The 142,640-nt window shown below is 38.4% G+C and overlaps 1 protein-coding gene and 1 long non-coding RNA gene across 3 annotated transcripts; both read right to left on the reverse strand.

The window, feature by feature from the left end:
- Positions 1 to 7,943: 7,943 nt before the first annotated feature.
- LOC127660819 (protein MTSS 2-like) lies at positions 7,944 to 93,745 on the reverse strand. 2 transcript variants are annotated; one of them, XM_052151284.1, is made up of 14 exons: positions 93,268 to 93,745; positions 78,402 to 78,463; positions 78,212 to 78,285; positions 27,456 to 27,540; positions 26,401 to 26,492; positions 26,227 to 26,301; positions 22,254 to 22,411; positions 19,656 to 19,763; positions 19,458 to 19,555; positions 17,827 to 17,959; positions 12,450 to 12,524; positions 11,417 to 11,593; positions 10,020 to 10,185; positions 7,944 to 9,567 (listed from the first exon to the last, which is right to left on the reverse strand). In XM_052151284.1, exons 1-14 carry the CDS (start codon positions 93,349 to 93,351, stop codon positions 8,783 to 8,785), a joined length of 2,172 nt encoding a protein of 723 aa, XP_052007244.1. In that variant the 5' UTR covers positions 93,352 to 93,745; the 3' UTR covers positions 7,944 to 8,782. The 2 variants fall into 2 exon arrangements, with proteins under 2 accessions (XP_052007244.1, XP_052007323.1); XM_052151363.1 differs by having other exon boundaries at positions 17,827 to 18,046.
- Positions 93,746 to 127,716: 33,971 nt separating this feature from the next.
- LOC127662531 (uncharacterized) lies at positions 127,717 to 131,187 on the reverse strand. Its single transcript, XR_007972898.1, has 3 exons — positions 130,969 to 131,187; positions 129,183 to 129,213; positions 127,717 to 127,853 (listed from the first exon to the last, which is right to left on the reverse strand). It is a non-coding gene; the product is annotated as an uncharacterized LOC127662531 (long non-coding RNA).
- Between the last annotated feature and the right edge of the window lie 11,453 nt (positions 131,188 to 142,640).

Raw genomic sequence — 142,640 nt, forward strand, 5'->3', positions numbered from 1 at the left:
AAATCCTGGTTTATGGTCTGTGGTAAACATTGATACTTGAAAGTTTTTTCCGCAACATTAATTACACACACATTCACTCACATGCTTGTGGTATTTATAGTCCTTAGCTAGTAACTATTTTTTTTTTTAAACACAGCTGCTTCAAAACCGAGGTGCAAATAGACACTCCGTTATTGGCACCCATAGGAACCCATGGCCTATTAGCCTTCCGGGTTCACCTAAATTGATGTCCCGGCTGGACATTTATGCATTTGGCAGACGCTTTTATCCAAAGCGACTTACAGTGCAATTATTACAGGGACAATCACCCTGGAATATATATATATATATATATATATATATAAAATTTAATAGAGCATCACATCGTTTACCCAAATACAGCTTTATTGCCATTGGAGACTGTAAATCTATCCCTCACAGCCTCATTTTCATTACAGTCAAAAATTGTATATGATGCCACCGGTATATGTATAATCTTTTGTGAAAAGGAGTGGTGTCTCATAGATCAACAACCTATGATAGTGTGTTTGATGGTCAGTTATATTAGTCCATTTCCATTAGTCTACTGCCATCCCAACCATTGTTGTTAAATGCCAGTTTATGGGAAGTTGCATTTCTTTCCCTTTTACTCATAAAAAAAAAAAACTTTGTATAACACAAATTAATGTAGTTCACCTCACACAGTTTAAGTACAACTTTTATTAATACTGGAATCATCACAGTGTGTTTTGTTACATTAGCTGTGACTAAACTTAACAAAAATTAGAAGGATACATATTACCAAAATGAAAATGATGTTATCAGCAACAGTGGCAATTTAGCCTTAAGAAAACAGCACAATAAATTAAAGCAGAAGAGTAAGAGAGAAAGCTGAAAGAAGGACAGAGATAACAGCACCTGTAACATTACTCAACTCAGTCAGAGCAGGAAGGATGGGAGGAAAACAAATGCACACATCATATCTTTTATACACACACACAAAATGAAATTAAGTAGCATAATCAAGCACACTGGCTAAGTGTTGAGCTCTAGAGACTGTTGTTTGGGGTATGTTGTAAGGTTGGTGGAAATGAGGGAGACTCGCTTTGGAAGAAAAGCTTTTAGGCTGATAGTGTAAGACACAGCTCAGTTTCCATGACACCCGGTTGCAAAGCACTCCCTCCATGAGCACATGACTGAGATTACAGTGAAGGGAACTCGCAGTGTCGTGGCTGAACTAAATGTGGGAGACAGGTGTCTTTCAGGGCATCTTCGAGGAACAGAATGTGTGTGTGGGTGAGGAAGAATGCGGCTGTTTGTTTTCTGGCCAGAATTAGCATTTCATTCCTGTTACCCACACCAAATGGTCATGCATTGTCTGGAGTCATCTTAAGAGATGTGAAACACAATGACATAGACTGGCAGAGTAAAGGCTATGATGGAGGCATAATTCCTATAGAAATGGATTGGGGTTAGATGAATGTCAAACAGGCATAAAGTTTCAAAAGGCCGACATTATTCTTAGTGATTGTGCACTTACTCTCTATATGATTTGGAAAATTGACTCTTAATGGAATGTTCATAATTCAATACAAGTTGAGCTCAATCAACATCATTAATGGTATAATGTTGATTCCCACAAAAATAGTTTTGCCAGAAAATCCTTTTTTTATTGTTTTTTTTACAACAAAATCATGTTGACATGTACAATGTCTACATATTGCAGCTATACTTTTGAAACAGTATATACGGTTTTTTAATGTTTATAGACTGGCCCCATTCACTTTTAATGCAAGTAACTTACTGTAACTGTTACATTTTGTATTTCTTTGCATGCATGTGTGTGTGGTAATCAACATTTTGCCAAAATGCATGTTAAATGTTTGTGTTTAACTTGTCTTGAACCTGGAACATTCTTTAAATATTAATAACTAAGATTATCCATTTCACTTCTTTTTTTAATATTTGTTTGCATTGCCAACAAATTATGAAGGCAGAACTAAAGCCACTTATTTAATTAGAAAAATCAAGTCAAGATAAGTACATTAGAGCAAAGAAAGCAGTTGGTAATAAATGTCTAATTCAAATCATTACCCTTATAATTTTTTTAAAACCACTTTTTCCACCTTGACATTATCTAAAATTGACAAGTCTATGTGTAAAAGAGGGATGCTCTAGACTAGAGACAATCTGTGAATCCTAAGCATTATAAACTTCAGGTGTAAGACAACAGGCCAATGAGGAAAAACACCAAATATCTAATTTTCACAGCTGAATTCTGAGGTCTCGCATATGAGTGCTGATTTACAGTGAGCGTATCATTGATATTCAGCAGGAAACAGATGTGCATGACATGAGTAATGTTAAATACGACTGCAAAACAAAGAGGAAATGTGTGTATAATCACCTGTAAATATTGCTGTGAGTGTGGGTATTGAGACACTTAAGGCTGAGCTCTAAATTGACAGTGATTTTCTTTTCCCAAGCCTCCAGAGCAAGCCCGTTTCATGACCTTGGGAGCAGAAACCCGCTGAGACTGACGTTACAATAAAGGGACAACAGTAAGTTAACTACATGCAATCTGGCCTTTCTTTCTTTTTTCCCCTCCTCACCTCTTCTCTGCCTTGTGTCCTACCCATTTCTTTCACCAATTATTCTCAACTGGTCTTGTCTTTCTCATTCTCACTCTTACTCGTCTCATTATTCTCACTCTTTCACTTCCAATTCACCCTCCATCTCCCTCCTCTCTATGTACTTGCTTAACTCTCAGCATTGAGCTGTGTCATTTGATTTCATATTAGGGTTCTACAAAAATGAAAATTCTGTAATCATTTAATCACCATCATGTTGTTCCAAACCCATATCACTTTCTTTCTTGCACTAAAGGAGATGTTAGGCAGTGTCTGTCACCATCCATGTGGGGTAAGTAACTCAAAAGATGTAAGTCACTACAAATTATTCATTACTAGTCTAAAATGATAAACACATTTCTTTACTGATTACTTCAAAAAAGTACCACAGTACTAATTACTTTTATGTTACTTTTTAAAATACTTTTTAAAACGTTTTTACTTTTTCACTGAATGAATTCACCATTTTCTATATTTCTTCCTTGTTCATTCTTGCACACCCTTTAGCTGCCACAGAAAAGCAAACAGATGTAAGAATTCATATTTTTAATGTATCACACACTCTTTTTAAATTTACAATTTACGCATTTCTATTTCATAACACAATTCCATTAAATTATGTTTTTTATATATATATATATATATATATATGCTGAAATTATATAATATATCCTACTGAAATTTAGTTAACATGAGTTTTGCCTTTTTAAAGAATTTATTAGTGAATAAATTAGAGTGAAAAATAGTTGTGGCCCATTATTTGTCAATACCGCGAAAAAAAAAAAAAAAAAAGGTCTCTCTGCACTGAAGCAAAACCTTATGCCGCTCTTCTCCTCTAACAATACATGGCATGGCCTCTAGTGGAGGGCGACTGTATATACAGCCTTATTAAAGTCTGCAGCCATTGTTACTGAACATGTTTGTCCTGAAATGAAATATTCCGATCTCTAAGCTTTATCGATTAAATGATTAACGACGATTAATACACGATCAATTCATTATTAACATCCACAGTCTCTAGAGTTCACTCAAAATGGTGCCAAAAACAAACAAACAAAAAACATCCAGACTGGTTCAAGCTGACAGAAGAGGCGGATGGGCTACAACAGCAGAAGATCACGTTGGGCACTTAATTAAGACCATAATGTTACTAATAAAATGCTCAGTGAGTGTAAATATATGTATTTTTTACTTGTGAATACTGATACAGGCACGAGACATGCAAATGTGCCCAAGAGTACAGCTGAGTGCCTCTGTAAATATAGAAGGAGGATCAGGGATGGCCTCATAAGATATCAACTTACTAAAAGAGAATTTTACACAAAATTTTAAATTAAAGCAAGAGGGAAAGTGCAAGTCAAAAACAGCATAGGGCATGGAAAAAGCACAGAAAGAGCTTGAGACCTTCTGCAAGGAAACAACTCCATCTTGTATGTCAACTGAATTTGAAAGAGAATTTCACCAGACCACAACATACCTGAAACATGAATATACTTGCTAAAAGTGTCATTAAGTGACTTGACGTGTAAAGTGTGTTCCATGAAAATAAGGTCAATGTTATTTATGAAAGTGAATGGTCACTGAGGCTGTCAATCTGCTTAACATAGTTTGTGTTCCATGGAAGAAAGGAAGAAAGTCATATGGGTTTGAAACAACATGAGGTTGGTGGTGCCAACCATAAAATATTGACAGAATCTTCATTCATTAGGTTAATTTTGTGCGAACTATCCCTTCAAGCAGGCCATAAAATGAAAACCAGTTGTACATGAAAATTCTGTAGACAAGTATGCAATATGTGGATATGGAACTATAAGATTAGATGTTTCTTTTCTTGTAGTCTAGCTTGAAACCTCATATTGCTGCCAATTTTCATTTGATTCCTCTCCCACACTTACACCATCACAACTGCTAGACAATATATGTGGGGCATTTTTGTAGTGAAGCTACGTGTGCAATTACTCTTTACCTTCTTATACAGTATATGCATGTTTTGAATATATATATATTCAAAACATGCATATACTAAGTTATGACCTACTCTTTTATTGGCTGGCAGTGTGGGCATTGAATTGAAACCTTAAACTTATTCTTTCATTCCAGTCTGCTCTCAATGTGATCTCAGCATTCAAGAACAGCACTATTTCCAGAACATTCTGGCACACTCATACATACTATTGCAAATAAGCAACCCAGTCTCATGGAAATTCATACATATTTTACGAGTTGGCTATTTCGTATGATTTCCCATGAGTTTGTTCATAGGAATTTGTTTGATTTCATCACGTGCAAATGCCAGAATATTTAATGCAGAAGTAAGTGCGAGTTTTGCACACAAGGCTTTAAGGACATGCTTATTAATATTATTACCCAAACCCCTTATCTAAACCTAACCGATCAGTAGAGTGTGTAAAAATGATAGGAAGCTGTTGTGTGTGACAGAGGCAAGTAATAAGATGGAAACGATGTCTAGCGACATCACTGGCTGTAGTGAAAGTCGTACAAATTCATACAGTGCAGTCATACGAATTAGCCAATTTTAGAAATGTCCTATGAATCCTGATGACTTCGCCATGGGAGTGTGTAGCAAATTAGACATACTTCTGCTTTTTTTTTTTTACACACTGCAGGCATTCCTAAAACAGAGTGCTCTCTTAATGCAAAATAAATAATTAAAAAACAAACTAAAAGTCAGAATAAGCAGTAAGTGTCTTGCGTTTCTTTTGCTTGCTTGTTTTCAAGCAACAGCACAAGTTACTGTATGACCGCAGGGGCTATCAGGAATCTTGGGAGAACAGAAAGTCACTCACAAACAGGCACTACATGACTAAAACTATGTTTTGACCTCCTATGACACTTCCACATCCAGTATCATCACAGAGCATTGTTGTTTACAGTAGTGTGGTAAATCTAATGATGCTTGTAATGGGGGAACTGGCAACATTTTGTTTCAGAGTTATGTATTCCTATGTCATCTAGAACAGGCAGTGGAATGCTTTTATCATAAACAACTGGATGACTTCTCCATTCTCTCTACCTCCTTTTTCATCACTACATCCCTTTGCAGCCCCCCCTCTCTTGTTTTCCTACATTGCTGTATGCATCTGCGTCCCTATGTACTAGGGCATGCAATCATGGCTTCTCACAGGATCCACCACACATAGTGTGTCCACAGTGACCACTTGTGGTCAAAAACTTAAACTACACATGAAAAGTGCTCTGCATCTTTTCTCTTCCTCATTTTTTTAAAGGTGCACTCAGTAATTTTTTGCAAAACTTCAAAACAGAAAGAAAAAGTATACTAGTTATTTTATTATTCTTTAAAATGATGTACACTGACATAAGATGAAGTTTTGAGACAAAGCTGCTTTATGCCTGCCGAACATTCATAAGTGCTACAGTGTTGAAATCAGGGACTTAAAACGGTTCTAGGAATGAAAATGAATTTTTTTTTTGCAGAACATAACTGAAAACCTGAAAAAAGTGATGTTTTAATTGTTCTGGAGAAAAAAACTTTATTTTTAAATGCTGGAAACCAGTTATAACTGGTTATTGCCAAAATACATAAATGGAAACCAGTTATAACAGGTTATTATAACGATAATTTTTTCATGAAACTAAAGGCCAAAGGGTTTATCACAGTATATTTTTGGAACTACACCTCTTCATGTTACCCGAAAAAATAAAACTTGGGCTTCGATCCTGAAGGAAACTGCTGCATCACACATTTCTTCGCCTAATTGTCGATTTTGGATGTCGAATTTTATGAATCAAACCTTTTTAACAGCTATGTATAATTACTACATATACATGCATGGCTAATTCAGATACAAGGAAAACATTATTAGATGTAAAAAGTACTTTTCTCAGTTGTTTCCAAGTCTGAATTATTGTAAGATATGATGCATTAATACAGATCTGATGCTGCCTGGTTTTGACTCAGAAGCAGATCTTTAATTAACATTTTACTTAACTGTTAATTAAAGCTGCACTACGTAAATTTGTGCTCTCTAGAGACATCCGTGGTTGAAATTTAAAGGGATAGTTTACCCAAAAATGAACATTCTCCCATGATTTATTGACCCTCCTGTCATCCCAGATGTGTGTGAATTTCTTTCTTCTGCAGAACACAAATGAAGATTTTTAGAAGAATATTTCAGCTCTGTAGGTCCATACAATACAAGTGAATGGGTGCCAAATATTTGAAGCACCAAAATCCACAAAAAGGGAGCATAACAGTAATCCATTTGGTTAAAATCCATGTGTTCAGACATAATATAATAGGTGTGGGTGAGAAACAGATCAATATTTAAGTAATTTGTTATCATAATTTCTCCTCCCTGCCCAGTAGGTGGCGATATGTATGAATAATGTGAATCACCAAAAACAGAAGGAGAAAGTGAAAGTGAAGGAAAAAGTACTTAAATATTGATCTGTTTCACACACACACTTATCATATCACTTCAGAAGTTATGAATTTAACCACCAGAGTCATCTAGAGTACTTTATATTGCCCTTGCATGAATTTTGGAGCTTCAAAATGTTGCTACCCATTCACTTTGCATTGCATGGACCTACATAGCTGGTATATTTTCTAAAAATCATAACTTGTGTTCAGCAGATTAAAGAAAGTCAGAAACATCTTTGATGGCATAAGGGTGAGTAAATGATGAGAGACTTTTAAAGTTTGGGTGACATAAACCTTTAATGATTTGCTTTAGCTCATAATCCCTGGTAACAGGACATTTTCACTGAATAAATAAATCACGGCAGACTGCGAATAGTGAATTTCTTTGCAATGATATCAATAACTGAGAATTTCTGTTTTTGTGTGTTTCTACCGCTCCTGTAGGTGTCAGCGCAACAAGAAAGGAATATTCTGGGTTCAATACAAGTAAAGCTCAATCATCAGCATTTGTGGCATAATGTTTATTATTTTAATTTGTCAATCAAATCAAGGTATTTACATAGAAGTAAATGCGGCCAATTTGTAAATGTTAGAATACTGTTTCAAAAGCATAGCCCACAAGATGTAAAAGAATGTGTTAACATGATTTTAGTATGATAAAATCACATACAAACCTTTTATGAAAAAAAAAAAAAAAAAAAAATAATATATATATATATATATATATATATATATATATATATATATATATATAATATATTTAAACAACTTTACAGCTCACATAATAGCCAAGTTTAACAAAAGGATTTTTGTAAGTGCTTGTTTAAAATGACAGCTTTACTTGTATTGTACTCGGAATATTCCTTGAACACAAATTTTACTGAGTGCACCTTTAAATAAGCCATAATTAGACTTGACAAGAAGTCCTACAGTCTACAAAAGCATATGCTTCTCTGAAGACACCTGAACACTGAAAACATCCAGCTTTATTAAAAGCTGATATTCAAAACCATTCCCCATTAAAAGAAAAAAGCATTATTGCTCCACATTATCATGGCGGCTTTTCACCTTAATTCTACAAAAATTCATATACCTGACATGAAGTTTGTCTTCTCCTAGGAGCTAGGAGAGAGATTAACTGTTTGTAAATAAAACAAACAAGACAACAGAAGTGTAGAAAGAAAGGATAAATCCCATCCCTTTACACAACCACAAGCTGACCTGCAGCACAGCCCTGCTCACCTCCAGCCTAACTAACAGCTGTGCAGAACGATCCAAAGACCAATGCGCAATGCCAATGGGGTTAAAGAAAGTGTTGTGGAGGGCAAATATTTGTGAGGAGCTCCTGCATACCCCTGAATTTGAGTGAGCTTCTCCAGCACTGATTCTTGGGGCCCATAGTTTGGGGAGGGCTGTTATTTCATGGGGACCATTGAATGGACATGAGGGAGACCACAAATATCCCCCAACATCCTGGTCCCTTGTTCTTTCAGTAGTTAATTGTCTTACTACAGTTCAACTAGTCCCGTGGTGATGGGCGTGTTAATAAGACAAACATGCGTTCAGACACGCTACGAGTTATAGTGGCCTGAGCCTGTTGTTACATATCATTTACTTTTTTCATTATTGTTATTCATTGTATTTTCTCTAATGACTTTAAACACTGATTTTTTTAATCTTCTTTTCATAGCTCATTTTCTAAAGAGTCAATATGAAGTATTTTTCTGGTTTACTTCTGGGTCTAATTCTTCCATTTCTCCAGAAGCCATCACAAAATCCGGGGTGCGGAACGATCGTTGGAGAGGGTTTTTCGCAGTCGCACCCCTCGGCGAATGGACACAAGCATGTCCTCACCCTCCTGGGGCACTTGTTGGTCAGACTCTGACTCAGGGCCTGGTGGGGGCTGATTCGGAAGGGTGGGAAAAGGAAACTGGCCCTCACCTAAGGCATGAGCACTGGCCACCAGCTCACCGATCTTCTCCACCAGGCTGTGGCGATTGGCGGCCAGTAGATAGTCTTCTTCCCCTGGTTGGCCATAAATGCTCATCTCTAAACCGCCCATGCCCCCTGCGCCCCAAGCTGTGTTTGGCAGGCTCAAGCGCTTTGGAGAAGCCTTCACATATTCCAGGGCGCCTTGGGAGGTGTCATCCGGCACATAAAATACACATTCTTCGCTGCCCACACGGGCAGGAGGGCCTGTGTGTCCACCGGGCGAGTCAGGCACAGTGGGGGTCTTAACTGGCACAATGGGTGGGCGTATAGGAATAGGGCCTGCATTGGAGAGGGTGCGTCTCACCCCAGGCTTGGTGGATGGTGTTCGGCGGATGGTGGCAGTGCCAGACATACCACCCCCACCGCCTCCACCAGGTGGTCCACCCATAGCGCCGACTCCGCTGGGCAGGCCCGCTGTGCTGGCAGGGCGTTTAGTTTGTATCATGCGCCGGTAGTTCTGGGCGATATTGCTGTGACGGGGAATGGTGGAGGATTTATCGAATTCAGCCTGGCCATCAGCCTCAGTGTCTCCATTCACTGAGTAGCCATCATAATCGGAGCCTAATAAAAAAAATCCCACAGCCATAAATAAAATAATTAGAGAATGTTTCTCCACTTTACTTCTGGATAATTCACCCACAATGTTAAATTCTGTCATCATTTTCTTACCCAATGCAGTTCCAAACTCGCTTCATTCTTCTGTGGTACACAGGATATGTTAGGTTGAATGTTAGAGACTGACAGCCACAGTTACCATCCAATTTCATTGAATGAAAAAAAGATGCAATGAAAGTGATTGGTGACTGAGGCTTTCAGTCTTTCTAACATGTCCTTTTTTGTTGCACTCAAGAAAGAAAGTCATTCTGGATGACAAGTGTGTGAATAAAAATTATGACAGAATTATAATTTATGGCTGAAATATCCCTTTCAATTTTAATTTATGTAAATTGATGCAAACATTTTAAGCAATAGTGGGTGTATACTGTACATCAGTGTTTCTGATTGTATGTTACCCTGTGAGGGGATAGTGTCTTCTGAGCAGGATGGTGTGGTCGTCTGAGTGCTGTATCCACTGGAGTACTGAAGGGAGTCTCGGCTGCTCTTCTGCTGCTCCATGCTGAGGCCTCGAGTCAGCACCATAGCCAGGTCACTTGCAGCTGGGGAGACCTCCTCACCATGCTACCCAACAATACAATATATATATTTACACAATTATATCAAGCACAAACTACACACACCTAGATGTGTTGATTAATGTTCAGAAGGGGTGTCCACATCTTGTTTACCTTGTAGTGTAGGGGAGGCTGGGGCTCGTCACACTTTTTTTTTCGGTGAACATTTCTCAGGATAGGTTTATTTTTTAAAGTAAATTTGTGCATAGCTGCTTACATTTTAAGTCTTCGCTACAAACAAACCTATTGCACATTGTCACTTTTAATACCCAGGAAAAAAGAAACGTTCATTGAACACATGTTGGTCTTTTGTGATCTTGCCCCAGTAGCAAGGAATGATGTCACACTATATGGGGTAAGTTGTCACAATGGAACCTGTCAAACCTGTTTGTAAACTTTATGTGAACATTTGGAGAGACACATCCTCCCATCACTCACAACCACCAAAACAAAATCTACGCATCTCTTTAAATCTAAGCCTATATTAAACAGCCTCTTATGGGCTTTTCAGCTAAATTTAAAAAGTAAAAAATGTATGAGGCACAAGAAAAAAAATACTGAAACAACAAAAAATGTCAAATGTCTCATACAAAAATATAAAAAACATTGTTTTGGTCAAAAAAAATAGTTTAATAGATAAATTGTATACAAAATAAATGTTATGTATTTTAATGAGAAATTGCAAAAATCTCTGACATTTAAAACATGTGAGACAACCTGCCCCAATAGCGTGAAAGCATGCCCTGATCAAAATGGCATTTGTCCATTTAGCCTTTGGGTAAAAATCTGGATTCATAATATAGTTGACCTTCCTTTAGTGTATGCCAGTTCGGTTTGATTATGTTCACTTATTTACCCAATAAAACAACCCATTGAGCTCTAAAAAAAAATTATATTGAGGGCAGAATTCACAAAAAATATATTCTACTGTAAGAGGGTTTTGAACTATTGTTTGAAGTCAACATACATAACCTCTGCTAGAGTAAACACAGATTTGTGCAACTGGAGTTTTGACTCCAAATCTTATCGTTATTGAGCTATATAGACTTTGTGGTACCTTCCATGTGACAACTAGCCCCAGTCCCCCAAAACACAGTTTATTATTTTATATTACACAGCATATTACATATATATATATTATTACACTGTAACAAAACTACATTTTCTCTTTGCCCAATCAAAAATGGAGGGTATATTCGAAACATTCAAAAAATCTACAATACCTATTTAATACTAACCTTAGCAGCTATGGTGGCAGGGGTCATCCTTTGCCGCTGGGGATCTTCCGAATGCATACCAGAATAGCCCTGGGACTGAGGAGAGCTTTCTGCCTCTCTCAGCCTATCCAAAGGCTCTTTCCTCCTCTGAAGTGTGCTGGCCAATGGTTGTTCATTGGAACCTACCTTGGACCAATCCTGAGGAAGTAGACATGGTTAGTGCAGAACACTGTAAAGCAATATTACAACGGCATCAGGGGGGTAAGAGAAGACCGGTCCACAATCCAGCAGTTTGAATGTCCTCTTATGTGGTTTAGAAAAAGCCCAATCACTGTGTTTGTTTGGCTGAACTCAACTCACAGTTACCTTCCGTGGTCTGCTCGGTTTCGAAAATCTCCCAGCCAGAGATGTGAAACCAGGATCAAAGAGCCAACAGAAAAGTTGTTTGATAAATAGCTAAATGAAGCAATGAATGAGGTTAAGCAGAATGAAACAAAAAACATTGTCAATAAGTGTTATTTGGGAGGTGCATATTTGACATACAGTACAGGCACACATACACAAAAGAAAAGGAAATAAACAAAACTGCAATGAAAGTGCCAATGAAGACAAACCTTCCAGTATGGAACCTTTGATGTGGGAGAGGGAGTGTTGGATCCAGGGGAGCGGTTATGGGGTGGGGACGCAGGAAGTATGACAGAGAAAGGCCTGATGGAGCCAGTGTGAGAGAGAGCAGGGCGGAAGGTAGCGAAGGACAAGCCAAACTGCAGAATGGAGAGATAAGATCGAGACCGTCAGAACAGCGAAAGAACACTTACCCCCCTACATATGCGTAGAGGAGGTTTTGTGTGCGGTCACCGCTTTGCTAATACATGCTGAGTGTGTCAAGTGAAGATCAGATTTGATCAGAGCACAAAGTTGAAACCACCAAGAGGGAGAAGACACCAGAATGACTGTCTCTCAGGTCCCATATACAGACAGTAAATATATCACTACAACAGCACACATCACAGTTACAGCACATTCATGTCTGGATAGAGTAATATATACTTACTGTAGTGGGAGAGCTACACTCACTAACTGACTGACACGTCTCAGATGCTTCTGAAGACGCTGAACTTGATGACTTCTGTAAGAGAGACAATAGATATATAGAGGGTCTCTGTCAAAGTGTGAATTTTTTGGATGTTCAATGGTACTACATCAATTTTCAACACACTTTATATCCAATTGGCTTTAAGGATTTTCAAGACCAAATAACTTTTAGTGAAAGTCCCTTGGAGTGCCATATGTACGTAGTGTCGCAAGAGAAAGCCCATTGATGAAGGCAAGAGCCACACAAAAACAGTTAAAATCATTTTGTTGTTACATTCAGAAATGTTTTTTTAATAATCTTGCATGAAACACATCTGTGAAGTTCTTTTGAATTCCCAAAAGGTGCTGCTTTCTTTTCATAGCTGTATTAGAGACAGTAGAGGGACTTTTTTTCTTTTAATGTTTATTTTGCCATCTACTGGATATTTTAATACCTACTTTTCAGTGCAAAATCTAAACTCTGTTCCTGCATTTGCAGTTTGGAGATTCAACCAGCAGGTGGTAATACATTTCATGTCCAAACTCTTTTATTTAGTCCCTGATAATCAAGTTTTATGAAAAAAAAATTAATGTAATTTGTTTTAAACTGTCTAGAGGTCATGGTTTATTTTTCAATTATTAAAATTATGTATATATTTACAAATTACAATCTAATTTGTGAAATTATTTATATATACCTGTTGTCGTAGAGTGATTTTTAAGTCACTGCAAAAGAGACTGGTGGAAGAAGTTATAGAGGGTAAATATCTTTGGATTTGGGGATGTGATTACATTTATTTTTTGACCACTTCATTATTTTAATTAAATTTTAATTTAGTTTGAAATATAATTTGAATTTAGAAATATTTTTGGTTTAATTTGTGTTTTAATACATTCATTTAAATTTTAAAGCAAAATCAACTGGTAGAAGTGAAGTGCACGAAAAAAAAAAAGAAAATCACTCTATTCAACAAGAATGTAAGCACACAAGAATTTAAGTCCATATTTCTATTATTCTAATTAATTGCAAACAGAATTAATTTACACAACCAACGTTTTATGCATGTGCTGTCTTTGTTTATATCACAGTGATTGAAAGGGAATGGACTATATAATAGGTAGCAGATGGTGGAAAAACTGGAGAAGAGCCTCAGAATTAAAAAACACTTGACCCAGCTCAATAGCGCCTTGCATGCACAATTTCTCCAGACCCACTTGCGCCTAGACCTAGTGCATGCTTGACCGAAAAGCCATATATTTTCTATTAAACAATTCAACATTTTTAATTAATTAAACTATTAATTTTTAAGTAATATTGTACATTGTGAAATTTAAATGCTAAATGTTTTTAGTTTCATGCTATCTATGCTATTTATACATTTTTTATTTTTTTGCTTCTGCATCAAGGTTTGTTTTTTGGAATATGTCAATGCTACAGTAGCTAGCAACAAATAACCTCATAGTCACAATTAACCCAGCAGCTCACACTAGCTTGTGAAGTGTTTACAAGAGTTTGGCAACGCTGCTAACATTGAAACATTAAACATTACTGGATAATGCTCATGTTCCAGATGGCCACCGACACCCATCATCAAGAAGGGTTCAAAGGGCTCTGTCCTGTCCCTCAGCTACCATTGGTCATTTATCAGGCATGGGCTGGGTGTTTTTCAGTGGAGGGAGTGTAGTATGTTGGCTCTGAGACAAGTGCATTACTCTTGCATTACTCCATGGAAAATGCTTAGTAAAGCAGTCTCCTCTGCGTATGTTCCACATAAAATGTTTCACAAGCACATTTTAATCACACTCTTGTTCTGCACTGTTTTCTATCTAAATTTTCCAGAGAATGTAATAATTCCATCTTAGCCACATTCTGACCACAGGTCAAGAATGGTTTGATTTAATTTTAAGTCCTGTCCACAAGAGGACTCTCTTTTAGAAGCAAGCAGGGAATCTCAAAGCCTGTCTGGAGCTGGGACACAGATGTTCAGAAACACTATAGCCTCGTCAAATGATTCTGTGCAGTGTCAACTTTACTATTTATCACTCCCTCATTTCTGCGTAGTCATTGCTATACCAGTAAAATAGGATTTGGCTCCAGTACTAAGAGAGGAAATCCACAACTTCCTTAGAAATGATTTTAATTAGTAGGCTCACACAAGTTGCTATTTGCTTAGTAGATTCTAGATTTGAGGTGTTTTAGGTTTATTTTACAGTTCACTATATATTACAATTAGTGCTGTCAATTTAACATGTTAATTTAGAGCGATTCATTTTATAAAAAATAACGCGTAAAAAAAAATTACGCAATTAATAGCAATTCCCCCGGACCATAATAAGTAAGATTCCTGAGAAATGCAAGCTTGTAGTACCATCTGTTTACTCCAGAGGGCAGTAAGTGAAACTTCAGCTGTGTGGCAATGCACAGTTTATACAGTGAAGAAAACAACCTTCAGCAGCAACAACACAAACATGTTATGTTCTTGCGATATCAAAACACTTGATGGATTGCAAATCCGAACTAAGGGATCTCAAGATGTGTTCTAAGTATTAAGCTATATTTAACTTGACACAGTGACCTAAAACTTTTATGTTTATGATGCGACGCACCCGAGGCGCTACACAAGCATGTCTGACGCAGGTGTAAATTGACGGTCCTTAAACAAGCCCTCATAATAAATTTCCACCTGATTGAAAGATTCACTTGTGAAATGGATTGCTGTGAACTGAATGCCAATGCTTGACTTATGATCAATAATAGGGTTGTAAACAAAACATTGTATTCTAAAGCCGCTTTTTGTATTGTATTATTAATGAACTCTTCTGCCACAAGAAGGTAATGCATATTAGTTATCTGAATATTATAAGTAATATCACACAAGTAAGAGTGCGATGTGGCCCTACATCAGCACTGGTGTGATTCTGCCGCAGGGACGAGGCTGCAGGCCGAGTGCCGTAAGTAATTAGTAACTATAAAAAATTATAGTTAGTAATTATTAGTGCTGATGTAGGGCCATATAACACGATTGCGAGTGTAAAATGTATTATATACAACAGTTCAATGAACAAGTACATTTTAAAAAATTAGGAAAAACCGAGTAAGGTCATAAAAACTACTTTCTTACGCGACGGATCAGAATCTGCCGTTGCTGCTTCTAAATAAATGATGCGTCCAAGCCTTCATTAGTAATTCAAAAAGTTCACTTCAGAAATAGTATCATGGCTTGTGCTGTTTTTAGCAAGTTATTGGATAAACAAGGATTGATTGATGGGTGTGTGGATGTCTATGTGTATTTGTGTGTGTGTGTGTTAGAGAGAGAGGAAGGGAGGGACGGAGCGTGTGTGTCACCTGTTGCCACTCCCAAGCAGATATGCTGTCAGCATTCTGTAGGTAAGCTTTCTCAGTGGAAAAATAGCGTCCAAGTGATGGTATTTCTCCCGATTTCATGGTAGCCGCGCAAGAGTCGATCACTATAGAAATAGCGATATCCTCCGCCATTTTAAAACAGTGTGTATTCAATGTGGAAACTCGGTAAGCACCTCGAGTTCTGTAATCAAACAGTCCTTTGTGTCTCTCAGCTGCAATGAGCCTTAATCCTCAAATTGTTCATATAAAGCTGTTTAAAACATCCTAGCTTATGTAATGTAGTGGTAATACGAGCGATCATGGAGCGCTGTTCTATGTAAACAATGACTAACGGATTCACTTTACGTCACTAACTGATTCATATTACACACAAAAATGATCTTTTGCCACCACCTGCTGGCTAACATATGTAATTTCACTCTTAACAGATATATACTGCTCTTACACCTTAGTTTAGAATGCCACGAATACAAGCGGGTTGATACACACAGTGAAGCGTCCAAGTGCTGATCCTGTCAGAACATCAGTGCTCATGGAATGTCTCTCGTCCAATCAGATTTGAGGACCAGAACTAACTGTGTGTGTGTGTATATATATATATATATATATATATATATATATATATATATATATATATATATATATATATATATATATATATATATATATATATATATAATTTAATAATTGTTAAATATTTAAAGATAACCATGTATAATTATTTCATCATTATATATTGAATTATTGTTATATGAGGGGCTTTCTCAGAAAATATTTGTATATGCGATTAACTGATCAGGACACCATGTAATTATCTCAATTAAAAAATGTTATCATTTGACAGCCCTAATTACAATATGACTTCTGTGTTGTTTTGTACAGGTCAGTTTGACAGATTTCCATATAACTACATACACATGGCACAGGAAGTATAGGGATTTCAAAGGTATTATAAACCCCAGCAAGAACCCCATGATGACTAGTGTCGGGAACCAAGAATATCTCTATTTTATTTTTTTTAAGGACTGGAATCATACGATTTTCATGACTTTCAGTTCAGTTAATGATTCATCAAAGTGGATTATTCTGCAGAAGTGGACAGACCTGGGCTACCAGATTGGTCAGAGAAACTATAACCCAACAATACCCCTGAACCTAACCCAAACAAATCAGGTAGCGCTTTACACATGAATGTGAATGAGTCTTCAGTGTTTCCTGCTGCGCTATTCAGAGGCAGTTCTGCAGCTCTACTGAATCTTTAGCGTGAAACTCAGCGTGACCAGTGCAGTCCGATTCCAAAACTAATGACTCTTATGAACTGGTTCTTTTGAATCTACAGTGCAAAACAAACACTATTCCTAACCGAATAACTCTTATAAGTTATTAAAAAGTTATAAAGTATAGTTACAATAGGACAAATTATATGACATTAAAAATTCTGTGTAAACATGCCTTTTGCAATTGTATTGAATTCATAGCATATAATATATATGTTATACACTCTGTTGAAAATTTTAAGTGATCTCTTCATTTTGCAACAGACTACGAAGGCCAGTGAATGCAATAAAAATGTGAATTCTTATTTCCAAATAATTCTTCCTCAAAAGTAAGAGTTGTTAATGGAACCATTACAGAACTGGAATCATTAAATTTCTTATGAATCCCATTCCAAGTAATTGCTCTAATCGACATGTGTGTATGTATTTATGGGCTATGGGTTTTTTATAACAAAAATGCACCAAAATCAGTATAACTTTTTACATGGTACCCTAATAATTCTATGGCCTTTTTAACATTCTTTGAAATATCATGTAAATACCTATGCACTATTATGTATTATGTACATGTATTATGTATTATGTCCCATTTTGCATTCCACTCCTTGAATGTTTGCTCCTTGCATTATACCTTAATGTTACTCAAATCTTCCATTTTTCTTAGACTAAGTTACTGAAAGACACATACGAAACAAAACAATCTAAAAAATAAATACCTGGCTGGTTATATCGGAGGGCATGGGTGATGGAGGTTTGGAGTAAACATTGGCATCCTGGGAGATGAAGCCTGAGTCGTGGGAGGAGACACTGCTGAGGCGGTGTGCGGCAGTCGTTAGCGGGTGGGCCAGGCTGCGGTAGCGACAGGACGAACTAGGTGAGTGAGTCTGAGAGCCACCAGAGGATCGAGAGGCACTACTATGAGTGCTGTTTACACTGCTGCAGGGGCAGGGAGAGGTGTGAAAAGGCAGAAGACCAGACAAGAGTGGGGTACAGAGGGTGCAGGGGCATATTTTTTTGGGTTGGGGAAGATGGGAGGGCAAGTGCCAAAGTATGTGAATCAGAAGGTCAGAACAAATAGGGGTAGTATTACAGGAATAAGGGGTAAATGATTGACAGATATAATAGAATAAATTTGTGATTGATGTCAGAGAAAGAATGATAATGATTAGCAAATCCACAAATGGTGGAAATCACAGTGAGCGTGAAATAAGAGATCGGTAAATTTTGTTATTTATTTAATGAATTATCATGGATGAATGGGAAAGGATGGAGGTCAGTTTGCGGGGGAGGGTAGAGGGTGAACACATGTAAGACAAAGTTTGAGTGACAAGGTGTGACACAGGAGGCCTGGTATGAAGGGTGAAGTTTGTGTTCAGGTGTGTCAGCTCTGTGAAGCCAACACACATGAACCAGACCCTCTGACTCCATACATGGCAGCACACACAAACACACACTGGTACTGCATGGCATTATTATACTGTTTTAAATGGCCCAAGAGCCAAGTGGGTTTTGTAAAAGTGACCATGTTTTCAATTCCAATTGAAGTATAATTGTTGCATTATTAAAAAGGAACATTCCCAGATAAATTATGCTGGTGATAGAGTTTAAGTTGTATAATGCACAGCACATCACTGCAGTTACAGCGAGTTACTATATAATCAGATGTCTCATTCAGCCACTTAATTACACCCTAATTGCTACAGGATTTAAACACAATTATATAAAACCTTATTAAACAAACAAGCTTAATTTTATTGTACTAATTCGCTAATTACTATCTCTATATTTTTGACACAAGGAATCAATGGCCGTATAACATTAATCAATAACCATTAAGAATTGTTTGCTTAAATCAAGACTTTTACTGGAATACAAAGCAACTAATAGATATTAAGATGTTTTATTAAAATACAATTTTAATGACCACAGTACATGTTCTGTTCCTGTGGCTGTATATGCTGTATGTGCGGGTCATATTATGGGTTCTGTTGTAGTCAGGGAAATACAGATGTGAATGTTAACACATAGTGAGATGTGTTAGTATCAGCAGCATCCCCTTCTGAATGCACATTCAAAATATTCTGGCACAAAATATTGGTTATAGGCTGCCATTATGCAATTTATATTTTGTTGTAAAATTATCCACTTTAAAATGTATGATTTGCAACAAAGAGCAGTTTTTAAAGAATATTAATTCATAACAAAACAACATTTCACAACACAAGCAACACATATATCCAGCAGAAATAAAACAAATAAACAGAAATAAAAATTCAGTTTGCTAAGATAATATAGCATAACATCTAATTTCTCTTTTTCTCTCTATCATTCTGTCTCTCTCTCTCACCTGCACATGCTGCTTTTCCTAGAGCCGGAGCTGCTGGGGGAAGAGGGGGGAGTCTGATAGGACCAAGAGTAATCTGATCCCTTAAGATCTTTAATTACCTGAGAGAAAGACAGTCTTAGTTTTAGTCTAAGTTTGGTGTGTTTCTACAAGGCACAGCAGCTACTGCATGGCAATTGAAGTTTATAAGTATGTGTGGACCTGCTCGCTGGCTGGGGGCAGTTTATGGGGATCAGACGTCAGCACAGTGAGGTCATCAATAATGGCCTGGAGATGAGTGATCTCTCCCAACATGGCAATCTCTCCATTCTTACAAAAAAAAAAAAGGCAAAGACCAAAACATACTTAACATCACATAACGTCTATCAAATAAATTAACAAAGGGTACGTGGTGTCACACATAATCTTTTTTCTTAAGACACTTTAGAATTAACCATTATGATAAATAAAAAAATTTCATTTCAACAAGATATTTTCTCACCATCTTTCAAAATGTTTTTGAAAGAGACAATGTCCAGAGTATACAGAGCTGAATTTAGGCAAATGGTGGCTACTTTGAAGAAAGTAAAATATAAGATAGTTTGGATTTGTTTTATATTGCTTGGTCATTACATAATGCTACATCTAGTTGTGTTATTACACAGTTTGTATGACTTATTCTAAAATGAGTAAAATGCTAAAGAATGAGGACGAGTATCCAAACATTTGCTTGGTACTGTACTGTATATCTTAGGTTAGGGTTAACAAATGCCTTAACCCTGTTAAGGCATTTCTCACTCTTATTACCTCAATCATGATACTGTCTGTCCGTCTGTCTGCCTCAGGAAATATTATTACCTACGTTCTGGGTTGGGAAGGTTACATTTTAAATGTGTTCAACTAGAAATTACAGAATACATGCTGTAAAATGTCATTTAAAACATATTACGTTAGATTACTCAAGGTCAGTGACGCATTCTAAATACTTTGGATTATTTCTTCGGCACTGGTAGATTTTTTTCAATTGTTTTGACTACAAAAACTCTGCCAGTACAGTAAAACCTGAAACAGTGAAAAACCTTGAGCAGGATGTTTCACAGTGGTAAGTTTTAATTTTGTAGCTTTCTTACAAGTACTCTGTTGATTATTGTGAACCTAACAAAGCTTCAAGTAAAAGACACATAGTGCATCTTAGTCATCTTTTGCGGGAATGTCATCTTTTCGCCCGAGATATGAACGGAGAACTGAGGCTTATTCCCGGTTGGACATATAAGACTCTTGAGATCCACCATTTTGTTACACAATTTTAGAAAAAAGCCGGCCCATAGCTTAATAGTAAACCCTTACCAAAACAATAACATTACATAGCAGGTTAGCCAAAAATACAGCAGATTGCAGACTTAACATTAACGTTTTTAAAAATAAATCCATCTCCACTAGCTGATTAGTAAAACTATTTCAACACAAAAACATTCATTAGCAGGTTAGCAGAGGCCTACTGGGTGTACACCGTAGCTACAATACAAAACTCTGCATTTGAACTCTCAGTAGCAGATCAATCCACAAGTAATCCAGCATATTTACAGATTGTGATCCTGAAGCACCAGATTGTCCCAACAACGTGGGAAATGCACCATCTTTCAGGGGCAGCCATCTTGAAAATCTGGCATTGGTTGTGGATGTCATGCTAAATAAGTCAAATATATTTTAACCGGGGGGCCTGGAGAGCTCAGTGGTAAAGCCGCTGGCTACCACCCCTGGCGTTCGCTAATTCGAATCCCAGGATGTGCTGAGTGACTCCAGCCAGGTCTCCTAAGCAACCAAATTGGCCCGGTTGCTAGGGAGGTTAGAGTCACATGAGGTAACCTCCTCGTGATTGCTATAATGTGGTTCGCTCTCGGCGGGCTGCGTGGTGAGTTGTGCGTGGATGCGGCATAGAATAGCGTGAAGCCTCCACACCTGCTTTATCTCTGCAGTAATGCGCCCAACAAACCACGTGATAAGATACATGCGTTGACGATCTCAGACACGGAGGCAGCTGAGATTCGTCCTCCGCCACCAGATTGAGGCGAGTCACTACACCATCATGAGGACTTGGAGCACATTGGGAATTGGCCATTCCAAACTGGGAGAAAAATGGGGAAAAATCCACCGAATTAAAAATAATAACAAATAAATACATTTGATTGAAACTTGATTGAAAATTTGATTCTTCAAAGTGTTTGCCTTTGGAAGTCCAAACAAAGAGGTTTTGTTTTTTCGCAGTGAAGAAAACAGCATCTCCTTGACATGGTGACAACACTAACCCAACTCATCCTGGTGTCGGCTATAACTACCTTTGTTTGAGGGCGGGCCAAAGTAGCCCTCAGACGGGCATTATTCAAATGTATTACATAATGATGTAGATACTTTACAGAAGAAATGGCTGGACTACAAGCCAGCCATTGCCTGTAGGGGAGAATAACTCCCTTTTGCATGGACTTTGTGCTTTGTAACTTTGCAGATCTTTTACATGCACAAAGAGCTATGCTACACACTAAAGGAAAGGTACAATCTCAAAAAGTATAATAGAGCCTCTTTAAACCTCAAAACAAATTATTAAATAAAAAAAAAAATCTGTTTTGTTTTAATAGTTAAGTAAACACATATGGTGTTTGTTCTCAAAAATGTTTGCTTTAAATTCATTATGCAAAATTAGGGTTCAAAATGTAAGTGTTCTCAAATGTAAGATCTTATTCATCAAATTATCTGTATGCAGGTACGGCAACTGTTCAGGTTATGTCAGTAACATTCACTCTCTTTAAATGTGGTGGGTCATACCACTACAGGCTGCAGGAAGCCGATGAAGGTACAGAAGCGTCCTCTCTCCTCCACAAGAGCGCGCCGCACAGCCTGCTTCTCCGTCTCCTCCATCAGCAAGTACATGTCATTCACATCCTGCATTGCACTGTCCAGCTGAGGCTGAAGGTCTCCCCGGCCTGAGGGGGGTGAAAGAGTGCATAACAGGAGAGGGGGAAGAAGACAGGGGCCAGGATGAAAAAAGGTGGAGAATGGACCAAATAAAATAACAGACAACATGGAGAATTTAATTAGATGAAAATGGAGAGAGAGAGAGAGAGAGAGAGAGAGAGAGAGAGAGAGTGAGTGAGTATTGTGGCATGATGACAAACAAATTTGGTGGAAGAAGATTGTAAAGGACAGTCCGAAGAAAACAAGTTCGAGAATTGAGGGAGGCAGAACATAAGAGGGAATAAAACATTAGAAAATTAGAAATATTCTCTCTTCTAGCCTCCAACAATACAGAAACAATGTGAACATGGAACAAAATGAACTACTCCGACTAGCACCTACACATCTTATGGAAACAGATGCCTATGAACTCTGCATTAAGATGTCTGCTACTATAGGAATAGTTCACCCAATAATTAAGTTTGTCATCATTTACTCCCCCTTATTTCATTCAAAACATGTATGACTTTCTTTCTTCTGTGAAACACAAAAGAAGGAATTTCAAACAATGTCACGTTGGCTGATTTCAATACAATGGCTCACTTTAAAAGTGGCAGAAAAAGAAACATTCACAATGGCTCACACTTAAGCAGCAGAAGTTCTCAAGTGAAAAATGCAAGTTCCCACATGAACATATGAATTTGTGAACAAGCTTCTCTCATGCATTCATAAAAGATCAAAGGACAGCCATGACAGAAGTCACTATTTTTACTGTCTCTATTTTCTCACCAAACCTATCGTATGCCTTCAAAAGACTCTGAATATAATGCACGAGCCGCTTGGATTTCTTTAAGCTTTAAAGTGAGTAAATATAACTGCTATTGTACTGAAATCAGCAAACAGGACATCTTTTGAAATTCCACAGAAGAAAGTCATAATGTTTGAAATTATTACAGATTTAAAACTATTAGTGAACTATAGTGAGCTAGTAGTGAATAGTGAACTATTCCTTTAATGTAAAGTATGGAATCTCCCAGAGGAAGTTCAAAAGTTTATCTCATGCAGGCTAGTTTGTTTAGAGATGGTCATAACCCTTAATGAGAATGCAACCTCAGTTATTCGGAGCAGAAATGCTTCCAGGAACACAAGCAGCATGCATGCTGGGACAAAATCAGCAAAATCATGCAAAAGGAAACCCTTAGGTGTTATAATGGAGGAGAAGAGACAGGCTGTAATCTTAAATCACTGGTAGGAAGCTGTCAAGCTGAAATGTCATGTGGAGGTTACATGTTATGGCCACAGAACTGTCTGCAGATGTGTTTGAGTCAGGGCCAGGTTAAAGGGGCCATGCATAGAGACAGAGTGGGAACCTAGGGTTGAGCCACAGATTTGCCTTGGAAAATCATACTTACCCTGTAACTCTATAGAGGGAGAGTGGAAGAAAGAGCGAGATAGAGAGAAAGAAACAACACAGGGGAATGGGAAAGAGGGAGTAGAGGGTAAAGAACATGAGAGAGAAGGAGAGAGGAGGGAGAGCATTGTGTTAGGGTTAGTTTTCAGAAGCAATTAAGCTCATTTTACGGCCAAATTGTTTCAGGAAAGTGAAAGCCATATTTCAATGCACAATAGACCCAAAAGAAACACGAAAAGGCTGTATTCTTGAAAAATGTAATGGTCTTTCTGAGAATGAGATGCCCGACTTGTATCAAAATGAAAAGAGAGCTTTTCCTATAATGCTGGAGTCTTCCTAGTAACACAAAGGGATGTCATCATATCTTCAAGAATAGAAAATATTGGCTGCTGTGATGTGAACAGGAACTGCTTTGCAAATGAGGTGAAGGATGCCCTTCTGCTTCACAGCCACCAGAGGGGGCTGCTTACTTTTTTTTTTATCTGAATTTATCAGTAATCTGAACAACAGCACATTGAGAACTCACTTAATCAATGCAGTCTATGCAGCTAAAACATCAACACTTCAGGGATGTGACTGGCTATCGCTGACCACAGATGCCACTAGAAACTGCATATTGAACACTGATGTCAACCAATCAGCAGGTTGTTCTGTATAGGCCAATTACAAAAGCCAGAGGTGACCTTGAGGAAATGACCTTTTTTTTTTTTTTCTCAGTAATAGGGTGGCATTATATAATATCGAATTATCAGCTTGTGGTCATGAAAAAGACACTTAATCAAATGTCCAATGTCATCAAAGGTGCACTCAGTATTTTTTTTCCTAATCAAAAACCTTAAAGAATTAAATAATTGAGTAGTACTTCTAAAAAATTCACAGAAAAGTTTTTATTTCCCCGCTAAGTGAAATCAAAATAATGTCTATATTTTCTCGTCTCTTTTCTCTTTCTCATTGTCGCACGCAAGTCACTCATTCAGCACCACACATTTCACCCTTACAATGACATGTTAGTGACTAACATGTCATTGTAGCAAACATATACATATGAAAATAATTCATTTTTCAAACGTATTCTACATAGATAATGCAATTATAGACATAAGTGTAACCCATATAATGTAACTTATTTGAAAGTCAGTAATTGCAATCTGATTACACGTGTTTATAATGTATTACACTACTTATTTACTTAAAAAAATTATTACAGTAATTATTAATTTGTATTCAAATTACACCCAACACTGATTATGTGCAAACTGCAACCTAGTCTCTTAGAATGATAGTATTGCAGTGATTAATATGTTTCAGCAGGCAAAAATTATTTTAACCCTAAGTGATGCAGTTTGTAGATTCTTATTTCTTCAACAACCATGTCGGAAGACGTATCCTATGATCATCGAAAAAATGCTACTGTGTTTCAGAAGGGGCAAATTATTGACCTGCATCAAGCACTGGAGTGGTGGTGTAGTGGTCTAAACCACATTACTGGTAAACTGGTAATCAGAAGGTCGCTGGTTCAACCCCCATAGCCACCACCATTGTGTCCTTGAGCAAGGCACTTAACTCCAGCTTGCTCCGGGGGATTGTCCCTGTAATAAGGGCTCTGTAAGTCGCTTTGGATAAAAGCATCTGTCAAATGCATAAATGCAAATGTAAATAAATGTAAATCAAGCATAGAAAACAACTAAGGAGATGGCTGAAATCACTGGAATTTGGTAAAGAACTGTCCAACGCATTATTAAATCCTGTGTATGCCTGGAAGGCATATGGCTATGTTTAATAGTGAAAGTAAGAGCATTTCCACATGTACAATGTGACGAGAATGTACAGGATTGGGACTAAACAGCTGTGTGACTACAAGAAAACCACTTGTTAGTGAAGCTAATCAGAAAAAATAAAAATAATCAATTTGCTAGGTAGTATAAAGACTGGACTGTGGAGCAATCGAAAAAGGTAAAGTGGTCAGATGAGTACTGATTTACCCTGTTCCAAATTGATGGGCGCATCAGGGAAAGAAGGGAAGCGCACTAAGCGATGCATCCATCATGCATAGTTCCCACTGTACAAGCCTCTGGAGGCAGTGCTATGATATGGGGTTGCTTCAATTGTCTAGGCTCAGTAATGTTATGCGGCAGTAAATTTAAGTTAAAAGTGGTTTAGGGAGTATGAGGAATCATGTTCACGAGAGTCAACTCGAAACATTGGAATTTAATTAGAATTTTGGAATTGACTCCAAAGCTGGAGAAGATTCCTTTCAGGGAAACCGGATTATATATTTTTATTATATTAACCTTTAGCACCCCCTACTGGACATTTCACAGGGAAACTGTAGTGGAAACTTGCCACGGTCATGTAATGTTCATGAGATCAGGCTACCAAATTTGAACTGTCATGTTAAACATGTTTAAGTGACAGTAAAATGGAAGAGTTTACCTTTCCTGGCTTTCTTCTGCAATTTTATTGTATCTGAAGATTTCTTCTTAATTTCATGACGAGATCGTTTGTATTCTATGAAAACAGAAATAAGTACATTGTTATTTGTGGGTTGTCTGCTTTGTAATTATTTATATATTTTGCACATACTAAAGAAACAAAGTGCATAGTCACCTTTGGCATGATCCTTGTCCAGTTGATAGGCTGTCTTCTTCCAGTCTTCAATGCGGTCCTGTAGAGGAGTGATCAGGCTCTCCATCAAAGCACTGACAGCAGAAAAAGGAAGAAAGAAAGAAAGAAAGAAAGAGTGTATCATGTTCTCAACAATTCACAGCTTAGATGGGGGTTCCAGATCTCATTAAAAAGTTACAGAGGAATATGAAATGTTAAAAAGGAAATAGCATTATCATCAATTCAAGCTCTTGTGTGTGAGGGAATTCAGACCATGAAAAATAAAGGCTTTGGCTTAGAGTCTGGGGTGTCCATTCATTAGCCTGTCAGAGGGAATTGTCTGCAGATGTCCTCTGACGAAGTGTGAAAATGTGTGTGCATTTGTGTTCTCTTTTCATGTCAAATGCCTTCAGACTTTGAGAGTGAATGTTCAATTATTGTGTGTTGGGATGTCCACATTTGTGCACAAAGGCATACACTAACACACATGCTTACGTAGCTACAGTATTTAAATGAGGACATTTATCATAGACTTCTGTTGTTTTTATACAAAGCTCATTATAAATACTACAAACCATTACCAAAATCTTAACCCTACCCCTAAAAGAAAGGGTAAGAAAAAACATTTATATCTGAATATTTTTCCAAAGGAGAACACCACGATAGCAAGTTTTTTTTTTTTTTACTTCTGAGGACATATTTGTCCCAAAACTATAGCTAAGTACTGTACTACAAACACATGCACATTTGTTTTCCTATCATAGTGGGGACTTTCCATTGACTTCCACATCTGGGTTTACAGTTAAGCAGTGTGTAAAGAAAAATTATTCTGATTGAATTTTTGAAAAGCTTTGGGTACAAAATAATAAGGAAATTCCCACACTACTCTTGTAGTTTATGTATGTTTTTTCTGTATATAATTCCTAGTTATGACCATTGCCCCTTGTTTGTCGTCCTCCAGTATATTTTTATGTTGTGTATAATCTTATAAGTACATTATGCACAAGTCTTCTAAACTGACAAACAAGAAGTGGATGGCAGAAGGGTTGTGGTCATACTTAGTAAAATGGCGTAGTTTAGCCTCAATGCTGCGGTGCCTCATACACATCCGGGTCAGCGCTGATCCAATGTCCCTGGTGGCACCTACAGAGACACAACCAAAAGAAAGGTTGTTAGAACAGCACCAAAATGGCAGAGCAGAAATTATTATAGTACAACAACAAAAACCCCAAACCAGCGAGACATAGATAATAGTCGCAGCATTTAAAAGATGATCCAGCAATAATAAGCCATTCAGATATTTATCACTACATTTACATTTATTCATTTAGCAGATGCTTTTATCCAAAGCGACTTACATTTACATTTATGCATTTGGCAGACGCTTTTATCCAAAGCGACTTACAGAGCCCTTATTACAGGGACAATCCCCCCGGAGCAAGCTGGAGTTACATGCCTTGCTCAATGACACAATGGTGGTAGCCATGGGGATCGAACCAGGAACCTTCTGATTACCAGTTATGTGCTTTAGCCCACTACGCCACCACCACTCCATACAAATGAGAAAAATATAAGCAATTCAGCCAACAAAAGGGGCAACAAAAAAATAAGTGCTACAATCCAAGTCTCACAAAGCTTAGAGAAGTAAACATAGCAAGGAAACATGAAGGTATAGTGTGCAGTCTTGGGAAGGTTACTTTGGAAAGGTACAAGTTATCCTATATAAATACAAGTTATCCTATTTAAAATGTAGTGTAACTATTTCAAGTACTTTATTAAAGTAATGTAACTGATTACATTTGATTACGTTTTTAATACTTTTTTAAAATTTCTAACGAATGTTTTCAACTGTTAATCATTTTCAAACATTTAAACCAGGTAGGGTTAATCTTACAGTAGAACTCAACACTGATTACTGTAAGACCATCAAAATCCTTCATCACTTGAATTAAGATTATTATTATTCAACATATCCTAGCTTTATACAGAAAATATTCAGATGTAATCCCCTTTGTAATCATTAACATTTTCATAAGTAACTATAATTTAATTTTAAAAAAATCTCAGTAACTGTAACAGATTACAGTTACATTTATTTTGTAATAAATTTACATAATGTTACATGTAATTAGTTACTCCCCAACACTGGTAGTACATTAGTATGAATGGGTTAGGTGTTCACGAAAAAGATGTGTATTTAGCTGTTTTTTGAAAGAGGCTAAAGACACAGCCACTTGGGTGGAATTAGGCAGGTCATTCTACCAGCAGGGAACAGTCAAGATAATGGTCAGGGACAGTGATTTTGTGCCTCTATGAGATGGCGCCACGAGGCGCCGTTCTCATAACACAGACTAGTAATTTCTCATTAACACACACTAGTAATTTATACTTAATGTACACAGCTCAAGCTGCAGTCCAAAAAAAACCTGTTATATTTAAAGGACTCCCCAAAGTGTGCATGTGTGTAACCTGTTGCCACGGCAGAAGTTAGGCTATTTTTAGTCGAGGGTGAACATTTGGAAAAACCTGACCTCAGTATTTATATGAGGCAGCATGCTCTCTTTCAAAGAAGGTGGCCTGGAAGGCTATTATTTTCCTGAAAGGTTTACATGTCAAACTAAATTGTTGAACTGAGCAGGCAATACAGTATATAAAGCCCTACCTGTAAGTGTTACCTGGATGCTCACCAGCCCTTTGAATTTAAGCTGCACCACGAATTGCAATCTATGATAAAATGTCCACAAAGAATATATGTACAATTTAAAAATTACTGTGTATATCATATTACTGTCCAAACACAAAAAAAGTCAGCAGACATTTCTGCATACAAAGCCCTATGTTTAAATTGGGCACTGTATCAATAAACATTACAGGCCTGTTTCCAGATCACCAGGGGGTGGCAGAGTGGAATGATCTCATATATTCTCCACATTAGCACTTTCAGCTTTTTCTCAGGGTGAAACCTAAATTCCAGCATGAATTCCCAGTCTGAGCTGACCTCAGATCTCCGAGAACCAGAACCAGACTAAGGAATACAACTCAGACAGATTATAGCAGTTCGGAATAAATCACGCAGCTACGGGTCAGGAGCTTCAGTTAATGTTCACATCAACCATCAGAATATGGAAAAATGTGATCTCAGTGATTTGGACCGTGGCATGATTGTTGGTGCCAGATGGGCTGGTTCTGTAACTGCTGATCTCCTGAGATTTTAATGCACAACAGTCCCTAGAATTGACTCTGAATGGTGCCAAAAGCAAAAAACATCCAGTGAGCAGCAGTTCTATCAACGGAAATGCCTTGTTGATGAAAGAGGTCAACAGAGAATGGCCAGACTGGTTCAAATTGACAAAGTCTATGGTAACTCAGATAACCACACTGTACCATGGTGGTGGGAATAATATAATCTCAGAATGCTATTCTGAGATGCGGGTTGGCGCAGTTCTGGCAGCACGAGGGGGACCTACACAATATTAGGCAGGTGTTTTTAATGCTGTGGCTGATCGGTGTATATATATACACTGTATATATATATTAGCCTTGTAGTATATTCGGTGCAGAAGAACGAACAATTGCTATGCAAAATGACTTGAACCCATGAAAACCCAACCTTTTAACCCTGTAATTCCTCAAAACCATGAAACTACAAGACTGCCAAAATGGCACCCTAAAGTATGGCATTTCCCAGCTAAATAAGATGAACCACATCTGGCCAATAAAGCGAACAAAGGAGACTCCCTCAGGGAGTCCCCTCTTGGGATACTGAAGCTCCCTTTATGTTGTCGATTTGAGATAAAAATGATTATTCTGCTATAACAGCACAAAAGGCATGATTTAAAACAAAAGGGCCATTGGTCAGAGAGGCCCCTGCAACCCACGGGACAGTGACATGGGCCAGACTCAGTATGACCTTCTGAACTTTTGACTCTCTATGCATGTTGGAAGCTATACCTAAAATATTTGTGAAATTATTTTCAATAAGCTATGAGAATAATACTGCCGTGCAAAGGCATAATTTTGGTCGAAAATGAGTTATTTATAGTTTTGAGACCTCCTTTATCATGTGGATAATATCTTGAATCAATGCCGTTGTTTTTTCGAGAAATTAATGGGTTGTCTTAACAGTAACTTTCAAAAGCCCAGGAGAAACCAAGGCAGAACTCCGTAACTCCAATTACCAATTTGAAGTTTGCCATGTTAAAATGACGGTGTAGCCTGTGTACTGTCATACATCTATAATTGAAGCAATCTGAAACACATGACACCTGAATAAAAGTGTAGTAAACAAATATTGTTGAGTGTTTTTACTAACACGTTTAACCCTCTGGGGTCGATGGACGGGCCGGTGCATCCTGCAGGATTTTTTCCTCATAACAGCGGAAACAACTTAGAATACTATATAATATTATATATATAATATAATATTTTTGGGCATACAGATAAGTGTAAGACATCATTAGAAACGTATAAAGGGTCTACTTTTATTTGTGTAAATTCACAATAACATCAAAACCTTGTGCTCTTGTAAAATAAAGAAAATAAAAAGGGTGCGCCGTCTCTGTCTTCGCGAGAATATTTCTGAAACACATCACAAAAATGAACTGAGACTCCACAAATACTTCTCACACAAACATGAAACATATGTCTAAAGAAAGCTTCAAATGTCTACTTTTAAATAAAACAATTAAAATAAAAAATATTTTTTCCTCCAATGTAATCTGTATGAAAAAATGCAATGTAAATTTTCACCCGGCTCAGCTAATTATCCGTAATGTGATCACACCCACGTGCAGAGGGTGGTATTCATATGGTAATGTGCTGTGACAATCAATGCAAATGTGATCCAGCACCCAAATGAAAAACATGGACAGTTCTTGATAGTTGACTGAATATTAGTTTCCCGGTGTTTGATTCTGATGAGCTGTTCTGCAGCACACCATCCTTGTTGCTCTTATGGAGTTTCCCCTCACTCCAGTCACAGCACCACTGCCAGCACCAGAGCCCACCCAAGCATATGTCCGTTTATGCCCCCAAACAGCAGGGCTTTCTGGTGTTCATTGCCTGTGAGCAATGTTGTGGAGGATGACGAGTAAGAACGCCATGAAACAACAAGAAATGAACAGGATTCCAAGTTCACTTACTTGTACATGATTTATTATCTCTTATTCCAATCCCATGAATTTAACATTTGTACATGATTTGTTATATCTTTGCATGCCATTATTAATTAAATTATTATTTTTACTCATTAGAAAAATGCTTATCTTGTATTTATTCATATAATTCAGTGTCACCAATCTGCAGTCAACCTGTTAAGTTTTTCTGCACAGAAATTAAAGATATTCTTTACCGCTATGGAGGTATGTGACATGTATTAAAAATGCCATCAGAATACCACCAAAGCACAGGATAGCAATAAGTACATGGCTATAAGTAATTGTAAGTAATCCAAAATAAATGCAACGATCATTAGATTTTATACAGGTGTTATTATAATGATTTTGTAAATGTGATCAGCAACCAAATATTGATAATATGGAAGTTACTGCATTTTGCCTTGGCGTGACTTCTCACTTTTTGCAGACAATACAAAGGCAGAGTACACTAACTTCAAAATAGGGGTCAAAAGTCAAGTTTGAGCTCAAGATTTTATTATGTAGATACATTTCATTACTAAAACATCTAATTGCCAGATTTTCAGTGTCCTACCAATACTACATTTGGCTGGAAAACGAAAAAGATTTAAAGTAATTTGTTTCAGTTCCACATTCTAGCGAGTTAAGGTCTTTTGACTTTGTAGGGCAGAATATTACTCTAATTAATGAATTAATCATAATTAGGGCTGACACGTTTAGTCAACGTTATCGTCAACGTCGGCGATAAAAATTTGTCGAATAGTCCTTTGCTGTCATTTAACGTAACGTGATCATATGAATCTCTTAATGATTATGCGAGAGAGGAGCACAACAGCTCACACCTGACTGAGTAGAGGAAGAGAACACATATCCAGATGCACTCTAAACTTTCCAAACAGCTTCAGGTGATGTAGATCACAAAATATAACGGAATTATAATGGAAAAATTCAAAATAAGGAAATACAGAAGCACTGTCATCGTGAAATAAATCAGAGCCGGATCTGGCATTCCACTTATGAAAAACCTGCATGTCAGAGCATCTAAAACGCAAACAACCAGGCATTATATCTTTAATGCATCCTTTACTTCAGTTCAAATAATAAGGAAGTGCATCACAAACAAACTAAAAAAACGGCATTTATCTGTGCCATCAGCACCACATCTATGAGTCGCGTGAAGGGGGAGAGATTGAAACTGCACCCGACTGAGGCACCCTCTGGCGCGGGGACGCCCTTCCATCGTGCGCATTTGCTGTAGATACATAACGTGATGGATTGCGACATATTGAATCGTAATATACTGTAGCCTATGTGTCACGTGTGTATCTTATTGTGAAGTAAATCGGAGATACGCAGCTCTAATAAGAAGATAGAGTTTGTTTCTGTGAGTTAAAGATGGGTCAAAGTGAAAACAAATGTGAGAGAGTGTAGTCTTAGCCCATTATACACTGCAAGTTTTTGATCAGTCTTTTTCTATTTAATAATATTTAAAACTCCTTTAAAACAACGTACATTTACATTAGTAGCTATACTGCAGAAGAATTTTTTTTTATTGGAGATTGTTGAATACAATATTTAATATTTAAACATTTTAAATCATCTAAATCAGCCTACTTAAAACAAGATACATTTACCTGAGAAGCAACATATAAGATATTTAGACTTGCTATTAGAGAATATGTGGACAAAAACTCTTGATTACAATAGGTTTTTTGCAGTTAATTTTTACTGTATTAAACTTGGAATTCAGTGAATCCTTGAAATTTAGTGAATGTCATTTAGAGACATTTTTAAAAGATGATTTTGTCGCTTTAATTGTCAGTAAGCATGTTTAACACAACCTTTTAAGTCTAGGCACAAGCTGAATAGTCGATTAATAGCTAATAATTAATCGTTGCAATAATCAACCGAATATTCGAATAATCATTCTAATAATCGTTAGATTAGTCGATTATCAAAATAATCGTTAGTTGCAGCCCTAATCATAATTCTCTTATTAAAGCTAATTCCTTACAATAGAAATTGTGAGCGGATACAAAAAAACGTATTATGATTTTAATGGTAAAGAATTTTATTTAGACAAATAATGTAATTCTATGTCATTTATCTTTCTCATAATGGTTGTCAAACGCGACTAATTCCATTATAAATTTCCCTACATAATGGCGTAGACATGCGGACAGTTTAATTAAATTCCTAACAAATCATACTGTTCCGACAGCTCACTGTTATGTATCCTGTATAGTCTTTTCACCCCATGCTCATGATAATCTGCATATACATTTAAAAAATAAAACATATGAACCACCCAAAGTGAACCACAAAGGGGTTGTAGAGACCATTGGAGCCAATGCTTACGATACTAATGCGAAATGCAGCCCAAAACTAAATGGGGTTCTCAGTTGTTTCTTTTAAGTATCAAATTTGTCTATAAAATGAATGTGGAAAAATGTGGATCTGCTAATTTTATGTAATTGGGTTTTGGAAAATTTGAGAAATTAGAAATGTTGGGATTCATATTGAAATGATTCAGATTTCAAATGTTCGATTATGCGATTACATTACTCTCGGGGAGCAAATGAGCTAATTACATTATACCATTAAGCTGATGAACATACACACAAAAAACAGTACATTATCAAATATATGCACTCATGAGACATACAAATAGACACCATTGGCATGACATTACCATTAACTTATGTGGTTATTTCCCATGGTCATATTTCAACAGCGGTAATGTATTGATCACTTGACTAACACACATTTTCTGCATGGCTGAGTGAAGCGCAATGGGTTAAACATGCGTGCATGCAGACTCACACACACATGTACACACAGAAGAGCATGCATGCATACAAGCACAGTGCTTCTCCAATGAGAGCCTCTTGTAAGTCATGAGAGAAGCTCCATTCATAATTAACACATTCTTGCCTCATGCCTCCTGTTCTACCCAGCAACCATTCATTAATTCATCCCACAAACACACATACAGCAGAGAGAGCTGATACAGTGTCTAATGTCAACATGCCATAGTGCCTTATGATTGTGAGTGAAATTACGGAAGATAAAATCTGCAAAAACTGAACAAGAAAGCGTGTGAATGAGAAAAGTGGAAAGAGTGAGATGTGCTTTGCACATTTTAATTGCTTCTGAATTGAGATGTCTCTCATCTGGCGTGTATGCATGTGTTTCAGGTTTTGCCAAGATTGTGTGGACCAGACACAATCCCAACAAGGCAAATTGCTTAATAATATACTAAATAACATCTTATGAAAATGCAATACAGCAGAAAGTTTATTTGGATTAGGGAATAGTATAAATTGTATTAGCTCAGTATAAATACAACATAAGTCAATGGTAGGTCCCCACCATGATAGAAAAATATGGTGTATACACTGGCAGCCAAAGGTTTGGAATAATGTACAGATTTTGCTGTTTCAGAAGGACATTGGTACTTTAATTCACCAAAGTGGCATACAACTGATTATAAAGTATAGTCAGGACATTACTGCTGTAAAAAACGGCACCATCACTATTTGAAAAAAGTCATTTTTGATCAAATCTAAACAGGCCCCATTTCCAGCAGCTATCACTCAACACCTTATCCTTGAGTAATCATGATAAATTGTTAATTTGGTACTAGAAAATCACTTGCCATTACATCAAACACAATTGAAAGCTGTTTGGTTTCTTAAATTAAGCTTAACGTTGTCTTTTTTTGAGTTGCCACAGTATGCAATAGACTGGCATGTCTTAAGGTCAATATTAGGTCAAAAATGGCAAAAAATGGCTTTCTCTAGAAACTCATCAGTAAATCATTGTTTTGAGAAATGAAGGCTATATAATGCTTGAAATGGCCAAATGGCCTTTTCATACAAAGATGTACACTACAGTCTTCAAAGACAAAGGACAACTGGCTCTAACAAGGACAGAAATAGATGTGGAAGGCCAGATGTACAACTAAACAAGAGGACAAGTACATCAGAGGCTCTAGTTTGAGAAATAGACGCCTCACATGTCCTTAGCTGGCAGCTTCATTGAATTCTACCCACTCAACACCAGTCTCATGTACAACTGCAAAGAGAAGACTCAGGGGTGCAGGCTTTATTGGAAGAATTGCATAGAAAATGTTACTTTAAAAAAAAAGAAAAAAGAAAAGGCAAAGAAACACAGACATTGGACAACAGATAATTGGAAAAGAGTTTTATGGATCTTAACCCCATTGAGCTTTTGTGGGATCTGCCACATCTATGGCAAGTGCTAGAAATGTCACCTAAGTATCTGGACAAACTGGCATCTAGAATGCCAAGGATCTGCAAAGCTGTCATTGCTGCACTTGGATGATTTTTTATGAGAACTCTTTTAAGTTAAATTGTAATAGAAATTGTTCAAGTTATTAATGTCCTGACTATACATTGTGATCAGTCGAATGCCACTTTGGTGAATAAAAGTACCTATTTCTTCCCATTAGAGCAAAATCTGTACATTATTCGAAACTTTAGGCCGCCAGTGTACAATATGTGCATGTGAGCACTTGTTAGTGTCAGTCAGCAGCAGTGGCATTATATGTTTTCTATTTGTACTGATTACCTTCCTCTACATTTAAACAAAATCCATAAAGCAAAAAGTAAACTGCTAACATCTGGGTAACATTATATTTTCTCCATATGCATGCACTTGTGTGCACAACTGCACATGCTCAGTTCCTCCACTGAATGTCTCAAACTTTTCCAAAGAAAATCTAAATCTCAACACTTCAGACTGTCTAGCTCAGCATGCACTCTGAAGCAGTGTACTGTTATTACCACAGTAATCTGTACAGAGTGGCAGCATTCACACTGTGCTGTCACATCCATCTGTTACCAGCAGCCTATTTTTATGGTTTGCCTCACCGATAAGACCCTCACTGCCATACTAACCCCCACATATTAATTTATCACATCAGCAAGAAGGTCATTATCTTTCAACAAATAACCCATCTTGCCCATCAAAAGCATAGGCTGAAAAACTCTCCTGCTGTGTGATGCACACACACCAGCAGATATTTCTGTGTGTGTGTGTGTGTGTGTGTGTGTGTGTGTGTGTGTGTGTGTGTGTGTGTGTGTGTGTGTGTGTGTGCGTGCGTGCGTGTTTGGGTCTCACTATATTGTGAGTGCCAAATTTGTGAAAATATCCTCATTAATAAAGTGAGACTTGTTGAAAACCCACTAGTGAGAACATTTTAGGTGGTCCTCACTAGTAAATAAAAGGCTCATAAATCGACAAATCGAGTTTAGCTTTAAATCTACTGATGTGCGCAGGTTTCTGTGAGGGCTAGGTGGTAGGGGCTAGGGGTAGGGTTAGGGAACAGAAAATATCATTAGACTTTTATGAAATCAATGGATGTCTATTAGATGTCCTCACTTATAGTGAAACAAACCTGGGTGTGGGTGGGTACAAACTGGTAATTACAAGGGTATTATGCTACAAATAATAACATAATTCAAATCACTTAAAAAACATACTAAACAATGTTTTTTTTTTTGTTGGGGATAATGTTAAAATGCATTGGTTGGTTGGTTTTTCTGTTGGTAATTCCTTATTTGGCTTTTGAACGTAACTGAATAAAGTGAGTGGATAAACTTGGCCATTTACTTGGCTGTCGAGCAGTAGAAATACAGAGAGAGAGAGAGAAAGAGAGAGAAAGCGAGAGCGAGAGAGAGAGAGAGAGAGCTATCTCTGAAACTACTAGCTACACAGATGCCATACTAATAGCACTGTGTTGCTGTCTCACTGTAACCAAAGTGAATCTGAATATGATGACAGTGAAAAGTTAGACAATATATTTTTTTTTTTCAAGAATATTACCAAAGATTCATAGAGTAAATAACCAAAAGCAAAAGAACTGAACATAAATAAATGAAACAGCATAACTAAAACAGGTTTGCTCCTCTGCTAATGTTAATTTAAAGAAGGTACCAATGATGGAAATCTAACAAGGGTTTCTACTTCCTAGTTAGTCAAGTCAAGTGGTCAAGTCAAGTGGTTTTTATTGTTGTTTCAACCATATACAGTTAGTACAGTACACAGCAAAACGAGACAACGTTCCTCCAGGCCCATGGTGCTACATAAAAACAACAAAGGACCAACACAGGACCACATGAGACTACACAACAAAATAAAATACCTATATAAACTACCTATATATACCTATATAAAGTGCACGTGCAAACATGTGCAAAAATTACAGGACAGTACAACAAATTACTGACAATGAACAGGACAATAGACAGTGCAGCGCCGACCAGTACTCAGTAGTGCAAAAAGATGACAGTTTCTAAAAATGTAAACATAACATACTATGAGATAATGTTCTATGCACATAGCAGTTATTGAGGTAGCAGACAGTTATAAAGTGACAGTAATTAAAGTGCAACTCAGGACACGTGTGTGTGTGTGTGTGTCAAACCAGTCTCTGAGTATTGAGGAGTCTGATGGCTTGGGGGAAGAAGCTGTTACACAGTCTGGCCGTGAGGGCCCAAATGCTTCGGTACCTCTTGCCATACGGGAGGAGGGTAAAGAGTTTGTGTGAGGGGTGTGTGGGGTCGTCCACAATGCTGGTTGCTTTGCGAATACAGTGTTTTTTGTAAATGTCTTTGATGGAAGGAAGAGAGACCCCAATGATATTCTCAGCTGTCCTCACTATCCTCTGCAGGGCTTTGCGGTCCGAAACGGTGCAAGTCCCAAACCAGGCAGTGATGCAGCTGCTCAGGATGCTCTCAATAGTCCCTCTATAGAATGTAGTGAGGATGGGGGTTGGGAGATGTGCTTTCCTCAGCCTTCGAAGAAAGTAGAGACGCTGCTGGGCTTTCTTGGTGATAGAGCTGGTGTTGAGGGACCAGGTGAGGTTCTCCGCCAAGTGAACACCAAGGAATTTGGTGCTTTTGACGATCTCCACAGAGGAGCCGTCGATGTTCAGCGGAGTGTGTTCACCTTGTGCTCTCCTAAAGTCAACAACCATCTCTTTTGTTTTGTCGACATTCAGGGACAGGTTGTTGACTCTACACCAGTTCGTCAGCCGCTGCACCTCCTCTCTGTATGCTGACTCGTCGTTCTTGCTGATGAGACCCACCACGGTCGTGTCATCGGCGAACTTGATGATGTGATTCCAGCTGTGCATTGCTGCACAGTCGTGAGTCAGCAGAGTGAACAGCAGTGGACTGAGCACACAGCCCTGGGGGCCCCAGTGCTCAGTGTGGTGGTGGTGGAGATGCTGTTCCCGATCCGGACTGACTGAGGTCTCCCAGTCAGGAAGTCCAGGATCCAGTTGCAGAGGGAGGTGTCCAGGCCCAGCAGGTTCAGCTTTCCAATCAGGTGCTGGGGAATGATTGTGTTGAATGCTGAGCTGAAATCTATGAACAGCATTCGAACGTATGAGTCCTTATTGTCTAGGTGGGTGAGGGCCAGATGGAGGGTTGTGGGGATGGCATCGTCCGTTGAACGGTTTGAACGATACGCAAACTGCAGTGGGTCTAGTGAGGGGGCAGCTGGGTCTTAATCTGCCTCATGACGAGCCTCTCGAAGCACTTCATGATGATGGGTGTAAGTGCGACGGAACGGTAGTCGTTGAGGCAGGACACTGAAGACTTCTTTGGCATGGGGATGATGGTGGTGGCCTTGAAGCACGTTGGAACAACGGCGCTGCTCAGAGAGATGTTGAAGATGTCGGTAAGAACATCTGCTAGCTGGTCTGCACATCCTCTGAGCACTCTGCCAGGAATGTTGTCTGGTCCAGCAGCCTTCCGTGGGTTGACTCTACGTAGAGTTTTCCTCACATCTGCCGTGGTAAGACAGAGCACCTGGTCGTTGGGAGGAGGGGTGGACTTCCTCGCCATCACGTCGTTCTGCACTTCAAACCGAGCGTAGAAGTCGTTCAGCACATCTGGAAGGGAGGCATCTTTGTCACAGGCAACTGATGTTGTCCTGTAGTTGGTGATGGCCTGGATGCCCTGCCACATGCGCCGCGTGTCACCGCTGTCCTGGAAGTGACTGTGGATTCTTTGGGCGTAGCGCGCTTTGCCTCTCTGATTGCCCGTGACAGTTTGGCCCTAGCTGTTCTTAGGGCTGCCTTATCGCCTGCTCTGAAGGCGGAGTCTCGGACCTCAGCAGCGTGCGCACCTCCGCAGTCATCCACGGCTTCTGGTTGGAGCGTGTGGTGATGGTCTTGGAGAAAGTGACATCATCAATGCACTTGCTGATGTAGCTGGTCACTGATGCTGTGTATTCCTCCAAGTTGGTACAATCGCCATATGTTGCAGCCTCCCTGAACATGTGCCAGTCAGTACACTCAAAACAGTCCTGAAGAGCAGAGATGGCTCCTGCTGGCCAGGTTTTCACCTGCTTCTGAAGCGGTTTTGTGCGTCTGACGAGCGGTCTGTATGCTGGAATTAACATAACAGAGATGTGGTCTGAGTAGCCGAGGTGGGGGCGGGACTCCGCCGGTACGCGCCTGGGATGTTTGTGTAAACAAGATCAAGCGCGTTCAGCCCTCTCGTTGCAAAGTCCACATACTGATGGAATTTAGGGAGCACTGTCTTGAGATTTGCATGGTTGAAATCTCCGGCGACAATAAACAGTCCGTTGGGGTGAGCGTTCTGCAGTTCGCTCATAGCCCCATACAGTTCACAGAGCGCTTCCTTAGCGTTAGCGCTGGGGAATGTAAACCCGGTTATGCAAACAGTGGTGAATTCCCGTGGTAGATAAAAAGGTCTGCATCTAACAGTCACAAGCTCCAACAGCGATGAACAGTAACTAGAGACTAGCATAGAGTTCTTGCACCATTCCGTGTTGATGTAAACACACAAGCCACCACCGCGAGTCTTACCGCAGAGAGCTGTATTCCTGTCGGCACGAAACGAGGCGAGCCCGTCTAGCTGAATGGCGGCATCCGGAACTCTGTCGCTGAGCCACGTCTCCGTGAAAACAAAGACGCAGCAGTCTCTAAACTCACGCTGCGTAGCCTGCTGGAGTCGGATATAGTCCAGTTTATTGTCCAGGGAGCAAACATTTGAAAGCAGGATAGACGGGATAGTAGGATAGTAGGATAGTAACTGTCCAGTCTTTGTACTGTTTCCAGGGCAACAGATGGTAGGTCAGACATGTAGAGCTGTGAGGGTAAGGGTAGTGAGAGGTGCAAAAATCAATCAGTCTATGCAGAATGACAGAATGGTTGACACCATGAAGGTGCATCATGTTGGTCTCCAGTAATTAATCTATTACTAGGTAATGACAGCACAAGAGGCCTTATTTCAAATGATGCCTTGGATATGATTCTATAGGACTGTGATTTTTCCATTTTCATATGTTCAATAGGATAGATGGTTAGGTATTTTCTTAATTAGTGAGGAAAAAATTTATTTGAACCAAATCAAATTAGAAGAATCAAAATAGATCTCACACAGTGGAATGTAAAACTAAAATAATCTCACTAACAAAAAAGCACCAAAACAGTATGTGTTAATCAATTCTTCCATTTATCCCTCCATTCCTCTTTTTTCTCTTTTCTAAGCTGTCTGTCTTCCACAATTTCTTCTCCTCTGAATATCCACAATCCTCAATTTCACAGCAGTATAACTTTTTCCTCCTTTACGAGAGCTGATGATGTTTGGTGCATGTTCAATCTGTCATTGAGGCTTCAGCCTGCAGGGCCCTCAAAATGTAGTTTGGTTCGTCTAATCAACATGACAGACAAACACAAAAACCTTTGTGGGTGATTCCCACAAAACACGTCAAGAAAATGTCCAGGTCATATTTAACCCAATATAACAAATATATAAAACATACAATTATGAAATTATATTCTGCTTAAAGGAAATTAAGCCTATATTAAAGACCATTAAGATTGTTTGCATTGTGACATTACTTTCAGGACACTTTATAGCACATTTTACCCCCCAATTATCATTACTGTAACGCATCCAGACGTTTAACTTTATTCCCATTGTTTGCACAGACTGATCTCACAATGAAATTGGAAACTTTAGGTTGATTTTTCTTTAGCTAAAATTTGTCTGTGCTTAACAAAATGTGAAAAACTGCAGTAAGTGTTGTTGGGTGAATGGGCACGTGTGAGCACCATTTTCCAGGTAAAATGTCCACGGAGGGGCATCAAAAATGAGTTGTAAAGCGAGCTGTTTTCAGCTGTACATCTGTAATACAATAAGGAGGAATGCATATTTTATAAACTGTACCCCCAACCGCAAACCTAAGCCTAACCATCTTTTGTTCCAGTATTTACCCTGTTAATCTGTACTTTGTTCATTTTATTAAATACTTAAAGCTGCATTTAGATCATGCTCTTGTGACCTCCTTCATTGTAACACATAGTGAACGACACTCTACAGCCTATACATCTGTGATTAAAACATAAATAATAAAAAAAAACACATTCACCTCGAACCATGATTTATATTTCAGTGATTATTATCATCATTATAATTATTTTTACATTTATAATTGTTTTTATGTCTTCATTTGTGTAAGTAATTTTCCACCATAATGTTAAGACGGATTCTTGCCTGACGGTAAATGGAAAGGTGTGTGTGTATATATAAATATATATATATATATTAGTATTATTATTTTATTACTTCATTATTTAATTGCTTTTTCATTTCATTTGGAGTGCAGTTTGAATTTAGAAATGTATTTGATTTAAGTTAAAAAAAAATTAAATAAATTAATAAAATTTTTAAAGCAAGAATATTCACCGATCCCTCAGCCTGGGTGTTGCCGATGTAATTGAAATATATATATATATATATATATATATATATATATATATATATATATATATATATATATATATATATATATATATGCAATGCCCCCGGATCATAATAAGGAAGATTCCTGAGAAATGCAAGCTTGTAGTACCACCTGTACCAGTAAGTACCAGTAAGTTAGGGTAGGAAAACATAAGCCTCGGCTTCAGCCTACTCCTTCTTTTTTTTTTTTTTTTGGTTATTTCATTGTAAATTTACCAGAAAAGAAAAAAATAAATAAAAAAATTGAAATTGAAAATTGAAAATTGAAATTGAAGTGAAACTTCAGCTGTATGGTAACGCGCAGTTTATACAGTGAAGAAAACAACCATCCAGCAGCAGAATAACACGAACACGCGTTACGGTCTTGCGTTCAAAACACTTGATGGAGCTCAAATCCAAACTAAGAGATCTCAAAATGTGTTCTAACTATTAAACTATATTTAACTTGACACAGTGACCTAAAACATTTATGTTTATGATGCAACGCACCCGAGACGCTACACAAGCATGTCTGATGCAGGTGTACATTGATGGGTCCTTAAACAAGCCCTCATAATAAATCTCGAACTGATTGAAAAATTCACTTGTGAAATGGATTGCTGTGAACTGAATGCCAATGATTGTCTTATGATCAATAATATGGTTGTAAACAATACATTGTATTCTAAAGCCGCTTTTGTATGGTCTTATCAATGATGAACTCTTCTGCCACAAGAATGTAATTCATTTTAATTATCTGAATATTCTTTATTATATATATACAGTATATATAATATTTTTAAAATAGTTAAAGATAACTATGTATAATTCTTTCATCATTATATATTGAATTATTGTTATATGAGGGGCTTTCTCAGTATTTGTATATGCGATTAATCGCGATTAATTCATCGGGACACCCTGTAGTTAATTTGATTAAAAAAATAATCGTTTGACAGCCCTAATATATATATCATGAAGCAGGGAAAAAACGAATTTATTCACACACATGATATATTTTCCCAGATAACGAAATACCTGACAGGTAGAGAATGCACAGATGAAGCAGGTTCTTTGCCAGAGAGATGTTGACAACTGTTGTAAAACCATATTTCAAAAAGTTGAACAACACACATTTTAATAAAACAATTTTTTATCCAGTTTAATTTTAATTTTAATTAAAATTAATATAAAATAAAGTTCTAAGTTTGAAATCAAGGTGCCTTGCTTTAATGTGTAGGCTTAACCCTGACCCTGCTTAATGAAAATTACCCCATAGTACCACCTAGAGTCAACCAGCGCTAATATCGTTTTTATGTGGAGTTTTTTCAGCGACCAACCGACCAATCAAAACTTGGTCGACCAAGACTCTTCTCATCGACTAATCTTTGGTAGACTATCAGGGGGCAGCCCTATACTCTGTACCTTAATGACCACAAACAATGGCTAAGTCATGCTTCATATTGACGGTTTACTAGTATAAAGTTTTAGCTTTATGGAAATATGATCTCCTCTGACAGACACATACTTTATAGAAGTAGTCTACATAATAATCCACCTCTATGGCTGTTTGGTTTGTAGTTCTCTGAGCTGAAGAAGACATACAAAGGAGTAGAAAGGTATCAAAGTCATGATGGCGACATCTCATGTCTTTAGTTCTGTCCTAATGCACAAAGACCATATCAGATCAATCCCAACCCCAATTAGCCAACATTTACTGTACACTAACACTGCCAGAGCTCTCTCGAGAGAGGTTCCTGGTGAGAGTTACTGTATGAGAACATCCATACACACTCATGCACATACAGAGTTTAGCTGACAGGATGGGACAAAAATTACTCAGTGAGTCTTCCCCACACAAAAAAGTGACCTATAAATAATTACCTCTAACAGTGAATTTCGATTCAGGTTAGAAATGAAAAAATATTTGAAAGGCCATTTATATAAAAATAAGTTTTACATATCAGTGATTCAAACCTCATCACCCACAAACAAATTCACAATTAATTAAAATTCACATTTACAACAGTCACATCAAGCAAATCTTTCATGAAATATCAATTAACCTCAGACAGTTTCATCAGGATAATGGTGCCATCATCATTTCCACTCTCACGCTCTCTCTCTCTCTTTCTCTGAGACTTACAAGAGTACCTCTTTTCCCTTGCTCCTATGGCCCCTCTTTCTCGTGCTTTGCCATAGCAACAGGAGATATGAAATCCACTAAAAGATTTGTGCCCACCCCTTTTCTTCTCACTGCATCATTCATATAATGAATCCATGCACATGCACAAACACACATTACAGTGCATACACATGCTCTGTAGGCTATATCACACAATATTCTGTATGCAATTATCCAGATGTACCCTCCATGCCATTTTTTATGCAAATCTCAAAGAAAAGTGTGTTTAAGCGGTAAAAGAGTGGTACTGTTTTGTGGTACTGTTCCACCAGGGAGATACAGTATTATAGCAAACACACAGACATTGCAAGTTCATATAGCAACACAAACAATCAAAACTCACACATCTATGCATTTATCCTAGTTATAAAAGGAAAAATATAATTTAATGGGGTTTTTGTCAGCCCTTCACACTGAGCCAATGATCAGAAGAGTTATAATGATAGATCTATAACAGAATCTACCTGTGTGTGTGCTTGCATGTGGTCCTACAGTCATTTTGATTTATCGTAGTCTATGGAAGGATACTAGCATTGACTCAGATATACTGATATACTGTAGGCCAAAACTCAATGAAGTGTTAGTAAACACAGGGTCAAACTAGATATAGTGGTTGGTTGCTTGTTTGTTTGTTTGTGTGAGCATGCAATCCCCATAAGGTCCAGTTCCCAGAACGCACTGTATCCCTTTACATAAGGCATTCCTGACCATAAAGTGTCCTGCTTGTACTATACTACAAGACAGATACACCCAAAAACTTGCAGAAGAGGCATGTGTCATGGTGTCTAAAGGCCAAAGTATACTTCAGTAGTCGATTTTCAGATATTTTCATAATCTCTCGTCATGGAAATGAACGATTAATTAATTGATTAATCGTTAACGTTAATATTGCAGAAAGCACGTGGAGGACTCAAAATAATATGTGCACGTAGTATACTGTTTAAATATAATTTAAACTATTACACTTAAGGAATGCAAGTATAGGCATTTACCTCTTAAAATATTCTTAGTTCAGTGTATTTTAATATATTTAGGCTATGTTTAGAACTATTTTGTGAGTTTAATGTACTGTTTGGTTACTGCTTGAGCTCATTAAAACTTCATTATTACTGTCTCCAAGTTGGCGATGGTGATATATGGCGATATATTAGCTGTGGCTTTGTGCTTTCCCAACTATTGCTGCTTGTTATCATGTTGTACTTTATCACACTATCACGGTATGTGCAGAAAAAATTAAAGTTAATTTACAGAGAAATGCAACAACTGTTTACATTGATCCCACTTGGATAAAAACTGACAAGCAGCATGCAAACAACTTCTAGCAGTCAGATGGCTGTATAGACAGCCTTATAAACATGTGATTGCATGATTACTGAACGCATTTGTCCTGTAATTAATTAACTGACAAGCGATAAGCTTAATCAATCAAATTATTATCGACAAATAATCGATTGTCGATTAATCTTTAGCATCCCTATTTGTCCACGTTACTGATCTCTCCAAGCACAGTTATGTATGACGCATATTTTGTCATCAGCACAGTCTGTGTGGACTGTCCGTGTGCGCCCCAGATTTTCTCAACACGTGGACAGTCATTATCTATGTGTATGGTCTGTACTAAAAGAGTATCTCAAAGTAGTCGTAGTGCACATGCGTTGCAGCGTACGTATTTGCTCGCGGTCAAACGAGGATACTTTGAAAGGCAATGCAGTTGGCCAGGCACAATCCGATATGGAATGTTGAAAAAAAGTAAAGTATACCCAGGCCTTAAGGGTGCATACTGAAGAACAGCAGAGCTAACAGGAAGAAGGAGAAAGAGTCAGACAACAAATACTGACTGAAGCAGCACATGAAATAGAATAATTCATGCAAGCCTTGACTCCCCTCTCAGCATGTTCATATCTCAGAGTGTCTACCCCCAAAAAACTAGACTGCTTCTGATTAGACTGAGACGCTCAGAAAACACATCATAGAGAATCAATGACAATTACAGACAATGGAGTTTGAGTCAGGCCTGACACTGCCTGAATAAAATCAAATAAATAAAACATCATTGAGAATCACTGACAATTACTGTGGCCTGACACTGAATATAATGAAATAAATTAAAAGAAGAGTTTATGCTTTAAAATATAAACTGAATGTAAATTATAATTAGGGCTGTCAATTGATTACAAATCATAGTAAGATTAAATTAGGTAAATTCAGAAGGAGCTTGTTCATCTAGGTCTGCCAATTATATTCCAAGGATATATAAGCAGGACCTTCCATCACACCGGTGACTAATAATGCCCGTACCAATTATTTCAAAATTGTCTTTCTGTTTCTTGCTTTAGTCAGATATTCCAGGTTGGGGGTAGTATCTTAGAGCTCAAGCCCAGTCCATGCTTGAGCCCCTTTGGTATGGACAGCACACCAAATACATTTACCCAGGGCTCCAGGCGGTGACTAAAATGGTTGCAAATGCATCCAAAATAAATTGAATGTTACAATCATTTTAAATCTAGTTGCCACTGGCGACAGCCGGGTTGTATGCATTCATATGCGGTTTTGTCAGATATCATGTCAGAGTTAATGAATTCATCTTTAGAGAGCGCACCACCACCAGTATGTCTCTCACTGCTTTTCACCCGTTCTGTTTTTGACAAGCACGCTGCACCATATGCAAAAACAAACCCAGAGTCGTGAACAAATGACACTTTTGAACCAGATCTTTTTCTTGAATCACCCGAAAAGAAATTAGGGTTTGATCTCAGGACCTCAGGTTAGCAGATTGAATAAGATTAATTTTCTTTTCGAATCAGCAGTCAGTGAGCTCACAACTGGGAGTGCAGAGATTTCAAAATAAGAATTCCATGTGTATTTCAGGCTTCATTATAATTGAAAGTCCTATATTGTGTACCACTTTTTTCTTCTGGTAATTATTGATTATGATTGAAGTAGCACAATAAAATGCATCTGGGATTTCATTCAATTTGCACTCTTGTTGGGTTTTTTTTTCTCCCCAATGTGGAATGCCCAATTCCAAATGCATGCAAAGCCCTCGTGGTGGCATAGTGACTTGCCTCAATCCGGGTGGCGGTGGATGAATCTCAGTTGCCTCCACGTCTGAGACCATCAACCGGCACATCTTATCACGTGGCTTGTTACCGCGGAGACATAGCGTGTGTGGAGGCTTCACGCTATCCTCCGCCAGGTGTCCCACCGACAGCGAACAACATTACAGCAGCCACAAGGAGGTTAGCCCATGTGACTGTACCCTCCCTAGCAACCGGACCACTTTGGTTGCTTAGAAAACCTGGCTGGAGTCACTCAGTTTGCCCTGTATTCGAACTTGCAACGCCAGGGGTGGTAGTCAGTGCGTTTACTCGCTTAACTACCCAGGCCCCCCTCAATTTGCACTCATGTAGTCTCTGTGTTTGGGTCATCCGGTAACAATAAAGAAAGACTAAGGCAATATTTTAAAACAACAAAATTATATATATATATATGTACACAACTATTACACAAGGTGCAAACATTCATTGATGACAACACACTACTATATGCATACTGTAATTTATGTAAATATCTGTAATGTAGATTCTAAAAAGCAGTACTAAATAAAAAAAAAGAGGTTTGATCATTTAAAGGGGATGCAAAATTATCTTCTCAACTTTATATTTACTGTTTATTAAACGTTCGATGAATGGGTTATCAGCTGTCTTCCTTTTCTGAACAGCAATCTAAATTGAGCAATTCTGTGATTTGGCTTCTAAAAACAGCCATTTCAGTGCAGGAGCCAATGGCTCCTAAGTCTTTTTTTAGTCTGGAGCCTTGTCACCTTAATGCACTCCAGGACAATATGAACCAGTGAACTCCTGAATTACATGATACGCTGATTAATAAATTTAAATTGAACAGAAAAATGTATGTATCAATACAATTTTGGTGAGAAAAGCTCTTAAGTTAAGGTAAGCCATTTCATTATTATGGAAGACGAATAAAGCACTGAATAGACATTACAAAAATTGCTTTAGAAGTCAGTATTGTTTACTTTATTTCCAAATCATTGAACATAAGCCTATCACTGTTCTTTAAAGCAAGACAATCCATTTAGCAATTGAGTTTTTACACACAGAATCTGGTCTTGCAGGTGATGCTCCAGTTTAAATTGCTCCTATATATATATACTCAGTGATATACTATATATTTAGCCTTAACATACATACACATACACATATACTTATGAGGCAGTGCATTGGCTACTGCTGAGCAAAGTTCACGTAGAGGGACTCATAAGGTCAGGTGAGGGGTTGCGCTGAGTCAGTGTATGTGTTGCTTTGCATTACAGTAACAGGGCTGAATACATGGTGAACCCTAACTCATGTCATGGCCAACACCACGTCAGGCTCACTAAGATCTCACAAAATTACATAAGGGTGAGTAAATAATGACAGATTTATTTTTTATTTTTTTTAACCATCCCTTTAACACACGCAGAGAGCTGACATGCAGGGACTTGTTGTCTCTCTGGATGATGCTGTCCTCACGTCTCTTATTAATTGTGAGGCAGAAGATCTGATACATCTGGAAAAGCTCATGTGAATTCATGCATAAACAGGCTTAAGAGGACAACTGAGTCCAAAGAGCAAGATCAGTGCATTTATGCCAGGAGCAACGTGTCTGCAATATTCTTTCAAGCCATACTTGCGAGAAATGAGGTCTGCAGGACTCAGTGTCCCTCTGATTGAGGCCAACAAACCCTCAGAGACACAAAAGCACCAATGGTGTGCCATTCTAATCAAGATGAGACATGAAACTTTTCAACATAAAAGTTAGAAGAGTAGATCCATAACGAGCAGACCCTCTGGTCATTACCACACAACAGTAGGTCAGTGTTCTGCCCTCACAACCTTTTCTGATCTCCCTGACCAGGCCTCTTTTTACACATGAAGAAGCCTCATTGTCAGACAATGTCTATCACGGAATCCCTTTTCATCACTGCAGCCCAACCCAACCAACAAATCAACACAACCAATCTCCAACATAGGCCAAATAAATCCTTAATTGACCACATTAAAAATACAAAGCAAAGACTTTCTGAAAGACCATCCTGGTTGTTCAGTGACCTGAAAAATTTAAAAAGCCAAACAAGATTCCTCAATTGCTCAGTTGAGTGAGTGGAGATCTAAGCAGTAACATTTACACTGGCGGCCAAAAGTTTGGAATACTGTACAGATTTTGCTCTTATGGAAAGAAATTGGTACTTTATTCACCAAAGTGTCATTCAACTGATCACAAGGTATAGTCAGGACATTAATAACTTGAAAATATACTATTAAAATGGCATTTCACCCCATGCTTCCTGTAGCACTTGCCATAGATGTGGCTGTCTTGTCGGGCACTTCACATGCACCTTACAGTCTAGCTGATCCCACAAAAGCTCAATGGGGTTAAGCCAATGTTAAGCTTCATTTAACAAACCAAATAGCTTTCAAATGTGTTTGATATAATGGCAAGTGATTTTCTAGTACTAAATTAGCAATTTATCATGATTACTCAAGGTGTTGGAGTGATGGCTGCTGGAAATTGGGCCTGTCTAGATTTGATCAAAAATTACTTTCTTCATCAGTAATGTCCTGACTATACTTAGTGATCAGTTGAATGCCCCTTTGGTGGATTAAAGTACAGCAAAATCTGTACATTATTCCAAACTTTTGGTCGCCAGTGTATATGCACATTATCCTTCACTTTTATACACACAGGCAAAACTCAAATTAAAGTTAAAGTTCCAAAAAGGAAAATTCTATCATTGTTTACTCATGCTCTTGTTGTTACAAACTCATATGACTTTTTCTGTGGAACACTAAGGAGAAATGTTAGTCTCAGTCACCATTCACTTTCATTGCATCTTTTTTACATACTGTCAGGGCTGGACTGGTAATCTGGCATACTGGGCATTTTCCTGGTGGGCCGACGTACTTTGGGGCCGATCAGGGGCGGACTGGCCATCGGGAGAACGGAGCGGGCCGGTGGGTTGGCCGCGAAACAAGCCGAATGGGCCGCTATTAGTTAAAATGAGCCATCGCGATATGCACAACAACTTTTGGGCCAGTTGCTATGTAAAATCGATCGTTTTATCTTCCCGGGCTAGTCCTGCATACTGTACAGTACAATGAAAGTGAATGGTAACTCAGGCTATTTTCATTTTTTAGTGAACTACCTCTTTAACACATTAACCTATCTATAAAGCCTTATCAACACTCTTCAAAGTCTGACAAAAAGGATTTCCAGCTCTATACTATATTAAGGATATAGGTATGATGCTTTCCAGATGGTACATTTTAAAAACCCAATTCAAAGATCAAGGTATCCTTGACCAAAGTCAGTGAGTGTTTAAAGTCGTATTATTGCATTGATTTTAAGGTAAATGCCAGGAGAACCTTCTAATTATCTTGGCAAGCGGCACTCTCAGGTAGGCTATAACGCAGATAATCTGGCATGCTGGCTTAGTTTATGTCCAGTACTATAAAGCTTCTGATCATCTGCTTTAATGTGAACCGAAACAGATGATTGGCCCCAAGGTGCAAGACAAAAGCCAGTGGTCCAGTCAGTTCAGCCGTTAACTATGGTAATGTTATGCAGGATGATTGAAATCAGCTGGGCTTCAGGCCATGACAGGGACTGGCTTTGATTAGCAAGCAGTTACCCAACCCTCCTGGGGTTTAAGGGAGAATGGAGAAGACAAAGGGCAAGAACTATTTACTATTTATATACTATTTACTTAAAAGAAGTTCATGGCAAAAGGAAAGTGCTGTTGCTAAAAATACTTAAACGCTACTGTCGAGACCAGATGTCCTTTTCATTAAATGTGAAAAGTGTGGGGGGAAATGAGAATAAATACTGTAGACTCTGAAGTTTTACACAGACAAACATTGCACAGCAAGACCTCACCCCTGCCATGCTTTGTTTTTTTCTGAACCCTTCCATAGTTTAACTTTTATGCAGTCTGCTCTTGCATCAGTCTGCCTGTCTCTTTCTCTCTCTCTTTTTTTTCCCTTCTCCCAGGGTCTCTCAGATATTGGCTACAGTATTTGAGGAAACACAATGACTTCATGGTTGGCATGTCGGAGGATCCATGTACAGTAGGCGATAAAAAAAAGCACTCACAGGACATGAGCTCACTGACACAAAACAATACAAACGCTCACTCATTTGAACTGTTGCCATTGTGCTTGCCAAACTTTCTCTTGTCTTCAGCACTTCCCACAGTCTTCTGAGATATGGGAGCATGTTGTTACATCAATGTGTATATTGAAAGGCTGAAATTCTTTAGAGGGAGATTAGAAGCTTCCTTTCAACTATGACATGTCTGACTGTTTATAATAAGAATTAGAGATGAATATTAGATAACATAATTTTTTTCACTCATTGTCCCGTTGCTAATAGCTAATAGTACAGTTATGGAGGTTATTGTCTTTGCACAATGCTGAAAAAATAAGCATTGCTAGTTACGGTATGTTGTGTTTTGTTATGCCCTGCTCACACTGCCAGTGGCATTATCGCTTGAAGTAACTAGTCTCTGTACTGTGTAATCACTAGAGGGCGTTCCTACTGCTGTAGCTCTAACACTATTAGTGGAATGCACAACTAGCCATAGTTTAGAAAATCTGATCACAGATTAGATATACTTCCGGTCAAACAAAGATTTCATTTTAATTTGATCATTAATTAGTTCTCTGGCCTCAAAAATACTAGTATAGCAAAAATACTGCAAGGAAGAGTGTTTATTTAAAACTGTATAGAAGCCCTCTTGTGTGGGCATCATATCCTGGTTCATTTTTTTTTTCTTTTTTTACAGCAAAGTAATAAAAGAGTTCTGGGATTTATTTTTGGGAATCAGAATTTAGGTTATTTTACCCTAACCTTTGTGTGTTTTTCGATGTTAGTGGCATGTATGATTGCATCAATTTAAGTATTCTCAAGGATCTTAATTATCACTCACCACCAAAAAATCAATCTTACATTCACCACATTTAAAATCAATGAGCAAAAAGAGAAATAACACAATTAGCAGAAGTTGGGAGTATGAAAGGAATGGTTTCACGAACACATCTCATAAACACATACACAAACTACTGTTTGCAGGCAGATCAGATTCTTTAAGGTTAGTAAATGGCCTACACCTGATACATTCCTCTCAGGAGGGTTAGAGCACTTGAAACATCTTTATCTAGTGCATTATGTGTTCTGCTGTAGTTGCCATATGAAAATTACTCCTGTTTTTTATTGTTGTCAAAGAGCATTCCTGAAATCACAAACTTCCCGATAAGACTGTGCATGGTTTAAAGTATGTAAAGCATTCTAGAGATAAGGAATTAAATGGAAATCTCACCCAGTCGCTGGGGAAAGAAAATGACCAGCTAAAAAGATGTGACCTCATGATGTTTCATGTCAAGCAGCTTGCATCCTGATGCACAGATAATGGCTGCACCCAAATTCCTGTACTTTCAGCATGTTCTGAATTCAAGGAAGAACTTAATTTTCAGCTGTTGATGAAGTGCATTTTGTAGGCAGGGATTATCCTGCATAGAGAATTATGAGAAGGCTGCCTCCGTAAAATTTCGTGCCGCCTCCGAATGTCGACGAAACTCAGGCAGGCAGTCACGTGCACAGATAGACTCCAAGTGGTGCTCAAGTACCCACACTCTTTCAAAAGATAAGTGCCCTTTTTGCAAGTAATTTAAACATTTTTAATTTATATTTGAGTTTTTATTTAACTTTGGCCCTTGGCATCATTTCTCAATTAAACGTGTGCCCGACATCTGCATTTAAGTTGTAATTCTGCGAGACCACATAAGCCCCTATCCCTCCCGTCTTTGACATTCTTTGTGCAGAACGAGCCTGAGGAGCAACATCAAAGTCTACCTGACCAGCCTTCATTTGTGACAGCCAGGTAAGGATAATGTTTGCCCTAAATTTCGACATTGTTTGCCACGGCTGTGAAATTAATCCACTATATAAAAAAAATCTCCATAGAGCCAGCAGAACTTGGGCAATAGCCCTCCATTAAGTTTAACAACAAGCAAGCTAATCAGGCATTGGCTCAAAATAGCGTTGTGCAGGGACGGAAATGCCCCAAAATTCAATATTTGAATTGCTCCTGTTTGAGTTGTTTTTTTTTATATTGACATAACAGTCAATCCTCTGTGGTCACCGGAGGTGCTGGCGTGATCATCTGACTTTTTCCCTGATAACAGCAGAAAGAAATACTCATATAAGAGTAAGACATCAATCAAAACTATAAAAGGTTTACTTTTATTTGTGTACACTCACTTTAACAGCAAAACATTTTGGTTTTGTAAAATAAAGAAATCATACAGGATGTGCTTTCTGCCGTCTCGGTTTACGTGAACTTTTGTCTGGTGAGCGTCACGAAAATGATTCGAAACTCAGTGTATACTTGTCTCACAGACATGAGAAATATGTCTATAGAAAGCTTGAATTGTCTCATTTTAAATGAACAAATTTAAATCTGATTGTGTAATGAAAATAATGCTGATTATTTATTAATTTAGTTAATTATTCATCATTGACATAATGACTACAATCATGTCAACTGTATCTGGGCAAAACTTTATATTGTTATCTCAAAGCAAGCTATGGCATTTGGAACCAACGTAGTGTTTTCCATCAAAAGTCCAAAAAAACTCTCCAAAAGAGTTATCTGAGGGTTTTACTGAACCTAAGAACTACTTACATTTGTAAATACCACAATAAACTAGAAACATAATTACATAGAATAAGTAACCAGTAATAAGACCCAGCACTGTTTCAGTTGTGCACATGGTAAATCAAGACCTGTCAATCTAACTAATCAGTCCAATTCAAGCTGTAAAACTGTGGCCGATTGCTCTCTACACATTGTTCCTTCCCACCATACCTGAGATCAGAGATGATCTTATTATCAGTTTAAAACTTTAAGCAGGTTTGCTGTTTGTTAACTATAAATGAACACATTAGCTTTTATGTTGTATTTATTTCTTGTTGAACAGGTTCGCTTTTTTAATTATGAATGCTATAAGTTGATAATTGTCATTTTCTTCAATCACCTAATTATTAGAACACCTAAAATATGTTGCTAGTAAGTGTTTGCCTCAGCCAGCGGAAGGCAAGTTACGTGTGCACATGATCAGGATGGTACCACCTCTGCCTCATTTTGAGCCCTGGTAGGTATGCAGGTATGTAAGATAAATACATTCCCAGACATACTACATCCAACCTGTTGGCAACATACTTTCACCAGTTTTTTCTTTAACTTTTTACGTACGTACTAACAACAACTGAGAAAGCAATTTGCTCCGCTGCTGTATAACAAGTACAACTAAGTAACAGCTTTCTTGGTACCTCTACCACTTACACTTAAAATTATCTTCCAGTTCCAGTAGCTTTATGGGATAGCAAAGAGTCAACTGGTACATTTCACAATCTCAGTAAATGCAGAACTACTGCAGTATGCTTACTGTATCATTAAAACTAAGTATTCAGACAGCCTCCCCTACTCATTTGACATAATGCTTTTTTGAATGTGGAATGGCATTGAGCAGAGTTTTGGAGAGAGCATGCATGTATATATGTGGAAGGAAGTAAATTACTGCAACTATCAGGACAAGAAAAGTGCTGACAAGGTGGAAAGAGGAAGGTCAAGCTCCACAGACACTCTCAAGGCTGGGGGGAGTGTTGGATTCAGACTTGTGGACAGAAACTCTGAGCAAGAAAAACAAAAGTATTTTCCTCTAATGAGAGTCAAATGAAGAATAGACAGATAAAGGGCAGGCAGCTGACTGGGGGTGAACTTAAGAATGTGTCACCTTTTGTAATATTACTGTAGCTATAAAACATTCAAAAGAAACCTTTTTTTGTTATGCTAAACCCAATTTCAAGTCAATTAAACATGATTTACAGTTGATTTAAACATGATTTAAAGTTCTAAATCAAAATACAGTCCTGCATTGCTTCTGATTCTCTCAAGCAGGTATTAAAAAAGGGAATCTATTAATCTAATACTCCAAAACTCAGAAAATATTTTGTACTTACAATGGAGAATGGGGCCAATTTTTGAGGGGTTTCAGTATAGAAACATGAAGCTTTTTATTTTATAAAAGCACTTCAGTTAATTATTACATTAAAAACTGTATACTATTTGAGCTGTAAAGTTGTTTAATAGTAATTTTTACTATTGTTGTGATGTTCTAGGGTCTGCAGGGATTCTCAACGGGGGCAGTACCGGCCCCCAGGAGGCATTCAAAGGATGCCAGGGGGCGCTGAGAGCCAATTAGTAGGGAGGGGGGCATTAGGTTACAAATGAGGGGGCTTTTATCACTCGTAATAATCAAATATATCATCAAGTTCCTCTTTGCATTAAAACATTTATCTAGACTTTGAGTATATCATTTGGTTCTCAATTACACAGGTTGGTATGCATTTGTACCACGGTTCATCTGATTTTGAAGTCTAAGAACACATCTGAAGTATCTGGTTTAGTAGCATCAAATACACAGATGGAGGCACAACCTTGGCTAATGCACCTGTATGGCTCTGTAGATGGATACGACTCAATGGACAGAGCAGTGCGAGCGCAAAGCTCTTAAATACTCTGACTGTGAGAATCAGTGAGAGGCAAGATGCTAGAAGCAGAAACCATTTTAATTCAGCACAGAATTGTACATCACCACCCTTGAATTTACTCTAGTAACACAAACTGTACTTTAGGCAGAAATAGATTAATAATAAATATTATCATATCACTACTTCAGCTCAATTAATTTTGCAATAGGCTACATTAGGGGAGTGAGGGAATATTATACATTTTTGTTACAACTTATACATATTTATATTTTTTTATTTATAGTTTTTACATGTGTTTACAGTAGGTCTAATATTTATAATTCCAAAAATACCATAGTTTGTTTTATAGAAATTATGTTACATCTAAACAAGGTAGTGGAGAAAGTCAATGCATCCATGTGTTTACTATGGTCTTCTTACAAATACCATTGTTAAAACTATAAAAATAAATAATAAATTAATAAATTAAAATTTTCAAAAAGGCAAATGTAAAATATATTAACAATATCACTTTTATTATTAGCTTCTGTCTTCGCATTTTAATTTTATAGGCCCCATATATACCCCTCCATCTGCTCATATTCATGAAACATAATCCTGCTGAATTTATTATCAAAATTATTAAATTATGCAATGCATAAATTGCATTGAGCAAATTAGGCAAATAACACAAATATTGAGTTTTGTGTTTTTTTTTTTTTTTTTGGGTTTTTTTTGGTCCAACAAAGACTTCACTTTCAAATTATGTCACATAATTGGGTAATTGGGGGTATGAATGAAGTAGAGGGGATTTCTTCAAAAAAAGGTTTAGAACCACTGATCTACAGCATTATGTTGTCATGGCAACAAAGTTGCAAAATCGTATATAACTTTACACAGAAAAGGTTAGTTATTTTATAACACAAAAATCGTGTTTTCACACATATTTTTTATGTCTTGTGGCTATAATTTAGAAACAGTGAGTATTTTAATGTTTAAAATACTGGCCCCCATTCACTTCCTTTTTAAGTTCCTCACTGTAACCCAGATTTTTACTTTTATTTAAGAAAAGGAGGGACAAAGTCAAAATATATCTTTTTGGTAATCAACATTATGCCACAAATGATATTAACTGAACATAATTTGTATTATACCCAAAATATTCCTTTAAAGGTGATGTGTGTGATTTTTAAGTTATCTATGCAAATCTTTAAGTCAGCTCTGCGAAGCTCTCGGTTTTTCTCTTTTTTTTTCTCTCTATATATATAATTCTGTCCCTCATGAGCAATTCTGGCAAAAGAGAATATATGGTAAGTGTGCAACACAATAAAATAACCTATAAATGTACATGAGTGCCAAACACCACACTACACAACGTTTCAGCCATCTACAGCTCTGTATATTAAGTGCTGCATTGTATGCAAGACGTGTATATGCGTAAATGCACATGGTTACAACACATGAATGTGCATCCCTCTCTCACATGGCACACATGTGCCACCTCCCTCTGAACTGCAGCCTGATGGTTACAATGATTACGCACCATCTGCTGAGCTTTGCTCCATACCCACAGACCTATGTAAAGTAAATAAGTAGGCATGCCAGGTCTCATAAAATCTCGGTCTTTGTGCCACAGTGACAAAGAGGATTACACAGACAGGCCCATACACACACTCATGCCACAGTGCTGCAATATCCATGTGGCAGCGGGGGCGTGGTCAAGCACCCGTCGGGGAGAGGAAGCGGTAAGGGTGCTTGCACCTGAGCTAAATCATGTCTAACACCTGTCTCTAATTCCAGTTAGAGAGCACGGGGAGAGTGGCATAAAAGCAGCCACAGAACCACCAGAGCGGGGAGAGAGTGACAAGGGAACCCAGTGTTCCCAAGAAAGACGTTAGAAGTGTTGTACATAAAGTGTGTTAAGAAATATTAAAAACCCTGTTACCTGTGGAAGTTATCACAACCCTGTTTCCTGTGTTTTCCCTCTCTCGAAGCGAGAGCGTTTCACAATCCAATAACTATTAGCCCTGCCATAATCGCACTATAACACTGCAGTAATCTAAATATGATGTCTGTGGCATATTAAATACACACACAAACAGTAAACTGACACATGCTGCACTAGCAAGATTGTCAGAGTCTTCATAAAAAAATCGAATTCAGAAAATTCCCAGGACAACGCATGTATAAATACAAAAATCAACACACTACCTCTCATATTATCTCTCTCCCTCTCTCTCTCTCTCTCTCTCTCTCTCTCTCACACACACACACACACACAAAAGATCCCCCACATACACAGATCTGCTAAATGTTATGTCTGATGTGAATAGAATAGAATAGAATAGAATAGAACAGATAGGGACTATCTGATCTCGTGTTCTCATACTAACACCCTTTTGTGCCTTAACTTCAATAACTAAAATGAACAAACCAAAGCTTTGCACTTGCAGAATTTCTGTTCTCAAATCAAATAAACAATATCACTGTGTTGCATTTTACAGTTACAGTAAATAAGAAACTAGTTTAAATATTTTGGGTTGTCCAGATTGATGGAATCAAATTATGTTAGGGTTACTAAAGCGATTATGTAGTTAAATGTAATATCACTGTTAAACAGGGGTGAATATAGAATATCAGCTCTCAGCTGTTTCAAGATGATTTGACATGAAGAATACAACTGGCCGGTGACAATGAAAGCCGTAAGAAAGTGAAGTAAACATAAGCTGTTGTTAAATGGAGTAGAGAAAGAATTTGCAAAAATAGAGATGTTCGTCATAAATTCATTGTACATGCTGCGAGGTGTAAACAGTCAATGTTTACTTCCTGTTGACTGAACCTTTTGAGCATTTTATTTAAATTCAGCATCACTGCAGTGTTATATGAGTGTTAAAACACTTTCCCTTCTGTCATGGCGCCAGATTTTATTCTTGCACTGGGTGGAGGGGCTCCCTGAGATTGGCCTTGCTAACAGCAATCCCATCTGGCTGAGCTCCAGCTCTCCTTAGTCTACAGGCTGTGGGAAAAAGCATCCTGCACTGCAGAGCTCTGAAATCATTTCACCAGTTCTGAAAACCCAGAGCCCTAGATGACCTTTTCCGTGGTCAGCGTTTCAAGCATGATAAGACAATGGTAACAAACCAGACAAAAACACCAATGACCAAGAAGGCCATTCACAGGAACCTTAAGCGGGACAAAATCTGCACCCTAGTGCACTCCATGTTTCTTCAGTAAAGAGATTCCCCAGAAGCCCTGCAGAGGAGGGGGGTGAAAAGAGCTGCCAAACCCCAACCTCTCCCACTCTCTCTGGGCCTAATTGGTATGTGTGATGATGTGGAGGGCGTGGCCGGGTAGTGAGGGTGCTCGGCTGGTTCTGAGTCACCTAATCAGCCAGGAAGGGGATAAAGACGAGTCAGGGTGCCAGTTCGAGAGAGAGAGAGACGCACGTGGCAGCGCAGTGTGTGTGTGTTTATGTTTGTTTAAGTTCAGTTAAGTTATTAAAGTTATGTTGACAGTTCTGCCGGTTCCCGCCTCCTTGTCCATCCTTTACCCGTTACATTGGTGCCGAAACCGAAAGGGATGCGCTGTTGTGGAGTCCTCGCTGCTGTCGCCAGGGGAGGAGCTGAGGCCATCTGCCAGGTAACAGAAGAGTCACTGCCTGCCGCCGGGAGTCGGAGTAACCGCTTTCGTCTGCCAGGGGAGGAGTGGCTGTCGTATGGCAGAGAGCGGAGTAATGGCTGAGGACCAGGCGACGTCGTGTCCTGTCTCTCCCCCTCGCTCTTTCCCTCTCCACTCTCCCTCCCCTCGTCTCTCCCAGGGCTCAAGAGAAGCGGGGAAGACCTGCCGGCAGAAGGATGGCCAGAAGGGCAACACCTCCATTGCAGGAAGGGAGGAGAGTATGCCATGCCGGAGGTTTCCCTGAGGAACCAAGGCGAGGAGGAGGGTGTGTCCGGTGCTGAGTTTGCTAATCAGTCGGGAGGGGGATATAGATGAGCCGAGGTTACCAGTTGATTAGAGACGACCCAGCCGCACTGTGTGTGTTTATGTTTGTTTAAGTTCAGCTATGTAATTAAAGTTATGTTGACTGTTCTGTCGGTTCCAGCCTCCTTCTTGTCCACTCTTTGCCCGTTACAGTATGCTTTCATAAATATATCAGATATTCTCTCCACCTACATGCATATGCACATACAGTACATGCATACATACACTTCAAGTACTAATCATTTACAACTGGCATACTTACGTGTGCAGAAAATGTATGCTCATAAATTTGTTCCCTCGATATAATGCTATTTTTTAGTCCCAACGAATTTGGAGTGCCACAAAAGTGGGGTCAAAGGTTAAGGTTCTCTAGGGTCAGGGGTTAAAATAGTGCAAAAAGACAAAATACCCATGGAAATGCTCTTTTGTTACATTAAAAATCTCTTATTATCACATGGCTTTATGCAAAAAGTAAAGGTTCCCCTTTACATGTAGTGTGGGCCTTCTTCAGGGAGAGTCTCACTTTTTTGGGATATGTTCTGCATAAAAATGTATAGCTGTTTATTCTAGGCTTGGCTTTATTCTAATGTAGTTGAGTATCATTTTTGTTACTCTCAAATAAGCAAGACATATTGTGGGTAAAATAAATCAGTACATTTCTGCCTACATCAGTGGCAATTGCTTTAAGACTACACAAAACGTATATCTTCCTCTAAAATTTCATTAGACATTTTGGGTCCTGAATGGATGCAGTGCTTTATGAGCATCATTTGCAATGGATCTGCATCTGACTGCCTATTGCAATTTGGGATTTCAATTAATGTATGTTTGTTCTGCCTGGAAGTCCAATTTTTCTATATTTTGATTGATTGAGCTCTCAAATGGGTGGGTCTTTGCAAAAAAAAGGCAATAATTAAACGTGTTGTACATGATTAACAGCGTATGAAACCTAGAAAGACTGTTGTCAAAAGCAGTGTTCGGCAACTCTGAGATACTGTATTTGTAATCTGAAACATTTATTTCACCTTACATAATCAGATGTTTTGCCTATTTTGTTGCAAAAACAGTTTTGAGCTTAGTTAATTATTTTTATGAACAGATTTAACTGTTAGTGAAGTATTTTGAGCACCTTTTGTGAGCATGCAAACTTATTGTTGAATCATGATTTCTGCATGAAAATATATCTTACACACAAATAAGTGCATACACAGTGTTAGTACATAAATGATATAGCACTTTTTTTTTAACCTTAGAGGTTACCAAAGCACTTTACACTGTGTCCCAATCACCCATCCATACTCACACTCATACACCAATAGCAGCAGAGCTGGCATGCAGGCACTAGCCTGCCATTGGGAGCAACTTAGTGTTCAGTGTCACACATGTGGAGTCGTGTGGGCCAGGAATCGAACCAGCAACGTTGCGATTGACAGCCAACCCACTCTACCACCTGAGCCACAGCTGCCTCAGACAGTGTCTGTTAAGGGACAGAAGTCTATTTCTAGACATGAACACATGCAAAGACAGAAAAAAGAGCAAACACAATATCAAACAAAGATATGAGCACGTATGCAAGGGCAAATAAAGACATTGCAGCCTAAATCAGGATAATGAATTGCAGAGGTCATTGCCATGCCAACACATCAAAGGTACCAACAACACAGCTGTGCACAAATGTTTGTTTTTTTTAGAAAAAGTACGAGGAAGTAAAAGAGAGGTAAAATCAGAGTAAGAGTGGGGAAGAAAAAAACAGGAAGCGGTAAAATAATAACAGACACAGGAATTGCCCAGAGGAAAGAGGCACTATAAATGAGTTACTTCCACTGGGAGTGTGCAGAGAAAGAGGGCAGATAGACTATAATAGTTAAAGATGAGGTGGGTGGGAGATCAAAATAGAGAGTGCAGAAAATGGGATAGCCACTTTAAATATCCATAAATCTGTCAAAGTCAATTAATTTTTGGCTGTATTCATGTTCTAATAATCTCATCATGCATTCCAGATCTGCACAATCTATATTCATTCGCTCAGTTCATCAAACACGGCTCTTTCACTCCCATAATGCAATCCTGCTGAAAAGGTTTGTGGACTTTATGCATAACTTCAACAGTTTATAGCTTTTAAATAAATTTACAGGGCACTGTTAGAATAGCACACACCCCTGGAGTGTGGGAGCATGATTGTCCCCACTTATGGGTGCAGTGGTAGGGCATAACGACGGATACATAGAAGTATAAAACACATATGATACATCCTTGTGCTAGATTGACATGCATTATATGGAACATGTACTGTAAGTGGTACAGAAAGGGAACAGACAAAGCACAGGTAGATAAAAAAAGCTCCCTGATTGACAATTTAAGTGTGGGGATGGCACAGATAGAGAAAGGCAGAGAGAGGGGGTTCTGTGGCACACTTTTTCCTTCACTGTGATAAGTTTATAGATAAAAGAGGGAGATGCTTTGAATAATTCTCAAACTTCATTCCACATTTTTCCAGTTTGAAAGAAAAATATTAATTGCAAGTGTTACTAGGGGTAACACTTAGGCCTATGTGTCAATTAAAAAAAAAAAAAAACATTTTAAGCTGTACATCCTCAGAAAATAACAGGGTTTCCATACCTTTTGAATCAGGAATACTTTTCCCAGATTTTTCCGTGACTTTTCTAGTCATTCATGATTTCTGACAAATGGTTTTCAAAATAATTTTAGAGAGATTTTTCTAACTAATATAGAGAGCACTTTCTAGCTAATTAAATATTTTAGAGCTGAGCATAACTACAAAAATGTATATTGACTATACACAGTTTTCCACTAAACATCACATTATCTACCAAGTGATCTCACAGCGAAATCGGAAACAGTAGGTTGACTTTTCTTTAGCTGAAATCAGTCTGGGCTTAGTGAAATGTGAAACACTGCCTCCAGTGGCCAGAGTGGTAAGTGTATATTTTGAGCATATGGGCACAGGTGCGCTCCATTTTCTGAGTGAAATGTCCACGCAGTTGTGAAGCAAATTGTTTTTATCTGTACAAGCAGTTGTACAGTGAAGATGAATGTATATTTTATAAACTGTACCTCCCAACTCAAACGCCAAAACTAAACCTATCCATCATTGGATTAAAAATGTAATGTTAGAGGGAAAAAATTGAAATGCAAGCTTTATGTGAATATGATTACTCAATGCAGTATCCGAACTCGGGTCTTCCACACTGCTGATGCAACACGCATCCAGTTGCACCACAGGGGAAGGTAATCATTCTGGAGACGATGCAGAAAAGTCAGAAGATGGTGCTTGTCTATGAGCCGGCATAATGTGGCCAATCCTAGGTTACCAAAACAACATATTGACTTCCAGTGTGATCGTGTTGTTATCTGCTAAAAACATACACCTAAGCAAAACAAAACTCTGGAGACTGGAAAACCAAACCAGGCTTCAATTGTGAAACATGGTACACTTCCAAATTCAGCAAAATTGTGGACAGAAGTTTCCATGACTTTTTAAGATTTAACGTAACCCTTCAAGTGGATTCAGAAATATCATAATTACAAGTTCCAATCATATGAATGATCAAGCGAAGTTGTACTTACAAGTGGGAAACTCGGAATTCTAGATGATACACGAGTTGCCGAAATGGGATGTTGGAAGGGGCATGTCGACAGGAAAGATGAAGGAAACAAATGATTTTGCAAAAATATTTCAACTTCTGTACTTTATTTTCATAATATTAATTTTGTTTCCCACTTGAATGCGTGACATGCCGTTGTAACGAATGTCCAACTCGGAGTTACAAGCTTCCCGGGTCCACTTGAAGGCACCATTAATAGTTACCATGAATTTTCAAGGCTTGGAAAGCACAATATAAAAATTGCCAAGCATTTCCAGGGTTTCCATGCCCATGGGAACCTTGAACCAACCATTGGTTTAATTACCATATTTAAGAGTTCTTAATATATGAGCATTCTTAGTGATCATAAATGTCTTTGATTGTTCAGTTTTATTTTATTTAATCAGTTTATTGCATTTTAATGAATATTGCATTGCCATTACTGGCACCTTATTTTTTTCTGCATATTTATGCTTTGGCAATATTATATGTAAAACAATAATGCCAATAAAGTACTTAGAAATTAAAAATATTAATTGAGAGAGAGAAAGAGATAGAAAGAGCCCCAGAGTAGGATTAATGAAATGTGTGATGATAGCAGAAGCTGAGCCAGCAGTTGTGACTGTAGAGGTAGATCACGCATGATTGCCAATATTTAATAGCAGGGATTACCATCAGTCTGGTATGGGCTCACCCATTAAAACCCACCGATTACCCGCAACCACTCACACTCCACACACAAGTTTATGGTGCACATTCACTTCCCATGCTGCCAGTTCTGCACATACAAACAGTATGCACTGCAGGTTTGGGACAGGTCATTAACATAGGCGACCATATCAATGATAGCAGCACACAAAAAAATATATTGTCTATAACTTCATGCAAACACACACTTTTGCACAGACACTTTGCAGATATCTGAAATGTGAAATGTATTATCTTTTCGATGTAAAAATCCATTCTCCTATCCCAGCTTATTATGCAAAGAACACTTTAAGCAACCACACTTCACCTTTAAGCTACTGTGGGAAAACACTGTTTCATCTAAAAGCCCATCCATCTCTTCTCTCTTAAAGGAATAATTTACTCAACCGCATGCCAAGTTGGACCTCCAATACTCTGTTGGACCTCACAATGCAAGTGAATGGTGACCAGAACTTTGAAGGTCCAAAAACAACATAAAGTGGGCATAAAAGTAATTCATATGACTCCAGTCGTTGAATCTATATCTTCTGAAGCAATGTGATAGGTATGGGTGAGAAACAGATCAATATTTAAGTCTTTGACCAGCCTCAACCAGTAGATTATATATTTTCTTAAATGTTGATCTGTTTCTCACCCACACTTATTATATTGCTTCTGAAGATTTAATCACTGGAGTCTTATGGATTACTTTAACAATATATATATTAGGGCTGTCGATTTAACGTGTTAATTCAGTGCGATACATTTTATAAAAAATAACGTGCTAAAAAAATGTACGTAATTAATCGCAATGCCCCCGGACCATTACAGTATAAGGAATATTCCTGAGAAATGCAAGCTTGTAGTACCACCTGTTTACTCCAGAGGGTAACATGCGTTACGTTTTTGCGTTCTAAACACTTGATGGAGTGCAAATCCGAACTAAGAGATCTCAAGATGTGTTCTAAGTATTAAACTATATTTTAACTTGACACAGTGACCTAAAACATTTATGTAAACATATTCTTAAATATGTAATAAATAATCTCATAATAAATCTCAAACTGATTGACAAATTCACTTGTGAAATCGATTGCTGTGAACTTATGATCAATAATATGGTAGTAAATGTATTCTAAAGCCGCTTTTGAATTGTCTTATCAATTATTAACTCTTCTGCCACAATAATGTAATGCATATTAATCATCTGAATATTTTATATATATAATTGTTAAATATTTAAAGATAATTATGTATAATTATTTCATCATTATATATTGAATTATTGTTATATGAGGGCTTTCTCAGCATATATTTGAATATGCGATTACATTCGATTAATCGCAATTAATTTATCGGGACACCATGTAATTAATTTGATTAAAAATGTATATATATATATATATATATATATATATATATATATATATATATATATATATTAGTCTTCAGGACCTTCAAAGTGCTGGTCACCATTCACTTGCATTGTGAGAACCAACAGAGCTAAAATATTCTTTTAAAAATATTTGTTTATGTTTAGCAGAAGAAATAGATATATACACATCTGGGATGCCATCACAGTGAGTAGATTTTGAGAGAATTTTCATTTTTGGGTGAACTATCCCTTTAATGCTAAGAATTCCTCTCTTTTCCTCACTCTTCCTCTAGAGTGAGAAACTAGGCCATCTCCACCTCCCTGAGTCAGCCGTTTGTTTGTGAAAATGTGCAACAAAAACAGCATTATTGTTTTTAATTAAGCAGCATTCACAATGCTCATCTATTTGCTTCTCTTCCTCCCTCCCTCACTCTCTCTCTCTCTTTCTCTATCTCTCTCCCTCTTTAGCTGCGCAGTGAGGACACTTCCTTGTGTCACAGGCTCTCTTTGTGCCTGCAGCCAGCAGCATGTACGTGGGAAGCAGCAGAACCCAGACTCCACTGCCAAGGCAAGTCTCCCATCTTCTTAATGAGAGCGGCGGGAGTATGTGCATGCATGGGAGTATCTACGTGTGTGACACAGATTCTGCATCTAAGGACACCAGACACATCCTCTCTTCTGTAGATGAAGTTCTAGATCAGCTTCAGAGTTTTTCACCTACATCTTCAATGTTAATAAGGGACCATTCAGACCAAATGCGTCCTCTCGCTATAAAAGCAAAGTGCAGTGCAACAAATGTAACAAAACGCAGGGGTCTCTACTCGAGATGCATCTTTTAAAGTCTAAGTTCTTTTTAACTTAGCACAGCATTTAAAATAAAGCAGCGCTCCTGTATGAGATACTATAAAACAGTGCAACCGCAGAGCAGCCAAAGACGTCCACCCAGAGCATGTGTACAAAAAAAGTCTTCAAAGGGAATAGGTCAGCATAGGGATGATCACTTCTGAATGTAACAAACCCCTATCACTGTCTCTTTAAATTAATCAAGTCACATGTCTGCTTATTTCACGATGACTATCCTTCTGGCTCCGAGGAAAGAAAAATTGCGAAAGAAAAGCAAAGACGTCTACAAAGCCATACCAAATAAACAACTTTTTTGGGTTGGATTCACGATAACGTTGCAAGTTTTTATGATTATCTTAAAGAGATAGTTCATCCAAAAATGAAAATTCACTCATTATTTACTCACCCTCATGATATTCCAGGTGTGTATATCTTTCTTTCACTCAGAAAATATCTTCACTCAGTAGGATCTTAAAATGAAAGTGGATGGTGATCCAACTTTAAAAAAAATAAATTAAAAAAAGACAGTCAGCATTAACATCATACATACGACTCCAGCGGTTAAATTGATGTCTTCTAAAGCGATACGATCACTTGTCATGAAAAAGATCAATATATTTTAACTATAATCCATTACACACCTGGGATATCATGAGGGTGAGTAAATGATGAGAGGATTTACAATTTGGGTGAACTATCCCTTTAACTAATGTTGCTCATACTTTAAATATAGTAACATCTGTTAACCAAACCAGCACAAAGATCGCTCGTTTTAAAGTAGAACTTCTTTACGGGAGCTGTCCAGTCCAAAGGTGCTAAAACTTTGGCCAATATGTCAACAAAATGAAAATAATGCAGAAACACTTACAAGCACTACATACACTGGAAATTGTATGTAACCTTGTAGAGTTGCCAAATGTTATTACCTATTGCTGAATTGAATTAAAGAAATAATAATGGCTTTGGAAAGACTGGGTTTCAAATGTATAAATGCTCCACTTCATAGACACTTATTGTATAGATGTCACACAAGAATTGCATGAATCTGAACGCACGCAATGTGAATAAATTTAGGGGCATCAGTAATGAACTACTCTAATCAGATGATCTATTAATATTTAGAAAGGTATTTCTACCTGATCTAACCCTTAAATCAGTTTTGTTAGTGAAATATATTCAGGTTGATTCAGCTGCGTTACATAATATTTTTTACTTGAATAAAACCAGTTAGTTTAGATGTTACCACATGTGTAATGTTTTCAGTGTAGAAGGACTCCCTTGTTCCAGTTTTTAAAGCAGCCATTAGGTTAAGTGCTAGAGTTTTAACGCTTAACTTTAGGAGATTTTTTTTTGTCAATTATCTTTCGAGATGTAGGCCATATTGTCCTTTGGCTTAAGGTGACTGACAGAGAATTTGTCCTTAATTTCCTTCACATCCTACAGTACTTCACAATGGCTGTTCATAGCAATGAATAGTAAAACATAATGGCCAATGAGGCCAGTCCCACATGGCCTCTGACTACCAGAAGTATGAAGCTGAGAGCTGAGCTGTGAACATTTTAATTTCTTAAGATTTGACACTTTATTTTAATACATCAGTACATGAACTTCCTCTGAAACAGCATTTGTGCAACATAAAATCCAGAGATTCTACTGTTCTTTCTTATTCCTTATTGCATATGAAATATGAACAGTAGTTTGAATTGCAAAATTATAGTCCTAATTAAGATACCTGCCTGTGTAGACCCTCCAGCTATCCGACACCCAGAGAGGATTCATGAGGGACTCAACACAAGGTTGTGCAGAAACTGACAGAGATGTCAAAAACTGATTGAAAGACCCTCATTCCTATAGACAGACTCTTGTGATAATTGCAAAGTGAAACAGTTTTCCTTGAAATCTTGCAATCTCCATTGTCTGTCTCTTTAAAAAAAAAAAAAAAACATTCTGGTCTCCCTCATCTGACTGTATTGCCTTTTCAGCTTCTCCACAATTATATTCTTCTGATTGGTTTTGACAGATCAATATGGTAAGCCCCTCATCATAATAGACTAATCCATGTAGACTTGTGCATGTATGTGTGTTTTGGTGGACACTTGGCATTTACTACTGCATGTAGACGGCTTTTCCTCAGGGTTAGTCTCAAGCTAATCTGCGACATTGGATGCAGCACAGTGGCACATAGTACAGGTAGAATCTGTACCCCACTGCCAGCGAGCTCATCAGAAGGGAAGTGCAATTGCTGCAGTGTTGCCTAGCAACAGAGACAGAGGTGCCCCAATTGCTTGTAGTGTTGCTAAGAAACTGGGAAAAAATGTTGTAGTCATTTATGGTATTTGTGGAGTAGCAAATAGTAACACGGTAGGCTACAAGCAGAGCAACTTCTCACAAGCTGTTTCAATGATGTCTAGAGCTTCAGTGCTCAATGAATGCAAGGGTCACCAGAGGATACAACTGATTGTGCATGCACTATAGCAACCAACTGGGAGAGATGTTTGTGAACTCAAATCTGTTTGTTAGGGTGCTTTCATACTAGAGTTTTTGGTTTGTACTACTATAGATGACCTATAGTTTGCATCTTTGCATTCTTCATGTAACACTTAATGCATTTGTGATAGCTGCTTTTGCCTGGCCGTAATACAACAGTTTTTGTCATCCAAAAGGACAAACACATGAATGAAGCAGTGAGTGCCTAGAACTCATACCTATCTAAACATTAATAGATAATCTGGTAGTAGTTCATTATTGATGCTCATCATTTTAATCCTGTTCTGGGTGCATCTGTTCCAGTCCAAGAACCACTTTGTTCAAATGAGAACTAACGCGATACAACCGGAAGTGCAGCTTGATTTGTTTCCAAGAGAGCGCTGTTCACAAGCTTCATTGGTTTTGTTTTCATTTGAACATGCCAGTGCACTTGCGTCACATGAGAGGCAGCGGGAACTGATTCCCCTCATGGACACACACTGGAAAGTGGCAGGAAGTAATCAATTATAGTGAAAAGGAATTAAATATTGATCTGTTTCTCACCAAAAGTGATCGTATTGCTTTAGAAGACATTCATTTAACCACTGGAGATATATGGATAACTTTTACAATGATTGTCTGTGTTGTTTGGAGCTCTAAAGTGCTGATCACCATTCACTTGCATTATATGGACATATAGAGCTGAGATATTCTAAAAAACAATCTTTGTTTGTGTTCTGCTGAAGAAAGTCAAACACATCTGGGATGGCATGAGGGTGAGTAAATGCTGGGTGAACTATCCATTTAAAGAAGAAAATGGGACACATAATCACAGTTTCAAAAGAATAGCCACAAGACATAAACAATATACAGTACGTTAAAATGATAAAATCACTTTTTAACCTTTTATGTGTAGAGTTAAAGCCAATTTTACAACTATGTTGCCATGACAACAACACCATAAACCCTAAAAATTACTAAAGTAATTATTTTAAAGCACAAGTAATACACACGTTTTAACAGAATAATTAATTTAAGTGCGTTAGCCCCTCCAATTCACCTCATGTAAACATGATTTGTTCTTCTTTTTTTTTTTTTTTTGGAAAAGGAGGGACCCCCTTGCCACAAATGCTATCGAGTGAGCTTAACTTGTTTTGAACCCAGAATATTCCTTTAAGGTAACAACTGCAGTTTGCCACTTTTTACACTGACTGTATCTTGGTGGTCTTACGGTCATGTTTGCATCTGTTTTTTTTGTTGAGGAGCAACTTTTAAACATCATGTATATTGATAACATTGTTTCTTGAAAATTATGTATGTAGTTTAGTAGAATGTGTGTGTGTGTGTGTGTGTGTGTGTGTGTGTGTGTGTGTGTGTGTGTGTGTGTGTGTGTGTGTGTGTGTGTGTATGTGTGAGCTGTATCACTTTGTGGGGAACAAATGTCCCCATAAGGATAGTAAAACCCGAAATTTTTGACCTTGTGGGGACATTTTGTCGGTCCCCATGAGGAAAACAGCTTATAAATCATACTAAATTATGTTTTTTGAAAATGTAAAAATGCAGAAAGTTTTCTGTGAGGGTTAGGTTTAGGGGTAGGGTTAGGTTTAGGGGATAGAATATAAAGTTTGTACAGTATAAAAACCATTATGTCTATGGAAAGTCCCCATAAAACATGGAAACACAACATGTGTGTGTGTGTGTGTGTGTGTGTTTGTGGGGGGTGTACGTGGAAAGCTGAGTCAGGCCCACCCTGCCAACGGGAGGTTCTGTACCATCAAACCACCCTGCAGAATTAAAGAGCACCAGTAATTTTCCTGTAATAAGATAGTGTTGATGGTGAGCGCAAAGCCAGAGATGGTTTGTAAGAAGAGATTCATTCTACTTCACTTTTTCATACTTTGTCTTGCAACCGGTGCCATCAAACAAATAGCACAAGGCTGTGTTATGTGCTCTCTCTTTTCCTTTTCCTCTAATAACACAAAACCATTTTATGTCCTAACACTGACATTATATTAATAAACAGAGACTGCAATTTCAAAATATTAAAAACATAAACACTCTACCTTCTATTAATACATCTTTTAATCGTAAAAGAATAAAGAATCTCTAAAAAGGAAAGTCATATGTAATAAATAGTGTACGGCAGTACCTACTGAGAATGATTATTCAGTGTCATTGGTATTAAGACAATGACAATTGACATTCCCTATAGAAACAGAGATATCCTCTGCCATTTTAAACTGTGTGTATCCAATGTGGAAACTCATCAGACCATCTGGTGTCAGACCATCAGTGCTCATGGAACATCTCTCGTCCAATCAGATTCGAGGACCGGAACTAACTGTGGTAAAGAATATTGATTATGACTATAACGATTGCACCTGCAATTCTATTTTCTTCATTTACAATTCTCTGTATGTTTTGAAATAAATAACTGATTTATGTCAATTTTCAGTTATCAATCTTTGCAGATTATTTAATAATTGATTTACTATCAACTTCAAACAACCTGAATGAATCACAAAAATCTAAATATGTCCATTCTGGCATTGTCCATCTGTGTAAAAACTGACCAGACTGATTTCATAGTGAAATTGGAAAGAGTAGGTTGACATTTCTTTAGCTAGTCTGTTCTTACAGAAATGCAAAACACTGTCCCCAGTGGCCAAAGCGGTAAGTGTTTTTGGGCCTATGTGCATCTGTGAGCTCCCTTTTCCTGGTGTATTGTCCACAGAGGAGTGGCAAAACTTTCAGCTATACAGCCTGTAATGCATTGAAGTGGAATACATGTTTTATAAACTGTACCCCCCAACCTAAATGACAAACCTAAACATCAGTAGAGTAAAAATGTTAGAGGGAAAAAATGCAACCTCCAAAATGCACTCATCACTGATTATGCTAATTCTATTACTTGTTGGTTTCAGCAAGGGATCCAAACCCAGTATCCCACAAAGAAAATGCAAGAAGCTTCCAGTCATGCCAAAGGGGAAGGTAAATGCAAACATGTCTAAAAGACCATTTCAAGCATGTAAACAATAACAAAGGAATTAGAACACAACTATTCCTGAAGCACTTCCGGTATCATTAACAGATCCTTTAAATAAGGCTCTGAGTTAGCATATCAAATCATGTCAAGCGTTTACCTGAAGTGAATTATCCAGCCGTGTTGTTCATACTGAGAATCTATGTGAGAGATTCTATGCTATTGAATTGTAGTTTAGATGCTCACAATTATTTCCTCAGCATAGAGATCCAAAATATTGGATTGCTCCTATTATAATCAGTGAATTAAGTCTGTGTGACCTGCTGACAATATAAGGATTTTTTTATTTTTTTTCATAATTTGTAAGTAGTTTTGGATATAAGTGTTTGCTAAATGACTAAGTGCCCAATTTTAAGCGCGCTAGTGTTAAGCGCAGCACTATGCCATAAGTCATAAGGGCAAAGTCATTGGGCATGGCCATGAAATTTTGTTATTTTCGTGCAAGCATGCGTTAAGTCTAGGCTAAGTAGGTTTGGTGAAATTGCTGTGCAACGTGCAAATGGGTTGAATTAAGTGAAATTTAATTCTGAGGTTCTTCTCTGAAATTTACACTGTCTCCATCCTATTATAGTCTAAATGTCAAGCACCAGTGATATCAACAAAGACAGCACATTCATAAGAATTTGGTAGTGTAAATGGACTGTATGCAATGAATAGAAGAATAGAAAATGTGCATTAAATGCATCCTTGAGGAATGCCAGGCATATTTCTATGACACTGACACACTCCTTTTATACACATAGAAAAAGTGATTATCTTCTGAATTTGGATGTACGCTCATACATTAATGTAAATTATTGGGAAAATAAGTATTATTAATCATTTTCATGCTATGTCTCTGTGGTAACATGTTGGTGTTTGCTTACATGGCTGTGTGAATGGTATCACCCTGCTGCCTACACCAGTCTACTTTAAACATCTGGGGAAACACTAACCCCCCATCTCACACAGAAACACACACAGACTTATCCTCCAAATAGCTCGGCAGTTGCTGAGCCGGCAAACATTTTTTATGTTCTCTGTGACTACATGGGGAAGCCATTTTGCCCCCTGGTGTATGAATCAGATTTATGACGTTCATTATGGTTGCTACCATTCCGCTCATGTAGGCAAGGCAATAAAACCTCCTATGAAGCACTGGATGACCCTACCAACACACATCTGCAGACTTCTTTTTTTTAGCGCCCCTGTGCCAGGCTTCCAAGACTGACTGGAATCTATCAACATTCACTCTTAGCACAGCCAAGAAAGAAGTGAGTGGGAAATAGAGTCTCTGTGTGAGAGACAGAGAGGGGGATCGAGAGGACAAGCAAAAGCACTTTTTGTTTTGATTCTGGCTCATGAATCTGGGTTTTCACACAGACACAGCCAGACTCTCTCCCCTGAATCCATCCATACAGAACAAGATTATTATCAAGCCCTCTCAACGCTATTCTTTCCCCCTGCCACATATTATACACATCTGAAAGAGCCTAAAATCTTGGCTAAAGTCCTGATTTCCCTTAAAGGGGACCTATTATGCAAAATTCACTTTTACATGGTGTTTGTACATAAATGTGAGTTGGCAGTGTATGTACACAACCACCATACAATGTTAAAAGTCCACCCACTCCTCTTTCTTATATTTCTATTAATCAAAACAGTGTGTCAAAATGAACGATTGTCACTTCAGAGCAGGCCTCGCCCACGACTGGTGACGGACTCCACCCTCCTCCCATGAGTGATCAACACACAGTCTGACATTTTTTCCATGCTGGAGCTGATACAGTGAGAAGAATAATGTCTCAGCTTCGTAAGCATCAAAAGTGTTCTGTTGTTGGCTGTAAAAGTGAACATAAGAGTCTTCATGCACTCCCGGCATCAGAGCCACTGAAGATGCTGTGGACAAGCTGGACTGGTAATCTGGCATTCACAAAACGACGCAGCGATATGCAGAAAAGGACAGCGAACACCCCCCCACTCATCTTTTGGTCTAGTTGCCATGTAAAATCCCAGGCCGATTTCTCTTCCCAGTCCAGCCCTGCCTGAACTCCGGTATTTACGCTGTCAGTTATATTGGTTCTGATTTGTTGTTGCTGTAGTAACCGAAGCACGATTTGTAAAGGCACAGCCCTCTTCCGGAAAGGGGGCGGGGAGCAGCAGCTCATTTGAATTTAAAGAGACACACATTAAATCAGTGTGTTTTTGATTCCACCCAAAAAGAGGCATTTATAACATGGTATAATAAATGATCTGTGGGGTATTTTGAGCTGAAACTTCACAGACACATTCTGGGGACACCTGAGACTTATATTACAATTTGTAAAAAGGGGCATAATAGGGCTCCTTTAAAGGAGACCAGGTTGAGACTATAATCTTAAAAGGGTTGTTCCCCCTTAATGAAAATCGTTTACTCACCATTAAGTTGTTCAAACCTGTTTGACTTTTTCTGTGGAACACAAACAGAGATGTCAGGCAGAATAATAGCTACTGACAACAATATGTTTTCAATACAATGAAAGTGAATGGTGTCTGAGGATAACATTCTGCCTACCATCTCTTTCTGTATTCCACTGAAGAAAAAAAAGAAAGGTGAAAAGCCCTGTTTCAAGTGAAGGTAAGAACAGAAGAAAAAGAGCCAATGATGCAGAAGTATGAAGACCAGTAAAAGGACAGTAAATGAGAAGCAGATTAGAGGCAGTTACTAGCAGGAAGCATCACCATAGCGGCAGACCCCCACAGATAGGATGAAGGCATGGGGTGTGTTTATATGTGTGTGTGTGCGGTTGTGTTTGTGCATTTGCTTCAGTTTTGTTGCAGATCACTGCCATCCCCTCCTCTTTGCTTCGTGGCAGATTGTGCTGCTGTGATAGGGAGGGGGACTTAGCATAAGCATAAACATCCTAAACATAAACCTCACCAACCAACATGAGTAAGAGATACATTTTGTGTCTTGGATTTAGTTTTGGTTCTGATTATCTGAAAGCATTGTCTCCCAATCCTGGTCCTGAAATAGTACCCAAACACTCAGTAATTTACATGTCTTCATTGTTTAGCGCACCTGATTCAACTCTTTAGCTTGTAAGTAGATGCTCAATGACATTCCCCACATCTGAATATGTCTACTTCCCTACTATATAGTATGCCAAAAGCAGCATGTTAAATTAGTAGGGTGTCGAAATCATCAGTATTCACAAAACAGCAGGAAAAAAAATACAATAACGTTGTCAGATTTTATTGATGATTTCAAATGTGTTATTGAACGTAACCTAGCAAACCGTTTTTCAGATTTGAGTCTTCCCCCATGTAAAGGGATAGTTCACCAAGAGATTAAAATTCTCTCATAATGTACTCACCATCATGCAATCCCAGATGTGTGCAACTTTATCCTGCTGAACACAAAGGAAGATTTTTAGAAAAATGTCTCTGCTCTGTAGGTCCTCACAATGCAAGTGAATGGTGACCAACATTTTTAAGCTCCAAAAGCACATAAAGGCAGCAAAAAGTAACTCCAGTGGTTAAATCCATATCTTCAGAAGTGATATGATAGGTGTGGCTGAGAAGCAGATAAATATTTAAGTCCTTAAGTCCTGTTTTACTATAAATTCTCCTTGGTAGGTGGTGATATGCACAAAGAATGCTAATCACCAAAAACCAAAGAAGAATGTGAACGTGAAAGTGGAGAATGATAGACTAAAAGGACTTAAATATTTATCTGTTTCTCACCACACCTATCATACACCTACAGAGCTGAAAAATTCTTCAAAAATCTTAATTTTCTTCTATTACTTTAAACTGATAGGATCTGCACTTATCTGCACTGTATAACATGCAGGGAATAGATGAACGGCCTTAAACTTGTCAAATAAGGAAGACGTTCAAAATGTGCACTTTTGGGGTACCCCAAGACCAGGACTAGTAAACACGTGTTTAAAGAATGCATAATATAAAGAAACATGGATGCAACATGTATGTACATTATGACATCACTGATACTTCTTTCCATCAGCGGTCACTTTAATCCTGTTATGCTACAGCCTAACCTTGCCTTCATATTTCCTCCTTTTATTTCTCTCTCTCTAACTTTGTCTCCATCTTCACCCTTTTTCTCTTCAAGAAGCCCTGTAGTCACCCACTCCACACTATTAGATCCATCGAGTATGTCTCTTTGCCTTTCTCTCTCTTTGAAGTTGTTCCAGGGCACGTCTGAGGTATGTCGAACCTTGGCGGCCACCTTCCCTTTGGTATTCAGCAAGTTCACATCAATTAGGTCACATGATCACTGAGTAGTAGCTCACCCCACAGTACTAAGGAGCACTCACCTGCACTTATGGGCTCAACCCTAGGTTACCTACTGCCCTACTTGGCTGTTCTTAGTGAGGATTGAAATCAATTTAGCTTTTGTCATACTTTCAACAGATACCAATCAGTCTTAGTTTATTCTGAACTAAAGGTTGGATTCATGCAATACTGGATGCATGTCTAAATCAAAGCAGAGGAGATGTGAAATGTGACTCAAAGGCTTGCATATCTGCATCTCAAATCTCTTTGTAAAAGATCAGCTGAGTGTCACAAAACAGGCATGTATGCATGAAAGTATCTGACCTATATCCAGGACACCATCTCTGTGCTTTCTATTCTGCTCATACAGTAACTTGACTGGCATCTATAATTTATCCTAGCTTAATTTGCAGAGAGATATTCACTAGAGAACGTGAAAACTGGCCACATAAATGCATCACGCTTGAGTTATAATATACAATTTTAGGCAAATGAGACAAAGAGTCCAAGACATGATAAAATAAATCTGATTAAATATTAAATATTTTATTTAATATTTCATATAATACAAATATTACATATTAATTTAAAAATATTGATTATGGAAAGAAAATATTAGCATTCAAAATTATATTTTTAAAATATTTAAAATAAAAAGAGACAATAAAATATCTGTACATAATATAGGCTACAAAATAAGGTGGAGACAATATTAATAGTTGTATGAAAATATGCTGCCTCATTTTCCTACATTCAGTAGGGAATCTTTGTTCCTCTGACTGTTTAATGTCCCTTTCATTACCTTTTATTAGATGCTCCCACTCTCTCTTCAAGCTTTTTTTTTGCTGTCTGCACCAACACTATCCTATCTGAAACAACCCCCTATGGGTCGGGGGGGTGGGCGGGTTGGTGGGGGGTCGAATGCGTTCCTTGCCACTTTTACAAGTCATACAGGAAAGATCCCAGCTCCGTCAGCTCATTAAAAATGCCCACACGCTCATACTAACACATGCACAGATCATCACACTCCTTCAAACACACTCTTTACCTCAGGCAGCCCACAAGACGAGGCAAATGAAAATGCAAAACCCCAAACAAAGAGAAAAGAGCCCAATAATACCATTTTAATAAAGCTGGTGGTTTTCACTGTTTATCTTCAAACAAATAATTTCTTTTTGTCGGTCAGATTCCCCTTGAGAATCTTGACTCTGTCAAATAATAACTAAAGCGGCAAGCCAAAAATAACTGAAACACCCAACAACCCACTCCACAGTTTTGAGCCATGCCTTTGTGCTCTCCCATTTATCCATTTTTTTCAAGGATTCATCACATCATCAGCCTATTTCTGTCATGCAAACAGACTACTCAAAACTCTTCAAATTTGAAGCTGCATGCCCCATACCTTCTACTAATCTGAAAATATGAAAAATCCAAACCTTAAAATATTAATGTAAATTGCACCTTATGGGTGGCATTTTTCAAATCTAATACTTAATATAAAACTAAACTGCTAAAACAATCAATGCAATCATAACACTAAGATAGGAGAAAAAGCCAAGTTTTCCAAAAGTGAGAAGTATTTATGTGTTCATGTAAAACAAAGGCAACATTAACACAAAAGCATCCTCACACATTCACTCATCCAAATGAGGGCATTAATCCAGAGGGTTTGGCTCCAGTACCTATAATCCTTTGTTTTGGACACTCAGTATATACAATATTCCTATCTCTTTATACAGTAAGGTTTCATGCTGTGCTAAACCATCATACTGGTAGATACAGCTCTCTGCATGATGACTAGAAAGAACTAATGCTCAACCATACAAACACAATGTCATGTATTCTGGATGCAGCCTACCTCTTGTGTTGGTTGCCATGTCTGCCACCTTTTGAAAGGCATCCAGAAAGGCCACTGCTGCTAGCACGGTGGTTCTGATGAACACAAAACCAAATGGTTAAAAAATGATGACCGTTTTCTTTTGTCAATATTCAATAAAAACGTCCTCTCATAAAGACTGGTGCAGATATAAGCCGGAAACAGTGTTTACCGAAGTTGAGAGTGCAGCTTGGTGGCCTTGGCACTGAAGTCTTCCCAGACAGGATATGAACACTGCAAAAGAACAAAGACACAAGGTAAGATGTGAGTTTGTACAGGGCATGTTTAATCTACAAGGCAGTGAATGTGTCATTTTGTGTAATGTTTTGGCCTCTAGCAATAACAAATGTAATTGCAAAAATAATGATTTTATAAAAAAGTTTCCCAAATAATCCCCAATCTTCCATTGATCTGCGCATACAGATCCTGTCCCACCCAAAACTGATGCCTTTGGCAGAACCAATACTCCAGAGCAGCCCAGCAATATTTTGATAGTGGTTTCTTCTCATTTCTTAAATTGTGCATCCTTGTTTCATCGCTCCTCTGTCCTCAAGCCTGTCAAGTCATCTGACACAACAGTCTTAATTAATGTTTACCTTTGCGGTTTCAATTATCCAAATTCTTACATTCTTTAACAGAACATCTTAAATTGTATTAGGTTTTACAATGAAAATATCAACTGATCAAGTTTCAATAAACAGCAAGCGCTCCGATGTAATGCAGCTGCAAATAGACAGCACTCTGAGTTGACACATGAGAGAGCAGAACATTCCAATTTACAAATGTGTCTTGCTTCGATTACTCCATCCTCGTTTCTTTTCCTTGCCTCCTTTTCTCATTTCCTAAGATGGAGTACTTAGTATTCAAGTAAAGGAAGCAAGGAAAGGAAACGAGAATGCACAATTTCAGAATTTAAAAGTGTTGCAGAGCCACATTTGGAGGGATGAGGTTTGTCCTGGGGCAGGAAGAGGAGTGTCATCTGATGATAAGGGGACAAGCCATGTACATCTCTCTGCCCTGTTGCCACGGAAACACTGAAGGCGGGTGAAGTATTTTGTGTGAAGTGTGCTTTAAAACAGGCCACAGGCTAAACACAATATCACAGAAGCTGAGAAGCAACTAACAAGCATGACCACAAGTAGCCTCCACACAATCTTGTGACAGTCATCTTGAGCTATAATCGTGTTTTTCGCAATCTTACTTCAAAGATGTAAAAAACACTAGAACAGTTATACAGTATATTACGAAATTCTGAATATCATCTCATGGAAACTGAATTGCAATTTGTCAGCAGTCTTTTCTGACATTAAATTTCAGTCTTGTATAGTTCAATTTGGCATTGTATATATGTCATTTAAAAGCAAAAAAATCACGCAATACATCACACTTACAAAAAAGCACCACAATACCATGTGTATGGACATACCATGGAAGTGTCAAGGTTTTCTTTGAAGTACCTAGCAGTATTATGTAAATAATACTATGGTTACATGAATATGGTAATCATTCAGTACCATGGTATACATCAAAGAACCACATTTTTTATCTCAAAAGCTGGTTCTTGGGCTTAAATGGTGCTATTCCATTCATAAATTAGAGCTTCATTCTTCAAACCATTATGTACAGCTTGGCAACAGACAGGACAGCATTTCCACACTTGTGCCAGTCATCCGAAGCTGTGCAATTCCACACTCATTGGCAGCACACACTGATCAGATCAAGCCCGAAAGAACAAACTCACACAAGCCAAGAGTATTCTACAATTATCAATAAAACCACATCTTATGACCCCATTTTGAAAAACAATACGTGATGTATTAATTTCTCCTTCCTAGGTATACTACCCTTCTGTTTGTGGTATTACTACTACCATTACATCTTCATATCTAGCTTTTTTATTTCCATATACCTGTGAAACTATTTGTAAAGCTGCTCTTGGCCACAGCTGTCTTTGTTAGCGGTCACACTCACAACACTACTGAGCTGAGTTGGGCTTTGAGCAAAGCAGATTCAGGCCGCTGTGTGTCAAGAGGTGGAAATTAGCCACACTTGAGAGCATACCTGGAGGTCACGATCATGCTCAGCAACTGAAAGGAAACCCCTCCCCTTCCTAAAACACCCACACACCCAAACAGCCCATTGTGCCAGCTTTCACCTCGCCCTACAGTAAAAAAAAAAAATAAGAGAAATAAGACATATGAAAAAGTTAAAATGGGGACTGAAGGAAGGAAGGAAATGGGTGGAAGAAGTAAAGAAATTGGTGCAAGGAAGGAAAGGATATGGATGAAAGAAATAAATAAATAAAGAAATGGAGGGAAGAACGAAAGGAAGGAAGGAAAGAAGGAAGGAACGAATGAAAGAAGGAAGGAAGGAAGGAAGGGAAATGAAGGGAAGGAAGTAAGGAATGAAGGAAAGAGGACAGTGGATGTGTGTAGACGGGCAGAGTCACTGGTGACACTACAAAAGCCGGTACACTGACAAAGACGAGTGTCTCTCCTTTGATCCGGTGTCTCGTCCTGTTTGTTTGAAGTCTGCTAATTTGCACTGAAATCTGAACATGTTATTCCCAGAGGGTTTCCTGCACTGTTTGAAGTGCTATATTCTGCTGCACGGGACTGAGGTTCATCATCTTAGAGGGGCTTGTGGGAGAGTGATAAGGTGCTAGACATGCCTACCTCACCCATCCCTGGACATTAGCATATTCAATGGGCAAATCCAATAGACAGCAATGATTCCAATTATGGAAATATTGTTAGCTGGCTCAGTTATTTCCCATCTTTCTATCCCTCTCTTTGTTCATATTTTTTCATGACTCACCAAGTCATCCAAAAACAATTAGATAAGTACCTCTCTCCACACCTGGAGGTAAAACAAGCTCAGATGGGCCATGTAAAGGAAGCAGACAATTTTATGTTTTGCCAAACCAAGTGGAAAAAATGCCAATATAGGTGAATTTTAATAAGGCCAAAATACAGCCAGAGTTCTGGCTGGCAGATGATAAAAGTCAAAGCCATTCCTTTCATTCCATCAGCAATAGCATAATATAGCTGGCAGCTGTTGGAGGATTTACCATAAACACTATGATTGTGCATAGACAAGGTTCAGGGACACGCAATCACTTCAATGCTAAACATCCTTGTTAAAGGAATAGGTAACCCCTACCTATAAAATATGATTTAGTCAGAATTAACACATTCTCAAGCTGACACAAAGCATACAGAATTTGTCATTTTCCAGAGAAAGAAGACAAACCCTGTGCCTTGATAATGTGTTGATGATTAAATTTAATTGATTATGAGGATGGTACTTGTGAAGGTCAGCGTATTCAGAGAAATTCTGCTTGTTCAATTTGGGGTCCATTATTGTCAACATTCATTTAGTAAATCCACTGATCCCTGATCCAAATCTGCTTTGTAGTTCCTACACCAGACCATTAAAGTGACACAGATTTGCAACTGAAATACACAGCCTGGATGATCTAGTGGTCCATATCAGAAAAGATTGATTTTCCTACTACTGATCTTAACAAAGGAAGCCCTCTCTGCCATCGTTCTTGCTAATGCAATCCAACTGAGGAGCCATTGCCACAAAGCTTAAAGACAAAACTCTGTCAAAGTTCAAATGACTCATTTTCTTTTATGCCCTGAAAAATGAATAGCTCCCTGCTGGCTTAATTTCTTGTCTTTCCAAATGCTTTCATATGTAATTACAGAAGACAAAAGTGAACCTGAATTAGCCTAATTCAATTTCTTCAATTGAAACACTAAAATAAAGGTTCTAGCAATAAAGCAATAGACAAATGGTTTAGCACGTTATAATTCATATACTTAAAGTGAACGGTTACTATGTCTGAAACCAAAACTCTGCAGAATAACTACTGCAGTCTGTAACAAATACTGCCTTCTCTGATATGTGTACTCAAGTTTTTATTTCAGTGTTTTGCTGATATCACTATGGCTTCTGGGCAAGTTTTACTTTACAGAAGTTCTACAAAAGAGCAATATTTAGACAGTGACACACTGAAGAGCTGAGCATAACTAGACAATTTACTGTCTGTTCACAATAAACATTTTGTGATATTTCTATGATTTTTAAGATTTTATTAATTTCCATGACTTTTCTAGACATTGAAAAAAATAGAATTAATGATTCCCTGTAGCTGAGATGTTTACAATGACTTCTATGGTCTTAAAGGAATAGTTCACCAAAATATTCTCTAATCATTTTCTCACCTCCATGAGTGTGCAAAAGAGAGCTGGGCAGAAGTGGAAGCATTGTGGTGAATAAGAACTGAATGTTTGCTTTGTTTCTCACCCAAATACATCATATTGCTTCAGGAGACATGGATAAATCCACACAAATCATATGGGTTACTTTCATGCTGCCTTTGTGTCTTTTTCGGAGCTGGAAATGTTTTAACTCCATTGACTTATGGACAAAAACACCTCATACATCCTTCAAAACATGTTCATTTGAGTTTTGCAGATGAAAGAATGCCATACGAGTTTGAGATGGAATGAGGTTAAGTAAATGAGGAGAGAATGTTCATTTTTGGGTGAACTTTTCCTTTAACGAGTTGCACAAAATGAAATTATATTGCAAACAGATTCTCTGTTGCAAGTCAGGTTTCTTAAACACTGTTTGGCAAATCCCCAAGCTTGAATTGCACTGTAAAACAGGCAGTAAACTGATGTCTGATGAAACAGTGAGATTTTATGCTACATGATTTATGAAGAAAGCAGCTTATTTAACATAGTAATAAAAACAAATTATACATTTTGAATGCCTATTCAGCTGCAGGGCTCTAATAGAACATTTGCTATTTTTGAAATATTTTAATCTCATAGTGTCCTAATTTTTTTCTTACACAGCAATGACTAATGAAGGATCTCTGACAGAACCTGGGAGACCTTGTTATGCACTTGATAAGTCAATTTCTTGTCTTCTGTCACCCTCCTCCACCTCTACAATGAACCAATGAACAGGAGAATGGAAGGACACACATATTTCCAGAACAGACATCAAGGGGCTGGTGGAAGCCGTGAAACATGATTGGCTAGTCCACTTCCGCTGGGATCCTTTGAAGCGGCACTGATTGGCTTTGTTCCTTTGTGGGAAGAGGACAGAAACTGCAAGTGTGTTCAAAGCTGTCAGGCCCTCAATACAGTACACAGAAGACTTTGGTACGAATGAATGAATGATGGAGGTAAATCATCTCTATTTCTGACATTTACCACAACAGCCTGAAGCCAAGCCCTAATGAATAATGGAAATCACTTCACATGAGCGCCATGCCTGCTCTCCATTTCTCTCCCTGCTTCTCTCTATCTCTCTCATCCCTTCTCTAAATTAAATGTGTCTTTTCTTGAATTGCTGATTTTCATTTCCTTTTTCCTTCCAATTTGTTCACCCAAATCCAGTGGCGGGCCATGCATTAAAAGTCTAGGCCTTCAGTGTGATTCATGACATTAAGAAAACACAGTTTCATAATCAATAAGAAACCCTTTGCCTTTGGGCATCATACATTATGTCGCAGCTAAATAGTAATACTAATTGACATTTTAAAAACACGTCCACGCACGAAAGCCAGAACTTGAAATGACACTTAATGCTCAAGCAACCCTAATTTTAACTGCAGCATGACCTGGAAAACTCAATTTAATAATATTTGTGATTTAAATGTTGCTTGCAATATATTTTGTTTCGTCATGATAAACGGTTATGCTGCATTCCATTCAAGTTGGATGAGGGAAATTCATACTTGATATCTCCGACCATAAATGCATCCCATTCCCCGATATTCAGAAGATGACCTTTAAGAAAAAAAACTGCAACACTCCCGTTAGCTTTGCAGGGGTTTAACTTTCATTAAAGATATCTTCTGTTTCTGCAGGCATTTGTTAAACAAGCTTTAATATCATGTAATGTGGAAACAAACTCATTCTGACTTCAAGATGCAAAGGAAGGATGAAGGATTGCACTTTTCAAGGTAGGAAGTTGTAAAATCTGACTTTCTGAGTTGAATGGAACGCAGCACTACTTTTCAAAACTTGATCCGACACTAAATGCTCCAGCAGCCTAATTTACACTTAGAAAACTCCTAATGTTACTATATCAATGCAAAAAGCACTTACCAATTTAATTGAAGTGAAAATCAGTCCTCCTTTTCTGTTTAATAAATCAAGCAATCACACAGTCATGCAGAACATCTCGTGTTTTTAAATGTTCTCAATGGCAATAGCAGCAGAAATGACAGTCGACTGTCACACCCACCAAGACAAATAAATCAATCTGATTGGGAGATGAATCTGACAATCTGACTGTAGTTGCCCATTCATTTGCACTGTTGAGGGATTCTAAAGAAATTCTGAAGGCCTGAGGGGTTGGAGCTCAAACTCACGTGCTGCTTCTGCTAACGAGCTTGGCTTTGGGCTTTTGATTTGTGAAACAGTTGTCACACATCGCTTGTAAGCATCAAGGAATAAATTTATTCCATTTTTCTCTAGCAAAAAGGTGATTGAGAATGAAATGAAAAATATATATTTATTTGGTATGTTAGGCCAGCAGAGAAGGCTTTGCTGGCCCTGAGAATTTGCCACTGTTATTATGCCCAAACTGCCATAGAGCATCAATGACATACAGGTGAAAACACCCCCGTTTCACCGTATGTGACCAGCAGATACAACAGTTGCATTTTGCCCTCTAGTTACAATCATGTTTAATGTTTAATAAGCTTGCAGATTAGTTACGGATAATATTCATTACGAGGGAGAAGATACACCAATTGTGATGTCAGAGCATCCACCTGCCCCTGTGTTCAGTCTATCAGTACAGCACAACAATCACCAAAGGAAGTGGCAAAGCATGATATAATGTAATTAGGGAAAGCTGTAATATCTGCTTGTTTAGGGTGACAATATGTCCTTATCACCCAAAGGTTACTTTAAAAAAGTCAGACAGGGATTTCTAAATCACCTTAAATACCTGGGATTTGCTTGTTTTCATATTGAAGTGCTCTCTGTAGTCATACATGGATACATGTAATAATTATGTGTTCATTTGCCATTTAAATCTAGCGTATCAGTTCAATTTTAACCAGCTTTGCTTTGCTTGTCTCCCTCAATCTCAGCGTACGCTGCGCGTGTGACAGAGGGAGAATAAGGCACTTTTTGATAAAAACATAAAACAAGTAACTCTGAAACACTTCAATGATCACAATAAATAAATCTGAAAATGTCTGTTTGTATCTTGCCTCAGTTTAAGAAATCCCAGTCTGACTTTTTAAAAGTCCCTTTAAAAACATTAAGGTGATCTCTTCGCTGATGAAGTATGTTAGAGGTAGATACTGTTTGATATAGATACACATAACTCACTCTGGCTTTCAAGAAACAGGAAATTATATTTAAATAAATAAATAATTGCATGTGTGGGACGTTTGCATTCTAGGGATGAACATGCCGATTTCAGATATAAAATATTTTTTTAAATGACTAATGTTTACTCAATGAAATTAGATGATTTCCTATGACATCAATAGGGACATTGGTTTGGGCATAGCAATATGGCATGCAGTGGCTTCACTCATATGATGTCATGAGCAATCCAATTATATATATATATATATATATATATATATATATATATATATATATATATATATATATATATATATACATATCTCAGTGGTATGTACACTGAACATCCATGTGAAAACCACGCACACAATCTATTCTCTGCTATCTACGAGGCGTGAAAGGTTTTTTTCTTAAGGTTTTCCTTCAACATTCGACACAAAATAAAATAAAAAAATAATAATACCTCGGGTTTTGTAATGTAAGACTTTTTAATACTTTTTTATGGCCTGCTGATACCCTGTTTTCAACTCGATGAGATGCAGGTGCCTGACGTCACACAAACACGTCGGCATTCAGAGAGATATACAAAATGATAAACATTCACTTTTATTAAGTCAAATCAATAAATGAGTCAAAGTTCCTACATTACATGATATTAAAGCTTGTTTAACAAACGCCTGCAGAAACAGGTGTATAAAACATGGTATATTATACTCTCTTTTCACTATCTTTCACCTGTAGCCCAAATGCTAGTGTTGCAGCATTGTTTATTAGTTGAGATGTTAGGAGACATCTCCGGTTACAGTTGAACACCTGCTAACCCCTGCCGTGGCATGATCGTTAGTGCCAGAGGAGTATTTCTATAACCAGTTCCACTGTTCACTATATGCATATTACGCAGTCTGCGTAGGGCATCAACTATGGGGGCACCATCTCCATCATACCATGAGGGCTGAAAGGTGTAGTTCTCAGACTAGGGATGTTAATAATAAAAAAATTGATTCATTTTAAAAATGCTAGGGCCTATAGCTGACCAATTGATGTATTTACTTGCTAAGCAGAACAGATCTAAAACCGCATTGTCTAAGTCTGTTAGTTTGATTTAGCAAAAAAACAGACTAGAACAATTTCAGTTGGACTAACGCGTTTACATGACATTTTTAAAAGACAAATTATTGCTTTAATCGGCCTGCAATCAAACTTTTAAAGTGCATGTAAACATGGTTTCACACAAATCACAAGTAAAAGGGCAAATTAACACTTATTGTTCGCCATCTTCCACACACGATGCTATCTTGATTGACATCAAAACACTTTTGCTATGCACATAACTTGTAAGCAGATACATTTTAATGTTTGCAGATACATTTAACATAACCAACTAAATTTTTAAGCTACATTTTTTCCAAGTGCAATCAAATGTGTAATTTGCAATTAGCTCAACTGACAGAGCGTTGCACCAAAAGTGTCTTCATCACAAAATGGCGTGGTTGTATGGGATCAAAATCCTGCCAAATACATTGCGGTCATGGATCCAAAAATAATAAGTGTGAATCATAATAATAAGCATGAATCAAAAAATAATAAGCACAAAAATAAATAAAAAGCACATGTAAAAATAATAAGCTCAGATCAAAAAAATAACAAGCATGAATCTAAAATATATAAACATGTAAAAAATATGCTGCAAAAAAAACTAAAAAATTAAATCAAAGTCATCAGAGTTGCAAACAAAATCATGTTTTCCTTGGTTATATTACTGTTTTTTGTGCTCTCTGACAAAAAAATGTGTACGCTTATACTGCATTTTTCTTTGCTTTTGTTTCCGAGCCCTGCGCTTGATTTTACAAAACTTGTGAGTAGAGTTTCATATAAATCAGGGGGCATTTTGCTTCCCTATTGGTCCATTAGCTCTTAATCGACAGCTCCACCTCTTGCCAATCATTGGAAGAGGGGAGGTGATGTCACTCCAATGCAATTCCTACAGCTACTGCTCAATATTATATTATTTGTGTTGATAGATACACTGCTTGTGTCTGTTTTGAGTATTTTCTGCCAGCTCTAGGAAACAATGTGTTGTCCGAGTAGGCCATTATCATAGTCCGTTAACACATGTATCGAGTCAGCTGAATTTAGTTAGCAGAGTTTAGTTTAGGCATTATTTAAGACTTCCTTGTTTGTAGGATATTGGCTGCATGTCTAAAAAAAACACACACAAAAACAAGGCTGTGTTGGTGTGGATGTGTGATGCATGTTTTTACTAGCTGTACCAATGTATTCGCGAGTTCAGAAACCAACTTGATCCGTTTTTCCACAAAATAAAATCCAGATCCCAACACAAAGGCCTTTTACAATACTGATAAATATAGAAATGCTTACATATAACATATTACATACATATTACATCTTTTTATTTATATGAAAAATCTAAAAGGTGTGCAATTTAGCTGACACCTACATGCACACTTTGGAGTTGGTTGTATGACTGTAAGTCATTTGCTTCAAATGTTCCTGAAGTTGTATACTCTATGTAATGGAAATGTTTGTAAATGTTTTGGATATGTATGCTCCAAAGTTACTGTATCTTTAGAAACGGTCCCTAAGTCACGAACGTCCAACGTCAAGCCAACTTCATTGCATTATTTTTTGACATGGGGACCCTTGGTCACTTGTTTCTGAATTCACTGCAGTATCATGGAAAAATAAACTACACGTAGCCGTGCCAACAATGCCAACGTAGGAACAGTACATAACGGCACATTCAGTAACAAGGAAAAGCGCATCAAGTTTGGTTCTGAACTCACAACTACATTGGTACAGCTAGTAAAAACATGCATCAAACATCCACACCAACCCAGCCTTGTTTTTTTTTTTAGATACGCAGCCACTGTCCAACAAACAAAGAAGCCTTAAATAATGCTTAAACTAAAACTCTACTAACTAAATTCAGCTGATTCAATACATGTGTTAACGGACTATGATAATGGCCTACTCGGACAACACATTGTTTCCTAGAGCTGGCAGAAAATACTCAAAACAGACAAAAGCAGCATATATATCAACACAAATAATATAATATTGAGCAGCAGCTGTCAGAGTTGCATTAGAGTGATGTCAACCCCCCCCCCCCCCTCCCCCCCCTCCAATGATTGGCTAGAGGAGGAGCTGTCGATCAAGAACTAGTGGACCAATAGTGATGCAAAATGCTGATTTACATGAAAATCTACTCACAATTTTGGAAAATCAAGCACAGAACTTGGAAACAAAAGCAAAGAAAAATGCAGCATAAGAGTACAAAAAAATGAAAATATGAGCAAAATTGTCATAGCACAACAAACCAATACTATAACCAAGGAAAACATGATTTTGTTTGCAATTCTGATGACTTTGCTTTATTTTATTTTTGTATTTTTTTTTTTTTTGCAGCATATTTTAAATATATCTATATATTTTTGATTCATGCATTTTTTTTTATCTGCGCTTATTATGCACTGATCTCATATTGTTACTTCAGCAATTTAGTTTTTATCTCACATTTACATTTTATGATACTATTGGTTAGGTTTAGGTTTAATGTTCAGAGTGTTAGCTTTTGTTAATTTAAAACATGATAGAGCATTAACATTAAAATGTAATTTTAAGAGCCAATCAGTTAGATTTAAGGTTAAGGGGTTTTGTTTATTTAAAACTCGATCTGTTTTGAATATATTTTAACTTGTTTTATACGCTACTCAATGGACATTTCACCTCTGAAGTTCCACAATACATCTAAAGAAAGTGGTAGACCATTTTCAGACAAAAGTTCAAAAGATTAATTAAGACATAGTTCAGATTCAGTTCTAAAAGGCAGAATGAGATCTAGACTGACTGTGCAAGAGTATGTGAAGCATCTCTCCACAGTATGTACATCTCAGTTTGAGGCATGCAAATGTAAACATCAATGATTTACAGCAGGTCCAGTTGGCAAACAGATAAATGTGTGCTTGTGACATCCTTGCGTCTAATGTCCCTCTCTTTCACTGGTAGGGCCCTTTCACCTAAAGAAGGGGGGTAAGAATGTGGACCTAAATATGACAGCCCACTCCCATCCCATTTCTCGTTTCCCCCCTTTGAAATCCAATCACCCTCCCCCATGAAATAGAATCATGCTCATAACAAACCTTTTATAACAATGCCCTCCCAAGACCCAGCCCCAGGGAGGGACACACATAAGCACACACAAATACTCCATATAGTTCCACTAAATACAGTACTTCATCAACACCAAACTGGCCATTGGTTTAAAAGATCTAATCAACATTCATATCCCCTGTAGAGTTATGGTGTTTAAAAGAGTCTCTTTGTATTTATCCGTTCCTGTTCACATTTGGCATGATATATTAAACAATCATGTACATCACCCCCCGGCTAAGTATCCTGCAGATCTACTTTGTATATTGTGTGATGAAGAAGAGAGCTAGATAGTTTGTTGAATCTATATTTCATAGATACAGGTGGGGAAATAGGGCACCTTCTCTATTCCACTGCTGGTGGGATTTTAGAGAGGGAACAAAGATGATCCAGCTGACATTCTGGTGATGAGATACATGCAGTATGACAAGTGAGCTGGCATGCCCACAGGCTGCCCAAAACCCACAAACAAAGGCGCGTAGAAGCAGAAGCATTGACCAGACAGTGGTAGATTTTTACATTTTGGCTCTTGAACAATAACTAGAGCTGTTAGAGATTAATTATCAAATAATTAAAATAATAATCGAGATTACAATTACAGCTACCACATTAAACAAATTGTGAATAGTGTCAATTATTGCCATCCATGTACATCCACTGTAGGTCTACTTATCTATTGTATTTAACTTAATTTTTTGCAGCAGTTGATCACGCAATCAGAGACACGTCCATTGCTCACTTCTGTGTATAATTTATTCAAAATTTACATTGGGGGTTTTTATGCTTCTAAGAGGGATGATGTGAAATTGACCATTTGGCAATTTGTTTGATTTACTCATGTTTAAAATAGCAATAAAGTAATTCAGGAACACAGCCCTCAGCTTGTTTAGATGTGTAGCCGACAAAGAAATCAGCTTGCAATTGGTCCAGCCAAAATACTCATTAATAGTTAATCAAATACTGAGTACCAAAATACTCATTAATAGCCATTAATAGTCATTTAATGTCAATTCTATTAACAATTCTAGTGCTCTAGTAATTTCCCTTTGCCAAGTTTCAATATAGTAACACTAAAGGAAACATGAGTGAGGGCAAACAGCATGTCTGCATTGCATTCACGTGGAAATGAGGTTCAATCACACGGTGAGCTTGAGCAAGTCCAGGAACAGCGCTTCAGAATCTGAATCAACTTACATCTAAAAGGTAGGGCCAGGATCCTTAACTTTCAGTCAGAGCTCATTTACAACCGAAATGTGCTAAATAGAGCACCAGACACCTAAATTAGGAGCTCAGAGGCAAAAATCATCGACCCCTTTTGCCAATGACACAGGCCCACAGTCTACTCAATATCCTTCAACAGACATGCATGTTGGCACGATGGCTGCTGACCCATATTTTGCAATCTCCATTTTCCCAGCATGGAAGCAAATGGCACCAGTGTACATGAGCGTACTGGAGTTAAATTATGAATTAGAAGATAATATGTTTGTAAGCATGTCAAAAGCAGAGCAGAGAATAAATGCATTCGGTGTGAGCATGCTGTGAGAAGCAGAGCTGTAGAATGAGGAAACATCATTAGAAAATAACTCTTAATCACTACAGAAAACAACTCTGTCATATTAACACGCAGCTTGAACGCTTCTGCATATCTTGTCAAGAGAGAAAGTCATGTGGTCACTCCTCCCAAATTTTTTGCCACTAACAGAACCATGCATGGACCTACAAAACTTGAGAACGAGACCCCAAACCCACATAACAGGGCAACTGTCCATTCTTTTTGCAGCTAGGTTAAAAATACTAAACCCGACATAAGATCAATAAGGTGTTTTCACATGAGCGCAGCAGCTCTTTTGCTCTCACAGACCCAAATTTGACAGAAATCTGCAATCCGTTAGACAGACGCAACAAATCACACGGTAAGGCGTGTGGCCACATCTGCTTATTCAGCAGCAGTTCAGCATGTTTCCTTGTGTGTGTGCGTGCGTGTGTGTGTGTACAAGTTTGGGTGGTTTATAAGAAAAAAAAAAATTAGGTTACAAACTGGTAATTACAAGGGTAATATCCTATAAATGTGTTTTATGAAGACATCACTAGTGTCCCCATAATTCAAATTGCTTGAAACTTCTTGAAACATTCTAAGCTATTTTTATTTTTTTTTTAAATGTAAAAATGCAGAAAGGCTTTTGTGAAGCTTAGGTTTAGGGTTAGGGTTAGGAGATATCTCCTAGTTCTATAGTTCATACAGTATAAAAATAATTATGTCTATGGAGAGTCCTCATAAGGATAGCCACACCAACATGCATGTGTGTGTGTCCAGGTATTCCCTACGTTGTGGGGACCAAATGTCCCCACAAGGATGGTAAAACCTGAAATATTTGACAATTGTGGGGATAATCAGTCGGTCCCCATAAGGAAAAAGGCTTATAAATCATATTTTTTGAAAATGTAAAAATGTAAAAATGCAGAAAGTTTTTTCAACCTGTGTGTGTGATGTGTGAGCGTGTAGTTATCACTTTGTGGGGACCAAATGTCCCCATAAGGATAGTAAAACCCGAAATTTTTGACCTTGTGGGGACATTTTGTCGGTCCCCATGAGGAAAACAGCTTATAAATCATACTAAATTATGTTTTTTGAAAATAAAAAATGCAGAAAGTTTTCTGTGAGGGTTAGGTTTAGGGGTAGGGTTAGGTTTAGGGGATAGAATATAAAGTTTGTACAGTATAAAAACCATTATGTCTATGGAAAGTCCCCATAAAACATGGAAACACAACGTGTGTGTGTGTGTGTGTGTGTGTGTGTGTGTGTGTGTGTGTGTGTGTGTGTGTGTGTGTGTGTGTGTGTGTGTGTGTGTGTGTGTGTGTCAAAACCCCCTCCATGCACTACATTCCCATGTAGATACAAGACAGCCCGCGTCATTCATCATTTCAGTGAATCGGTTCATGGATGAACCGGTTTAAAAGACGGTCATTTAAAAAAATGTAATTGATTGCTGATAGTTATACCGCGCTGTTCGCCATGTTATTGACTCAAATTATAATGATGTTTTGTAGTTTTATTATTTAGCATAGGCTACATTTATCTGTAAAAATGATGTGGAAAAATGGTAGTTATACAATGTAGAAAGAAAATAGGGACGTCAGTTCGGTTAGAGTCAATTTATACACAATTAAAGTGTTGATGACATTGTTTGAATGGTATCATTAAAACGAAAAAATATATATGTATTTATTTAGCTTCTATGATTTGGCCAGAAGTAGGCAACTTGTTTGGATGTCCAGGAATTTTACATGACCAATGTGGCAACCCTAAGCAAGAGAATGACACACAGTAATAATTCTCCAGCCGTCATTTACGCATAAACTAAACATTACAAGATGGTTATTTGCTCAAAGGTGTAGATGTCATACGTCAGGGTTTGAGACCTTCACCATTTGTATGCAGGTGACGTTCACCAGGAATATACGGTTGCATCATGTGCGGTTAAATATAAAGCATCGTTTCAAACCTCTCACCTTCATATCATTCACAATCGCTTGGAATAATCCACCAAGCGCTCCGCACTCCTTCTCCACCGACTCCACATTGACATTATCCATCTTCACCGAACACAGAGAAAAACAATCCTTTTATGAAATGACGTCCTCAGTATCACGACTAGACCTGCCTTGAGACCCCAAAAGCAGGAAAATGTTGGTTGGTGAGAGATAGATTTAGGCAGATATCATGTAAGTATATCGTGTCCTCAGCTGTCGGTTTGCTGCCCAGTGGATTGAGGCAGATGATGTGGAGAGAAGAGAGAGAGGTGGGGGTTCTCTCTCTCTCCTCGGCTCCGGATCTACTCTCCGCGGTTGGAGGAGTTTAGGCTCGTGGATGGCCCTGTAATAGTCACGGTCATCTTCGGACAACGAGGCGAAATCGAGCTGAATGGATGTAAGAAGCGGAGAACGGTGTATGGAGCGCTGGGGTCGGTGCGCCACCCGCCAGGGAGAGAGAGACTGGAGCGAGTGAATTCAGCAGCAGCAGCAGCGTGAGAGGGGCAGTTCCTCGATCCATGGGAATCGTATTGGGCAGAACAGTTTTGCTTGTCCCATGGAGGCCGGAGGGAGGGGATATGGGGGGATACGCCGACAGACACACACACACACACACACACACACACACACACACACACACACACACACAGCGCGAGTACAAACACACAGACAGACCTGTATTCAGTCTTATTCTGAATATTAAATACAGAAAAGTCCAAAGGATTTGATTTCTCTAAAAGAAAATATATGCGTATAAGCCTCCAAATAAAGGTGTTAATTATTATTAATAATATATATAAATATACAGTATTAAACACAGGCAAAGAAACACAGACATTGGACAACAGATAATTGGAAAAGAGTGTTATGGATCTTAAACCCATTGAGCTTTTGTGGGATCCATTAGACTGTAAGGTGCGTCAGAAGTGCCCAAAAAGACAGCCACATCTATGGCAAGTGCTACAGGAAGCATGAGGTGAAATGTCACCTGAGTATCTGGAAAAATGACAGCTAGAATGCCAAGGATCTGCAAAGCTGTCATTGATGCACGTGGAGGATTTTTTTGATGAGAACTCTGAGGTAGTTTAAGATTTTTTTTCCATAAGAGCATGCCCATATGTTAAAGGTATTAATAATTATTATTGTAACTTTTGATTAATATTATTATAATATATTATATTATCATATTTATTATATCATATTGTTCATTTTAATAATAGTGATAATAATTATAATTTATATTAATATGATTATAAATAATTATAAAATTAATTCTCATTTTAATTATTAATAATATTATAGACATTGTTAATAATACTAATAATAATAATATTAAAAATAATAATAATTATTATTAAAAACAATTTTACATTTTATAATGTGTCAAATCTGCATCAGGTATAATATAAAAATCATATTTCTAAAGGCTGGCCTGTAATATGACAATTGTATTATGCATAGGGTATACTGATGTTTTAATTGCAATGCTCTCCTACAATTTCATTAAAACAACAACAGCATTATTACAATTATTGCTATCATTACAGTTATGCTGTTGATTCATTATTACATGCTGTGGGGTCTCACACTCAAGTAAATGTATGCTAGATTCATAACCACATACCATTAATATAACTGTTATACCTTTTTTCTGGATATTAAATTATATATTTTGACCTTCATAAGTAGCTGTCAAATTGCAGGTTGTATTATAAACCCAGGTGGTATGATGAATGATCAGCTCTCTTGAAATTATTTCTGAAAACCATATCAGTTTGGTTACAATGGGCGGGATTCAATCTGCATGTTCCAGGACTTCATTATCCGCAAAGTTATTCACTGAAAAATTATAATGAAACTGAAATGAGATTTCACGATTATGTCTCACTGTTGTGATAAAGACCCAATCATCTCATCTTCTTGTCACAGGGATGTAAAGAATGAAGCCCTCCTGTGAAAGAACCTAGGTCATGTGTCCTGAGTAGGCATTGTCTCCAAAACAACTTGTCATATTTAGAGAAATAGCTTTCTGTTATATCACTTTCCCCCTTCCCTCTTTTGGAAGTGTTACACCTCTGCTCAATGTGAGACAATTCTTGCAATAATTAAATCAAGACAATGTTCATTGCCTGCTGCTAATGGATATTGGCTACTTCAGAAAGAGATTAACAGTTACTTCTGAATCAGCTGGCTAAAGGCTTTGGCTATGTATTGTAGCTAAGGCTATGCATTAATTTATTAGAACTGATCAAGAATGTAAATGAAATGTCTCTCTGTCTCTATGTTTTTCTCACTCTTCCTGTCTATTTGTGATGATATTCACTGGCTGTGTCTAACAAGGTTCCTCTCCATTTCATATATTACTCAGCAAGACAGTTAGGCTGCCTGCTTCAGCATCAGACTGTCCTGCCAACCACCATGAGCAGTGGCACGTGCTTCACCCATCATTCTTTCTGCCATCCCAACAGCCTTTAACACACATTTACTTTTTTATTTTTCAGAAGGTTGTAGGATTCAGTATAACCTATTCATATACAGATATCTGTAAGGGATCAAGAAAACATAGTTCCCCTTCTGTCGCTCTCTCCACGTTGTGTCGGAGAATTGACACTAGGGGTCTCTCGAGCGCTGATATATGCCTCTGATGTATGAAAAAAGGCCAATGAGAAGTTGGCAGACGATATTTGCATACCCCGCCCCCGGACATACGGGTATTTAAGTGGGGCAAATACGGGAGTTCATTTAGAACATTTCTTCGGAACCGATGGTCGTGCATGCAGGCTGCTGCGAGTCACACACCAGTTCCTGTTTAATCCTCTGACGCTCTGCATGCTGTTGGATTCGACGGCGCATAACAACGGCTGTGCACTGTTGCCCCTGGGCACTTCTACAGCGCAGACAACTCGAAAGAGTTATTCTAAAAGAGTAATTTCGCTCTAAAAAGAGCAAAACACAGCGGCGTTGAACGTCCTTTTCAAGACCCGTCTTTTTAAAGACGTTTTTTCATCCCGTGTAGTTTCTGGATGCGGTTGATTTCTCCCCACCTCTGACGGTCATAAAAACTGCCTCGTGTACCTGGGTTGCAATCACACGCAGGCAGCGTTTTTATGAATGGTCTATGTTTTCAGTACGAGAACATAGCCATGACAGCGTTGCAGTCACGGCTTTCTCTTGTAGTGAGAGAAAGCCACTTCATCCCCCCCCCCACGCCACACCTCCTTCCTACGGGATTTGGGCAGGTGCCGCGGGCGATGAAGACGATCTGGGGATAATGACGGGCTTCGTTTCGCCGGGTAAAATCCCCTCAAAACCCCCGCCTCCCCGGCACACTTGCTTGTTTCTGTCCAAGCTCGGGATTAGCATTCTCTCCAATGGGTTATGTTTTCAGTGTGAGAACAGAACCGCGGCAGCGTTGCGATCTCTGCTTTCTCTTGTAGTGAGAGAAAGCCACTTCAGCCACCCCCACGCCTCGCCTCCTTCCTACGGGATTGGGGCAGGCGCCACGGGCGATGAAGACGATTTGGGGAGAATAACGGGACGTTTTGGCCAGGTAAATCCCCTCAAAACCTCCCGCATCCCCGGCACGCTTGCCTGCTTCCCCCGAGCTTGGGATGAGTGCGGTCCGCTTAACGGCCGGCTGTCCGGTCTCTCGAGCTCCCGGACATTGGATGACGACATCACCACTGCATCGGAGAGCGTCATAGCGGCGTCTGATGTGGATAACTCGCCTGGGCCGCCACCTTCGGGTCTGCCGCCCAGTCTGAGCCTGATGCACGGAGGTCCGCTATGCTTCCCTGGGCTTAATTGGTTCCGCGGGCATGTGCGCTGCCCCCCCCGGTTCCTATCCTCCCGGACGTGCATGACGAGCTGAGTAAGCCGAGCTTCCTCGCTCCTCCGCTTTCGCTACCCTCGGCGGTAGAACGGTCCCAGACCACTCCCCCCTGCACGCCATGGCCCCCTCCTGCAAGTCCACCGGGCCAAGGCACTTGGGTAGTCCTGTTCTTGACGTGCCGCAGGAACTGCACTCGAAAAGGCGATGGCCACCCTTGTGGTCCAGAAACGTAACACATGGACTGGACCTGGTCGCAGTACAGGAGGTAGACAAAGCACGCTTTCTCAAACGTTCCCGTCTCCCAGCTCCGTCTATTCGGTGACACCACTTGACTCGACTCCGCCCAGCAGTCCTCAGCGGTGAAGAAACAGACGGAGGCTATTTCACACATCTTGTCCTGCCGCAAACCTGCCGCCAGGGGCCATGCCCTGTCTGCTCGCCGAGGGCATCCTCCTGCGGCTTTCAAGAAAGAAAGAAAGTGTTGCTCTGCCTCAACTAACAAGAGTGGACCCAGCTCTCAACCCCAGTGTCGAGCTACCCTCAGAAGTTGGATGCCCCTCATGTCACGGACCCCCTCCAGGACCCGGAAGGCTCCCAGGCACTCCTGAGATGACCGACCCAGAGACCGAGACGTTAGCTCCGGGGCTGGTAAGACCACTCCGTTCCCGTGGGGGGCTGGGAGGAGAATCTTTTTGTTGAATTCATTACATTTTCAATAATAGAGCTATTTCCTTTTGTCTCTGGGTCACCTAGCCCGCAAATGCCATTCTCACGGCACTCTGCCACCAGATCTCAACAGTCCCGGCTCCCTGAACACGGTACCTCCGCTCTCAGCCCCACGACTGTTCCCCGGCCAGCTGGTTTTGACGAGTATAGAGGACGCCTGCACTGGACCTCCTCCTCAGTCACGAACCTGCCCCCTGCTAGGCGCGTGGAGCAAGGTAAGTGCTTTGAGTTTGTTCTCAGCACCAAAGCCTCGGGACGCACCTGCCTCCCGACGCCACTACCTACTCTGCCCCGCTGCGAAGCCCCGCCGGGTACGTCCAAAATACTCATCCCCTTGGTGCCCCTAGCACAGAGTTTAGAGGCGTGACTTTCACTGCCCAACCTGTCACGCTGGCTGCACCAGACCATTCGACTCAGTTATGCAATTCAGTTTGCCAGGCCCCGCCCCCTTCACGGGCGTCCGTTTTTCAGCAGTAAATGGCGAACATGCCAAATTCCCTGCGCACAAAAATCACCACTCTTTAACTCAAAGATGCGACAGAGCCTGTCACTCCAACCGAAATGAAGAAGGGTCCAGCGGTAGACCTGAAGGACGCGTACTTCACGCCTCAATTCTGCCGCGACACCGACCCTTCCTACGGTTTGCGTTCGACGGCCAGGTGTATCAGTACAAAGTCCTCCCCTTCGGCCTGTCTCTGTCCCCTCGCGTCTGTGCAAGGTCATGGAGGATGAGGAGCAAGTCACCTTAGTGGCCCCCTATTGGCCCACTCGGACTTGGTTCTCGGATCTCACGCTTCTCGCGACAGCCCCTCCCTGGCGAATTCCCCTGAGGAAGAACCTTCTTTCTCAGGGACGGGGCACGCTCTGGCATCCGCACCCAGACCTCTGGAACCTCCACATCTGGCTCTTGGACGGGAAGCGGAAGAGCTAGCCGTCTACCATCGACCATCGTAAACACAATGGACCAAGCCAGAGCCCCTTCTACCAGGCATCTTTACACCCTAAAGTGGTGCCTGTTCGCATATTGCTGTTCTTCCCGAGCTGAAGACCCACAGAGGTGCACAGTTAGGTCAGTGCTTTTGTTCCAGGAGAGGCTGGAGGGGAGGCTGTCCCCTTCCACCCCCAAGGTGTATGTCGCCGCCATCGCGGCTCACCAAGACACAGTAGACGGCAAGTCTCTGGGTAAGCACGACTTAAGTATTAGGTTCCTAAGAGGCACCCGGAGGCTAAAACCCTCCCGGCCAAGCCTGTTCCCCTCCTGGGATCTCTCAGTGGTCCTCACGGGCCTCCAGAGACCCCCCCCCTTCGAGCCGCTAGACTCAGCTGGACTCGGGGCCCTCTCTCTCAAAACGGCCCTGCTGATCGCGCTCGCCTCCATCAAGAGGGTCGGGACACATTGCAGACACATACGTGATCCTAAGACCTCGACCGGGCTACATGCCCAAGGTTCCTACCACGCCCTTCAGAAGATCAGGTAGTGAACCTGCAAGCACTGCCCCGGGAGGAGGCAGACCCAGCCCTTTCGTTGCTGTGTCCGGTACGTGCTTTGCGTGTATTTGGACCGCACGCAGAGCTCTAGACTTTCTGAGCAGCTCTTTGTCTGCTTTGGGGACAGCAGAAAGGGAATGCTGTCTCCAAACAGAGGCTTGCCCACTGGGTTTTCGATGCCATTTCATTGGCTTATCACACCCAGGCCATGCCCCCCCCCACCTTGCGGGTTTGAGCGCACTCAACCAGAAGTGATGCGTCCTCGTGGGGACTGGCCAGGGGCACCTCCATAGCAGACATCTGTAGAGCAGCAGGGTGGGCAACACCTAATAATTTCGCGAGATTCTACAATCTCCGAGTTGAGTCAGTATCGTCCCGTGTTTTCTCAGGTCCGAACCCGTAGAACTCGGTAACACGCTGACGAACTGGCTGGGTGAATCGCTTGCACCTTGCGCCCTTTCCCTTAGCCAAGGTAAAATAGTGCCTTTTTTCCCAGGAGACCCCATCTCTCGGATCCCTGGTTGATTCCTCCCTAGCGCTCATGGGTCTGCAGTTCAGCGGAGGAACTCGCCGACCCAAGCCACTAGGGTACTTAATCTACCCTGTACTGGAATAGGTGCTCCATAGGTTTAAGGCCTCCTGTACGGACTCCCCCTGTGTGTAATCTCCGCGGTACTGTCCTCTCACGGGCAGCCACCCGTGTCTCCCTTAGGCAGTTCCAGCTGCCTCGGTCGCCGTGCTGCAGCAACTCCCCCCTCTACGAGGCTGGATGCTAACACCGTGCCAACTTTCCCACAAAGGTCCTAAATGGCCATGTGATGTATTCGTCACCTTTACCTCCCCTGCAGGGTAGGTGCGGTCTCCACAGGGTCTTCTCCCCCTGAAAGAATAGGATACTGGGTAAAACCCCCTTCCCTTAATGCATGTAACGGCCCTGGCCGTAATTGCTCTATGCGAGAAACATAGAGAGAAAAGAGGCCCGGCCAGGCTTGGCCCGTTCCCAGGTTGGCAAGCATCACCTCGTTCCCCTCACTAGGGTAACCATATGGATTCTGATGACTTTAATGGGGCAATGGGGAAGGGTACGTGCAGCCTGATACTGCTGGTCGCGTTTGCACATAAGAATACCTGCCCGCTTCTGTATCAGCAGTTCACGTACACGGCCCAGTGCGTGGCATGATTGAAGTGGGACTCCTAGTGTCGCTTCTCTGACACAATGTGGAGAGCGACAGAAGGGGAACGTCTAGGTTACGTATGTAACCTCCGTTCCCCGATGGAGGGAATGAGACATTGTGTCTTCCCTGCCATGTCGCTGAGCCGAGCCACTGTTGTGGCCGGACCATTTCCGGCTCCTCAGAAAAATCCTGAATGAACTCCCGTATTTGCCCCACTTAAATACCTGTATATCCGGGGGCGGGGTATGCAAATACCATCTGCCAACTTCTCATTGGCCTTTTTTCATAGATCAGAGGCATATATCGGCGCTCAAGAGAGACCCCTAGTGTCGCTTCTCCGACACAACGTCTCGTTCCCTCCATCGGGTAACGGAGGTTACATACGTAACCTAGACGACATGCTTGGCACCAAATTAACTGAATGTCTGATGTTGCAGAGACTCAGAATAGCTGCTGTTGAAACATGTTGTAAGGAGTTAGTGATGGTACAAGAGAGAGGAAAAAGTTAAAAGTATGTTCAATAAAAAGAAAATGACGGATTGCAAAATTCAAATAAAAGATAGGCTTTTGTTCAACTGGAACAAATGATTAGAATAAGCAAAAAGAGACTCCTTAAAATGTGTTACTTGTGTTGACATGTCATTAGTCATTTAATGTTTTGTAAATATCTTCTAATAACTAATGTGTACTTTTCATTTTTGCTCTCTACTCTACACACAATGAGCTGTTTACATTTGAATTCCTTCTGTATGACAAATCACAGGGCCACTGTAAAAGTAATCAAGTTTTAGGGGAACAGGGAACTGGACCAGAATAGACTAGCTTGTGTGGAAATGACAGAAATCTATAAAGTAAGAATGTAATGATAGGTTTGCGGTGTAATGTGGGTGAAGTGTGCAATGCCATTCATGCATTCCAGTGGATTTTGGCGCTCCCTTGGTGGTTGCCAGTACCTGTCTGAACCCAAATACATACTGTATACACTTTAAAAATGTTTTGTCAAGTAACTTAAAAATGTGCTGCATGTATTAGCATCCAAATTAACTGGTTTATTTCAAGTAAAAAATATTACTTAACATAACTAAATCAAACGGAATGCATTAGGTTACACTAAAAGCCATCCGAAATTGGCTTTTCCTAATTTCCTCAAAGATTCAATATAACCTACTCATATTCAGATATCTCTAAGGGATCAAGAAAACATAGACATGCTTGGCACCAAATTAACTGAAAGTCTGATGTTGCAGAGACTCAGAATAGCTGCTGTTGAAACATGTTGTAAGGAGTTAGTGATGGTACAAGAGAGAGGAAAAAGTTAAAAGTATTTTCAATAAAAAGTAAACGGCAGATGGCAAAATTCAAATAAAAGAGAGGCTTTTGTTCCTCTGGAGCAAATTATTAGAATAAGCAAAAAGAGACTCCTCAAAATGTGTTACTTTTGTTGACATGTCATTAATAATTTTATGTTATGGAAATATCTACTAATAACTAATGTGTATTAATCAAAACCTTTATTTTTTTATTCAGTCTTTTGATGTAGTGTGTAATTTGTACGCCACTAGCGCCACTAAACAGAATGAAAAAAAAAACATGGTTTTCAAACAGCCTTGACAATACATTTCATAATGATGTTTTTTGTCTAGCAACAAAATATTCCTCTTGTGTAAAATACTGTAGGCCTATATATTATTGCAAGTAGCACTACTGTAAGGTATATTATTTAACCTTCTGCTGCACACAGCACATAGAGATCTGCATTCCAATCCCCCACGTTCTTTTCCTTTCACCCACAATAGTAACACAGAGTTTTAATATTGCTTTTAACCAAATTCCAAGTATATTAAATCATATTCACTTCAAGTGCAACATAGAGTCCAAACCACATTCTTTGGTTATTTACACTATTAATACTTTAAATGGAGAGAGAGAGAACAACCTGAAAAATAGTCATTCAAATCACCAAAACTGTTTCTGGGAAAGATTTGTGATTTCAAAGCCAAAGAAAACCACTGTCTCATTTGTGGGGTATTTTATGTAATCTACTCCTTAAATAGATATCAGTCACCTCTCCAATGCTATGGAATATAACAATATGTATGCAACAATCCCATCCTTACTAAGTGACACATCTACTAACGCATTGCACCATTGTTGTTTAATGTATTAGCCCAGGGTTCCCCAATTACACCAAGGGCCAAATTTGGTCAACAATACAAAGTTAAGGGCCACAGCCATCGATTTAATGACAAATATTTTGTGCAGCTGCAATTATTATTATTATGACTATTGTTGATTTATTATTAAAAGAGTCACACATAAATATTCATATTTTTTATAAGTGATTTTTCTCAGTATTAGTAGCCTGTTTTATTTATTCAAACAATTAGGAACATTTTATTTGATAACAAAACTACAAAACTTTGTCTGCTTCAAATAATAATAATAGTAATAATAATAATAATTTAATGAACAATCTGGACCTCCATGTCCTCCATGTGAGCCAACTGTTCCTGCACATCTCCAAATGGGATCTACTCCCTGAACTTTCCCTAACTGACCCATTAGCATGTTATATATTAACAAAATATTGTTATCTTTCTTAAGGATAATATAACAAATATTGCAAAAAATTTCAATAAAGAAAAGACTGTGAGCCAATGTTTTCTTTATAAATAATTTTTTATATAAGGCAATGCATCATATTTTTATGAACAATGTTATTCTTTATGTGCACTATTCCACATGTATTTGCATCACAGTTCCTTGTGTTATATTATCCAGGCATTAATTCGGCTTTGGGAGTCCGTTTGGAATATACTCATAGCAAAATACATGTGTAAATATAAATATGGGGTATATTTATGCAACAGTGCTGTTTTCTCATCTCACTCGCATAAAAACACAGATTATAATCCTCAGAAAGCATCAACACCATGGAAAGAACATAATGAAACAGTTATGCCAAATTAGGTAAATAAATGCTTTAACAGTGTTCAATATATTAAAGTCGACATGAAACTTAAGTTGCAACCAACTTTACTTACATATTGTGATGTATTTGCGAGTGAAACAGCTTATCGAACAAGAACAAAATGTAGTGAGGGATTTTATTTTAACCATTGGTTGTTGATTGGATTGTGAAAATACGGGCGTTGCATAGCGGAAGGGAGGCAGAAATGAATGCGAGTTTGCAGTGGACACACACCCCTACCGCAGTGCTGCACAAGTCAGAGGGTCTTGTGTATTGAGTAGCAATCTCAATACATTTATTATTAAACTGATAACATAAACGCACAAGCACATTGAGGTCTTTGCTTACGTAGAGGCTGTATCTGTTGAAAAACGAGTAAAAGGTTAATCCTATTTGAACGTTTTGAATCACAATACACTAAATTTAAAGGAAAAAATACACTTACTCGTGGTGTGCATCCAAAGATAACTGCATTTAAAAATATAAATAAACTCCAGAGGCATCTTAAGCATTGTATTCATTAGTGATCATCTCAGCAATTCAGGTGTGAAATGTCTCGAACACAACCTTGAATTCACAATTATTCCTCCTCAAATTAAAGCCAGCTGACCCATAACCAAGGAAGTTTGGGGGAACGATAGTTATGAAGGAAAACATATGAAAATATACCTTGCCATCTTCAACAACATGCGTTTGATGCTTCGTTCAACTCTACGCAAGGTTGTTGTATTTATAAGAAAGGGGCAGGGTTTAAGCAGACTAAATGATTGGAGATGTCCTGCATACGTCACCAAGAAGATCGAGTTATTACATTTTGATTAAAGATTATGAGGTCAAAAAAAATGTATAAAACATATGCATGGTTGAATTGTTCACAATAAGATCAATAACATGCATTTCGAAAATAGATAGGGTGCATTTCATTTCATGCCAACTTTAATCTCTAACAACTGAAGGGCATGAGACTGGTATAAATGTTTGTGGAACAGCAACAGTGCCACCTACTGTACAGGAGTGAAATCGTTTTTCAGTAAAAAAAACATTTACGGACTCCGTGTATAGACCTTTCGTCTGAAGTTTGTCTCGCAAAATCGCCACGGATTTGGTGTGAACAGACCTTTAGCGCAGGCCAAACGTTTGTCAATCTGGCCCGCGGGCCGCCCACAAGGGGTCATTAGGGTCTACCGCAAACAACTAACTAGCTCTTGTGCTGGACCACAGGGCATCCTGACTTTTTATTTTTGCTCTCTATTCCACACACAATGAGCTGTTTTCATTTGAATTCCTGCTGTATGAAAAATCACAGGGCCACTATCAAGTTTTAGGGAAACAGGGAACTGGGCGATATATACCTTGCCCAAAATTAGACCAGCTTGTGTGGAAATGACAGAAATCTATAAAGTAAGAATCTAATGATAGGTTTGCGGTGTAATATGGGTGAAGTGTGCAATGCCATTCATGCATTCCAGTGGATTTTGTTGCTCTCTTGGCATTGTAGATTGCCAGTACATGTCTGAACCCAAATACTTATACACTGTAAAAATGTTTTTTCAGGTAACATAAAAATGTGCTGCATGTGTTAGTGTCCAAATTAACTGGTTTGTTACAAGTAAAAATATTACTTAACATGACTAAATCAAACTGAATGCATTAGGTTAAATTAAAGGACATCCGAAATTGTCTAGTTAGCATGTCCCTGGTAGCTGGTTTCCTCATAGCATGTTTCCTCATTGATTTACATTCAAAACTAACTGTTTATTCTGACAACAAATATTGCATATATATTTCAAAATTGATTGTTTTTGAAGAGCTCTCATTTGCAAAAAATTGACTTATTTTTCCCTGTCTGTTATTCTGGTGGAATCAGCACTAAATGAACACTGCCACATGAATGGGGATGCTAATGGTTATATCTCTCCAGGTATTTTTGGGCTTCTTGGGTTACACCAATGATGATAATTTTAAGGGTTAGATCAAGTAGAAATGGATCTTAACCTTAACAATTATGGTAAAAAATAGTTGCTGTAAGACCTCTCATTAGTTAAAGCTGCAATACAGGAGGGTTTTTTGGTTACAATAAACAAAAGTTATTCATCCTTGTGTGTTTACATCATGTCCGTTGGCTCAGAAAGTGGGACCAGTTGTGGATGGGAAACGAGTGCAACAGCTGTTAAGCAGCGATGTGAAATGACTCTCCTAATGGATTTCTTAACTGTTTTTAACTGTTTGTTTAAGTTGTTTACCTGCTATAATGCTTGGATATTTTTTCTGGTAGGGTTGTTGAAACGTATATTATTTGTCATGCTTTAATGAATCGAACATTAACCAACTGTGTAGGCTACCAATCACGATGTGTTTATATGTTTCTTTTTTTTTCTGGTGATGTTACTGTAACTTCTTGACTAATATTCTTGACTTCTGAGTATTTTATAACAGTTCAGCAAGTTGTTATCTCTTCCATTGTCTTTTTAGCACAGAAATTATACGTTGCAAGCAATTAAGCCAATTATGTATTTTTTGAGCAATAAATCAGTGTGCGGACACCATTTTTTCCTTTTAGCAAAATGGTAATTGGTTTGCACTTATATTGTGCCTTTTTTACCTTAACAGTTCTACAAAGCGCTTTACTCTGTATCTCATTCACCCATGCACAAGCACACTTACACACCAATGACAGCAGAGCTGCCATGCAAGTCAGCTAGCATGCCATTGGGAGCAACTTGGTCTTCAGTGTCTTGCCCAAGGACACTTCAGCATGTGGAGTTATGTGGGCCGGGATTTGAACTGCTAACCTTGCGATTAGTGGACAACCTGCTCTACCACCTGAGCCAAAGCCGCCACAAGATCTAAAAATTCACTTTAAACAGATCTAAAAGTAAATAATGCTCATTTCAAGTATATAATATAACGATTTCACAGGACAGTAATGTATATTAATTTGTTTTGCGTGTTTCAACTAACAAGATTAAAAGCACAACTTATTGAATTATTGTCTTTTGGCCCCCAGCTGAGCAAGCCAAAGGTGACTTTTGCAAGGAATACAAAACACCAAATTATGTTTTTCAATGGAGAAAAATAACCTTGGGAGAAACCAGGCTCAACAGTGGAACAGTTCCCCTCTGGCTAAACATGAATACAGTATAATGCAAATATTAGTTATCTATGTGTAATACAAGTGTTGAAGATGTTGGTGGCCAGTGTTTAAACTAAAGGATTTTATATGAATTTCAAGATTAATAATTAAGTGTCTATGAATTCCATCCCAAATTATCTGCAGAAGTGCACGTATGCAGTGTCCTTTTATATGGCTGATTAAAGGGATAGTTTACCCCAAAATTTAATAATTCTCAACATTAACTCACCCTCCTGGCATTTCAGATGTGTATGACTTTCTTTCTTCTGCAGAAGACAAATACAAATATTTTTTATTTGAATATTACTTAAAACAAGATTTTATCTCTACAGCTCCTCACAATGGTAGTGAATGGGTGCCAGAATTTTTAAACTGAAAATCCACATAAAGAGAGCATAAAAATAATCCATATGATTCCAGTGGTTAAATGCATGTGTTCAGTCATGATATGTTAGGTGTGGGTGAGAAACAGATCAATATTTAAGCAATGTTTATCATAAATTCACCTCTCTGTCCAGTAGGGGGCGATATGCATTAAGACTGTGAATCACCAAAAACAGAAGAAGAAGAATGCGACAGTGAAACTGAAGTGGAGATTGAGGCTTCTTTCCACTTCAAATTTGCATGTCCTTCCCTCGCTAACTTCCCTCCGTCTCGTGGACTCGGATGTACGTCATTGCTTATGCTGCGCGAGTGCCCACTACTGGCAGAACCTGTGAAATTGGTTTAACTGGAACACCCTAACCATTGATCACTTGGAGCTCATTGAAGGCTGATATACATTTTTGATTTTGCACCTACTGTAAATCCCTAAATCAACTTTTTTCAGAGATCAGGTAAAGTTTAGTTATAATTTCAGAGGCATATGTAAAAATATTATATGTTAAATTAATATTTTTTTCATTATAATTAATTGTTAGAAAGGTTTAATCAAACTTTACAAAAATGAAAATGGAAACATTACAATGAACACATAGGGTATAACTGTGTGATAAACAATTAGATTAAGGTAGCTACAAGTATTATTCTGTTAAATCATAATATAATTTTTCTAAACTGCTTTTTTGACCTAACTTCACTTTCAAAATACATTAGAGTTGTGTGGGGGTGGGGTTGATGAAGTGCGATCTGCTGTCACATCACAATCGAGTTGCATTATGGGATATAGAGCTGCCTCAAGCGTACATCACAGTAGGCTCGCTCCCTCGGTCAAAATCGAGGGGTTGAGGGTCTGTCAACAGAAACTTCCCTTGCTCGCTTAATAACGGACTTCTAAAATGGCATTGGGTATTCTACTGGGGGGAAGTGCTTAGGGGAGTTAGCGAGTGGATGGCATAAGGGTGAGTAAATTATGAGAGAATTTTCATTTTTGGGTGAAAGTCACAAATCTGGGATGGCATAAAGTGAGTAAATGATGAGAGAATTTAAATTTTGGGGTAAACTATTCCTTTAAGGCTTTAGTTGGTATAGAGAGTGTAGTCCAACCTATGACCAAGACGATGCTGGTGGAGGTCAGCAAGGATTGCCTCGCAGTCCACCTGGAAGATTGGTGGTTCATGTAGGTGGAGTCCATCCTAAGCCTGTGGTACAGGCAGTGGAAAGTGAAGTATCCCATGTCTTACTTTGTAGCAGTTGCAAGCTGTGTGTAATGTACAGGCCAGTAAGTGGCATGGATAGTACACACAGCTTCACCTTCCTCAGTAATGGATGGCTTTATATTGTGGTTCTATTATGAATATTCTTTGATAAAGGTGTTGGGGAAAAAAGCTTTAATTTCCATGTTTCTGCAGTATCCCTACTACTTACCAATCTTAGCCCTTAAACTAGGTCAGAATGAGTCATACAACCCACACACTCTCTCTCCCTCTCCCTCTATTCCTCTCTTTACCACTGCTAGTAGAACCGCCCACAGCCCTCTTTCTCATGTTTGAAGTGTATCACAAACCTCTGACTAAATGGATGATTTTCCAGAGAAGACTTGACCAGCAGCCAACAGTCAACCAGCAATGCCCTTCTGGCTAGTTTGATGTCAGTCTTCAAATTTTTCACCATCTTTATGGCCAAACTATTACATCCTTTTAAACCATCATATGGATGCATCATGCAATCTGATGTCTTCACAGACCTAAGAAATAAAGGCTTCGTTCATTTCTCTGTACAGACAAATATAACCACAGCATGGTGTGACACAAAATTATTGTGATTTCCATCATCCGTTTCTGTCTGTACATTAAATCTATCTTGGTTCATCTGATCTTTCCAAAAAAGCCACATCTCAGATCAGTGACAGATGGAGATTTCCATTAAGTGTGGGAAACTGAGAGATCTCTCTGTAATGGGTAAATTATGGGTAAGAAGTAGGCAGAAACTGACAGAACAGTCAACTTAAACTTTAGTGACATAATCTCAACTTAAAACAACATAGAACACATAGTGGCTCTCTCTCTCTCTCAAACTGGCATCTCCAGCTCCCCTTTATCCCCTTTTGTACTTCAGAGACTGTTTTTTTGTATTTGTTCCTCACCCTCTGGATGCAATATAAACCTCATAAGTACAAAATACAGACATCCTGGCAACAGATTCTCTGAAAACATTTAAGCCTTTAGACTGCCTTTGTACTTGTCAATTTAACAGCATTTAAATGAGTAAGCAACTTATGCTTCCCCAACGAAAACACAAAGCCCTTATTAAAAATGTTTTAAGCATGAATGAACGCAGAGTGTAAAAGTTGACCAGTTCTATTTTTGACAATAATTACATTTTTGCCATGCTTGAACTTGCTATTGATTTTGTGTATTGTGTATTTAAATTTTTACAGCAATCAATAATGTTGCCAACATTTCAACTAATAAGTGAAATTTATGATGACTAGTTTAGACTGTTTGAAGCAGCAATATAAGCACAAATAGCTGTCAAACCATGGGTGATACCTGCCCTCTGGTATCAATATGCTCACTTTTATCCTGTTACATTTTAGTATAATTCCAGAAGCCTCATCATGGTTGTGTCATTCAACATTTGTTCAGTGGTTGTGGAGATCTGATCTCTGTTGGTGAAGGTTATCAACTATTTCTGTGACTTATTTTTTGTTTAATACTGAAAGTGTAAATACTGTGGCTTTGGTGCTATCAGAATTGCTATATGAGTAGCACATCAAGACACAACAACACTGGCTTGACCAATCATGTGAGACTGGGGTGGGACTACATGTGCGACCAATTTAAGACAGAAGTTTCCTGGAACCTTTTTGAAAACAGTGATTATTTTTGCTTCTGTTTGGTGACATTAGTAGCACAGAAATTACACACATCAGCTGTAATACAGATGACAGTCGTATCTCATATCGGGACGGCACTGCTCTAGTGGTGACCAGCAGCAGGTGTTCGTCCTTGTGGTGTTAAATGTTATCGTGTTTCTTTTAAACTTATTTACTCATTTTTATTTGTATTGCAGCAAGTGTATGTTAAATGTTATTGCACAAGATCAGACATATTGGAGCTATTTTATTTTATTATTTTGGCAATTTATACCAGCAGAGTTATCTGCCAACTATACTATGAGCAAACAAACACTCCGGTTCTCTCAGGAGTTTTTATTGTGACTTAAGTGGAGTTCACGGGATTTTGATTTTCCGATGGATGAATCCCTGGATTGTCTGTTTTTTCAAGCTAAAACAGACATACTGACTTGTCACAAAGACATTACTAAACCAGGAGAAAGGCCTTCTCGATACGAGTCAAGTAGGAGGAAGCGAGGCAGGAAAGGAGGTGTGTGGGAGCGTGTGAAAATGCTACAGCCGATAAACTGCATACCATGTCCAACAATAATCCTGGCAAACATGTAATCTCTGAGAAATAAAGTTGACGAACTGCAGGCAAACATTAACCATCTCCGAGATAACAAGTATGCAGGCTTAATTGCAGAGACTTGGCTTACTTCCCAGGACCTCGATTCTTCTCTGAGATCGGTGGATTTGGTGCTCCTCTTCGTCTGGATGGGGACAGAGAGGCAGGGTTGGGAGGGTTACTTTTTAAATGTATTCCACTACAGATTACAGAATACATGCTCTAAAATATAATTTGTAACATATTCTGTTAGATTACTCAAGTCAGTAACAGGAAACAGGAAAGAAATGGTTTTACAGGAAAACAATACGAAAATTATTATCAAAAATATGATTTTTACCCTAATATCAAAGGTCATACTAGAAAAAAGAAATTATGATTCAACATGAATTTTATTGATAAAAAAATATGATCGTGCCTGGTAACATGTGCATGTAAAATGGCTAGAAATAGCATTTTAGCTTAGCAAAAAGCTGATAATTTACACAAGGTATATTTCTATTTCTTCTGCTCCAAACTTACTTCAAACTTACTTCTCTGTCTGCTCTTATGAATGTGACACATCATAAGAAAGTGTTTCACCACTGTTCAAATGCACTTTGAATCACATCATATATATGAATAAATGTTTTCCATCTGAAAGGACTAAATATGAACATATGCGAAGTATGAAAACTCTTCAGTAATCAAAATAATTTTTGAATGTAACTGTATTCAAAATACCAATTGTTTAAAATGTAACTGTAGTGGAATACAGTAACAAATATTTTGTATTTTAAATACGTATTCCCGTTACATGTATTTCTTTACTCACCAACCCTGCAGACAAGTAACTGAGAAGAACCAAGGCAGGGGAGTTTGTATGTATATTAACCTATGCTGGTGTACCAACATCACAGTGAGAGAAAGACTTTGTCTACCTGATATTGAATTACCTTCTGTGTCATTAAGACCATACTATCTACAGCGTGAATTCCCACAGATATTTATCACAGTGGTGTACATTCATCTGAGAGCAAACAATCATGTTGCAGCGGAAACTGTTATAAAAGTAATTCATAAACTGCAATCAAAATTATTCTTGGAGATTTTAATAGCTGTAATTTAAAGACATCACTAAGCACTTTCTATCAGTACGTCACCTGTACTAGGACTAGGTGCAATAAGACACTTGATCTCTGTTATGGCTCTATTGAGGGGTCGATGAAATCTGTTGCCGGTCCTCCTCTTGGTTTTTCCAATCATAATATAGTTAATCTTCTCCACATTTATAAATCGGTGTTACATAGGGAGAAGCTGAAGACGAATAGGGTTCAGGTTTGGTCCGAGGACAGTTCCTTGACCCTATAGGGTTGTTTGACTGTACCGATTGTACTGTCTTTCAAGCTGCTACGGACAATATCGATGAACTCACTGAGCTTGTGTGTGGATATGTCTCCCTTTATACTGAATGTTTTGTTCCTTATAAGGTGTTTAAAGCATTTCCAAACAATAAACCTTGGATCTCAAAAGGCACAAAAGATCTTTGGTACAAATAGAAAATAGCTTTTCATCTGGGAAACAAACAACGTGAGAGAAATCAGTAAGGTTGTGAGAGCAGAAATGAATATAGATAGGTTAAAATATAGAGACAAGATTTAAGACCAGTTAAGTGGTAAAAATCTAAGATTAGCATGGCAGGGAGTGAAAACCATTGCAGGATGTATGGACAACCCTACTAAGGCAATTAAATTAGATGGTTTTAATTCGTATAAGAATATTGCTGATAAATTGAATGAGTTTTATTTACAGTTTGATAACCATGATTTTAATACAGAAATGTATGTTCCCCTTTTGTCACTCACTAGACATTGTGTTGAATAAAGTGACACAAGGGGTCTTCCTGGGACGCCAAACGTACCTCTGAACCTGAGAAAAGGCCTATGTCAAGTTGGCAGACAGAATTTGCATGTTTGACTGTACCGATTGTACTGTCTTTCAAGCTGCTACGGACAATATCGATGAACTCACTGAGCTTGTGTGTGGATATGTCTCCCTTTATACTGAATGCCATATGGGTATAAAGGGAAGCGGGGCAGCGAGTGCCAGTCAGAATTTTTCTTCGGAGCCGAACGGTTGTGCAACAGCAAGCTGAGTTCACCACTGTTTCACTCACCTCTACTGGCAATAAGCACTGCTGTTGGATCTACAGCGCATTTCCAGCTGGCATTCTATCTCGCTGCACACTGTGCATTCCACGCCCCTGTGCGCTTCGACAGTGGTTTCATTGCCTGAAAGAGTGTTTCTCCTCCTAAAAAGAGTTTATTTCCTCTAAAAAAGAGTTTGAGTTCCCACTCATAAAAAAGCAATACACAGCAGGCGTTGAACGTCCTTTTCAGGATGCGTCTTTTTAAAGATGTCTTTCCGCCTCTGTGTAGTTCCTGGATGCGGTTGATTTCTCTCCTCTTAATTTTATGAATGGTTCATGTTCTCAGTGCGAGAACATAGCCATGGCAACATTGCGGTCGCGGCTTTCTTTTCTCACAAGAGAAAGCCACTTCAGCCGCCCCACGCGTCGTACCTTCTTCCCACAGGATTGAGGATGACCCGGCTGTCGATGAAGGCGATTTGGGGATGACGACAGGCTCGGTTTTGGCGGGTAAATCCCCATGAACCACCCGACCCCCCGGCTTCGTTTGCTTGCTTCCATCCGAGCTCGGGATGAGTGCGGCTTGACAGGGTTGGGGCGCCGTGTGCAACAGGCATGCTGCCGCTGGCCTCTGGACAGGACCCCGGCAGCGTTGGCACATCAACTGCCTAGAGTTGTTGGCTATGGAGGTTTCTCCCACTAATCCGGGGCAAGCACGTCTTGATCCATTCAGACAGCACCGCAAAGGTAGCGTACATAAATCGTCAAGGCAGCGTGCGCTCTCGTCATATGTCACAACTCGCCTGCCATCTCCTTTGGAGGCAGGTTTCGCCCAGTGGAGAGTGGAGTCTCCACCCCCAGATGTTCCAGCTGATATGGGACCAATTCTGCCGGGCACAGATAGATCTCTTTGCATTCCAAGACAACTCCCACTGCCTGCTCTGGTACTCCCTGACAGGAGCTCCTCTCAGGACAGACGCGCACTGGCACACAGCTGGCCCCGGGGGCTGTGCAAGTACGCATTTCCCCCAGTGAGCCTTCTTGCACCGGTGCTGTGCAAGATCAGGGAGGACGAGGAACAGGTCATCCTGGTGGCCCCTTACTGGCCCACCCAGGCCTGGTTCTCGGATCTTACGCTCCTCGCGACAGCACCTCCCTGGAAATTTCCCCTGAAAAAAGGACCTTCTTTCTCAGGGACGGGGCACCCTCTGGCACCCGCACCTAGACCTCTGGAACCTCCACGTCTGGCCCCTGGATGGGATATGGAAGATCTAGTGGATCTACCACCTACTGTCGTAGACACAATCAACCAAGCCAGAGCTCCCTCCACCAGGCAACTTTATGCCCTAAAGTGGCGCTTGTTCACGATTTTGCTGTTCTTCTCGAACCGAAGACCCGCAGAGGTGCGCAATTCGGTCAGTGCTTTCATCCCTGCAGGAGAGGCACCTTGAAGGTGAATGTAGCTGCTATCGCAGCCCACCACGACGCAGTAGATGGCAAGTCCCTAAGTAAGCACAACTTGATTATCAGGTTCCTGAAAGGTGCCCGGAGACTGAACCCTGCCCGGCATAGCCTGTTCCCCTCCTGGGATCTCTATGTGGTCCTCTTGGGCCTTCAGAGACCCCCCTTCGAGCCGCTTGATTCAGTTGAGCTCAAGGCCCTCTCCCTGAATACAGCCCTCCTGATCGCGTTAGCCTCCATCAAGAGGGTTGAAGACCTGCATGCATTCTCTGTCAGCGACACCTGCCTGGAGTTCGGTCCGGCATAGTCTCTCGCCTATCCTGATGCCACGACTGGGCTATGTGCCCAAGGTTCCTACAACCCCCTTCAGGGACCAGGTCATAAGCTTGCAAGCAAGCTGCCCCAGGAGGATGCAGACCCAGTCTTCTCATTGCTGTGTCCGGTACGCTCTTGCGTATCTATTTGGACCACACGCAGAGCTCTAGATGTTCTGAGCAGCTCTTTGCCTTTCTGGACAGCAGAAAGGGAACGTCGTCTTCAAACAGAGGTTAGCTCACTGGGTCGTTGATGCTATTTCCTTAGCTTATCATACCCAGGGGTTCGAGCACACCCTACGAGAAGTATGGAATCCTCGTGCCCCCTTGCGGGTTCGAGCACACCCTACGAGAAGTGTGGCATCCTCGTGGGCACTGGCCCATGGCATCTCCTTAGCAGACATCTGCAGAGCAGCGGGCTGGGCAACACTCAATTCCTTTGCCAGATTTTTAAATCTCAGGGCTGATTTGGTCTTGTCCTGTGTTTTGTCAGGTCAGAGCCGGTAGAACTCTGTAACACGGCAAAACCGACCGGGTGTTCCGCTTGCACACAGCGCCCTTCACCAAGTTGATCCAGTGCGCCTCCTATTCCAGGTTAGACACTAAGCATCGCTCCCAGGATGTTCTCCTCCTTATCCTTCTGGCCGGTGAATTCAGCAGAGCAATTCGTGGCCAGACAAACTACTAGTCACAGGTGCTCTGTACTGGGGTCGGGCTCCACGGGCTTAGTTCCCTTTTCAGGCAAACTCCCCGTGATGTATTTCCCGCAGTTCGGTCCCCCTGTCGGCAGACCGCGTTTCTCTTGGGCAGCCTCGATGTCCCGGTCATTAGGCTGGACCAGCCATGAGAGAAAAGGCGTGGCTGCCGGGCTTGCTCCCATGCTAGTCATGTACCGCCTGTCCCCCCCCGCCCCTCAGGGGTGTGGGGAACTTAAGGTCTGTATGTGACACCTCTTTGGGGGCATTGGGGAGGGCTATGTGCAGCCGACAGAGTTGCCTCTAGCATGTAGTAGCCTGATTGCACCTGTCTCGGCAGTTCACGTAAAACGGTCAGTGCGTGGCATTTTTTTGTGGGAACCTTTGTGTCACTTCATTCGACACAATGTCGAGTGAGTGACAGGAGGGGAATGTCATGGTTACTGTTGTGTCCCTCCTGCCACAGCACTAGACCTACCACTGTAAAAGGCTGTACCTTATTTTCGCTCAGTGCAAAATCCTGACTGGCACTCGCTGCCCCGTTTCCCTTTATACCTGTATGTCCGGGGCGGGGCATGAAAATTCTGTCTGCCAACTTAACATTGGCCTTTTCTCATGTTCAGAGGTACGTTTGGCGTCCCAGGAAGACCCCTTGTGATACTTCATTCGACACAACTTCTCCTTCCTTCCCTCGGGGAATGGAGATTACAACAGTAACCATGACGATTTAAAACAGAGGACAAGATCGAGCAAATTTGCACATACTTAAGTTCATAGGTGTAAACGTTTTTTTCAACATATAGATGTTAGGAAAAGCCTGGGTACTGATAATATCGGATGCAGCGTGTTAAAGGTGTGTGCAGATGTCACGAACACCGGCGAGGGCGCCTCCTCCCCCGGCCTTCGGAGATCGCACTCGCCCAAGCACTAACCGCCCTGACTACATTTCCCATTAGCTCGCACACCCAGGTCTGATTATTCCCCAGCTGGTACTCATAACCCCTGTCTATTTAACCGTGCTCGTGAATGTCTCCCTTGCAAAGTCTTGTTAGCCCCGGCCACATTACTGAGCGTGTTTATTCCGAAGTCTTGTTATCCTGTGTACCAACCTAGTCTGTTTTCCTCGACCACGATAGTTTGCCGCCTGCCTAGTTTTTTCCTGCCTGTTTACCGTTTTACGATAGGTCGCTGCCTGCCCTGACCCACTGCCTGTTCTAGTTACGAGCCTGCCTGTCCTCTTCTCTCTTTGTTTGACTGTTTCCTGACCCTGCCTGTACGACCTGAGTTTGCACTTACCTAATAAACCGCATATGGATCCCAACCAGCCTGAGTCTTCATCACAGCAGAACACTTATGTGGAATTTTTCAGCGTATTTATTCACAGTCTCTTAGAGAATAAAGGGTGCCTAGAATATGGAAGCAATCTACTATAGTCCATGTGGCAAACAATAATGCTCCAAGTGAATTAAAAGATTTTAGACCAGTCGCCTTGACATCATTAATTATGAAATGTTTTGAAAAATTAGTTAAGGAAGTGATTTTATGGCAGACTGAGGCTAGTCTTGATCCACTGCAGTTTGTCTACAGAGAGGGAAGAGGTGTTGAGGATGCCATTCTTTATCTTTTAAGCATCTTGAAAAACCTAAAGCACAAGCAAGACTTCTATTTATCAACTTTTCCTCAGCTTTTAACACCAATCAGCCTCATTTGTTAATAGAGAAACTTATTTCCCCTTTTAATCCCCCTTTAATCTTCAAATCTAGATTTGAATTTTGCTGAATGGATTTTTGATTTTTTAATTGGAAGATCACAATGTGTTAGTGTCAATGATGCATATTCAAAACAATTATCTTGTTCTACTTGTCCACCTCAAAGATGTTGCTTAATCACCTCTTTTATATGTTATGCACACTAACGACTGACGTAATTCATATGAGGATAGATACATTATCAAATACGGTGATGACTCTGTGATAGTGAGTCTTCTTCAGGCACAGAATCGATGGCATGGTCCTGTGGTGGATGATTTTGTGACATGGTGTAGTACATTCTATCTTCAATTAAATGTGGAAAAAACAAAGGATATGTTAATTGACCTTAAGAGATCAATACCAAGTACACTGTTGAAAAGGATCAGATATTACACTGGTTGAAAAATATAAATATTTAGGAACGGTGGTTGACAACAAACTAAGTTTTGTATCAAATGTCTCTGCTGTCTGTAATGCATTTCAACCGAGACTGTTCTTATTAAGGAAGAATAAAAAAGGGTTATTATTGTAAAACATATATGTTTTATGGAATCAGTTCTTTCCTTTTGTATTTTGGCTTGGTTTGGCACTCTTAATTTGTCAAATAGAAATAGATTAACAATCCTTGTAAAGGGGGCAGGAAAAGTAATTGAGGTATGTAAATCAAGCCTAGCCAACAGATATATTTTATAGACAGGTTTTAAGTAAGGCACACTCCATTCTCAGTATATCATCTCAGTACTCAGAATTTTAAATACAGAAAACATTTGAGATTATGCTGTCTGGTTGTTGTTTCAGAGTGCCAGGAGCAAAGGTAGAACAAATCAAATTAAGGCCTCCTTTGTGCCCGTTACCATTGGGTTATTGAACTTCTTGTGGTCAGATTAAACTTGCGATTTTGTACAATTTGTATTTGTATTGTGTATTATGTATTTTGTATTGCTGTTGTATTTGTAAATGGGTTGTTTATGGGTATAGTGCTTTATTGTGATTAGAATGTGTGTCTGTTTAGACACTTCGTTGCAAAACTAGTTACCCCTAATGGGGACAATATAAGCAAACTAAACTAACTAAACTAAACTATACATCTTCTGAACATTAGTAAATCTCAAAAACTCACAACCCACAGTCTTGCAAGGAGTGTCTATTTGCACCTCGGTGTAAATAGCATCTGCCACACAGTGCAGCTATTTGCACACCAATAGTCTGGTGGAACCACAAAAATATATGACAAATTAGACATTAGGTGTTGCTCCAATGGCATGGGTGTAAAGATGATGCGTGACTGTGTACAGTTGTCCTAGCGACCACGGTTCAAATCCATATTTTGTCACACTCTTTTTCCCCATCCAATTTCCTGTTTCCACTCTTAATATTTCCTTAGAAATGTGATATCTAAAAATAAAAACTACCACTAGACATTCAATATTTTGTCTTTACTGCTTAAATTATTAATCCACTTACAATAAATGATAATATTCTTACTATCAAAACTGTCACAGCAGTATGACATTATTTGTATTCATTTATTCTACACCCACACAGTTATTTGTAATTGTTCAACTGCACAATGTTGATTTGAACAAGCTTACAATGTATTTGATGAACAAAAATATGTTTACTTTTTTGTTGTTGTTTTTTTTTTTTTTTTGCAATATTCCTATGGTTGTAATGTTGCAGACTATGATAATGTTTTTCTTTTAGAATAATAAAATTGTAAGTAATATTAGTATCAGTTTATTTTAAGTACTGTAAATCCTTACAGTAAAGCTAAAGATTTACCGTATATCTATTGTACATGTATAGTACCACAACTCACAAATATGTGGCGCTCTTTCCAGTTACAATGCTACTATAGAAGCCTTTTTTCAGTGTGAAAATATGTAGGTAAGCCTATGCCAAGTTTCATGTTCATAATTTATAGATAAGTATGCTGAAATTTACTGAAAATATGTTGAACTATATACGGGTCATTTTTGACCCGAACATCACTGGTATCATTATTTTTAAACATAATAGAAGGGATATATATATAGTAATACTAGGAGTATTATCAGAACAACTGTTTGTACTCATTTAGTGTTCTGATACTGTAAATGTATGAACATACTCTTCCCAAACTTAATGTTTATCCATTGTCACAGAAGTTTTTTTTATTGTTTGTGTTGTATTTTTGCATAATAATGCTAAAATATGCTTCTGCATATCAGATTATTTTGCTTAGCAAAAACAAAGAATGAACTTTGTTTTAGATATTGGTTTTTAGCACATGTATGTGTGTGCATAATCTTGCATGTCTATATCCATGAGTGTGCATGAATGTATGTTCTACATGTTCATGCTGTATGTTATAAATGTGTGCCAATATGACGCCTCAATAACTGGGGCAGAACTGATTGCTGATGGCTGTAGGCGTGTGGAGACCTACATTCAACACACAGACATAGGAAGGTGACAGAGAGAAAAAGGATGGAGGGAATGTTGCAGACAGAGTATCTGAGTGTCAGGCAGTTTGCACTGCCTGTTTAATTGTCATCCACTAGATGTCCACCAAATAGTCGACTTACAAAAAATGTAGAAAACAACTTCAAATGGAAGTGGAATGAGGAACGGTTGACAGATGAGGGGAGTGATAAAGACGAACAACGCTTAGATAGGCCAATCACAAGGGACAGGATCTGGCCCATCTGCTCAGCTGATATCACAGAGAATTATGCATGCAGATTGGCACCGCATCTTCTTATTCACTTCTACACCCTCACACCCAAACATGCTCATGATGCATTTATGCCATCTCAGAGATGTAAGGATGGGAGAGGATGAAAAGGGGGATGTGTTATGGGGATTTAAGTGAAAGGAGGGTGGGTGCACTGGAGAGATGTATGTGAAGGGAGAGAAAAACGAAAATAGGAAAGGAAAGAGAAGGAGAGAGAATGTGTTTGTTGATGCTAGACCCAGTGGGAGTATAAAGGATGAAGGTGAATTTTCTTCCTGTTACCTCATGTCCTTTCACAGGTGTGTGTGTGTGTGAGAGAGAGAGAGAGAGAGAGAGAGAGAGAGAGAGAGAGAGAGGAGAGAGAGAGAGAGAGAGACCCATGTGTGGAGGAAATCTGTTCTTCCTCTTGCCTTTACACTTTTTGTCTTCTTTTTAGAATCATGCATGACTGCTTACCTCATCCATGACATCATTAGCTTCCTAGACACAGTTTTATTTCAGATGTGTTACTCTTGTAAATTATTAAAGAACTAGCATTAAATGTGCACAACAAAAACTGATTCAAATTATAATAATTTAAGGTTCTATTCATGGCCTTAAATTGAATAGGATTGCTGAAATTGCTTAGGCATACTGATAAAGCCCAAATAGAGATTATGAATGTTGTGTTATATGCTCTTGAACTCATTATGAAGAGCATGTCTCACTAGCACTTTAATGCCACTAAGGACATTTTACTTACCTGTTTTTTATTTTATTTTATTTTTTATGACCAATAACACATTTTTTAAGTGGTGAATGTGTTGACACTTGTTTATGTCTTTGTTTGATTTTGTTGTATGCACTGGCAACTTTCACACATAATAATAATAATAATAACTTTTATTTATAGGTGCCTTTCAAGACTCTCAAGGACACCTTACAGACATAATCAAGTTTACAATAAGAAAAGATAAAAACCTAAAATCACATATAAAAATGTGCATTGGAATATATACAGTCATAAATAAGAGTTATTTGTAGTAACCTAATTTAAAAAGGTGGGTTTTGAGGAGGGACTTGAAAGTGGAAAGACGATCACAATTACGAATATGTGGCGGTAAAGAGTTCCAGAGTCGTGGAGCAGCACTGCTAAAGGATCTGGACACCATAGAAGTCAGACGAACAGAAGGTATCACAAGAGAGAGAGAGGAACAGGATCAAGAGTGTGGGTAGGAGAATATATATCTTGAAGATAGGAAGGTGCTAGGCTTTGAAGAGCCTTGAAGGTCAATAACAGAATCTTGTAATCAATACAAAGTTTAACAGGGAGCCAGTGAAGTTGTTTAAGAATAGGAGTTATATGGGCAGAGTTAGAAGTTTGTGAAATAATCCGTGCAGCCAAGTTTTGTACCAGCTGTAATTTATAATGAGGTTTTTGTGGTAGACCAAATAAAAGGGAATTACAATAATCCAAGCGGCACGTGACCAGAGCATGTACGAGAGTGGCAATGCTGTGAATTGAGAGGGAGGGGCGAAGACGATTTATGTTGAGCAAGTGGAAATAAGCAGACCGGGTAATATTATTTACATGTGCTTCAAAAGAAAGAGTGCTATCCAGAATGACACCCAGACTCTTAACTTTCAAACAGGGAAGTACAGTGGAATTGTCAATGGTTAGAGCAAAACTTTTTGATTTGGCAAGATTCGACTTAGTACCTACAAGAAGAACCTCAGTTTTATTACTATTGAGTTTGAGAGAGTTACAAGAAAACTATGATTGTATTTCAAGTAAACAGTTATGAAGGGAAGACGGTGGGAGAGAAGAATTTGGTTTGGTGGAAATATAGAGCTGGGTGTCATCAGCATAGCAGTGAAAGTGGATTCCAAATTTCCTAAAAATATAGCCAAGAGGCAGAAGATATATTATAAATAATAAAGGTCCCAAGACAGATCCCTGTGGAACACCAGTAGTAACTGGAGAGCACTGTGAATGAACATTTTTCAATTTAACAAACTGAGTGCGACCAGAGAGATAAAATTTAAACCAAGCAAGAGACATGCCGCTAATACTAATGGATGCTAATCTCTCTAAAATTATGTTGCGTGAGATAGTGTCAAAGGATGCACTTAAATCAAGAAGAATGAGTATTGACAGAAGTCATGCATCAGCTGAGATTAACAGATCATTAGTGATTTTGACCATAGCAGTTTCAGTGCTGTGATGTAAGCGGAAACCTGACTGGAACTGTTCATAAAGGTTATTAGATAGAAGATGTGTGTGGACCTGAAAAGCAACTATCCTTTCTAAAATTTTTGAAAGAACTGGTAAATTGGAGATAGGTCGGTAATTTTCAAGTATTTGTGGGTCTGAACCAGTTTTCTTCAGTATAGGACTGATCACAGCAGTTTTAAAAAATGATGGGACACACCCAGAAATAAGAGATGCGTGAATCATTTTAGTTATAATGGGGAGCACGGAAGGTAAACAAGCTTTAACCAAATATGTGGGGAGAGGATCTAGCTGAGAAGTAAATGATTTAGAATAACAAATAAAATTGGATATTTCGATATCTGCTCAGATTTTGCCTTAAGAAGAGATTCCTTATATAATAACATATGTTCATCATACATGCTTTTGTGGATATTTAGACCAGTTTTGATTTGAAGATGTTCCAAGCGACGACCAAGAGCTTTAAGTTTACGTAATTCAGAGCTATACCATGGTGCAGAATGAGCAAAAGAAACAGTACATGTTTTTAAAGGTGCTAGAATGTCCAGGGTATTTAAAAGACTGTCTTTGAAATGGGAGACCAGTTCATCCAGAGTAGTAACATTTTCCTTAATTGATTATCAAGATAATTTGAGAAAACAGACAGATCAATATTCTTAATGTTACAAAATGAAATGTTACGACAAGTTCCTAACAGAAAAATAAAGTTTGTGAACTGAATTGACTCTGTTTAATTAAAGGCAGATGCTATTTGCACCCTGGTGGAAATAATAGATGCTATTTACAACCCAGTGCAAATAGTGTCAGATACTATTTGCACCCATTCTAAATATTAACATGCAGTATGAGCATCACTGCAGTGTTTATAGTGTTTATTTACAGTCCCACAGACACACTACGTAACCCCTACTCCTAAACCTAACCTTAACTTTACCATAGAAAAAATGATCTTGATTTTCTTATATATATAATAGTTTTAGCACTTGTTTTACATATGTAAATATGTAAAACAATGTAGAGAACAATGCTTGAAAACATTCAGACATACCGAGTTAGCATGTGGATATTCTGCACAATTAGTCAAAGCGCAAAACATGCTGCATCGAGCATGGATGACATGTAGATATTTCAAGCAATCCCGATGTAGCAGATATAGATAAGTGGAGATTGTGTGGAGGTGGGTTTAAGATAAATAACTCTTGCAGAGCATGTGGTGTAGTGAAATTGGCTTTTCTGCAAAACTGAGCAATTTCAAAGTTAGACAATGAGAGACGCAAGTTGATTGGCTACCCGATTAGATATTAGAGGAGCAATCAGCTTACACCATGCGAGCTGACTGGCTTAACCAGTCACATGTGAGAGAGCCAATATATGTATATATATATATTAGGGCTGTTGATTTAACGCGTTAATTCACACGTTAAGTGTCATTAATTTGACAAAAAAATAACGCGTTAAAAACATTAACGCAATTAATCGCACCATAGTAAGGAAGATTCCTGAGAAATGCAAGCTTGTAGTACCACCTGTTTACTCCAGAGGGCAGTAAGTTAAATTTCAGCTTTATGAGCAATACACAGTTTATACAGTGAAGAAAACCCTTCGGTAGGCTGAACAACACAAACATGCGTTACGTTCTTGCATTCAAAACACATGATGGAGCTCAAATCCGAACTAAGGGATCTCAAGATGTGTTAAAAGATTGAGTATTAAACTATATTTAACTTGAAACAGAGACCTAAACATTATATGTTTATGATGCAACGCTACACAAGCATGTCTGATGCAGGTGTAGATTGACAGGCTCTTAATGGCCTAATAATAAATCTCCAACTGATTGACAAATACACTTGTGAAATGGATGGCTGTGAACTGTATGCCAATGATTGATTTATGATCAATAATATGGTAGTAAACAATACATTGTATTCTAAAGCCACGTTTTGAATTGTCTTATTAATGATTAACTCTTTTGCTACAAGAGTGTAAAGCATTTTAATTATCTGAATAGTTTTTATTTTATATATACATACATATATATATATATATATATATATATATATATATATATATATATATATATATATATTATAATTTTTTAATATTTAAAGATAACTATGTATAATTATATATTGATATAAATATGTATAATCATTATATATTGAATTATTGTTATATGAGGGGCTTTCTCAGCAAATATTTGTATATGTGATTAATCGTGATTTATTAATCAAGACACCATGTAATTAATTCGATTACAAATTTTAATCGATTGCCAGCCCTAATATATATATATATATATATATATATATATATATATATATATATATATATGTAAGTGTGGCCACTTTGAAGATGCTAAAATATAACACAGTTTTGATTTATTTTGGATTTTGTTTAGTCACAATATAATTCCCATAGTTCCATTTATATTATTCCATAGTTTTGATGACTTCACTATTATTCTAAAATGTGAAAAAAATAATATATATATATATATATATATATATATATATATATATATATATATATAGTATATATCAAATATATATAACAGATTGTAGTGTATTTCAAATCTATATATGACATGTATATATGTGTATATATATATATATATATATATATATATATATATATATACTGTATATAGTTAGGCCTTTTTGTTTATAGTGTACATGCAAAATTTTTACTATTTACAAGTATTTACAATGATATGTATAAATAAAATTGTTTTTGAGACACACTGGTGCCCTCTCTTTTGATTTTTCCATGCCCTGTGCTTGCAGTGCAATAGCTTTCCACCCTTTGATGACATGACCTTATCTTTACCTCCAATGAATTCCTCTGAGGATCTATAGAGACAGAGAGAGTGAACTCCAGAAGTGAGGAATCGATGAAAGGATGGAGAGGGGGATCCCCTGGAGTTTCCCCGCTCAATCAGCCTATTTCTTAACAGTCTCCCCTGGGAGAAATTAAAGGAGATGAGAGGGGTCTCTCTTTCTCACACACACTCATTACACAGGAATCACATGAGGGACAGATCTATCACATTGCATGTATGCGCATCAATAATAAGATTTCCCTGTTATAAATAAGTAATGGACAGGGACCCCCTCAATGTGCATATAACACACATACTTGAACTTGAACATCTAATTTGTATGACATCCATATGTGCTTCTAATGAGGAAATAACTGAGTATCCTTTAAAATCATAGCTCATGTTGCATTAGGGTAAAATGTTAAAAGTTTAAAGGGTTAGTTGTAAACATGTAAATTATGTCATTATTTACTCATGTCATTTCAAACCTGTATTACTTATTGTCTTCTTTGGAATACAAGTGGAGAAATTTGAAAGAATGTTGACACTGCTTTTCCCAATGAAATTCATTGGTGAATGAGGTCGAAGAACAACATGAGATTGAATAAATAAGGATTTTTATTTTCATCTCCTTTTGGAATTTAGGTATTTGTGTGATGCAGAGATGTTTGCTTTTAACTATATTTGTAAAGGTTTGACAGGTATGCCATTATATTGACTTGGCACATGTTTTACTATGGAGGTGCAGTTTAGTAGTCGCCTGTCTAATGCCACTACTTATCCTAACTCCCATGTGACTGAGATACTCTCATTTTGTCTTGGGTTTGTATTTCAACATCCCTGTTGCTTTTTGTTTGTTTACATGATCTGATTGGTTTATATGTTTGATTTGCTCAATCTGGTTTGAAAATGGGTCATGTTTTTTTGATTTACTAACTACAGGAATAGTGTGTTTCAAAACTGACTCACTGAGGGAATATGTATTGGGCTTCATTTTTTAGGCTTCCAACTGTTTGCGCAGCATTTAGTCATGCTTAGAGAATTATATTTGGGATGTAATTGTCAATGGAAATCTGTCTAGTAATGCCTCACATGCATTAATGATGTTTTGCCTGGAAAATAATGTTATATCCTGGTGTCGAGTTTAATTATGAAGCTCCTCTACAGAATTTGGAGTGTGGGGATTATAAAGCATTAATCAAGCAGAGAAGAGCTATGATAACCGAATGTTTACATTATGTAATGTTTTCTCAATCATATGCAAGCCTCTAGTCTCTCCCGTTTCATGATTTTATGGCCATATAATAAAAATAAAATCTTTTCAGTAATGATATAATCAAGAAATATCTGGTATCGTGTGCTCGAAGACTATGAAATAAACTGAGATTTAAATAATTGATAAAAACATTTTTATGTAATTATTTACCCACCCTCATGTCATTCCAAACATACATGATTTTCTTCTGTTGAAAGTAAAAATGTTAACAACAAATTCTTCACACGTCTTTTTGCCATATAATGCAAGTGAATAATGACTCTGGGCTGTCAATCTTCATAAAGAATAATAAAAAAATAAATAAAAAATTTCTGTGCATTATTTTCAAGTCTTCTGAAGCAGTCGATTTCTGCAGACAGGTGAATTAGCACTAAATGTCCCCTTAACAGTAATAAAAACAGCATGATGTAATTTTGCATAATCTTACAACACATTTCATTGGAAGTGTGGGATTTTGAGACTACAGGTACACTGCAATAAAACAAAATCTCATACATTTAGTTGCTTAAAAGTGAATTATTCAAAACTGTAATAAATACAAATCATATAAAAATAAAAGCCTATATTATATATATATATATATATATATATATATATATATATATATATATATATATAAATAATGAACAGAATTTGCTGTTTTTGACGGAAGTTAGTACTTTAATTCACCAAAGTGTCATTCAACTGAACAACTAAAGTATAGTCAGAACATTATTTAAAAAACAGCTCCATCACTATTTGAAAAAATATTTTATCAAATCTAGACAGACCCCATTTCCAGCAGCCATCACTCCAACACATTATCCTTGAGTAATCATAAAAAATTGCTAATTTGGTACTAGAAAAACTTCATTAAATGACGTTTGACAACTCAAAAACAAACACAAAGTTAATGTTACAGTATGCAATAGACTGGCATGTCTTAAGGTCAATATTAAGTCAAAAATGGCAAAAAAGAAACAGCTTTCTCTAGAAATTAATTCATTGTTTTGAGGAATGAAGGCTATACAATGCGTGAAATTGCCAAAAAAACTGAACATTTCATACAAAGGTGTACACTACAGTCTTCAAAGACAAAGGACAACTGGCTCTAACAAGGACAGAAAGAGATGTGGAGGGCCAGATGTACAACTAAACAAGAGGATAAGTACATCAGAGTCTCTAGTTTGAGAAATAGATGCCTCACATGTCCTCGGCTGACAGCTTAATTGAATTCTACCCACTCAACACCAGTTTCATGTAAACAGTAAAGAGAAGACTCAGAGGTGCAGGCCTTATGGGAAGAATTGCAAAGAAAAAGCCACTTTTGAAACAGAAAATCAAAAAGAAACAGACATTGGACAACAGATAATTGGAAAAGAGTGTTATGGATCTTAACCCCATTGAGCTTTTGTGGGATCCAGTTAGACTGTAAGGTGCGTCAGAAGTGCCTGACAAGACAGCCACATTGATGCATGTGCTACAGCAAGCGTGGGGTGAAATGTCACCTGAGTATCTGGACAAACTGACTGCTAGAATGCCAAAGATCTGCAAAGCTGTCATTGCTGCATGAGGAGGATTTTGTTTATGAGAATTCTTTGAAGTAGTTTAAGAAGTTGGTTGTTTTATTGTATTCTGTCTCTCATGTTTCTCTGCCCCGACTGTTTCTGTTCTCTGCTTGTTATCTGACCCCGCCCCCTCATTCCCTGCCCTTCTCGTTTGCCTCTTGATTCGTCCCTCTTTATATTTTCCTTGTTCTTTGTTCTGAGTTGTATCATTCCTTGTGGCTTCTGTCTGATTGTGGTTTCTTGTCAGTCTGGGTTGTTCTTGTATTTCATTTTTTTTTTGTTTCATGTTCTGTTTTGCCTGAACCTTTTGTATTTCTTATTTATTTTTTGTTTCTCAATAAAAACCCTTTTGTGTTTATTATTGTCTGTATTTGGGTTCTTCTTTTTCATCCCCTGACAGTTATTTGATGTTTGTTTAGTTTAAAGGGAGCTGTTGCCTCAGCAGAAGGGTTTATATTCTGTTTTCTGCATGACCTATAAACAGAAAAGTGCAAATATATGAAGTCACAGAGGATTATTTAATGAACAACAACAAAAGTGTTGCAAAACAACAGCACAAGTGTAAAATGTATAAAGGCTGAACGATTAAAAATGTAAAATAAAATTTAAATGTGATATGACCTAAGGCAATTATCAAATCATGAATGCTGTGATTTATTTAAAGCCAGAGGCTATTTGCAAATATTTACAGTGTTCGATACTATTTGCACTCCTAATTACATAGTAGTTTGTTAATTTATTTTGTCCCAGAGACCCTACCCCTAAAATTAACCTTGGTTTTACAACAGTACACAATAGAATAACCATGTTATTTTGTATTAAAATCATAGTAACCACAAAATGAAACATTATTACTATTACGCCATGTTACTATAGTAACACCATGGTTAATTTGACCCAAGTCAAACCCTTTTCTCAACTCCCCGACTGTCACCGTGACCACTGTGCTCGATAATCACATATTCTGTCTTGTGTTGAGTGATAGATATGTTCGAGATTCGATGTGCTGACATGGGCTGAGCGGATTATATTTACAGTGTTTCTGATTTCATTTAATTGCAAATTTGCATAATCCCATATATGTTTATCCACTGCAAGTTACTATGCAAATGTTTTTTGTGAACAAGAGAGATAAAAACATTTGACTGCATTAAAAGGCTGTTGTGACCTCAACTACAAATACAAATAGTAACACTTTACAATAAGATTCCATTCATTAACATTAGTTAATGCATTAAGTATCATGACCATTTACAGCATTTAATCATCTTTGTTAATGTCAGTTAATAAAAATACAAATATTCATTATTTGTACGTGTTATTTCATAGTGCATTAAAAAATTTAAACAAATACATGTTGAAATTAACAATAACTAAGATTAATAAATGCTGTAAAAGTATTGTTCAATGTAAGTTCATGTTAACTCATGTTGTTAACTAATGTCAGCCTTTATTGTAAAGTGTTACCATAGAAACTGAAAGGCCATGTTGGTTAAAAGAAAGAAAGAAAGATCACGGAGAACCATGGAGAACAAATTCATAGAGAATTTGGAGAGAAGAGCTGATGAGCACCTCTCAAGACCTGAATAAAAAAGAAGGGAAAAAAGTAGACACTACTACTTAACCTGTCCCATCCACTCTGTCCCACTCTCTTTCTCACGTTCCCCTATCCTCTACCCTCTGAATGCATCTTCTCCTCTGCTAATGAGCAGAGGCTGAGGGCCAGTAGCTTTCTCCTTGTTAAATGAGCTAAAATAAGATGCATTCAATACGATCCTCAGTCTCTCACATTCTCTAACTCACCTCTCATGCTTGGCTTGTCCTCCTATAGCTCCTGTAATGGTAGAAAAAAAATTAGAGAAGCATTTTACCTCAATTTCCTTTTTTTCACTTTAGGGTATCTCTTGAGAAAGACAGAGAGGCACATTATCTACAGCCAAACTCTTCAAGTTATTTGAAACTGACGAAATACAGCAAATTGTTCTGTGGACCACCACAGGAGAAAATGAGAAAGGTCACCCCACAAATGTGCCATCCTCAAGACAGGATAATACTGATTTATATATATATATATATATATATATATATATATATATATATATATATATATATATATATATATATAAAAGGTGAAACATCTCGATGCAAAGAAATATGTTTTTGGACAGTGTTCCTCAAAATCTTACATTATAATAAAATTCAGGCCCAACAGGGAAGCTTACTAAAGAATTGGTTTAAATATAAGTTTCTGATACTTAGCACTAATTAAAGCACTCATTATTGGAGAGTTCAAATCCCCCATTTCACTGTGGATCCTTGATGAGTAACCTTGGCCACTGCATGGTGATTTAAATAGCTGTCAAATCAATGCTTGAAGTGCAAGTACTCTCCATGATATAGTATTAAATTAGAATTATTTATTTATTTTGATAAATGATAATGTGAGTCTGCTTTTGATCACAATATATGTTTATTTAAAAATAAATAACTACATTTGGGGGGTTACTATACTGCAGGGCTCTTCAACTGCTTTCTTCGTTCGCTAGATTATCCAGATGAAAATATTTTCCATATTTTTCTTACCAAACACTTTCATTGTAACTAACATGTTAACATGACAAACAAAACACTGTTAATTTGTTTACATTAAAATAGTCAGGGGTATTTAATTAATATTTTTTAAGGTCTGGCCATAAATTCCTTTTAAAATTATGTCTAAAGAACAAAACTGACCTAACACCCTCAAATAACTAATAGGTTTCGACTAACATTACATTGAAAATAAAAACATACAATGTAGGGTTATTGTTTACGCAAACAGAGCAAGAACATTTAGATCTGCTAAAGTCTGTATATCCTTGACAATATTAACCCACATAAGAAAACAATGCCAATCTAACAGATAAAATAATGAAAAAATGCAATGCCTGTTCTTCCTTTTTATCTATTATCCTCCCACTCAGGAGGGGAAAATTAGCCTTTTCTTGTCCTGCACATATGGTAAATTTGTGCATGAGAGATTTGTGCAGATAATTATTGGTAAGCAGAGAACAAACTGATTTGATAATGTTTGGGATTGAGAACTCTGACACATGTCTGATTACAGAACCAAACACAATTAGGATATATACGTGTATGCAAGTTTAATGACGTTTCACGTTATCACTTTTAACAAGCACGACTGACCATGAAGAGATGAGACACACCCGCTTAATACTTGAGGATTGGAGAATAAAAGGAAACGTTTATGTGCATTTCTTTAAAGGTTCGATTTCCCTCATCGGTTTATCTTTTGTTGAAAATAATTCACATAACTGGTAATCAGAAGGTCGCTGGTTTGATCCCCACAGCCACCACCATTGTGTCCTTGAGCAAGGCACTTAACTCCAGGTTACTCTGGGGGGATTGTCCCTGTAATAAGTGCACTGCAAGTTGCTTTGGATAAAAGCGTCTGCGTATGCCAAATGCATAAATGTAACAGCTGTGAAGTTAATACTTCACAATAATACTTCAAAGCAGCTGACAGCACCAGCTAAGCAATTTGCATGAATACATTTTGATTTAATAAGACGCGATACAATGTGCTTACCTAAAAGTTGCTTGATCATGTTTTAGAGAGCTTGCACATGCTGCTGAGTGTTGTTAAACACCGCCGAGTTTTGCACAGAGAGTGCTCAGATGTTTAGACTGTGACGCAAATTTATCAAAATCCGTCGGAGGGTCAGATAAATTGGCGAGCCACATCAAATCACCCACTGTATTACATTACATAAAGAAAATAGGTACATCTACCGGGAGACTCTTGAGAAGTGGTGATAGGCAAGAAAAAATGCCAGTACTCTGTTGACTAAATTAGAGAAGTGCAGGTACATGCGTATCGGTGAATACCCGCCCACTTCAAGTACTGTGTCAAAGGAAGGTGTCAGCTACTCCTACACACTCTCACGGCAAAATCTTAAGGATTCATAGGACTAAAAGTACATTTGACTAATTAATATGATATCATACGACTTTCATTTCAGTCAGTGACGTCGCTGGACATCGTTTCCATCAAATACGTGACAATTACTTGCTTCCATTACACACAACAGCTTCCTATCATGTTTACACACTCTAGGTTTAGATAGGGGGTTTGGGTAAGGGCTTAATATTAACAAGCATGTCCTTAACGCCACGTTCTCGAAACTCATGCTTACTTCCGCATTAGACATCCGGGCAGATGCACGTGATGAAATTGTACAAATTCATACAAACACTTGTACAAAATAGCCAACTTTTTCATGAACTAATTTTCATGAGTCTGGGTAGGCTACTCATACTAGTGGAAAGTCAGTCTCTGTGTATGTGTGTGTGTGTGTGCAGAGCAGCACCTGGATTTCAACTGAACTGTATAATGATGAGGAAAGATCTTTCCTCTCTTGTCCTTTTGCCTTTTTATAAGTCCATTAACATTTTGTCAACCATATGCAAAAACACCTGCTGCTTTATTTTGATGCACCCCACCTGTGAGTAAAGTGACCTCTGTAATGAATGTGACACAATGTTTCTTTGTGGTGGCCTATATTTATTTTTAACAAGGTCCCTGATAATTTCAGTCCTATTTAAACAATTTGTGCGGCAGTAAGAATTGTTTTGTGAACCTGACACAATGTAGGCTTTGAAAAGAGCCTGATTTTGACAGCTGGGGGAGTACAAACAAAATTGAACTTGACTGCAAACCCGCAGCCTGTGTGTGAGTGCAGCAAAAAAGATGCATCTAATTTTTTACATACAAAGATGTTGCTTACATAAAAGTCTTAAAGGGACACCAGCAAAAGCATACCATTTCATTATATGGGCCCGAAGGAGGGTGAAAAAATTTGAAAGTAAATTATGACTGTTTTAGAATTAAAAAAAGGGGGAAACTAAGTCAAATGTACTATTCTGAAACCCACAAACCCTTCTGAGATGAATGCATGGATCTCTGTTGCCTCCATTCAGTCTGCATCATTCTTTCCTATCAGCCCCTAGACAGAAAATGGGAAATATTTTCATTGGACGCAGCTCTCCAAAAGCAAAAGAAGAAAGCATTTGAGATGGTTGCAAAAAAACAGAAATATTTCAGCAGTTACATTGTTCAATTGACAGCTGCCACACACATTTTTATCTCTGTTCTTTTTACAGTTCCTCATGGTCAAAAAGTTGACTAGGATTGAGATGAATGTTTACATTCAGACAATGGTAAATCACACCAATAAGGGTTTCTCTGCTTGTGATGGGACTAATGTGGAAATTAATCATGTATATTTTCCATACAGTGGTCCCACAGACTTTGTCTGACAGTAAAGTCAATCTGGCTTCCAGACATTCCCATGTGGAGATGGACATACTGTAATGGGTCAATATCAAATCACTAGTACTAACCAGAAGTCATCCCATCTTATTCTCCCTATGAGGTCACCATAATGATGGTTTTTGGATCTTTATAACAGTATCTTATTGAATCAACATTGTTTATGGGTCACAATTTGCTTTGTGTCAAACTATATTGCAAAACTATATGGGATTCATTTTGTGTGTGTGTGGACATGTGCTTTTGTTTCAGTCTCAACAAATTTTGAAGGGTGGATGAGGAGCTTGTTATAGTTCAACAAAAAATTTAAATCTGTCATCATATGCGCCCCCTCATGTTGTTCCAAACTCCCATGAATTCCATGAAACACAGTATGCAGAATGTTCTGCCTGTTGGCCTGCTATCCATGTTTTTTTCTGGTATGCTGATGTAATCGGTAAAGAATAGTGGAGAATTTACCACATTTTATCCAGGTCTGTTTAATTTGTGGTTGTGGCTCCTATGTGTTTTTCTTTTTATCTATTCTAAGTGGTCAAAAATTCTTTCAGTGGTGTATTTTACATAGTTAGTTGATGTAATTCATTGCTGAGACATCCTTACACATACACACAATAACAAAGTATTCTCTTGTTGCTCATGAGGAACGTGATAAACCACAGACAATACGAGATGAACGGGCGACCGCTGACACAGGAAGGAGGGTTGAGACCAATACGTTCTGCGCTGAGGTCAGGATTTCCTTTCACCCTTTATCCCCTCTTCTCTCTCTCTCTCTCTCTCGCTCTTTCGTTGTGTTTGTGACTGGGTTTAACTTAGTCTCTCTCTTCTTCCGTTCATTGCATTTTCATTATTTCCTTCATAAATAGTTCAACCAAAAATGAATAGTCTGTTATTAGTTATGCACCCTTATATCATTCCAAACCTCCATGACTTTCTTTTTTTTCACAGAACACAAAAGAAGAAAATCTGAAGATGGCACAGGTCGTTTATTCTGTGAAATAACAACAAATGGGATCTGGAGCTTTCAAGCTTTCAAAATAACACAAAAGCACCATTAAAAGTATTATAAAAGTGGTTCATACAGTTTATGCACTATATTCTAAGTCATCTGAAAGTAGCTTTGTCTCAGGAACATTTAAGTTCACTGAAACCAGGGGCGTAGCACCAAATTTTGGGCCCTGGGTACAAACCATCTTGCTGGGCCCCCGTACCAAATATGTATGTATAGAAAACTGACTTCTAAGGGGCCCCCCCTGCCTCGGGCCCTGGGTACTCGGTACCCTTTACCCCCCCAGTCCGACGCCCCTGACTGAAACTCTTGACATCTGCCCTACTTGTAGCTCTCTTTGGTACATTCATCAAACATAAAAGTATGAGAGAATTAGTGGTGTCAAATTTGTGAACGAATCAAGTCAGATCTTTTCAATGAATCAAGTAAAAAAAAAACATTCCGTATAATTCATATACAAATCAGACTCTAATTTTTGCATTCAACTCAATGATCCAGAGGCAGCACTTATTAAGTTAACAACACACTGGAAGATTTTCAGTGCTTAAGAACAGACTATTCCTCACACCGAGTTATCGTATGACTTCAGAAGACTTGGAATATTATGCACGAGTCATATGGATAAAATGTATGGCAATTGTATGGTGCTTCTGCATCCTTTTTGAAGCTATGGTCCCCTTCAATGTAATTGCATGGGGAGAGAAATTACAAGTACCAGTACATTATTCAAAATGTCTCCTTTTGTGTTCCACAGGAGAAAGAAAAGTAACACAGGTTTGGAAAGACATGAAGGTGAATAATGATGACAGTAAATTATTTAAATTTTTCAAGTGAACTACTCCATTAACACTAGTTATGCCTAGTGAATAAAATGGAATAAAGCTCAGACGCATTAACTGGAGAAATGGGAGCATTAGCCTCAGTAACGAGAATGAAAGACCACAGCTGCACTGAGCTACAAATAGCTTTTAAAAAAAGACAGCCAGAGATCATAAATAACCAGTGTACACAATATCAACATTCATGCCAAGTTTTAACTGACCATGTCTATCAATGCAGTCTCTACTAGCAATACAATCTCACAATTACAGTCTGACACCACACATTCAAACACACAGAGATACAAACAATTCTCACACAAACATCGCTGAGACCAGCCAGGCCAAGGAGGCAGAGCTGTCTCCATGACAACTGCCTAGAATGTGGAGATCAGCATCAGCATGCTTGTCCACATCTCAGCTGCTCTCTGCCTCTGTCTCTCTCTTCTTCTTTGACCACCTCCTTCCCTCAATCTCTCAATATCTTCATCTCCCAGAGAATGAAGATGTTTCTTCTTTACAGTATCGCAGACATCAGAGAGACGTAGTTCATTTTAATTCAAGTGATGTGAGAGGAACAACGCTCTAACTTGCATAAATAGACATTGCGCGCACACAGTTTTAATGTAAAACACTCAGTTTTCTATCATTTTTAATTATTTATGGATCTTTTCAGTATTGGATGGATTATAAAAAAGTATATTTATGATAAATTTCCTCTCACTTCATCTGCTATCTTGGATTTATTTTCCAACGACCACATCACAACCCATTATTGGATTGCTATACTTGGGAAGAACACATATGATGCATCCTTAGAATAAGGACAAAATTAGGTATTTTAGGAGGCATTATAATTGAGGTACCTACCTTTTGGAGCCTTCAGGTAGGTGAAATTATGATCCTTGAACATTGGGGGGTGGGCTGGGGGTTTGCAGCGTTAAGCATTTATATATTTCCATTGATACCCCCCAAATCCCCCCTGGAATCTGCACCCCTGCCTACAATGCTTTAATATGTTGCCTCACTAGGTTTTGAAACAGACCCTATACATGTGTGAGCATTTCCAAATGTACAAATAAGTAGGGCCTATAATAAATCATCTACAAGGAAGTTATCAGTAAGGAAAGGATTAAATAGCAACAGTGGTGCATCTATGGAAATCACAAGCAATTCTGTAATTAGACTTTCACTAATAATTTTTGTATGCCTTTGCACCTGTGCCTTTTAGGCTGTCATTAAGAAGTACACATTGAAACGTTTAAACAGCTTGCACCTGTGGCTGCACCTGTGTGGTGAGATGGCTCAATTCTCCAGCTGTCCACTGTTAACCCGGGGGGCAAAAAAGGCATGTTTCAAGCCCTCTAGGGTGGAGGGTCTTTTAAAGTTAGGCTAGGTAAGTGACGACTTTCCTACTTGAAAAAGTGCAATAGCAAGGCACTTGAAGTCAGACTTCTAGTTTAAAATTCCTACATGAAGTAATAATGAAACCTGTTTAAGAAACTTTTCAAATTTTCAAATGTTGATTAAGGCAGATGTTTTCAAATGTCGAAATAGAACATGTTTTTTTTTTGGTTTAAGTTGGTTATCTAGCTATTAACATTTGAGCTTCTCATTCTGTTGTCCAGAGTTGTATGGTTTTTATTCCGTACAACTCTTATACGTTTGTAGGATCCAGCAAAGTGGTGGCAGATTTTGCCAGAGCTACTCCTCTTTTCCCACGATTGTTTAGCAACCCTCTGTTCTGAAGAGAGACTTCGTCAATGAGGCACAACTGAACTCTAACCCCATAGACCTCTGTTTCCTGCAAGTGATTTAGTTTACAAACACAGTGGGATGGAGTGGGTGACACTTCCACAATTCAGCCATGTTTCCGATTCTCTCTCACTCACTCACTCACTCACTCACACACATGATATACAGAAAAGACCACTTCCAAAGTAATACTGAGTGGGTTAAACAAAACAATTGCTTTTTCTACTCAAATAAACAGCCCTTCAGCAGCTCAGTATGATACCATGCAACACATGCAACTTCGTCCAGCTTACACAGCATGAAATAGAACTTCTGCGTGATGATTACATTATAAATGACTGATATTATAACAGATATTAGTAAGACTATTGTTAAAAGATTCTGAACGTCAAAAATAATGTTGGAATGATAAACAACATTTGATGCTAATAGTGAAAATACTGTGATGATGAGCCATTTTACTACAACAATTAAAGATAAAATGCCGGGGACTTCAGGAGGACAAGTTTAAGTAAGGACATGGTTGTAAATTGTTCTTTGAACCAATTTAATGAAACAAACCATACGAACAAACTGATTTACCGCCTTCCCTCGCTTTTCCCAACATACACCAGTGGCAGACTGGCGGAGAAGGAATTTTCCTGAGAGGCTGATGTGTAACTCAAGTGATTGGTCACACCAATAAAAGATTGCAGTCGGTTTTATCCAGGGCCGAGACGATTTATGTTGGGGGTGCTGTAGTGGGAGGTGCATTTTTGAGGCCACAGTGTTTTGGGGAAACTTTTGAAAACGGGTTTCAAAGTGCAATTTTTTTTTAAACTATGCTGTTATCGTCTCCGTGTAAACATACAAAAACACACATTTGTGAAAACGATGATGTCGCACATGTGTATTACGTGTTCAGTCTATAGGCATGCGCACGATTACTTCAACACAACACGCAAGACATTCAAAACTACAATGGCGGACTACTGAACTTTGTTTGTGCTGCTCAAGATTTTGAGTTTATTGACATTTCTCCAGCAAGTGTAGATTTACTGCATCACTACTACGACCAGTGATCACCATATTAATTGTTTGCATTCACCGCTCTGTGGAAGAATGCTTATGTGCGCAGGTGCGTACTATTTCTTTACAAACTGACATCGCCAACTACTGGCCTGGCATGCATAATACAGTGTTTTTAATCGTTTTTGCAGATCTGTGTGAATGGTGATTGTTTTTTAGATCATCGTTGTCGTATAAACGTACCCTTAGGGTGACCAGATGACCATGACAAAAAAAAATACGTAAATCGGGAAAAGGTGAACAATACAATAAAGTAATGTCATTTTATTTGTAGCCTACTTCTGGAAAATATATCCCAAAATGCAGGGCTACACTTCCTAACCAAAAGAAAATATGATCCTTCTTTCTCTTAAATTGGTTAATGCTGGCTGTTGCGTATATGAGTTGATGCATGCTTTTTTTAAGCATTTATTTTCATTTTCTGGTGTCTTTGACCCATGGTTTTAACTATTGTTGTTTCTGAAGTTCTCTATGTCTAAAGTGCTCACAGACAGTACAGATTCACTAGCTTTTTACCTGTGTGTCAATTTGCAGTGGGCCACCTTTACCTGGGTTATTTTTTAGGGTATTTTATAGAAGATAAAAACACTGTAGCTAATCTTTATTGTCACGTGCATTTATTTATTTTTGCTATTTGATTACCTTGACCTGTGCCATTATCATCTGTCCCACCCCGGCTTCAAGCACAAGTGAACTTTTCTTATGGGCTGACAGACAGCTGCAGTGGTAGGAGGGAGTTAATAATAATTAAGGGGGAGTTCAGCACAGCGGAAAAAAAATCACAGCTGAATCTGATACTGATCTGATAATGAACGATTTTCTTGTCATTCGTCGCAAGTTTTTCAATACAGAAAAAGCACGAAGCACAGCAATGAGGACTGTCCCAATTTATCGGGAATTCTGGTCACACAATGTACATTTTAAGGGCCATAGCAATAGCACAGTCAAATAGACTTTACGTAATACACAGTGTGCAGTGGGTGTTCTGAAAACCTATTTATTTATTTATAAGTTTAAGCAGGTTTAAGTGAAAGTTTTTTAATTTTTTTTATTACATGCAAAACGTCTCTTGTAATTTAACATAGGCTACTATATTACTGTAACAATCACTGTTAATCAAGGGCGTAGATTCCAGGGGGGATGGGGGTGAGGTAACCCCCAATCAAAACAAGCAAGTACAACCCCCCATATTCATATCATGAAGCAATGTAAATGCTTCACACTGCAACCCCCCACCCAATGTTCAAGCCAAATCTACATCCTTGCTGTTAATGAATGAGAGCAGTAAATGAGATTTATTCTTGGCTGTACAACAGGTCAGAAGTAACACAAAGCTAACTAGTGATGGGTCGTTCATTTTGAACAAACCTTTTATGTGACTCGAGTGGTCTCAGGGTGATTCATTAATTTTTTGTTGGCTGTGCATGTGCATTGCGCAAGCTCCGTTCATTGATTATGTGAAAACCGCATAGTCTCTGTACAGGGAACAGAAAAGATTAGTTCACCTTTCAACTCTTTTGGTCTGAGGCGACTGTGTGTGCATAGCGTACACGGCTGTCACGTGACAAAAGAACAAATAACTCGGACAAGAAGATTCCAGAGGTGAACTAATCTTTCTGTTTCTCATAGTTTACCATTGGCTGTGTTATCATTTTTCCTTATTGGGACTATAATCAAAGTTTATGTAAGTAGACGTGTAAAGGGGGATTTGGCTATTGAAAATTGAAAATTGAAATTTAATTCTGCTCAAATAAAGGAAATGACTTGAATAAAGATTTGTTCATTTTGCTGAACGAGACTCAAAGATCCAAGTCAGTAAAATGATCCGATCTTCCCATCACTAGAGTCGGATCCAAAAGAGGCAATTCCTCAACTATGACTCGTCCTAGAATCAGAGTCAACTCTGATACCGGAATATATAATTTTTTTCGAATCCGTAACTTTACTAGCAGGACGTTGTGATTGGCTCATAATAATGAATTGGTGTTCTTAAGAACTAATCACATCCTCTACAAACACCTTTTGGTTGGTGGGACACCACCTCATTCATCATGTTCGTTTGAGTGAGAGACAATGTATGTATGTGCAAAAGAAAGATAACTTTCGGAAGTTTGTGTAGTGGTGTGGTGGTGGTGTAGTGGTCTAAACCACATAACTGGTAAACTGGTAATCAGAAGGTCGTTGGTTTGAACCCCACAGCCACCACCATTGTGTCCTTGAGCAAGGCACTTAACTCCAGGTTGCTCCGGGGGGATTGTCCCTGTAACAAGAGCTCTGTAAGTCGCTTTGGATAAAAGCGTCTGCCAAATGCATAAATGTAAATCTAAATGTGTAGTATTACATCAATGCAAGGGACAGTGGTTGGAGAAGTGGATTCTCCCAATTTGTCTTGTTTCTATATGACAAGGAAATTATTTCCGACCCATCCTGTTTCTTGTTATTTTCACTCATAAAATTGGTCATTTTAAGGTAAAGTTAGGCAATGTCTCTAATTATTATAGCAGGCGTTTATGTCTTCATGTCACACATTTTAAAAACTCTTAAGAGAAAATAAAAACTAACTTTAGTGTGTGATTAAAGACTGCAATCTTCACAGGGCCATATGGAATAGGAAAAATATTACAGGTAAGCTAGTGATATTTTATCAAAGCAATAACCATACCAATAATTAAACCCACTGCTATTTAATCCGTTGTGGATGAGACTGTTGAATTTAGTTAATTATTTATTTTTATTTCCACCATATGTTCCATAAAAAGAGATTTCACGTACCATACTGTACGTTTGACTTAAAAACAATGGTCAAAATTATTTATTTTATTACATTTCCATAATCTGCATATTAAAAGTTATTGAAGTGAATATATGCGATTTGTTTTTCCATCGGCATGGAAGCCATCTAGACTAAATTAAGCTTCTCCCATCCCCCTAACATTAGTGTTTGGATTTGGGTAGGACAAACTGACCAGCAGTTAAAGAACATTGTTGAATTCTTCCCAATCTCAATTTCAGCACTTGTCAATATATCATCATAAACGCTATCATCGCATAGAACGAATCACACAGTGCCATCTATAGACCAATGGAGTGCCCCATCAAACACCTACTCATATTTGTGTAGTGAAGTTCCATCATCCACATTGATGAGAGTCTGGTTTTTACTTGTTTTGTGATAGATTTTCAAATTTAGCCAAAATGTGGATTAAATAAAAAATAATCTATCTTCACCTGTTGCTAGTTAACACACAAGCAAGTTAAAACATATTTTGTGCCATTTACTCAAAAACTAGATCTAACAGTTTGATATTTGGTGTTGCATGACCAATTAAACACAATAATAGATTAAACACTATAATAGATAAACAAGAGCCCTATTCCAAATGGACATAGTTTAATTTGATCATGTATTGAAATCAATTTGTGGGTGATGGCTTGGCCAGTTGAACTGCTATGCACCAAACTGATCTCTTCCTGCATCACCTTAATTTATTAATGGACAACACTCTTAAAATGGAATACATAGACTATCAAATAATTGCCAAACCTTCATCAGCCAACTAACAAAGGACATGGCATACCATGTGAACTTCTGCAGTTAATCCATGATGAACATAAAAGACATTAGCTATTAATATTATTTCATACAAAATCTGTGTTTAAACACTGGCCCTCAACACTTAGTTTACTTATTTTAAATCATGACTTGCACATAAACAACTAATTCTGGTATTATATTAATGTTGTTTAGCCAGTGGGGAATTGGCTCCCACAGTGAGTCTGGTTTCTCCCAAGGTTATTTTTCTCCATTAACCATCTTATGGAGTTTTGTGTCCCTTGCCACAGTCACCTTCCTCTTGCTCACTGGGGTTCTTAATACAATTATTATTTAAGCATTCCCTTATTTTAGACACAATCACATTTAATCAAACTACACAATGATGACTATGACTTTAGTTGCATTTTCAGTTAATGCATGATTTTCTGTAAAACTGCTTTGAAACAATGTGTTAGCAATTGTGATGTTAACTGGAAAAAGGTGTGGCTATACCCAACCATTATCTGATAACAAACAAGGTTAAAATAGCATCTTTTAAAAACATTAAAAAGGTGCTGGAAGCGTTCTGAAGCTTTCAGGTAACTGAATCGTCGAATTCGCCACGGCCCCTCATTCCAAAGCCACGTCCTCCAAAGATACTGTTTTTGAGACCAAAAAGCACAGCATTCATTGTTCCTGAGGCTGTCAAATTTAACAGCTGATCCTCCACCTGGTCATTTAATGGTTAGACAGAGATCTGGAGAGGCTTTCAAGCCACAGTGTCTCACACCCACTGTGAAATTTGGTGGAGGATCAGAGAGTTCAGCAAGGCTGGAAATCGGCAGATTCATCTTTGTGAAAGATGCATGAATCAAGCAATGTACAAGGTTATACTTGAAGAAAATTTGCTTCCTCCTGCTGACAATTTTTCCCAACTCTGAGGATTGGTTTTTCCAGCAGGACAATGCTCCATGCCACACAGCCAGGTCAATCAAGGTGTGGATGGAGGACCAGCAGATCAAAACCCTCATGGCCAGCCCAATTGCCAGACCTGAACTCCATTAAAACCTCTGGAATGTGATCAAGAGGAAGATGGATGGCTACAAGCAATCAAACGAGGAAGAGCGGATTGAATTTTTGCACCAGCAATGGCATAACGTCATCCAACTGCAATGTGAAAGACTGGTAGAAAGCTTGCCCAGACAATCAGGGTTATTGAAAATCAGAGTTATTTCACCAAATATCTGAACACTTAAAACATTAGTATTGGGTTTAAAAATTAATATGAACTTGCATCTTGTTATTTTGACCCATTTTTATTCAGAATTGAGAAATGTCAGTCCTTCATACAAGTGTTTTTACTCAAACACAGAAAATCCAGAGAAACTGATAAATAGCCAAATTTATAGATGCGAATTCAGGGGAAGAAACCATGTATTATTGTATTTGAAAAAGGAAAATGCTGCATCATTTTGAATCAATTCTCCCATCAAAGCAGCAAAAAGCTATTCAAAATTGAAGAGGATAAATGCCTTTAAAGTCTTTGTAACTATACTTCCCCCAGAAGACTGAATTGTTAGAATCCACTTGTATTGTTTTTAACCAATAATAATAATAATAATAATAATAGCTTGACAGCGTCAAAATCAAACATTACATATTTGTAACCTGGGGCATCTGGAGTTAAATTAACCCCATTAATTAACACTACCAAATAAGCATAATTCCTCAGTTACCAAATCCA

The sequence above is a fragment of the Xyrauchen texanus genome, chromosome 1 (genome assembly GCF_025860055.1).
Source record: "Xyrauchen texanus isolate HMW12.3.18 chromosome 1, RBS_HiC_50CHRs, whole genome shotgun sequence".
Taxonomy (NCBI): Eukaryota; Metazoa; Chordata; class Actinopteri; order Cypriniformes; family Catostomidae; genus Xyrauchen; species Xyrauchen texanus.

Coding starts and splice junctions, on each gene's coding strand:
- LOC127660819 (XM_052151363.1), bottom strand. CDS start 93,351: ATGGATAATGTCAATGTGGAGTCGGTGGAGAAGGAGTGCGGAGCGCTT. Junction 22,412..26,226: donor GCAGAAGAAAGCCAGGAAAG/GTAAACTCTTCC, acceptor CACCCCCCTCAG/GCCGGGGAGACCTTCAGCCT. Junction 11,594..12,449: donor AGTGTAGCTCTCCCACTACA/GTAAGTATATAT, acceptor CTACTTCCTCAG/GATTGGTCCAAGGTAGGTTC.